General features: G+C 36.3%; 2 protein-coding genes across 3 annotated transcripts; one reads left to right on the forward strand and one right to left on the reverse strand.

The window, feature by feature from the left end:
- Positions 1-16,182: 16,182 nt before the first annotated feature.
- On the reverse strand, positions 16,183-93,168 carry NUDCD1 (NudC domain containing 1). The gene is made up of 10 exons (XM_043601609.1): positions 92,783-93,168; positions 79,541-79,695; positions 64,845-65,030; positions 61,099-61,279; positions 57,484-57,666; positions 53,874-54,075; positions 47,978-48,122; positions 43,112-43,237; positions 19,041-19,200; positions 16,183-17,140 (listed from the first exon to the last, which is right to left on the reverse strand). Exons 1-10 carry the CDS (start codon positions 92,898-92,900, stop codon positions 16,848-16,850), a joined length of 1,749 nt encoding a protein of 582 aa, XP_043457544.1. The 5' UTR covers positions 92,901-93,168; the 3' UTR covers positions 16,183-16,847.
- A 22-nt stretch (positions 93,169-93,190) lies between these two features.
- On the forward strand, positions 93,191-103,967 carry ENY2 (ENY2 transcription and export complex 2 subunit). Of its 2 annotated transcripts, none has more exons than XM_043601611.1 (5): positions 93,191-93,293; positions 94,742-94,818; positions 98,623-98,693; positions 100,023-100,097; positions 102,823-103,967. In XM_043601611.1, exons 2-5 carry the CDS (start codon positions 94,751-94,753, stop codon positions 102,897-102,899), a joined length of 291 nt encoding a protein of 96 aa, XP_043457546.1. In that variant the 5' UTR covers positions 93,191-93,293; positions 94,742-94,750; the 3' UTR covers positions 102,900-103,967. The 2 variants fall into 2 exon arrangements, with proteins under 2 accessions (XP_043457546.1, XP_043457545.1); XM_043601610.1 differs by having other exon boundaries at positions 93,197-93,365.
- Positions 103,968-121,896: the final 17,929 nt, after the last annotated feature.

Genomic DNA, 121,896 nt, shown 5'->3' on the forward strand with positions numbered 1-121,896 from the left:
CTTTCATTGCTCAGATAATCTCTACCTGGCCATAATGTAGTATCCTTTTTATATCCTTTATATAATCCTTTAAGTTGCTAAAATTGTGATAAGAATTGTTGCATTTATGTTCATGAAGGATATTAGTATGTAGTTTTATTGTATTGTCTCTGCTGGGTTTTGGTATCAGGATAATGCTGGATTTTTTAAATAGATGGGGGATATTCCCTCTTTTTCAATTTTCTAAAAGTTTGTGTAGAATTGATATTACTTCTTCAAATATTTGGTAGAATTCACTTGTGGTGCCATCTGGTCTGTGAGTCTTTGTGGGAAGATTCTTAACTATAAGTTTCATTTTAGACATAGATATAAAGCTTCTTGACTCAGCTTTGGTCACTTGTGTCTTTTAAAGAATTTGTCCATGTTTTCTGAATTGTTCCAATTATTGGAATAAAGTTGTTTATAATATTCTCATATTTTAAAATATCTGTAGAATTTGTAGTAATTTCACTTCTCTCATTCCTTTATATTGGTAATTTTTTAATGAAATTTATTGTCAAATTGGTTTCCATACAACACCCAGTGCTCATCCCAACAAGTGCCCTCCTCAATGCCCATCACCCACTTTCCCCTCCCTCCCACCCCCCATCAACCCTCAGTTTATTCTCAGTTTTTAAGAGTCTCTTATTGTTTGCCTCCTTCCCTCTCTGTAACTTTTTTCCCCCTTACCCCCCCCCCATGGTCTTCTGTTAAGTTTCTCAGGATCCACATAAGAGTGAAAACATAGGGTATCTATCTTTCTCTGTATGACTTATTTCACTTAGCATAACACTCTCAAGTTCCACCCAAGTTGCTCAAAAGGCCAGATTTCATTCTTTCTTATTGCCAAGTAGTGTTCCATTGTATATATAAACCACAACTTCTTTATCCATTCATCAGTTGATGGACAGTTAGGCTTTTCCATAATGTGGCTATTGTTGAAAGTGCTGCTATAAACATTGGGGTACAAGTGCCCCTATGCATCAGCACTCCTGTATCCCTGGGGTAAATTCCTAGCAGTGCTACTGCTGGGTCATAGGGTAGGTCTATTTTTAATTTTTTGAGGAACCTCCACACTGTTTTCCAGAGTGGCTGCACCAGTTTGCATTCCCACCAAGAGTGCAAGAGGGTTCCCATTTCTCCACATCCTCTCCAGCATGTATAGTCTCCTGATTTTTCATTTTAGCCACTCTGACTGGCATGAGGTGATATCTGAGTGTGGTTTTGATTTGTATTTCCCTGATGATGAGTGACGCTGAGCATCTTTTCATGTGCCTGTTGGCCATCTGGATGTCTTCTGTAGAGAAGTGTCTATTCACGTCTTCTGCCCATTTCTTCACTGGATTATTTGTTTTTCAGGTGTGGAGTTTGGTGAGTTCTTTATAGATTTTGGATACTAGCCCTTGTCTGATATGTCATTTGCAAATATCTTTTCCCATTCTGTTGACTGCCTTTTAGTTTTGTTCATTGTTTCCTTTGCAGTGCAGAAGCTTTTTATTTTGATGAGGTCCCAATAGTTCATTTTTGCTTTTAATTCCCTTGCCTTTTAAGACGTGTCAAGTAAGAAATTGCTGTGGTTGAGGTCAGAGAAGTTTTCTCCTGCTTTCTTCTCTAAGGTTTTGATGGTTTCCTGTCTCACATTCAGGTCCTTCATTCGTTTTGAGTTTATTTTCGTGAATGGTATAAAAAAGTGGTCTAGTATCATTCTTCTGCATGTTGCTGTCCAGTTCTCCCAGCACCATTTGCTAAAGAGACTGTCTTTTTTTCATTGGATATTCTTTCCTACTTTGTCAAAGATTAGTTGGCTATACTTTTGTTGGTCCAATTCTGGAGTTGGCAAAAATGGAGTCAAGCTTTCACTTGTTGCAGATGACATATTATACATGGAAAACCCAATAGACTCCACCAAAATCTGCTAGAACAGATACATGAATTCAGCAAAGTCGCAGGATACAAAATCAATGTACAGAAATCAGTTGCATTCTTATACACTAACAATGAAGCAACAGAAAGACAAATAAAGAAACTGATCCCATTCACAATTGCACCGAGAAGCATAAAATACCTAGGAATAAACCTAACCAAAGATGTAAAAGATCTGTATGCTGAAAACTATAGAAGGTTTATGAAGGAAACTGAAGAAGATACAAAGAAATGGAAAAACATTCCATGCTCATGGATTGGAAGAATAAATATTGTTAAAATGTCAATACTACCCAAAGCAATCTACACATTCAGTGCAATATCAATCAAAATTGCACCAGCATTCTTCTCGAAGCTAGAACAAGCAATCCTAAAATTTGTATGGAACCACAAAAGACCCCGAATAGCCAAAGTAATATTGAAGAAGACCAAAGCAGGAGGCATCACAATCCCAGACTTTAGCCTCAACTACAAAGCTGTAATCATTAAGACAGCATGGTACTGGCACAAAAACAGACACATAGACCAATGGAATAGAATATATTGGTAATTTTTATCCTCCTTTTTTCTTTTCTTGATGAGCTTGGCTGCAGGTAATTTTATCAATTCTTACTAAGAGCCAAGTTTTGGTTTCATTGATTTTCTTGATTCCTATTTCATTGATTTATAATCTAATAATTACTATTTCTTTTTTGCCACTTACTTTGGGTTGAGCTTCCACTTTTTCTAGTTTTTGAAATTGGAAGCTAAGGTCATTGACTTGAGATCTTTCTTCTTTTCTAACAAAAGCATTCAGTGCTACAAATTGCCTTTAAATACTGCTATAACAACATCACAAATTTTAATAGTTCTCATTTATATTCATTTTGAACACTTTCTGATTACTGTTGGATATTTTTTATTTGAATTATTTACAAGTCTGTATGTAATTTCACAGTATTTGGCGATTTTCTAAAGGGCTTTCTGTTACTGATTTCTAATTTAATTCTATTTTGCTCAGAGGACATGTCTTGATACTTGTTGATTTATTAGGATTTGTTTTATGGTCCAGAACACAGTCTATCTTGATAAATATGATGTTTTCACTTAAGAATGTTTATTAAGATTAAGAATAGGGGCGCCTGGGTGGCGCAGTCAGTTAAGCGTCCGACTTCAGCCAGGTCACGATCTCGCGGTCCGTGAGTTTGAGCCCCGCGTCAGGCTCTGGGCTGATGGCTCAGAGCCTGGAGCCTGTTTCCAATTCTGTGTCTCCCTCTCTCTCTGCCCCTCCCCCGTTCAGGCTCTGCCTCTCTCTGTCCCAAAAATAAATAAACGTTGAAAAAAAAAATTAAAAAAAAAAAAAAAGATTAAGAATATTACTCGGGGCGCCTGGGTGGCTCCATTGGTTAAGCATCTGACTTCGGCTCAGGTCATGATCTTATGGTTTGTGGGTTCAATCCTCGCGTCAGGCTCTGTGCTGACATCTCAGAGCCTGGAGCCTGTTTCGGATTCTCCCCATCTCTCAGCCCCTCCCCTGCTCATGCTCTGCCTCTCTCTTCTCTGAATAATAAATAAATGCTAAAAAAAATTTTTTAAATAAAAAAAGTATTCTGTTGTTGGATAGTATGTTTTTATAAATTTCAATCAAGTCAACTTGGTTGATAGCATAACTTGAATTTTCTATATCCTTGTTGATTTTCTGCCTGCTTATTTTTATCAATGACCAAAAGAAGTGTATTCCAATCTTCACTGTAATTATTGATTTTTTGTTTATTCTTATAGTTTATTAGTCTTTGCTTTGTGTATCTTTAAGCTTTGTTATTAGATACATAAACTTTAAACATTTTTTTATGTCCTCTTGCATAACTGACCCTTGTCATGAAATGGTCTTCTTTATCCTTGGTATAATTCTTTGGTCTGAAATTGATTTTGTGTGATATTAATATAGCCACTCCAGATTTATTTTATAGTGATTATTTCACTAAGTATATATGAATACACATGTAATATACATTACATATTATTACATATGTATAATTTATACCAAAATGTATTAAAATGGATCCAATTGTACATGTTAAATAAGCATAATTTATTGTGTACAAACCATACTTCAATATGGTTTAAAATTTCCAGTATAATTAACATGGTGTTGTGTTAGTTTTAGATGTACAATGGAGTGATTCATCAGTTCTGTATACTACTCCATGTTCATCATGGTGAGTGTACTGTTAGTTCCCCTCACCTATTTCACCTATCCCCTCACCCACCTCCCTCTGCCAACCACCAGTTTTCTGTTTTTAACAGTCTGTTTTTTTGGTCTGTAACTCTTTTCTTTGTTCATTTGTTTTGTTTCTTAAATTCCACATAAGTAAAATCATATATTTGTCTTTTTATGACTCACTGATTTCACTTAGCGTTATACTGTCCAGATCCATCCATTTTCCATCCAGATTTCATTCTTTTTTATGGCTGAGTAATATTCCGTTATATATAATGGTATGTGTGTGTGTGTGTGTGTGTGTGTGTGGCACACACACCACTTCTTTCTCCATTTATCTATTGATGGACACTTGGGTTGCTTCCATAGTTTGGTATTGTAAATAATGCTACAGTAAACATAGGGGTGCATATATCTTTGAATTAGTGTTTTGGTATTCTTTGGGTAAATATCCGATAATGGGATTAGTAGATCATATGGTAACCTGCTTTTAATTTTTGAGGAACCTCCATACTATTTTCTACAGTGGCTGCACCAGTTTGCATTCTCACCGCCAGTGCACAAAGATTCCTTTTATTCTACACCCTGCCAACATTTGCTTCTTGTGTTTTTGATTCTAGTCATTCTGATAGGTGTGAGGTGATACTTTGTTGTGGTTTTGATTTGCATTTTCCTGATGATTAGTGATGTTGAGCATCTTTTCATGTTGGCCATCTGTGTCATCTTTGGAGAAATCTGTTCATGTCTTCTTACCATTTTTTATTTTTTATTTTTTAAGTTTATTTATTTTGAGAGAGAAAGTGTGAGTGGAGGATGGGCAGAGAGAGAGGGAGAGAAAGAGAATCCCAAGCAGGCTCCACACTGTTAGTGCAAAGCCCAATGTGGGGCTTGAACTCACAAACCATGAGATCATGACCTGAGCCAAATTCAGATGCTTAACCAGCTGAGCCACCCAGTTGCCCCATCTTCCCATTTTTTAATTGGGTTATTGAGAAGTTTTTGGGTTTTTTTTTAGTTGAGTTGAGTGTTAGTGGAGTTACACATTTTGGATACTAACCTCTTTTTGAACATGTCGTTTGCAAATATCTTCTATTATTGTTTTGTTGATTGTTTCTTTTGATGCATAGAAACTTTTTCTTTTGATGTAGTCCCAACAGTTTATTTTTGTTTTGGTTTCTCTTGCCTCTGGAGGCATAACTAGAAAAATGTTGCTATGGCTGACATCACTGAAATTACTACCTGTCTCTTTTCTAGGATTTTTATGGTTTCAGGTATCACATTTAGGTCTTTAATGCATTTTGAGTTTATTTTTGTGTACAGTGTAAGAAAGTGGTCCAGTTTCATTCTTTTGCATATAGCTGTCCAGTTTTCCCAACACCATTTATTAAAGAGATTTCTTCCTTTTGTATATTCTTGCCTCCTTTGTCAAAGATTAATTGACCATATAATTGCGGGTTTCATTCTGGGGTCTTTATTCTGTTCTACTGATCTATGTGTCTACTTTTATGCCAGTACTGTATTGCTTTGATTACTGCAGCTTTGTAGTATATCTTGAAATCAGGGATTATGATACCATGTTTTGTTCTTTTTCAAAATTGCTTTGGTTATTCAGGGTCTTTTGTGGTTCTATACAAGTTTTAGTATTATTTATTCTAGTTCTGTGAAAAATGCTGTTGATTTTTTGACAGGAATTGCATTAAATGTGTGGATTCCTTTGGTTAGTATGGACATTTTAACAATATTTGTTCTTCCAATCCACAGGCATGGAATATCTTTCCATTTGTTTGTGTCATCTTTAATTTCTTTCATTGGTATTTTAGTTTTCAGAGTACAAGTTTTTCACATCTTTGCTTAAGTTTATTCCCAAGTATTTTAATATGTGGTGCAATTGTAAAAGGGATTCTTAATTTCTCCTTTGGTTATTTCATTATCAGTGTATATAAATGACATGAATTCTATATATGGATTTTGGATCCTGCAACGTTACTAAATTCGTTTATCAGTTCTAGTAGGTTTTTGATGGAGTCTTTAGGATTTTCTATATATGTACTGTCATGTCATCTGCAAATTGTGAAAGTTTTATTTCTTCCTTACCCATTTTTATGCCTTTTATTTTTTTTGTTTGTTTGTTTGATTGCTGTGGCTAGGACTTCTAGTACTATGGTAAATAGAAGTGGTGAGAGTGGACATCCTTGTCTTATTCCTGATCTTAAGAGGAAATCTCTCATTTTTTCACCATAGAGCAAGGTGCTAGCTGTGGGTTTTTCTTATATGGCCTTTATTATGTTGAAGTAGGTTCCCTTTAAACCTAGTTTATTGTGGGTTTTATCCCTTCTGTACTTTGTTGAATGTGTTTTCTTTATCATTGAAATGATTATGGTTTTTATCCCTTCTCTTTTGATGTGATGTATAACATTGATTGATTTGCAAATATTGAACCACCCTTGCATCCTAGGAACGAATACCACTTGAGTATGGTGGATTATTATTTTTTTTAATGTTTGTTGGATTTGGTTTGCTAGTATTTTATTGAGGACTTTTGCATCTGTGTTTATCAGAGTTCTCTGCTTTTTTTTTTTTTTGTAATATTTTTATCTGGTTTGGGTATCAGGATAATGCTGACCTCACAGAATGAATTTGGAAGCTTTTCTTCCTCTTCTATTTTTTGGGATAGTTTGAGAAGAATAAATATTAACTCTTATTTAAATGGTTGGTAGAATTCACCTGTGAATCACTCTGGTCCTAGACCACTGTTTGTTGGCAATTTTTTTTATTACTACATAAATTTTGTCCCTAATAATCAATATATTCAAATTTTCTGTTTCTTCCTGATTTGGTAGGTTATAGGTTTCTAAAAATTTATCCATTTCTTTTGGTTGTCCAATTTGTTGGCATATAATATTTCATAGTATTATAATTTTTTATTTCTATAATGTCAGTTATTTCTCCTCTTGCATTTTGTATTTTGTTTATTTGAGGTTGGTCTCTCTCAGTGTCTCTCACTCTCTCTTTGAGTCTGACTAAAGTTTTGTCAATTTTGGTGATCTTTCCTAAGAACCAGCTCTTTGTTTTATTAATCTGTTCTATTTTGTTATTGTTTCTGCCATTTACTTTGGCTCTAATCTTTAATATTTCCTTCCTTCTATTGGTTTTGGGTTTTGTTTGTTCTTTTTCTAGGTCCTCTAGGTGTAAGATTAGGTTGTTTATGTGAAATTTTTCTTGCTTCTTGAGGTAGACCTGTATTACTATAAATTTCCCTCTTAGAACAGCTTTTTCTGCATCCCAAAGATTTTGGACCATGTGTTTTCATTTTCATTTGTCTCCATTTATTTTTTATTTCTTCTTTGAGTTTTTGGTTTCCTCATTCATTGCTTCATGTTATTTAACTTCAATGTAGTTGTGTTCTTCCCAGATTTTTTCTTGTGGTTGATTTCTAGGTTTATAGGATTGGGTCAGAAAAGATGCATAGTATGACTTTAATCTTTCTTAATCTGTTGAGACTTGTGTTTTGGACCAATGTATAATCCAGTTTGTTCCATGTGCACTTGCAAAGACTGTGTATTCTGCTGTTTTAGGATGGAGTGTTTTGAATGTATCCATTAAATTCATCTGGCCCAATGTGTCATTCAAAGCCCCTATTTTCTTGTTGATTTTGTTTGGATGATCTATTCATGTAGGTGAGGTGTTAAATTCCCCTACTATTATTTTATTACTATCGATTACTTCCTTTATTTTTGTTATTAGCTACTTTATGTACTTGGGTTCTCTCATATTGGGGGCATAAATATTTACACATATATTTGTATATTGTATATAATATATATATTTTATATATAGTTATATTTTTGTTGGATTGTTTCCTTTATGATTATGTAATGTCCTTCCCTGTCTCTTGTTATAATCTTTGTTTTAAAATCTATTTTGTCTGACATAAGTATTGCTACCCCAGCTTTCTTTTCACTTCCATTTGCATGATAAATGCTTTTCCCACCCTCTTCATTTTAGATCTGCTTGTGTCTTTAGGCCTGAAATGAGTCTTTTCATAGGCAGCATATAGATAGATGGGTCTTGCTTTTTTATCCATTCTATCACCCTCTGTCTTTTGATTGGAACATTTAGTTCATTAACATGCAAAGTAATTATTAATAAGTATGTACTTACCACCATTTTGTTACTTGTTTTATGGTTGTTTTTGTAGTTTTTCCATGTTCTAGTTCTTGCTCTTCTCTCTCATGGTTTGCTGGTTTCCTTCAGTGATCTACTTGGATTCCTTTATCTTTATTTTTTGTGTATCTATTACTGGTTTTTGATTTGTGGTTACCATTATGTTTATATATAACATCTCATACACATAGCAGTCTATATGAATTTGATGGTCACTTAAGTTTGAACCATTCTAAAAGCACTAAACTTTTACTCCTCTTCCCCCAGTATGTAGTGTCATACTCTACATCATTTTATTTTGTGAATCCCTTGATGGATTTTTATAGATATACTTAATTTTCCTGCTTTTGTGCTTTCTAATTTTCTTACTCCTGCTTATGGTCTTTCATTTCCAGAGTCCCCTTTAAAACTTCTTGTAAGACTGGTTTAGTAGTGATGAATTACTTCCACTTTTGTTTGTCTGAGAAACCTCTCCTATTCTGAATGATAGCCTTGCTGGATAGAGTATTCTTGGTTGCAGGTTTTTTTCTTTCATAACTTGGAATATATCAGGACAATCCCTTCTGGTCTGCAAATTTTCTGCTGAAATATCAGCTGATATAGCCTTATGGGATTTCCCTTGTATGTAACTTTTTTCTTCCTGCTTTTAAAATTCTCTCTTTATCACCATTTTTTGCCATTTTAATTACTATGTGTCTTGGCATGGACCTCCCTGGGTTGATTTTATTGGGGGCTTTCTGTGCCTCTAAGATTGAGATTTCTGTTTCCTTCCCCAGATTGGGAAATTTACAGCTATTATTTCTTAAAATAAATTTTCTGCCCTCTTTTCTCTTTCTTCTTCTGGAATCCCTATAATGGGAAAGTTACTACACTTAATGGTGTTGTAGAGATCCCTTAATCTCTTTTCATTTTTTATTCTTTTTTCTCTCTCTTGTTCAGCTGGATAGCTTTCTATTACTCTGTACTCCAGGTTGCTGATCCATTCTTTTTTCTCTAGTACTATTTATTGAGTACTTCATCTCTTATTGGTTCTTTTTTCAGCTTTCTATCTCTTTGTTGAGAGTCTCACTGAAGCCCTCCATTCTTTACTCCAGTCCAGAGAATAGCATTGTGACTATTACTTTAAATTCTTTATCAGGTATATTACTTATATCCATTTCATTTAAGTCTCTTGCTGTGCTTTTTTTTCCCTGTTCCCTCACTGGGGACATACTCCTCTGTCTTCTCATTTTGCCTAACTCTGGGTCTATTTCTGTGTGTTAGGAAAGTCAGCTATGTCTCCTGCTCTTGAAAGTATTGGACTTACAAAGCAGAGGTCTTGGAGTGTCCTGCACTACAGTGTTCCCTGTTTACCAGAACCTGGCAGTTCAGGGTTGTCATCTTTTGTTTTGCATGCACCCTACTCTTGTGGTGGAGTTGCATTTGCCTTTAGTCCAGTCAGCTGCAATGGCTCTCTTTGTCTATTGTGGCAGGGTTTGGTTCCTTTGTTAGTGGGCCAGTATGGGACTGCTTTGGGCTTGAGTAGGGTCAGACCAAGCATTTGCCAGAGCTGCAGCAGCACAGAACTGCAGGGTGCTTCCCTGGTGTTGTCCCTGAGATGTTGTCATTGTTGGGGGAGGCCTGCAGTCCACTGCTGGGACCACAGGAAGGGTGTGTGGTGGTGGTTATCTTTTCCTCTCCCTGAGCAGGAGTCACTTTGTGGTGGTGCTGACCCATCGGGGCTGCTTGAACACTGCCAAGCTTGTGACACATTTTTGGATGGACTCCTACCAAGGGTGTTTTGGAGGGGGCAAGTCCATAGGAGAATGCAGGGCTTGGGGCATGCAGTGTTAGGTTGGTGCTGGTTTGCTGTGGGAGGAATCTGAGATGGGGGCAGAACTGCACAAGTATGCAGGTCCAGGGCATACTGTTAGCAAGCTAAGTGGAAAGTGTTCAAGCTATGCTCATTCCCACAGGTGTCCATGTATCTAGGCTGTGGGAGGGGGTGGGGAGTGAGAGGAGAGACCCCCCCCACCAGCTCCTTTGTTCTTGGAGAACTACCCATCAGCATGGGCCTCAAGATTAGCAAACAAATCTCCCTCCTGTGTACCCCCAGGAGTCTTTCAATTTGCTGTTTCTGTGCTGTATCTAAGTGGGGCTGTTTGTGGTACTGCCTCTTCAAGGGCAGGGACAGTTTCCTGTCACTCTCTGGCTCTCAGAGCTGAGCCCATGATTTGTAAAGTTCCAGGTTTTAAGCCTCACTGTAAGAACTTCAAAAGTTAAGCCCCTCTGGTTTTCAAAGTCAAATGTTAGGGTGTTCATCTTTCCTGTGCAGGTCCCCTGTGCCTGAGGTGCCTGGTGCAGGGCCTGCTCCTTTTGCCTTTTGTGCCCATGGTGTCCCTCCTGTGGACAGTTGCCTAAACACTTTGGCTCTGAACCATGTCTCTGCCCTTCCTACCCTCTTCAATATGGCCTTTTCTTTACATTTAGCTATGGACAGTCTGTTCTGCCAGTCTTTGGGTCATTTTCTGGGTTATTTACACTGATGTGGGTTTTATCTAGGTATGTCCATGGAACAAGGTAAGCCTAGGATCCTCCTATGCTACCATCTTCCCCAGAAGTCAAAAAAGTTCACTTTAAAAGCTGATGCAGGGGCCCCTGGGTGACTCAGTCAGTTAAGCGTCCAACTTCAGCTCAGATCATGATCTCACAGTTTGTGAGTCTGAGCACCACGTCAGGCTCTTTGCTGACATCTCAGAGCCTCGAGCCTTCTTCAGATTCTGTGTCTCCCTCTCTCTCTGCCCATCCCCACTTGCACTCTCTCTCAAAAAATGAATAAACATTAAACAATAAATAAAACAAAAGCTCATGCAATGACATGTATGAACATCTGAAATGGTAATAATTATACATTTTAGATATCAATGACACAGTATAGTTTTCTAAAATAAAAATTTTCAATAATTTTTTAAAGAAAATTGAGTATATTGGGGCGCCTGGGTGGCGCAGTCGGTTAAGCGTCCGACTTCAGCCAGGTCACGATCTTGCGGTCCGTGAGTTCGAGCCCCGCGTCAGGCTCTGGGCTGATGGCTCAGAGCCTGGAGGCTGTTTCTGATTCTGTGTCTCCCTCTCTCTGCCCCTCCCCCATTCATGCTCTGTCTCTCTCTGTCCCAAAAATAAATAAACGTTGAAAAAAAAATTAAAAAAAAAAAAAAAGAAAATTGAGTATAGCCCTTAATTATAAATGACATTCAGAGTATGCACATACCTCTTAGACTTTACATCAGTGTGTTGCAAATAGGTTACAGGTCACCTAGATATTTAATCCCTTGGTCCTTAGATAGCCAAGTCACTTCTGGCCAAGAGCACCCCTAGTGTGCTATAAGTATAATTTTCTGTGCGCCATGAAGTGAGGGGAAAAGGCTAGAAATCTACATTGTTTGGACATAGTATGGGGTACATGTAATAGATTTCAAAAATGGTTCCATTTCTTCGCCTTCCTCATATCTAGGTCCTCTGCCATGGAACTTTGCAGGGTACTCCACTCTAACTCTGGGATAAGCTATGTGATCTGCTTTGGTCAGTATGATATGAGAAAATGTGACTCAAGCAGAGGCTTTATAAATACTTGTGCAACTGATCTTGCCGGTCACATTCTGACACAGTCATATTGTATGCCTGGGTTAGTCTGCTGAAGGAAAGGACAGGTGGAACAGAATCTCAAGATGGATGTGGCTGGTAATGGATCCAACACAAGTGACTTCTCTTGGAACATGGCTTGCCTCCTTTTAAACCCAAAACACTTGTTCAAAGCAAAGTCATGGGGTTGGCTCTTTTTATTTCCTTCCCATGGCAGAAACTTAGGAAACAAGGCAACATACAATCTTAACTTTCCTATTTCCTTTGAGGCACTAAGGGATATTTCCCTCTTTAATATATACATTAACGATTCAAAAAATACGTTTTTATGAACAAAGAAAGAGTTCTCACAGGCATATCTATCCTTTTGGAAAACACACAGATCCTGTTGTAAATTGCCCAGGTGTTAAAAGTTAACTGCATCTTTCTTCTATGAGAAAGTAGAAAAGTATTACTTACATACTGGGTGTCAGGGAGTTTTCAGACCCATAAAGAGGGATGTAACTTCAAGCTTTTAATAAACATTGATATATACTATTCTAATGTAAAAATATTACAATTTAGTTACTTCCCTAAGATGGAAATTTAGATTTCTCCAAATTTTTATTAGAAACATCACCACAATGCATATTCTTATATATACTGCGCTGGGCACATGTTGAGTGTCTTCCAGTATTTCTGGGATTATGGAAAATGCACTATTTATTTGAATACATATTTATAACTGTCCTTTGGTACCCACTGACACTCCCACCAACAGTGTAGGAGAGTTCCCATTTTCCCCCACCTTGGTCAATATGTCATATTCTAAAAATTTACATTTTTTTACCAATTTCCCTGATTACTTGGGAGACTGAGCATCTTTTTAAAAGTAAATTGGCTATTAATATCTTTTATATGCTTCCCTATTTTGCAGTTTTTTTATTATGAAAAAATAGTGTTTTGACATTCTAGATTTTTCTAGATTTTAACCCTTCTCTATTATGCGTTGACAAATATCTTCTCTCAGTCTGTTTTCTTTTACCACTGTTATAGAATCAGGTCATAAAGAAATTTTACATCTTATAATCCTTTAGTTTCTCTCATATTTTTGTTTTCTGGGTCTGAGATTATACACATTTAAGTAAATAAAAAAATGTGTCTATTTACGGATCCAATGATATACCAACTTGTTTACCACTTCATAATGTATCTTGGTACCTGATTGGTTACCTTTTATCTTCATTGTTTTTGCTCATAATTCCTTCATACTAATTTGAGAGGGGCTATTTTTCATTTATTATTCCAACATTCTAATATTAGGCATAATTTTTACCAGCTAAATTACATTTACTTGTTTGGTAAGACACCCTTAGTACTAAGATGTAATTAAAATATTCTTCCAGTAATCAGCAATGACTAGTACAATACTAGTTTTATTATATTATTTGCCATACATAAACTTACCATTTATCTCTTTAATCACGTATAAAATGTTAGAAGTGCCTGTGCAATGGTGATTTAATCTGTATAGTAATTTCCTTTAATGCAGAAACCTGACAGTTGTATATTACTTGAAAGCATCAGTTTTTACCATTCTTAATTTTTGAATTCCCTTATCCTCTTTCTCCCCTTCCTATTGGCAACCCTTCTGCCTGCTTCTTGTATGGGTTCCAGACTTGGTCAGACTTCTTTCTAACAGAACCACTACTCCACCTACCCCCTCCCACTTTTTTTTCCTCCAAAGAGAAACTTTACCTGGAAAACTCTGTAAGGTAGACTCTGTCTCTTTATACTTAGCAATGCATTATCCTGAACATTGGAAACATGAGGTTATGGTATATAGTTGATGCTTACTAAATGTTGAAATAATGAATTTTTTTGTAAAGAATATAGGGTTTTTAATTTTTTTTAATTTTAATTATTTTTTTCAATATATGAAATTTATTGTCAAATTGGTTTCCATACAACACCCAGTGCTCATCCCAAAAGGTGCCCTCCTCAATACCCATAACCCACCCTCCCCTCCCTCCCACCCCCCATCAACCCTCAGTTTGTTCTCAGTTTTTAACAGTCTCTTATGCTTTGGCTCTCTCTCCCACTCTAACCTCTTTTTTTCCTTCCCCTCCCCCATGGGTTTCTGTTAAGTTTCTCAGGATCCACATAAGAGTAAAAACATAGGGTATCTGTTTTTCTTTGTATGGCTTATTTCACTTAGCATAACACTCTCCAGTTCCATCCACGTTGCTACAAAGGGCCATATTTCATTCTTTCTCATTGCCACGTAGTACTCCATTGTGTATATAAACCACAGTTTCTTTATCCATTCATCAGTTGATGGACATTTAGGCTCTTTCCATAATTTGGCTATTGTTGAGAGTGCTGCTATAAACATTGGGGTACAAGTGCCCCTATGCATCAGTACTCCTGTATCCCTGGGGTAAATTCCTAGCAGTACTACTGCTGGGTCATAGGGTAGGTCTATTTTTAATTTTTTGAGGAACTTCCACAGTTTTCCAGAGCGGCTGCACCAGTTTGCATTCCCACCAACAGTGCAAGAGGGTTCCCGTTTCTCCACATCCTCTCCAGCATCTATAGTCTCCTGATTTGTTCATTTTGGCCACTTTGGCGTGAGGTGATATCTGAGTGTGGTTTTGATTTGTATGAAATAATGAATATTGTTAAGTGACTCTTAATATGAAAAGTACATAAAGTACTACTTTATTACTATCATAAATTCCTGCTCATAATTTATAAAAATCGACAAAATACGAGGTAGTTGTATTATGCCATAGACTTATAGCATATGCCTTATTATTTTTTTAAATTTTAGTGAACATACAATATTGGTTTCAGGAGAATTCAGTGATTCATCACTTGCATACAATAGTGTTCATCATAAGTGCCCTCCTTAGTACCCATCACTCATCTAGCCCATCTCTCACCTACCTCCCCCTTTCAACCCATAGTTCTCTATCATTAAGAGACTCTTGTGGTGAGCCTTATTTGTGTGTTTATTTTTTAAAGTGTAGAAACTTGTTTCAGTTGATTTATAGGCTTATGGGATTCTTAAAACATTTCGAGAAATCAGAGCTTAGAATCACTGCTCTGGATGTATTACTCTCTTAAGATAGGTCAAGATGCAAAAATCAGGACTACTTATCCTGATAGTTTCCAATTCAACCTTATGTTAAAAATCACAGGAAGAAAAGAAAATTTATTACTACCTGGAACTTTGTGTGTATATGCATACATACACACATAGCCATATGGTTAACTAAGGAGCACATTAATCTGCATTTTTCTTATCTTTCCTAAGAGGGTACTTATGATCCTTGGGGAAAATTTTAAAGATTTAAATCTCCTGTCACATAATAAAGTTTTTAATAATTCACTGTCTCAATACTCTTTTGTGTCATTAAGTTTTACAGCACAGAAAAGTTCTGGAAATACAGTTTTGTGTCTTGTTTTTCTGTGTTCTGACCTTATGATGCTCGAAACCCAGTCCACCTCATTCCTAAATACTAAGAGCACTGTTAGGACTCTGGCTTTCATTACCAGTTCTCTGGACTTCCCCAATTTCTTATGTAGCATCCCAATACTTCTCTCTAGGAAACTGCATTTTAAGTGTTTAGAACATGCACGTAATCTCCATCTTTTTCCTCCAAAGTAAATTTTCCAGGTAAATGCAAACCCCCAAAAATCCAAGGAAATGAAAAACTACAATTCATGACACAATGTATTTAATATATAAACAGGGTTATTTTTTTTTTTAATGTTTATTTTGAGAGAGAGAGCATGAGCAGGGGAGAGGCAGAGAGAGAGGGAGACACAGAATCTGACGCAGACTCCAGGTTTCAAGCTGTCAGCACAGAGCCCGACGTGGGACTTGACTCAAGAACTGTGAGATCATGACCTGAGCTCAAGTCGGACACTTGACTGAGCCATCTGGGTGCCCCAGGGTTATTTTTTTTAACTGTAGAAGTTTAAGGAGAACTACCAGGATAAATCATAATTTGTGTGACAGACTGTCACATTAATGGTGCCAATGAATTATACCTCCTGCTGTATTCCTGTGCAGTCCCTCTCACACTGACTCTAGACTTGACCATGTGACTTGCTTTGTTCAATGGAAGAAGAGCAAATGTGATGGAAACACAGGCTTGATAAGCTCTTGTGTATCAGTCTTGCCCTCTTGCAATGTCTGCTCTATCACAGGAATAAGACAAGTCTAGCCTACTGGAGCCATGCAGAACAGAGACAGCCACATCAGTGAACCATAGATTTTCAAATAGTCTTGTTTTAATGAGTTTTGAGGTGGTTTGTTGTATAACAATGGATAAGAGCTACACTTTATGGAACTTTATCATCTCTCTTTGTCTATGCCTGTTGGAAGAGCAAATGAATAAAAATTAAATGGAAAAAAATTTTTGGAAAAAAAACCCAAATCTTAGTATTTCAGCAAACTTTAACAATACTGGACCTGCTGTACTTCTGTTCTATTTCCCCCCTCTACCTCAGCTATTCAGTCCACTTAAATGAGTATTTACAAGAACCAACATTTTAACTGTAATCCAAAAGTTCTATAGGTACAGAAGGAAGAAACTATCAATGAACAAAGAGTATGTGATAAATATTTTTATTTTTAAACACTGAATTGTACATCTTTCATATAAAAGATGAAATTCCAGACTGTTTTTAAAAAAATCATTCTAATACTTTACATTTTTTACAGAAGTAAATTTTCTCTAAATTTGCAGCTTCATTCCATAGCTTTTATAGAATCATAATCTCTTGAATATACTTCCAATTTCCTTTAAAAAATAAAAAATTCATATAATTTATTTAACATAGTAAAACTTAACAGATTATAGTATAACTACTAAGCTTTCTGGCTACCACTGAATACTTTTCTCAGTACAGAAAAGCCAACATGTTGGGGTGATCAATTCTCTGTATTTACTTTTATTAAAAACAGGTTTTTGGTAGTGAGAACAAATAATCTCTCATTTGTTGCTTGAAAGCCTAAAATAGGATCATTGGTTTCTAGGCTTGCTACTTGCTGCTTAGCAACCTGCCCTACTTGCCGGCCTTCCTTTCTGTTGTAAAGTACAGTGGACATGGGAGTGGGCTGGCGGTAGATGAACACTCGACGAAGGCACTCACACAGGGCTGCATACGAGTAGTTTGGAGCACAAGCAAAAAATTTTTTGTCTCTCTTTGATGCTTGGACGTAGCCTGTTATGAAACAAATAAAATCCCATATATTAAAAAGAAGGAAAATGTGATTACACATTTAGTATTTCCCAGTTTTTATCATAAATTAAAATGCCTCAATAAAATATACACCATAATATTCAACAGTGTTTGAATTCTGAACTGTTAATGACTACTTACAATTTCTCCCAATTGGTGCCAAAATAGAGCTTTAATTCTTAAGGAACAAAATAGGTAGGGTTTTATCTCTTTAAGAAAAACACAATATAGTTCCTTATTTCCGTGAATAATTAGGACACTAAAAATCTAAAAATCAAAAGGACTAAAAACATGTCAAACTATCTTTAAATGCCAAATAATTAAGCTCATCAATCACAGATGTGGCATTACAGAATCTTTTTTATCAAATAAATGGGAAAATATTTATAGGATACCACTATAAAGTTATTTCAGGAGTGTGTTCATAATATAGCCACCAAGCCTAAAAATGCTAATGTGACAATACATTCTCTTATTATTTCTATTATGTTAGTGGTATTTTTATACACCAGTGCCCACAGTGTAACAGGATTTTGTTGTACTTCAGCTCCCAGAAGTAGAACCTTGAGATCACTACAAGTTGGAATGAAAATTTAAGCATCTAATTTTAAAAACTTAATTAGAACATCCCTTGAAAACTAATTAAACTCTGTAAAATCTTATTCTTGTCTTTTAAAAAAATTATTTTTACAGGTTAAAAGGGTATTTATGTTCTGAAGTATAAATTAGGATTTTCAGACTGGGACATGGTTACTGAATGTTATAACATGTGGGATAAAAACAGAATACTAACATAAAGTGATCTCATCAAATAACGAGCAAAGGAACTCTAGGTAGAGCACAGGAAGATCAATATTGGTTTTATCATTAAACAGGGTTTGAAGAGGAAACAGTGAAGAGTATGTAGATATCTGAGTATTTTAGAATTAGCTCTCTGGGCTAACCTTGAGAAAATTAACAATGTATATAATGTCTTGAGACTACATATCAAATGTAATGTTGATTTAACTTAAGCAGAATTCTAAACAGACTTAGGGATACAAATGGAGAATCTAAGCATATAAAAATTATGTGACAGAGATTTCCTTACTGAAAAAAGAAGATTCAGAATTAAAAAAGAGGAATTATATAGAGGCCAGAAATTTTATATTCAAATTTTTCAATAAAACTCTTTATTTCAGGTCATAAAAATCCATTTGGAGTCTGAATTAACCAGCTTAGCAGCCTACATTATTAACTATAAAGGATAATTGACCAATCTCCTCTATAATTAAGGTTGTATTCAGAATATATCATTTTACTTCCTGTTCCCAGTTTAAAATAATCACTCAATAAAGCAGTAACTGTGCCTAATTTATATAAAAAAACTTCTCCCATACAATACTAATATAGTTTGACATAAAATCAATTATTGCATAAGTCTACAATTATGTATCTTAACATTTTTCAAGCCCTAGTTTTAAAATGCATTTCCTTAGAGCAATTCTATGATGTTTTTGATGATTACTCTGAAGAAACATGAATACAAGTTCCATGTAGGGTATTGTCAAACCCACTGTTCATATTCTAATACCGCATAGCTTATTTGGAATAAACAAATGACTGATTAGAAGAATCAAGTGGTGACATAACCACTTTGATTTCTATTCTGTGCTGATCTTCTGTACAAGCATAAAAATAGATTGGTTCTGTTCCAAAAGTACTAACATTCATCAACTATAGTAAAAGCAACCAAATACAGCACAAATCAATCCAAAGGTAATTAAGACAGATCAAATTAAAAAAAAAAAAAAAGAAAAAGAAAAAGAAAAAATGAACTTAAAAAAAAATGACCCTACTTTCTGACATAATGGAAAATGCTGTCAAAGAGCTTGCTTTATACCTAAAGCATTGAAAGTTGCAATGTGCTCCCACATATCATCTTGTTTGCTGGAGTGTGGTTGCCAGAGTAGGGCATCAACATCATGGCGTAAACAGAAGCAGGGCATTTCTTTAGGATCCACTATGACAGAGAAAAGGTACTGGTTGCTTCCAAGATTCACCTAAAATAGTGACAAAAAATAATTTACTCAACAAATTAATAATGATGATGCCAATAACTGACACACAGCTCTATATGTCAGCAAGTTTTCTAAACTGTTTATACAGGCAGTTTGATTACCTCTTCAGAAATGCCCCTGGGAGAAATGTGCTACTGTTATATCCATTTTAAAGTTCAGCAAAGTCACTTGCCCAAGGTCAACCTGGTAATAAGTTGTGGAGCTGAGACTGAACCCAGCATCTATGTTCCTAACCACTACACTATACTGCCTCTTAACTCTTAGTATCCTAGTTTAAAACACAATATAAAACACTCATTTATAGGCAGAATACTTTTTAAACCACAGAATTACAAATATGAAGTTCACAAATGGGAACTTGTAACAATTACTAAGTACAATGATAGCTAAGATTTATGAGCATGTGCTATATATACAAGGCATGTTATAAATATTAATTTCAACAATCAACACGCTTGTTATTATCTGCACTTAAGAGATAAAAGAACATGGAGAGTTTGAGAACTTGTTCTAGGCTACAAAGAAAAACCACAAAGCTGAGATTCAAACTCAAATCTGTTTACAAATTATTTAAGTTGATGTACTGTTTAATTTCAGTATCAATGTCAAGAATGTTTACTATGCTAATAATTTTTATTGCAATACTCATGACTAAAGGAATTCATTTTTAATACAAAACCATCGGATTGAGATTCATATTTGAATTCTACCTATAGGAATACTTCTTTTAATGAAAATAGGTTGAAATGATATTCTGTCTAGAAATGTTATCATCAGTTAAAAATGCCTAAATACCACACCAACAAAATCACATCAAATGTAGAAAACATGCATAGTACTTGATAAATATTGAATTGCTTTCATGAGTTTCAGGGAAGACTGGAGAATAAAATGTTGGGTTCCAATGAGAGAGACCTGACCTGTATTCAGTAGGGAAAACTGTGAAGTGGCTCTCCAGGAAGAGGATTTATTGGTACAGCTGAGCAGGCATAGGCTCCTGGTCACAGGAGAATTCTGTGACAGAGCAACCCAATTTCTTTTGCCCCAGCAGTGCCTGGGGATAGAACTTTTGTCTTCCTCAGAAGAGGAAGAGGATAGCAGACAGTGTTCACAGACTATACATATTTTTTATGTAAATACACCTACAAGAACTTTTGTCTTCCTCAGAAGGGGAAGAGGATAGCAGACAGTGTTCACAGACCATACATGTTTTTTATGTAAATACACCTACAACGATGTTTACTGCAGCTTTGTTTATATAACATTGAAACACTTAAAACTGGTACATTTTTCTTAGGAAAAAAAAAATGGGCCCCTTATTCTGACTTAAATATTTCTTCTCTTCCACTCTCACTTACTTTATACATATCTCCATTAGAGTCAAAGTACTACATTTTGTTTATTTTTGAGAGAAAGAGTGAGCACGAGTGGGAGGGAGGGGCAGAGAGAGAGGGAGACAGAGAATCCCGAGCAGGCTCTGCACTGTCAGTGCAGAGTCTGATGTGGGGTTGAACCCACCAAGCTATGAGATTGTGACCTGAGCTGCAATCAAGAGCTGGACCCTCAACCAAAGGAGCCACCTAGGCATCCCAAAATCCCATTAAAATATTTTTCTTTTGTTTATTTTGAGAGTGAGTGAATGGGGGAGAGGGGTGAGGGTCGGTGGGAGGAGAGAGCGAGAGAACCCCAAGAAGGCTCAACACTGTCAGCATGGAGCCCAACATGGGGCTTGGACCTATGAACCGTGAGATCATGACCTGAGGCGAAACCAATCAAGAATCGGACGCTTAACCAACTGAGCCAGCTAGGCACCCCCACCCCTGCAAAAGCCCATTTTATAGTAGTTATTATTATTTATTTTTAATTGAAGCATAGTTGACATATAATACAATATTAATTTTAGGTATATGACATAGTGACCCAACAATCATATACATTACAAAATGCTCACCATGATTAGTTACAAAAGTCACCAAAGTTGTTATAATTTGATTGACTATATTATTCCCTATGCTGTACTTTTGATCCCTGTGTGTACTTCTTAATCCCCTTCACCTATTTTGTCTATCTTCTAACCCCCATTCCCTCTGTCAATCATCAGTTCTCTGTATTTAGGAATCTATTGTTGTTTGTTCATTTGTTTTGTTTTTAGAGATTCCATATATGAGATCATATATTTGTCTGACTTATTTCACTTAGCATAATGCCATCAAAATGCATCTATGTTGTCACAAATGGCAAGATTTCCTTCTTCTTCATGGATAAAAAGTATCCCATTGTATGTGTATACATATTTTTAAAATCCATTGATCCATCAATGTACACATATTGTTCTCCTATGTTGGCTCTTGACTATCATAAATAATGCTACCATAAGCATGGGGGTTAGTACTTTTTTTGATTTTGTGTTTTTACTTCCTTTGAATACCCAAAAGTAGAATAACTGGATTATGTGGTTATTTCTATTTCTAATTTTTTGAGGAACCTCCATTCTTGTATTTTGCATAATGGTTTCACCAATGTACATTCCAACAAGGAGTGCACAAGCGTTCCCTTTTCTCCACATCCTCACCAACACTTCTTACTTCTTTTTCATACTGGCCATTCTCACTGGTGTGAGGTGATGATTCCCTGTGGTTTTGATTTGCACAGGGCTCTGTGCTGGCACACGGAGCCTGCTTGGGGTTCTCCTCCTCTCTCTGTCCCTCCCCCACTTATGCTGTATCTCAAAATAAATCAATACACTTAAAAAATAAAATAAAATGGGCTTTGGGAGAACATGCTGTGGTGGTGATTAAGAACATGGGTTTGGAAGCACATCTGAACTGAAATCCCAGTTGCCACTTACTAGCGTCCTAACTTAAATCTCACCTCTTAAGTTTGAGCTTCCTCTTCTATAAAATGGGATCATATTCCTAATTCTTAAGTAGTGAAGATTAAATAAGGTAGTTGGTAAAATAATAGAAAATATGTATATATTGTGTTCTGCCTCTGGGTCCTGGCACACAGTTCCTGAAACTCTTATAATTTCCTAAGTGGTAAGAACACTAGGAACATCTTTTGTTGTAATATTTGATCTTTGATCCAGGTTCCTGACACATAGCTCCTAACCCCTTGGTATTTGACTCTAAGTTATAGGAGTGTCTTTTGTTCTAACGAGATGACTCTTGGTGAGCTCCTGGATGGCTTCAGGATAGGGGGTGTTTGCCAGAAAGACCACACCATGATTAGGAGCTTGGAACTTTCAGCTCCACCTCCTAACCTTTAGGATAGGATCATGACTGATCATGCCTGTGTGATGAAACCTTCACAAAAGTCCCAAAGGTACAGGCTTCATAGAGCTTCTGAGTTGCTGAACACATGGAAGTACTAGGAAGATGGCATGTCTGGTGAGGGAATGGAGGTTTTGTGGCCTTCCTCTATAGTTTGCATTATGCATCTCTTTCATCTGGATGTTCATTATTATCCTTTATTGTATTTTTTTTTTTAATTTTTTTCAACGTTTATCTATTTTTGGGACAGAGAGAGGCAGAGCATGAACGGGGGAGGGGCAGAGAGAGAGGGAGACACAGAATCGGAAACAGGCTCCAGGCTCTGAGCCATCAGCCCAGAGCCTGACGCAGGGCTCGAACTCACGGACCGCGAGATCATGACCTGGCTGAAGTCGGACGCGTAACCGACTGCGCCACCCAGGCGCCCCTATTGTATTTTTTATAATAAACTGGTCAATGTGCATTTTGTTAACTGTCTTGGCAAACTATAGAACCCAAGGAGAGGGTTGTTGAAACCCTGATGTATGGCCAGTCACGGGTATAGATGAACCTGGGATTTGTGACTGGCAGCTGAAGTGGGAGTTTGGGAGAGTCTTGCGGGAGTGAGGCCTCAGCCTGTGGGATGTGACACTACCTGCAAGTAGATTGTGTAGGATATCCTACTAGTCTCAGAAAACTACTTGATGTGTGGAAAACCCACACATCTGGTATCAGTAATGTTCTGTGTGGTAGCATTGTGAGAGTAAAGGAGAAACCCAGGGAATTGTTTTTCTTTATACAGTTGTAGATGCATATCAACCCAATACTTAATGCATAGTAAGAACAGTGTAAATTTTAGCAATTTATTCTATGTACAGAATGCTTGAATTTTGAATTCAATAATAGGCTTTGGAATTAAAGTTTCAGGTCATTAACTTTTCAGTCTGGCCTCATAAAAATACTCTGTTTCTGAACAGACAGAATCTTTTTCTTGATACTCATTTTTAATTTAATTTGGTAATAGCAGTTATTAGAGGTTCTTTAAATTTGACATTTAAATTTGACATTTAATCTTCAAAAGTCTTTAATTGCTAAGTGTTCTACAAAGAAAAAAAAGTATCAATTGACTACTTGAAATGCATTTCAAAATTTCCTCTAGAGAATATTTTACTCTAATTGTAGTTTTCACTAGTACTTTAAAGATAAACACAATCTTTTCTTTAATAAACATGAAAATAGAAGGAATGTGGAATTGTATTTTATTGGCCAGTTTATGGGTTTAGGATTTTTTTTTTAAGGCAATAAATTTGGCATTAGCAAAGAATGAGTTTTCCAAATTAGTAAATTGTCTAGTGTAAATGAGTTCTTCTCATTTAAGTGCTAAGACTATGTTTCAAGCCTTTTTAAAATGAAATATTGCTAAGATTTATTATTTGCACATCTTATATAGAACATTCTGAAGAGAAAGTAACATTTTATTGATGGTTGAATGTCATCAGGGTAAACATTAATGTATATGTCTATGATAATACCCTTAGAGACATCTGAAATGAGTAGAGCTCTTTAACACTACACCAAGTAACCTCAGCCTTCTCCATTTTAAAAACGTATTTTCTGGTTATGCGTGGTTTGTTTTTGCTCCTTCCTTCCACTGCTAATAAGCTATTGGGGGCTACTTCTTTTGTCAGCATTTGCCCAAAGCAGCCATCCTTTCCTTCTTTCTTATTTGCTGTCCCATTTTGCTCTTGGATACCAAATTGTGACCTTGGGCTTTGTGGTACCTGTTCCTGACTATCCAGGGAAACTTAGAGCATCTTACTCTTGACTCTTACAGGTTATTTGCCCATGCCAGGTAAATGGATAATGTTTCACTTTCCCTGTTTTGTCTGCTTCAAATATTTTTGTTTTTCTGCATTTTCTTATGTTGATGCTTTTTTTTTCTATAGGATCATACAAAAGTGCACTTGATTTTAAGTGTACTTTTTTAGTTATCACACTTCATTTCATTTACTTAATTCACTTAGCAAAACTAGTTACTTTAGTTTGTAATCTTAATACTGATTTGTTTTGCTTTTGGGTAAAATTATGTAGTGTGGATTTTTAGAGTTTGCAGGGAACAGAGAAAACCTCTGGAATTATCTTGAGGTGGATGTTTAACGTGAACATATGTGAAGATCATAGGGAACAGTGGAAACAATCAGATCTCATGAAGAACTGGGTCATTCTACAAACAAATGCACTGGCAAGTCAGGTCTAAAGGAGAAGTGGAATGTTGTTTAGAAAATAGTACCTAGTTTTGATGAACATGTAATATACTTATCTCTTGAGAACCAAATATCCCTTGTTCTGTACTTCACTGTGGTGTCATTGTGATCATATCACCATCTTCTTTCCTTCTGCTACTCATACCTATATCCACCTCAGTCACTTTCTACCTCCTACCATGGTTTCTACTTACTTTATTCTCTCTGGGTATGTCTTTTGCCCTTCTGTTGGCTGAATAATTGTGTTTATTGTTCATTTTGGCATTTAGACTTCCCAAACAAGATTATTTTATTGTTTTGGCCAGCCAGCATCCAGTATGGGAAGCACCTGTTCAAGAAAACACTTTAATCTTGGATAAAAGATGGTTGCCTCTGAGATGCCCACCCTTTTTTTTTTCAGCATAGGTCAGAGGAATGGAGTTTTACAGTACACAATTTGCCTACTTGTGTATATGGAACCTCTTGTGAATACTGAACCATCACTAATTTACTGATTATAAGTTGAAGTTCTAGGCTTTTTAGGCATGTTTATTGATAGTAAGCAAAGGAATTCCAGATTCTGCCTAGGATGAAGAAAGCTGGAAATAATGTCACTCCAAATGTAACAAGAAAAGGCTGGGTAATTTGTAGAATCATTACTTTTAAAAAATTCATCAGAGAGCTGAGGTTACAAGGAAACCAACTAGCTTGAAATCTGAGGAAAACCAGGTGTCACCAAGGAGATGGGCTAGGAGAACTGTTCCATCTGAGCATAGAAAGAAGAAAGAACTGCATAATTGAGAATTCAACTAACAAATCGCCAAAAGCTTAGTGTGGGACAGCAAGTATAGAATTCTTTGGATTTACACATTTTCTTATGATCCTTGACCAGTTCCTAGCAAAAAAAGACCAGGAGAAAGGGAGCTGCTCTGATGGTACTGAGTTTTAGGAAGGAAGTGTCTTCCTCTGTGGAAAAATCAGAATGTCCTTCTTGGATTTTTTTCTGTAAGTGTCAAAAGTCTTAAACCGTTGGGAGAGAGCATTAAATCTTAGCATCCCAACGGCTCAGAAGACGACCTGTTGCAGATGAGGCGAAAAAAAATTAAAATTTTTAAAAACACCATCTCTGTGCCTGGAGGAGAAATTAAATCATCCTGGGCCTAGACTATTACAAATTTTCTAGAGGAAGGGCAGTATCACTAAAAAGTCCCAAACCCTGAAACCCAAGAACACATGGCCCAGGACTGAGGCTGAGCCAAGAGTCTGAACCCCTCATCCGTGCAACACCCCCACCCCCCAATCAGGCTGGGGAAGCACCAAGTAAGTGACAACAGCAGTCTACCACTAGAGAAGGAGTAAGAGCAAAGAGAGATTCTCTCTGAGAGGCAGATGTACAGTGAAAGCCCAAAGCTTAGGGCAAATTAGCAGAGTTGGGGAAAATCTTCCATCAACTCAGCCTCCACCAGAATGTAACTTAACACTAGGGGAATCTGAAGCGAGGGATGCACTGAGGGTAACCATAACAACAAAACTCAAGGTTAGATCAGCCTTTTTACAACCCTCCTGTCATAACCACCCACACTAATGACCCAGCAGAAGTATGTCCACTCCCAGGCATAAATACTATTTACCTCAGTCTCTACTGCTCTCACATCCAGTATTCAATCAAAAATTGTAAGGCACAAAAAAATGAAGAAAGTAAAAACATCCACTGTCAAGAAACAAAGCAGACCAGGTAACCAGATTCAGATGATCTATATTTTGGAACTACAAGACAAGGAACTTAAAATAACTATGGGATTTTAAAGAGTTTAATGGAAGAGATGGGTTATGTACATAAATAAATGCAGAATTAGAGCAGAGAGAAACTGCAAAGGGTGAAAAAAAAAATCCTAGGGGAAAAAAACACAGCAAGAGAAAAAGGCTTCAACAAACTCATCAGTATACTCTATGGAAAAAGAATTAGTGACCTTGAAAATAGGTTATTAAAAATTAGAACGTAAACCAAAGTGGGGGATGGGGCAGGGATTAAAAACAAAAAACTGAGCATCTAAATGCTGTCAGGCAATATTAAACAGTCTAACACACATCTGATTGGAATCCTAGAAGAGATATGGAACATTCACCAAAATAGACCATATTCTGTCCTATAAAAAACACATTTAAAAAATAAGAATCATAAACACAATGTTCTCTGAGCATAACAGAATTAAATTAGATATTACTAGGGGCACTTGGGTGGCTCAGTTGCTTAAGCATCTGACTCTTGATTTTCACTCAGGTCACAATCTCTCAGTTCATGAGTTCAAGCCCCACATCAGACTCTGTACTGACAGTGCAGGGCATGCTTGAGATTCTCTTTCCTTCTCTCTCAGCCCTTCCCCACTCACACATGCTCTCTCAAAATAAATAAACATTTTAAAAAATTAGATATTAGTAAAAAAGAAAAATTTGGAAAATCCACAAATAATCTGGAAATTAAACAACATGTTTCTGAATAACCCATGAGTCATAGTGGACCTCACAAAGGAGATTAGGAAATTTTGTACTGAATGAAAATGAAGCATAGTACATGTGAGATGCAACTAAAACAATGTTTAGAGGGAATTTTATAGAATTACAGGTTATATTAGAAAAGAAAAAATGAAGTAGTATGAGCACTCTTTCATATATTTGATAATTTAAGTTAAATTCCTTGAAAGACAAGCATTACATTTCACTCAAGGAGAAATAGATAACCTCAGTAGTCCTGTATCTGTTAACAGGATTGAATTTATTGTTAAAAACCTTCCAACAAAGAAATCTCCAGACCTAGAATGCTTCACTGGTGTGTTTTACCAAACAAAGAAACAATATCAAACTGTTCCAGGAAACAAAAGAAAGGAACAACTCTCAACTTATTTTATGAGGCCAGCATTACTCTGAGAGCCAAAGATATGACAAGAAAAGAGAAACTATTATTCCTGATGAATGTAATGCAAAAAATCTCAGTAAAATATTAGTAAATCAAATCCAGTAATAAGTAAAAAGGATAATACATCATGACCAAATATAGTGTATCTTGGGAATTCAGGGCTGATTCAGCATTCAAATTATCAATCAGTGAAATTCAGCATTACCAACAGGCCGAAGAAAAATATTTTAGCCTCCATTTATGATAAAAATGCTTGGCAAACTAGAAATTAAAGGCAACTGCCTCCCTGAGGAACCTAGAATTAACACTGTACTTTATGGTAAAAGACCAAATGCTCCTCCCCACTAAGACTGCTAAGAGGAAAGGGTATTTGTCCTCATTACTCCTAGTCAGTATCATGCTGGAAATCCAAGCTATTGAAGTAAGGCAAGAAAAAGTAGGAAAAAGCATACAATGGAATATTACTCAGCAATCAAAAAGAATTGAAATCTTGCCATCTGCAACAATGTGGATGGAACTGAGTATATTATGCTAAGTGAAATAAGTCAATCAGAGAAAGACAAATATATGATTTCACTCATATGTGGAATTTAAGAAACAAAACAAATGAACACAGGGGAAGGGAAGAAAAAATAAAAGAGAGGAAGGCAAACCATAAGAGACTCCTAAATACAGAAAACAAACTGAGGTTGCTAGAGGAATACTGAGTAGGGAGGATGGGCTAAATGGGTGATGGGCATTAGGGAAGGCACTTGGGATGAGCACTGGGTGTTGTATGTAAGTGATGGATCACTAAATTTTTCTCCTGATACAATTATTACACTATATGTTAACTAAATTAGATTTAAATAAAATATTGAAAAGCATAAATAATTATCAAGAGATTCTAATACTATCATGAGAAAGTGAAACCAGACTTTTTTAGGTGTTATCCTAAATCACCGTTTATACACAATTCCTTTAGCTACTCTTGGTTTGCAACCTTTGAATAGAATTATAAGCCTATTTTCCTATCATGGCCACTGACCAACTGAGGAGGGATCAAACATCTTTTAGTGGCATTTTTTTTTTTTTTTTTAGTGGCATGATCTACTTACCTTGGGGAATACTAGGCAGGCTGGATTTATTAAGTAAAATGAATATTATACAATCTCTTACTACACAGAGAAGAATTCTAAATTATTTACTTCATCTAAAGGGTATGTTTTGTCTTACAGTATACTATTATTTGCAGTTAGTATCATCAGACTAGTTAATCTTGATTTTAAAACTTCCAGAAACTTGGTTTTGAGTATATTTAAAGCATCCAAAGCTTATTTCAAGAATAACTTGTTCACTTTTTATGGGAAGATCTACAAACTACTGAAATATATGCATTATAGGAAAGTATAAAATTGAAAGTGATGGGCCTACAGTTAGAATTATAGATAAAATATAATTTATTTGACAATACAATGACAAACAGAATAATGAATTTTGCATTTCTTATTTTTGAAATGGTGCAAGATTTTAGAAATTTGTCTCTAAATTAAATATGCTAGATTAACACAGAGTCAGGTTTTTTTAATAGCTATTCACAAATTTCTCAGGCATAAAATTGTTTAAATGCTTTATGATTTCCATGAAGATCACTCTAAAGTTGCCGTGTTTTCCCCATTAATGTTGCTCATTTCGTTTAATTTGGGATGACTATAATATTTAAGGCAGAATGTATACAAGATGCCTAGAATGGTAATAAAGGATATTTGCAATTACTAAGGTCTTTCTAAGTGCCAACCCCTGTGTAGGTGGCTTGAAATATATTTTACTCATTATAATAATTGTGAAATAAGTACTATTATTATCATCATATTTATAGAATAAGATAGGGGCTAAGTATCTTACCCAGAGTCATCTCAAAGAACATAAAAGGAAATGAGGTAAGTTCTACAGGAAAGGTATAAATTATTGATGCATCATTTCTTTTTATTAACACTGGAGAAAGTTCTCTTTGAATATGGCATACAGTACAGCATAGCTCGTTTTGTGCTTCACAGATGCAGCTTTTTTTGTTTTTACAACTCAAAGTTTGTGGCAACCCTGTGCTGAGCAAGTCTATTGGCACCATTTTTCCAACAGCATTTGCTCAGTGTCTCTTAGTCACCTTTTGGTAATTCTTAACATGTCAAACTTTTTTATTATTACTGTATTTGTTATCATCATCTGTGATTGGTGATCTTTGATGTTAACTATTGTAATTGTTCTGGGGTGCCACAAACCTCACCCATACAAGATGAACTTAATTAATAGGAAGGCATCTTAAAGGCTGAGAAAGGCCAAAAGCTAGGCCTCTTGCCCCAAATGGTTAGCCAAGTTGTGAATGCAAAGGAAAAGTTCTTGAAGGAAATTAAAAGTGGTACTCAAGTGAACATACCAGTGATAAGAAAGCAAAGCAACCTTAACTGATAGAAAGTTTTAGTGGTATGGATAGAAGATGAAACCGGCCTCAGCATTCCCTGAAGCCAAAGCCTAGGGAGACTCTTAACTCTCTGCAATTCTTTGAAGGCTGAGAGAGGTAAAGAAGCTGTAGAAGAAAAGTCTGAAGGTAGCAGAGCTTGGTTCATGAGGTTGTTTCATAGGTACCTTAGTCGTCTGTGTGTTTTCTTTAGAAAAATGTCTGTTCAGGTCCTCTGCCCAGTTTTTAAAACATTAGTTTTTTGGTGTTGGGTTCTAGGAGCTCTTTATATATTTTGGATATCAATCCCTTATTGGATATATCATTTACAAATATCTTCTCCAACTCAGTAAGTGACCTTTCATTTCGCTGATGATTTCCTTTGCCATGCAAAAGATTTTTAGTTTGATGTACTCCCAATTGTTTACTTTTGCTATTGTTTCTCTTGCCTGAGGAGACAGATTGAGGAAAATATTGCTAAGGCTGATACATAAGCCTTTACTGCCTATGTTTTCTTTTGGGAGTTATTGGCTTCAGATCTTCTATTTACATGTTTAATTCATTTTGAGTTTTTTGTGTATGGTGTAAAAAAAATGGTCTAGTTTCATTCTTTTACAATGTAGTTTTCCCAGCACCATTTATTAATTTTCCCCATTGTATAGAGAATATACATATTCCCTATTTGTCATATAATTTGTCATGTATTAATTGACAAGATCAGCTTGGGCTTATTTCTGGACTCTCTATTCTGTTCTACTAATTTATGTATCTATTTTTGTGCCAGTACCATACTGTTTTGATTACTATGGCTTTGTGTAGTATAGTTTGAAATCTGGGATTGTGACACCTCTAGCTTTGTTCTTTCTCAAGAATACCTTGGCTATTAGTAGTATTTTGTGAATCATACAAATTTCAGGATTTTTTTGTTCTAGTTCTGTAAGAAAAATGCTATTGGTACTTTGATAGGCATTTCACTGAATATCTAGATTACTTTGAGTATTATGGACATTTTAACAATCTAAATTCTTCCAATCTATAAGCATGGTGTATATTTCCATTTCTTTGTGTTTTCTTCAATTTCTTTCATCAGTGTTCTATAGTTTTTAGAGTACAGGTCTTTCACCTCTTTAGTTACATTTATTCCTAGGTATTTTATTATTTTGGTGAGAGTTTTACCTTTTTTTTAATTGAAGTACAGTTTAACATCTAATGTTCTATTAGCTTGAGGTGAACAACATAGTGACTTAACAAGTCTTTATGTTATGCTATGTCTACCACAAGTGTGGCTACCATCTGTCACCATACAGTGTTACTACAATAGCATGGACTATATTCCTTATACCTGTACCTTCCATCCCCATGATTTATTCTTTTCATAACTAGACCTGTTTCTTCTACTCCCTTTCACCTATTTTGGCCACCCCTCCCCTTTTCACCAGTTTGTTCTCTGTATTTACAGATCTTGTTTTGCTTTTTACTTATTATATATTATATATTCTACATATAAACGAAATCGTATGGTATTTGTTTTTCTCTGTCTGACTTACTTCACATACCCTCTACCAATGTCCATCCACATTGTCAAAAAATGGCCAAATTTCATCCTTTTTCTAAGATTTTTTTAAGTTTATTTAGAGAAAGAGCAAGCAAGGGAGTGGTGGCAGAGAGAAGGGGAGAGCGAGAATCCCAAGCAGGCTCCACACTGTCAGTGCAGAGCCTGATGCAGGACTTGAATTCATGAACCATGAAATCATGACCTGAGACAAGGTTGGATGCTCAACTGAGCCACCTAGGCACCTTTTTAAAAATTTTTATTTTAGAGAGAGACCACAAGTGGGGAAAGAGGGGAAAAGGGAGAGGAAGAGAATCTTAAGCAGACTACATGTTCAGCACGCAGTTCAATTTCACAATCTTGGAATCATGACCTGAACTGAAATCAAGAGGTAGATGCTCAACCAACTGAGCCACTCAGGTACCCCCAAGATTTCAAGATTTCACCCTTTTTTATAGCTGAGAAATATTCCAGTGTGTGTGTGTGTGTGTGTGTGTGTATTCACATACCACATCTTCTTTGTCCATTCTTCTATCGATGGACACTTGGGTTGCTTTCGTATCTTGGCTATTGTAAAAAATAATGCAATGAACCTAGAGGTGCATTTATCTTTTTGAATTAGTGTTTTTGCTTTCTCTGGGTAAATATCAGTAGTGGAATTACTAACTTTTACTTCTTCCTTATCAATTTGGATGACTTTTTCTTTCTTTTTCTTGTCTGACTGCTGCAGCTAGAATTCTCAGTACTATGCTGAATAAAAGTGGCAAGAGTGGGCATCCTTGTCTTATTCCTGATCTTAAAGGAAAATTTTCAGTTTGAGTATGTTAGCTGTGGCCCTGTCATATATGACATTTACTCTGTTATGTTCCCTCTATACCAAACTTCATTGAAATTTTTTATCATGAATGGATGCTAAATTTTGTCAACAGCTTTTTCTGCATCTATTAAGATGATCTTAGCATTTTTATTCATTTTGTTGATATGGTTTATCTCATGTTGACAGATTTGTAGATAATAAGTCATTCTTGCATTTCTGGAATAAATCCCACTTGATCATAGTGAATGATCCTTTTAAGGTATTGTTCAATTTGATTTGCTAATATTTTGTTGAGGATTTTTGCATCTTTATTCATCAGAGATATTGGTCTAATTTTCTTTAAGTGTCTTTGCCTGGTTTTGGTATCAGGGTAATGTTAGCCTTATGGAATGCAATTTGTAAACATTCCTTCCTCTTCTATAATTTGGAAGTTTGCAAAGAGTAAGTATTACTTTTTCTTTAAATTTTTGGTAGATTTTACCTTTTGAAGCCATCCATTCCTGGACTTTGGTTTTGGGGGAGTTTTTTGATTAATGATTCAATTTCACTACTAGTTATTAGTCTGTTCAGATTTTTTTCTTTCTGATTCAATCTTGGAAGATTGTATATTTCTAAGAATTTACCCATTTGCTAGGTTATTCAATTTGTTGGCAAATAATTTTTTGCCATCGTCTCAGTCCTTTCTATTTCTGTGGTGTCAGTTTTAACTTCTCTTTAATTTCAGATTATTTATTTGAGTCCTCTTTTTTTTCCTTGATGATTTTGGCTAAAGGTTTATCAATTTTATCTTTTCAAAGAACGAGCTTTTTGTTTCATTGGTCTTTTTTTTATTCTCTATTTTAATTGTTTCTGCTCTATTCTTTATTACTTTCCTTCTACTAACTTTGGGCTTTTTCTTTTTCTTGTTCTTTTAGTTGTAAGGTGAGATTGTTTGATATTTTTCTTGTTTCCTGAGATAGGCCTGTATCACTATAAACATCTCCCTTAGAACGGCTTTTCCTGCATCCCAAAGATTTTGAACCTTTGTGTTTCTATTTTCATTTCACACAAAGTACTTATTAATTCAAAGGGGAAGATGATAACTTGGGAGCAGGGAAACCAGGTGAATACCATCCGATTAAATTTCATGCCATAATAGTACGGAAAATTGCCATGAAGTTCTCCTTCATGTTAGACACTAAAAAGGAAATGTCATTTATGTGGTATTCCTGGCAAAAATGTAGCCAGTGAATCTGACCTTGAGGAAATATTGGAGACAGTCCATAAAAGGTACAAAATAAAGTCAACAACATAAAGACTGGGTAACTGGATGTTCCAAATTAAAGGAAACTAAAGAGACATCACAACTAAGTGCAATAGGTTTCCAAATCAGGGAAAAAAAATTGCTATGAACTATGTTAGATAAAAGTATTATATCAAAGTTAAATTTCCTGACTTGTATTGTGCTTATATAAGAAAATGCCTTCATCTTTAGTGCACATGTGAGATATTAGGGATGAAGGGACATGGCATGTGCAACTGTTCCTAAATATTTTAGCAAAACGGAGGTAGAAAAACAAAGAAAAAATAAATGTGACAAAATGTTAATAAGTGCTAAAATCTAAGTGAAGGATATTTTTATGGGCTAAGCTATATCCCTCCCAAAGTCATATGTTTAAGTCCTAACCCCACAGTACCTCAGAATGTGACGTATTTGGAGACAGAACCTTTAAAAGGGTAGTTAAACTGAGTCATTAGGGTGCATCTTAATCCAATATGACTGGTGTTATAAGACATTAGGAAACAAACACATGCAGGGGGAGGACCATGTGAAGACTAAGGAAGACAGCTATCTACAAGCCAAGGAGAGAGGCTTCAGAACAATCTAAACACGCTAACACCAAGATCTCTGACTTCTAGCCTCCAGAATTGAGACTATAAATTTCCATTGTTTAAGTTACCCAGTCTGTGGTACTTTGTTATGGCAGCCATAGTAGCAAAATTGTATAGCTTAAATTTTTTTGCACTATATCAAATTTGACCAAGTATTAGAAATTGATACCCCAGGGAACGTAAGAACGTAAAGGGATCCTGAGACCAAAAAGCTTGAGAACCATAGGCTTAGATACTTTTTATCTAATAGTATTTCCTTTCTAAATGTATTTCTAAATACATTCTTTCTAAATGTATTTCCTTCCTCTGAACTTCTGATCTCATCCTTAATATCTTTTGGAAAGAATTAGTGTATCAGATACATGCCTTTTGTACTAGCTTTCATAATGACATTAACTTAAAAGAATAATTTCCTCTTTGCAACTCCTCTGCTTCCAGTCTTGATGGCTTTATTTATCTATAAGTTGCAAATACTTTTTTCAGCTATTTTAATTTTCTGTTTTAAGCAGTATATGATGAATACCATCTCAACTGATCTTAGAAACTCACTGTAATTTAATTTTTAAAAATATCCTATCACCTTTTGATTGCTCAAGCCTGTTTAATTTGATCACTACAGATTACTACAAACCACATATGTAATTTTGAATTTTCTAGTAGTCACATTAAAAATAAAAACAGGAAAAAGGAGTCTTAGTAATATATTTATTTAACCAAACATATAAAAACTATTATCTCATAAAAATTCATATAAAAGTGTTAACGTATTTTATATTTTTTATTATAAGACTGCAAAATCTGGTTGTGTATTTCACACTCATAGTACATCTCAATTCAGACAAACTACAATTTCAAATGCTCAATAACTACTAGGTGGCCAGGGGCTAATATTTTGTATAGTACAGATCTAGAGAGAAGCAAAAATAACTCATCAACTGTATTTGAATTCTGACTTGAGTTTTACTCAAGTGACCACATCTTATTACTTTCCTTTCTCAAATTTAAAATTTAGTATTTCTCTTTTATTGTGCTGCTGCATATATTCATTCACTATTTTATTTTCAAAATGCTAAATTCTAACCCTGATTCCCATTTCTTTCAGGGAACTTCTATTTTGAAAAATCTGTCATTTACAATATAGAGTTCTGACCTTTTTCTTACAGTATTGTTTCCTAAAACTATAAGGACATATACTGACCTTTCCATGTACAGCCAAAGTCATGAAAAATGAAATCAAGAGAGAACTTGGAGTAAACACTGCAGAAAGAAGTACAAATTGTTGATAAAGTACTATTTGATTCCTAGAATGGATGTAGCAGTGAACATCTGAAATATTATAGCCTCCTTTGTTTCCTTCTTCCAATGACAAGCCAACTGGTACCCCCCTGGGTATACCAAGAAAATACACATTTGACCAGGTAGACCTTGATTTTGATACAATACACTCACAAGCCAATTCTGCCTTTACAAAGATGTACTTATTAATTCGTTGGAGCTATTCCATTTATACCCATTCCACTTATACACAAACAGCAATGTTTATACATTTTTACTTCAGACAATCTTTGCATATTTATGCAAAATGTCTAATAACAGAAAACTGTAAAAAGAAACTTTGGTCTCTGGTCTCAAAGACCAAACTTTGGTCTCAAATTTAACCCAACTGAGACGAAGACAAGATATTTAGGAGATTCAGTTCAAGATGGCAACGTAGAAAGATCCTGAACTCACCTCCTCACATGGACACACTGAATCTATAGCTATGTATGGAACAATCTCCTCTGGGACAAAAACCCATACCAAAGCAGGCAGGCATAATCTCACCATAAACCGTACCCCTGTTATGGTCACCTATAATCAGGAGGGAACCTGAAACACTGAGTTACTCCCTGAGGAATGACGGGTTTAACCCCACATCAGGCACCCCACCTTTTGAGACCTGCACTTGAGAGATGAGCCTCCAAAACTTCGATGTTTGAAAGCCAAGGAGCTTGAATTGAGAAACTGTTAGTAAAGGGCCATGGGGCACAGACTCACCAGTCACAGAGGCAGCTGACTGCAAAGTACCCAGATTTTCTGTAAAAGAGGCTCATTTTAACACTCATCTAGAGACACACTGTAATATTCTCAAGGGACAGACACCAGCGGGTATCAACTTTACATTCTCCATCTGCCTCACTCCAGAGCACTGGTACCTCTCAGAAAGGAGTTGTACCCCCATCTGGTGCCCCAATTTTTGTGGCTCCCATCCAGGGGAGACCTCTAGGGCACCTGGCTCTGGCAGCTAGTGGGGGTTTATACCTGCAGGTCCCATAAGCCCATACAGGACAAAGAGTTAACTGGCTACCATCCCCAAGGCCAAAGCACAGAGGCAAAAAACTGCAGTATCCAGTCTTTCTGTAAAAAAGGCCCATTAGCTTATCTTCACTGCTGCAGACCAAGGGGGCAGGTTTCTCATTAAACACATCTAAGAGCTGGTTATAACTCTCTAGAGACCTCAGAAGGTGGGTGCTATCTTTGCACTCTCCTTCTGCTGTGCTCCAGGGCACAGCATTTCCAGAAGAAAGCTTGCCCACACATCTCACACCCCAGTTCTTAATCTGGTGGTCTCAGTTTTTATGGCTGCTAGCCAGTGGATGTCCCCCCTAATTGCCTATCCAGTGGAGCTTTTATTTCCAGGTCCCACCTGACACTAAAAACTGGAGATACAGTTCTTGGCCAGCTACCACCATAAGGGCATTGCACTAACAGAATGAAACGTAACCCAAGTCTTTCTGTGAAAAAGGCTTATTTGCTTGGCCTGGAACCTCAGCCCCAGACTTTAATTTAATATACAGGGGCTTACTGAGATACTCTTGGAGACGGAGACCAGCGGGCATTATTGCACTATCCCTCTGCATTCTTCCAGAGTGCCAGGATCCCCCGGAAAGATACTTGTACACTTTCTTGGCACCCTGATTTTTATGGCTGCCACCCAGGGGACACCTCTAGTTTACCTGGTTCTGGCAGACAGTGGGACTTCTGGTTATGACTATATATTTTGCATACCTTAAAAGCTGTTGCCTGAGGCTTCCAATCAGTCTGAATGTAGTTGCTGACTGAGATCCTCCCCTTAGGGACACTGACAGTTCTTGGTACACCCCTAAATGCTAGGAGCCACTAAAAGTAAAATAGGCTGCTTGGAATATCAAAAAAGTTTGAGAGAAAACCAAGAGGTAGGGAAGAGCTGAACAATAAGGTTCACTTCCTACAAGAGACCATTCCTTCAAGACCTGGAAAGTTGGCTGTTTTACCTAAGGCAGAGAAACCAATACAGAGTGAGGAAAATGAAGAAACAGGAATATGTTGCAAAGAGGAAAGAACAAGATAAGACCTCAGAAAGAGATCTTAATGAAATGGAGGTAAGTGGTTTGTTCACCCAATGAAGAGATCAAAACAGCAGTCATAAAGATATTCACTAAGCACAGAAGTATGGATAAACAAAGGGAAAACCTGGGGAAGGAAGGGAAGGTTCAGGAAGCCCAGAAGGTTGGGCTCCAGAAAGTTTGAAGTAATATCAGCTCAAAAAGACCTACACCAAGACATGTCATGTTTAAAATGTCAAAAGTTAAAGACAAGGATAGAATCTTGAAAGCAGGAAAAGAAAAACAACTTGTTATGTATAAGGGACCGCCACCACCCCACCACAACTATCAGCAGTTTTTTTCAGCAGAAACTTTGCAGGCCAGAAAGCTGTAGCATGATACACTCAAAGTGCTGAAGGAAAAAACACCTCCAACCAAGAATACTCTACCTGGCAAAGATATCATTCAGAATGGCAGGAGAAACAGTTTTCCAGAGAAGCAAAAGGTGAAGGAATTCATCAGTCCTAGACTGGCCCTATAAGAAATGTCAAGGGACTTCTTTAAGCTGAACAAAAAGGATGCCAAATAGTAACAGAAAACCATATGGAAATATAAACCTCACTGGTAAAGGTAAATGCACAATAACTTTCAAAATCTAATGTGAAGATAGCAAGTTAATCACCTAGAAAGGTAGCATAAAAGTTAAATGACAAACGTTGCAAAAACGCAACTACAGTAATTATGGGATACACAAGATAAAAAAATATAAATTGTGACATCAAACACATAAAATGTTTCAGGGAGTAAAAATGTATAGCTTTAAAATGCATTCAGACTTAAGCTGTAATCAACATAAAACAAATGGTTATAAATCTAAGCTTTTAAATATAAACCTCATTGGGGCACCTGGGTGGCTCAGTTGGTTAGGTGTCTGACTCTTGATTTTGGCTCAGTTCATGATCTCAGCACACAGCATCTCCTTGGGATTCTCTCTCTGCCCCTCCCCTGCTCGTGCACATGCTCTCTCCCTCTCAAAATAAATAAATAAACAACAACAAAAAAATAAATGTAAACCTCATGATAACCATTAAGCAAAAACCTACAGTAGATACATAAAAGATAAAGGAGTTTAAGCATACCACTATAGAAAATCATCAAATCACAAAGGAAGACAGAGAAGGAATAGAAAAACTACAAAACAGCCAGAAAATTAGGTAGCAAAATGGCAATAATTACACACCTATCGATAATTAATCTGAATGTAAATAGATTAAATTCTCAATACATAGAGTGACTGAAAGAAAAAAATAAGACCCATCTATATGCTGCCTAGAAGAGACTCCCTTCAGAAGTAAAGACACACAAAGTTGAAAGTGAAGAGACCGCAAAAGATATTCCATTCAGTGGAAACCAAAAGAAAGCTGGGGTAAGCTATACTTACATCAGACAACAGACTTGAAGGCAAAGAATGTAATAAGAGGCAAATCATTAAATAATGATAAAAAGGTCACTCTAACAAGAGAATATAACATTTGTAAATATTTACGACACCAACACAGGAGCACCTAAATATATAAATTTGCTTTACTGCAGGTAAACTGCAGGGATGAGGTTTACTGCAGGGATGCAAGGAGGGTTTAATATCTGAAAATTAATGAGATATTCCACATTAACAAAATTAAGAATAAAAATTGAGGGGCGCCTGGGTGGCACAGTCGGTTAAGCGTCCGACTTCAGCCAGGTCACGATCTCGTGGTCCGTGAGTTCGAGCCCCGCGTCGGGCTCTGGGCTGATGGCTCAGAGCCTGGAGCCTGTTTCCGATTCTGTGTCTCCCTCTCTCTCTGCCCCTCCCCCGTTCATGCTCTGTCTCTCTCTGTCCCAAAAATAAATAAACGTTGAAAAAAAATTTAAAAAAAAAAAAAAAAGAATAAAAATTGTATGATCATGTCAATACATGCAGAAAAAAGCATTTGAAAAAATTCAACATTTACAAAAACTCTCAAAAAGTGCGTACAGAGGGAATATAACATAATAAATGCCATATATGACAAGCCCACAGCTAATATCAAACTCAACAGTGAAAAGCTAAAAGCTTTTCCTCTAAGATCATCAACAAGAAAAGGATGCCCACTCTTACCACTTTTATTCAACATAGTATTGGAAGTCCTAAGCAGGGCAATTAGGTAGGAAAAAGAAATAAAAAGGCATCCAAATCAGAAAGGAAGAAGTAAAACTATCACTATTTGCAGATGATGTGACATTATATAGAAAACCCTAAAGACTCTACTAAAAAAATGATTACAATCAATAAATTCAGTAAAGTTGCAGGATATAAAGGTAATACACAAAATGCTGTTATGTTTCTATATATCAGTTACATATGTACAGTATACATACATACTGCTGGAAAGAGAAATCAACAAAACAATCTCATTAACAATTTCATCAAAAAGAATAAAATAGGGATAAATTTAACCAAGGAGGTGAATAACTTCTAAACTGAAAACTGTTAAAACTCTAATGAAAGAAACTGAAGACAAAAATAAATGGGAAGATATTCCACATTTATTTATTGGAAAAAATTGTTAAAATGTCCATATTACCAAAGCAATCTACAGAGTCAATAAAGCTATCAAAATTCTAAATGGCACTTTTCCAAGAAACAGAACAAAATCCAAAAATTTGTGTGGAACCAGAAAATATCCCAAATAGCCAAAGCAATCTTAAAAAACGTTTCCTGGGGCGCCTGGGTGGCGCAGTCGGTTAAGCGTCCGACTTCAGCCAGGTCACAATCTCATGGTCCGTGAGTTCGAGCCCCGCGTCAGGCTCTGGGCTGATGGCTCAGAGCCTGGAGCCTGTTTCCGATTCTGTGTCTCCCTCTCTCTCTGCCCCTCCCCCGTTCATGCTCTGTCTCTCTCTGTCCCAAAAATAAATAAACGTTGAAAAAAAAAATTAAAAAAAAAAACAAAAACGTTTCCTAAGTTCAAACTATACTACAAAGCTATAGTAATCAAAATAGTATAGTACTGGTATAAAAATAGACACAGAGTCCTGGGGCATCTGGGTGGCTCAGTTAAGCATATGACTTTTGATTTTGGCTCAGGTCATAATCTCATTGTTTGTGGGATCGAGCCCTGCATAGTACAGAGCCCGCTTCGGATTCTCTCTCTCCCTCTCTCTCTCTGCCCCTCCCCTGCTCATTCTCTCCCCCCCCCCCCAAATAAGTAAATATTTAAAAAAGTAAAAAATAAGAAATAGACACAGAGTCCAAAGGAACAGAGAGCCCAGAAGTAAACCTATCCATACATGGTCAATTTATGATAAAGGAGCCAAGAATATACAATGGGGGAAAAGACAGTCTTTTCAACAAATGGTTTTGGGAAAACTGGATAGCCACATGCAAAAAACAAAACTGGACCACTATCTTTACATCATACACAAAAACGTACTCAAATGGATTAAAAAGTTGAACATAAGGCCTGAAATTCCTAGAATAAAACAGAGCCCGTGAACTTCTTGACCTCAGTCTTGGCAATGGTATTCTGAAGCAAAAGCAACAGAAGCTAAAGTAACAAGTGGGACTATTTCAAACTAAAAATCTTAACAGCAAAGGAAATGGTCAACAAAATGAAAACACAACCTACTGAATGGGAAAAAAAATATTTGTAAATTATGTATCTGGATAAGGGGTTAACATCCAAAATTTATAAAGAACTCCTGTAACTAAATAGCAAAAAATAATGCAATTAAAAAAAATGATTAGAGAAACTAAACAGACCTTTTTCCAAAGAAGACCTAAATATGGTCAACTTGTACATATATGAAAAGGTGCTCAACAACAGTAAGCATCAAGAAACGTAAATCAGGGGTTCCTGGGTGGCTCAGCTGGTTAAGCGTACAACTCTTGATTTCGGGTCAGGTCATGATTTCATGGTCATGAGACCGAGCCCCATGTTGGGCTCCATGATGGGCACGAAACCTGCTTAAGATTCTCTCTCCCTTCCTCTACGTCTCATATCTGATGGTGGCTGGGGGATGGATTAAGGGTGTCAAAGGCATAATCTTCCATTTATTATAAATAAGTATAGGGGATTATAATTTATAGCATGATGACTATTAGTTAATACTGTACTTAATATATGAAATTGTTAACAGAGTAGACCTTAAACGTTCTCATTATATGAGAAAGAATTTATAGGTATGTATGGTGAGAAAATTTAACTAGACTTACTATGTGGTCATCTTGCAATATATACAAACAGCAAATCATTGGTGTCATCTTGCAATATATACAAACAGCAAATCATCGGAGTTAAACCAGCAATTAACACTGAACTGTGACTAAACAGTTTGAGTACGTGCAAAATGCTGGAAATGTTTTATCAAACATTGTCTCTAAAAACTATGGTACAATGAGGGATTATATGTACATTTCTTAACTTTCTGATGATAGAACCTACTTATAAGAGAAATCTATCATGCATGCTCTTTAGGAACACATTTTATGAAGAAGTAAGGTCACACAAGTCAGTCAGAAACACCAAAATAAATAAATGAAAAAATTCTTCACAAAAGAAATAGTCAAAGGTAATATCATGAAATAGTCAACAGTCAACAGCAAAAAAAACCAGACTAAAAATCCTGTATCTTGCACACCAATTAGTAAAGATCAAACATAAAAACGAAAGGACAGGTAAAGATGCAGTGAAATAGGTAATAACTGCAAACATTATTAATGAGAATATACAGTGGAAATCAACTTGTCAGAGTCTTAGTCCAGGACTCATTAATTTGACGTCTGTAACTCTATTAGATAAAACCCCTGAATACAGAAATGGCTTTACGTAAGAAGGGATTCTTAAAAAATAGCATATAAATAATGCAATTGGAAAAAATTTACTGAAGATACATACTATAATCTCTAGGACAACCACTACATATGCATACACACATGAACACCAACAATAACATTGTATAGTATTACCTAGCTGTTAACCCAGGTGAGAACATAAATATGTCATAATTTCAAATGAAAAAATGAGGTTATTATAAATTAGTTGTAACCACATATAAAAACCTAAACAGAAAAAAGCTTACCACAAGATATCAAATATGCAACAGTACCAAAATACGGCAACAGTGTTTCATTAGGGATGGTGATATAAACTGCCACTTCATGAAGTAATGAGTTTTAGATGATAGCCACCCAACCCCAAACACCAAATATTGTAAAACAGTCAACAGTAAAAAACAAACCAAAAACAAAAACAGACTAAAAATCCTGTATCTTGCACACCAATTCGTAAAGATCAAACAAAAAGTTCAAGGTTTTCTTGTCATTTACTTTGCTGTTCAGCTTTGCAATCAAGCCAGGTTTGCAAATTATATATGTGGCCAGTTAATTATTATCTCCTATAACTTGTACTTATTCATAAATTTTTAGAAATATGATGATCAAAAACTTACCACATGAGTAGTTTTTAATGTAATGCCATCGAATCTGCATAAACTGGAGCTCTCTTCAAAGAAAATATCACATTCTTCTAACTCTTGAGCATTACAAGGAGGTTTCTCTTTATCTGGATTTGGATTCTTAGGCCAGAAAACAAAATAAACAACCATCAACAATAAGAGAATGGGTTTCTTCATACTTAAAATATCAAGATTACAACAGTAATTAAAAACTAAATTTCAGACCCATGACTGATAAATCCTAATCAACAAAACCCAGAAATGACAGAATGATGAAATCACCACAAAGACATTAAAACAATTATTACAAAATCAAGGATGTACAGAAAAATACATATATGTTGAGAGAGGTATGGAAGATATAAAAAAAGAACCAAACTGAACTGTAAATATGAGAATATAATATCTGAAGTGGAAAGCAAAAAAAGATGGGATTGACAGCTAATTAGACACGGCAGAAGACCTGTGAGCTTGAAACACAGCAAGAGAGTCTATCTAAAATGAAACACAGAGAGGACAAAAAAACACAACTGCAATAACCTGTGGAACAAATATCAAATGGTGTAACACATGGGTAACTAGAAGAGGGCATGAAGAATGGAAAAACAAAATTGAAGAAATGGTCATTAAATGATGAAAACTGTAACTCTATAAATTGAAGAAGGTCAAAGAAACATCTAAAAAACCCACTGCAAATCACATTATAATGAAATTGCTGCAAACTAGTAATAAAGAGAATATCTTAAAAGTAGTGAGAAGAGGAAAAAACACATTATCAACAGAGGAACAAAGATACAAATGACAGCCAACTTCTCATCAGAAACTATGCAAGCCAGAAAACAATGGAGTATAACAGAAGTTCTGAAAGGGGGGAAAAATCCTATCAACATTGACTTATATACTTACCAAAAATATTAAAAAAGGAAGACAACCTAAGTATTTTTACAGCAAACAAAAGCTGAGAAAATTCACTCAGTAAACCTACACTACAAGAAATGCTAAAGGACACTCTTCAGCCAGGAAAAAAATGACAACAGATGGAAATATGAATCAACACAAAGAAATGTAGAACAGAGGAAATGTGTAATATGTGGGCCAATGTAAGACCCCCCCCCCATATTTTAATCTCTTTAAAAAAGAACTGACTGATTAAAGTTGAAATAATAATGTTATTGAGATTATAACATGTAAAAATAAAATGTCTGATGAGAATAACAGAAAGGATGAAGAAATGGAAATATATTGTGAAGCTCTTTAGTTACAGTGAAATGATGTAATAATTTTTGAAGAAAGATGGTGATGAGTTAAAGATGTACAGTGTAAACAATAGAACAACCACTAAATACACACATACACACTAATACAAAAACAAAGGTGGAGCTAATAATAAGCCAAAAGTAGAGATAAATGTAAGGTACTTTTAATATGTTCCATTGCTTAAATGCAAGAAGTACTCTCTGGCCTTATATCCCTCACAGAGTACAAGGATCACAAGGCTGAAGTGATAAATTGCACATATACATGCATTATGAATTATGTATACACATGTATGTAACAGAACCATAATTCTACAACTGACCAAATGTCCACACACCTCGTTTGCCAAAATGCAGTCATGTTATTGAAAACTTGATGAAATGACCTGAGAAAATCTCTGAAACTAAATCTCTGGAGTTATAGAAGTGATAGAAGATGAACCTTGTCCATGTCCACCTGGGATTTAGAGCCACCTAGTTTAGTCAGCCTAAATATCAATGGAAATAAGTCTGGTTGCTATGATTGGCTGGGAAGGCAATATCAGCAATTAGCTGGGGCCATTTTTTCAGCGATTCAAAATATATATGTCCAGTAGCATAGAGAAGGCACCCTCTGCACTCCTACCTCCTTTCCCTTTTCCATTAACTATATCTTAAAGACAAGAGGACAAAAATGAAAAGTTCAGGACTATCAGGGCACCTGGGTGGTTCAGTTAAGTATCCGACTTCAGCTCAGGTCATGATCGCACGGTTTTTGGGTTCAAGCCCTGTATTAGGCTCTGTGCTGACAGCTCAGAGCCTGGAGCCTGCTTCAGATTCTGTCTCTGTCTCTCTCTCCCCCTCCCCTGCTGTCTCTCAAAAATAAATAACATGTTAAAAAAAAAAAAAAGTTCAGTACTATCAAGGCAGCCAGAATTTAACAGGACAAGTTTACAGAGAAAGGGGAACAGCAGAGAAGAGAACCCAAGATTCTGCTACTTGTCTTTAGGCATTTACTGATTTTCAAGCTGTGCTGGAAAAGACAAGTGGAAAGAAGCAGGCAAGGGGCTCAAAAGCTGAGTGCTGATATTAATAAAGTGCTTGGGAGACAAAAATTAGAGATCAGAGCCCACACCGGAGAAGCCCTGGTAAACATCCTAGACTTTCAGTTGAGATTCATGAAAAGTTCTGCCCTAGTAGAAAGAACAAACAAGGAATAAATATCAGCCACATAAAATACTGAAAGACAGCACCAAATCAAATCATCCTTAATGGGATTAAGAAGACAGGCTGAAATTTTGGAGGAGGTAGGTCAAGTAGTGTTTGGAATAAAGTATATAGCATTAAATGCTTTCAACAGAAAAGTAGGTTAAAAAAAATCAATCATCTAAACTTTCACTTTTAAAAATAGAGCAAAATAAATCCAAAGTAAGCAAAAAGGAGAAAATAATCAATGTAATAACAAATGAAACTGGAAACTGAAAAAAAGCCAAAGGAAATAGATGCCCAGTATAATCCTGTATTTAATAAAGAAATTAAATTCATGGTTAAAAACTTCCAAAAAAGAAAACTCCAGTCCAGACAGTTTCACTGGAAAATTCTATATTTAAAGAAATAATGCCAACTCTACACAATCTCTTCCAGAAATAGAACAAGCAGGAAACACTTCCCTTTTCATTTGACATCAGCATTACCCAGACACCAAAACTGAATAACGACAGTAAAAAGAAAAAACAAAGACTACAGACCAATATTCCTCACAAATATAGATGCAAAACTCCTCAATAACATATTAGCAAACCCAAACTGGTAATACCTAAAAGGGATTATACATCATGACCAAGTAAGGTTTACACCACAAATGAAGTGTATTTGACAAAATTCTATATGGCCTTCATGATTAAAAACTCAGTATAATAGAAGAAAATTTCCTCAACATGACAAAAATAATCCATACTTAACAGTGAAATATTCATTTTTCCAAGCTTACAAATAAGGCAAGAATGTCTGCTTTCACTATTCACCATTTCTATTTTACAATGGATTAAAGGTTCTAACCAATGCAGAAAGATAACAAAAAGTATAAAGATTTGAAACACGCAAGACAGCCTTCAGCTGCAGATAACAAGATTCTATGCTCTTCCCAAATACACTGGTGTTCAGACATAAATAACTTACTCATATATACCAATATTCACTTGAAATAATCAAGTTTAAAAGGCAGTTAGCAGCAATAATCTACAATATCATAACAAGCCCCACTACTGTAACTATATGATTATATCCCAGAGCCCTATCACAAAAAATACTTGCTGAATGAATGAACATAGGGCAATGCAGTCTGCATGGGCTTGTTTTAACACCAGGGCTAGGAGATCAAAGTTTCACAGTCTTACAAATGCTTTCCAGTGATCCTGAAATTTTTTTTTCAACATTTTTTACTTTTGAGAGAGTGTAAATGGCTGAGGGGGGGGGGGGGGGCGAGGATCTGAAGCAGGCTCTGTGGTGACAGCAGTGAGCCTGATGTGGGGCTTGAACTCAAGAACCGTAAGATTATGAACTGAGCCGAAGTAGAGCACTCAACTGACTGAGCCACCCAGGTGCCCCCTGAAACTTTTAACTATTGCTGGCAGACTTGAAACTTGGTTTCTCCATTTTGGCCATGTTTTCTTTTGACAGAGACATTTACTTTCAATATTCTAATTTCCTTTCCACTTTAGGATATAATTAACCCTATAGTATAAACTACCTCCTAACAGTTTTTTCCTCATCACTCTAACTCCAAATGGCAATAAGTCAGACATTGTACATGTGCTGATATAATTTTTGGTGAATAAACATATAACTGAAATTCTGGTATAATGTTTTATTCAATTAAAAAAAAATTTTTTTTAATGTTTATTTTTGAGACAGAGAAAGAGCACGAGCAGGGGAGAGGAGGAGAGAGGAAGACACAGAATCTGAAGCAGGCTCCAGGCTCTGAGCTGTCAGCACAAAGCCCACATGGGGCTTTAACCCACGAACCATGAGATCATGACCTGAGCTGAAGTTGGACACTTAACCAATTGAGCCACCCAGGCACCCCTGCTTTATTCAAATTTTTAACATTATCTTAAAAGTTATCAGATTGGAACATTTTCAACAAAATGTCACAGTTGAATGAGTAGTGTATTATCACTGTAATCATTACAATGAATTATTTTGTCAATCATAATTAATTGTAGTATATATATACCCCCGTGATATCCTAAGATAACCTAGAAAATTTTACGATGGCAAGAAGATTACTAGCATAGGTATACAGTAAAATCCTAATTTTGTCCCTGCCAATATCGGTCTGATTCTTCTAAAGGAGAATATATATGTATCTATGTGTGTGTATACATATATATAAATATACACATGCACATCCACCTTATACAGCAATCCCACACACACAGATATGTATTCACATAGTGTAAGGAATGAATATTAGAATTTTAACCTACATTCAAACACCAGTCTGTGCCTCATCTGTGTCTCTAACATTAGTAAATGTAAAATAATGTTTGAAAAACATGGCACAACCCTCACATAACATACTTCCGGGCCTTTGGAAAGTCACCCTACTATTACAATTGCTTACCAGTTCTTCAGAGGTCAAATGCATCAAACGTTCAGCTATAGCAGCACACTGGGCTGAGTCTCTTATAAACTCTCCTTGTTTATCACCAACCACTAGCTCTGGCCATGTTAGTCCTTCATTCTTTTTAATCAAGAAAATCTCCAAGCTAGAAATTAAAAGAAGTTACTTGTAACATGCTTAATGTTACATTAACCAACTATACAAATTATATAACCAACACCAACCAGAAGAATCTTCCATTGAATCTACCCACCCTGGTGTCCAGAAGATGCCAAAACTTGTGTTCATTTTGGTATTGCATATGATGGAAAATCTATAATCCAAGGGTAATAATTTATACTTACTAAACAATCAAGAAAGTACCACTGGAAATGGTATGCCACATGACTTGATGAGAAGAGTGACTGGCAAGAGTAAGACCACCTAGAAAATACGGTTGTAGTCCAGGTATGCAGTGTATTACTGAACTTAAGAGACAGAAATGCAGGCACCAAGATTCTGAGATATTTTTACTAGGGAATGGTGCTGGTAACAAGGATGGTGGTTGGGGCGGGCACGTGAAATTAATTGACTATAACTAAAGGTACTTCTTTATGCATGAAGCCAATAATTAGCTTCATTTTCCTAAACTAGTAGCCATAATATATATTAATGTAAACATCAGGCAGGTTAGATCAGCACAAATATCAATTCTTAAAATACAGATTTTAATGAATTGAAAAGAAAGTAGAAATTATAAAATAATTAAATTTGGTAACATAAGAAAAAAGTTGTTAATGTGGTCTGTATCAAATGAAAATCTAATTCTGTACATTTAGGCCACTGAACAAATTCCAAATACACTAAAAGGGGCCTATCACGGAATACTGAGATTAAGGTTTCATGTGGCAGGAAAGAGAATGAGAGCTGAGCCGGGGCAGACCGTGGACATAGGAGCACAGGGAGTTGCCCCACGTGCCTCTTGAATAGGAAGAGAAATTCAAGTAATAAGCTGCTGTAGGCGCAGCCGTTGCTAGAACACAGAGAAAAGTGGGGTGGTGGTAGCTATCCCATAGGAAAGCAACCCTTCCCATGTGCCACCTTTGGTACACGTGTGCCATACTAACCCATGCCCTGGAACACAACTGCAAGGAAATAATTGCAAGGACACAATAATAACTATAATCATAATTATCAAATAGAACATACAAACTTATCAGTTATTTTTCAAGGCTGTTATTATCTTCACCTCATGAATTAATTACAGCACTTTTAACTTTTTCTGAAACTACTTATTTTGAGACGATGCAAAACATCTTTTCTATGTAATGAGTTCCTATCATTAGCATTAAAAATTACCATCATAATCTATTCTCTAAAAGAGAGCTAATCTTGAAAAGGATGATGATGATGAAGATAATAATCGGCGACAGCAACTCATACTTATCTAATGCTTCCCATATGCCAGGTGCTGTCTTAAGCACTTTACATGTTTTAACTCACTGATTGCTCACCACAACCAAATAAAGTAAGTACTATTTTCATCTTCATTTTACAAAGTAAGAAAAGAAAAGCACTTAGAGGTTAAGTAACTTGCCAAGGTCATGAGTTAGTAAAGCAGTGTGGCTCCAAGTCAATGCTCTTCACTACTGCACTATTCTGCCTCTCTGAATAAATACATGTAAATATTAAAGAAATTTTACCATGACCAGAATGTATAAATACTGTTTTAGTCAGCTGCTACCTAAAGAAGTTAAAAACAGTTCACATAATGTCAGTTATAGAGAATTTCTGAACCATCGTTAAGTTTGCACGCCTAATCAATGCAATCCTTTAAGCACAACTGCATTTCTACATTTTAAAATTAGGATCATGTCCTACCATCCAGACAAAAAGAACATATAACCCCATATATTAATAACCTACAGACTAGTTAACAAATCCTCCCAAAGTGAGAAGGAACATTAACCATTTGAAAATGAAAAATATGAATAATTTAATCAAGCACAGAAAATCATGTTTTTAAACCAATGACCCCACCTACACATCACTGTAATTATCCTTTGTAATGTAAAATAGTAATCAAGTACCTCAAATTTAATGGGAAAACAACACAGGTTTATGCTCATGTATTAAATGCTGAAACTATTTGTGTGAGGTCCAGCTATTCTAAACCTTTGCTAAGTTACTGTTTGATGACCTACTTTAACAGTATGTTATAGCTGCTTTGCCAATTTATAAATACTACCCTCAATCTCTCTCATGGACATAAAATATGTTTAAGTAGAATATAAAATGTTTCTTAAAGAACCGTTCACATAACTAAGCTTTTAAAGTATATTAAAAAGTGTAAAGGGAATTAAGGGTACACTTATCATGATGAGCACTAAGTATAAAGTTGTTGAATTATTATACTGAACACCTGGAACCGATATAACAGCATATGTTAATTACACTTCAATAAAAAATGGGGATGTCTGGGTAGTTCAGTTGAGCGTCTGACTCAAATTCAGCTCAGATCATGGGATTAAGCCCCATATCAGGCTCTGCACTAGCGTGGAGCCTGTGTGGGATTCTCCCCTTCTCTCAAAATAAAAATATATATATATTTTTTTAAATAAAAAGTAATTTTATCAGATTCTGTTACGAACTCAGTGTGTTAGTATGCCAAAGTTCATGAAGAATGAACCAAAAACCATGTGTTTTACTGTGGTAACCTAGCTATAGTCAGACGGTGATTAGTGGACACATTAGATTCCAGGGTACTTCTCATCTGGGTGTCCTTTTCCACATCTTCATTATCCAGGTAAACGGATAAACTGTTAACAAAATCAGGTATTTATTCAATTGGTATAACTGAGTATTGGTCAGGACTCTAGAAACCACTTTTATCACCTTGAAGGTGAGATTGTCGAAAACTATCATGTCCATGAGATTAGACTTTAATCTAGCTCAGATCTTTCACTCTCCCTCTGAAACAGTAATACTTTCCTGAGAATTACAATAAAAATATTTTTGTAAACATTTGCAGGAGTGATTATGAAAAATGTGGAAGGACTGCAGTGATTATTTAAATATACCATGATTAAAACTGGTTAGCAAGAATTATTAGAACAGTTAAAAAAAAAAAAATACATCCAAAAAGAGAAAGACAAAGCATCAGATTCATGGAAATCATTATTCTTTTTTTGTTGAATTCATTGAATATTGGATTCTTAGTTCAATAATTCTCAAAAAATTATAAACAACATCATTTACTCATGAATCTATTTATCTTACCACATTAAAAAAGAAAAGTCGCCAAATTTCCCCATCAATAAAACGAATTCAGGATATAAAAGCATATAGCTTCAAATTTTTTGAACTAGATACCTATTTCTCAGACTTCCAATATTTAGACTCAAATCGAAGACTCATATGTGTCCTATATTACAAATTGAAAATTATATTTAAAGTAAAAATAACTAATTTTAACCCACTTCTGACCAAATCTGACCATTTCTTTTTTTTTTTTTCTTTTTTTTTTTTTAACGTTTATTTATTTTTGAGACAGAGAGAGACAGAGCATGAACGGGGGAGGGTCAGAGAGACAGGGAAACACAGAATCTGAAACAGGCTCCAGGCTCTGAGCCATCAGCACAGAGTCTGACGCAGGGCTTGAACTCCCGAACCGCGAGATCATGACCTGAGCCAAAGTCGGACGTTTAACCGACTGAGCCACCCAGGCGCCCCCAAATCTGACCATTTCTTAAATTAAGTGCCCAAAACCATCCATTAACCCATCACAGAATGTAATAATTACTAACAATCTATAATGAAAGATTTACAAAGGGGCAAAAAAGTAGGAGCAAAGGGTTATAGTTTTATAAGAAACTTAATCTTTACCTATTTTTCTGCATATTCCTTTCACTGAGGTTTTTACAGACTAAATTCAGATATGAAGTACAGAATTCATGGAATTTCACAAATGCACATACCCTTATCGCCCAAGGAAGCTATTCAATCAACCAGAAAGTTCCCTTGTGTCCCTTTTCTAGTCAGTCCCCCTACACCCTAGAGGTAACCACTGTCTTGATTTGTATCACCAGAGATGGTTTTGCCAGTTTGCCAACTCCACATGTTTGGACTCACACTGTATGCACATTTTTTGTCTCTGGCTTCTTTCACTCTGCATGTTTCTGAGATTCATTCACACTGCTGTGTTTATCACACCATTCTCTTGTATCGCAGAGTAGCATTCTATTGTGTACTACTGAGTACTAATATCTAGTAGAATTTCTGGGTTACTAAGTGGGTATATATATGCTTAGCCTAAGAAACTGCTAAACAGTTTGCCAAAGTGACTATCATTTTTCCCTCCCACCAGCAATGTACAAGAGGCTGGTGGTCCACATTCTTGTCAACATTTGATACCATAAGCTGTCTAGTTTTAGCCATGCACTGGTGTCTCATCTAGCTTTAATGTACCTTTCCCTCTATTTTTTCATATGCTTAACTAGCTATTCAAATATCATCTATCATGATATGTCAATTCAAATCATTCGACCATATTTAAAATTGGGTTATCTTTTAATTATAAATTTCTAACAAGGTTTCTTATATATGGAGAATGCAATTCCTTTGTTTTATATGCATAATGAAAATATTTTTTTCCCAGTCCATGGCCCGGTTCTGTTTTCTTAATGGTTTTTTTAGAAGAGAAGAAATTCTCAGTTTTGCTGTACTGAAAAGTTCTGTTTGGATAAGTTGACCATATCATCTATTTCTCTTGTGTCCTGAACACACAATTACAAAAAAATGTACACAGCTAACTTACATTAAAAAAATATTCTCTATAATTTTCAAAGAAATATTGACTCCACTTGTAGGAGTCCTCCATATATATTCCTGCACACATGAAATTCTTTTATATACATATGAAAGTTATTCACTGTAGCAAAAGACTGCAGTCAAAATATCCAACAATAAAGGACCATTTTTTAAAAATGACTGTGGGTGACAAAGTAAAATATCATAAATAGCCATAAAGGAGAATAAATCATTATATATACATTATAGAAAGTTCTTCAAGATTGCTATTGAAAGTCAACAAAAGCAAGCTGTAAAACTATGTATAGTTACGTTTTAAAACCTTTTTTGTTCAAAAAACAGACATATATCGGCTTGAATATGCATAAAATACCTGTAGAAGGAAAACTATGAACAGTGGTTATGGGCATGAGGGGAAGGATGGCTGGAGGGTCTGGGCTGGAGGGAGCCTTCACACTGTGTACCCTTTTATGTATATTAAAATTTAAAGAATGGGAATGTATTATCTAGTTGGCAAACTGAAGTCAATAAAAAGAGATTTTTCTCTTAAAAAAATTTTAGAGTATTAATTAAAACAAATAACCATTTTTATCTATTATTACTGTTACTACTGTCATTATTTTTCCAGAGCTGATAATAAAAACTCTACCATAGAATACAAACTATAACTTTACTAGCATTTTTAATCTTAATGATAATCATGTATTTTGATACAGTAATTCCATTTTTATTCTGTCTTAAGCAAGAATCAGCAATACAGACAGACCTACCATAGAATACAAACTATAACTTTACTAGCATTTTTAATCTTAATGATAATCATGTATTTTGATACAGTAATTCCATTTTTATTCTGTCTTAAGCAAGAATCAGCAATACAGACAGACCTACCATAGAATACAAACTATAACTTTACTAGCATTTTTAATCTTAATGATAATCATGTATTTTGATACAGTAATTCCATTTTTATTCTGTCTTAAGCAAGAATCAGCAATACAGACAGACCTATTGTAGTAGTAGTCAACTTTGGTGTAACCACTGTAGAAGGGATAAAAAAAAAAAGAAAAAAAATTTTTTAAATATAAATACAACTCTATCTGTATACCTATTATCTTTAATCATCCATGTACTGCTGTCTTGATCAATAGATGAATAGAGATTTCCTTCCAAAAACCTCTGACCCTTCAGCACAATGTTGATGTGATCAGGCAAAAACTGTACTTGAATGTCCTCCTTAGAACTGCCTTCTGGAAGTTGTATAGTTACTGTCAAATCATCTTCAGTCTGTTGCCAGTAATACAGAGGTTCTATTGGGAAAAGAAAAATACATTATGTAATAAAAAAGTGGAGACCAGAACACACAAAATGAGACACTGGAGCACACAAAAGAACACCTATCTAAAGGAATCTTAGCATAATTGCTAGTGATCTTCTTACAAAACTAATCATAAACAAACACATACAGATCTTTTGGGGGAATTTTCAGAGTTATAACAACTGCACTTGACATTTCCTCTTCCAGGCTTACCTAATGCTCCAAGACATAAGCACTCATAAAATACTAATGACAGCAATCCTTTATCCCCATTCATTCTCTCCCTGCCTCCCAGTTTCCCCTTTTCTTCCTCCTTTCTCTTCCCTTTACACACACAGCAGATTCCTACTTCAAAGGAGTAACAAATATGTCAAAAACCACTGTCTGAAACTTTCACCATTGCTTTGATTTGCCCTAACAATGTAACTCTGTGATACAGAAGACAACTATTATTTGGTGAGATACATACCCACATAAAAATAAAAGATATATATATTTATAAATTCTACTCTGCAACTTTGCACATGAAAGCAATTTCACAGGAAATTCAACGGCTGCCAGTGTATTTTGTCCAAGTTCCCAAAAAAAGTATCCTCCCTTCACCTCCTTCTTGATCTCTTTGGCTTCTCTTAGAAAAAGCTTTAAACTCATCATGCTACAGGTTGAAATACCCATAGGATGAAATAAGAAAATAGGGCTTAAATGCAAAAAGAATAAATATTTGCTAAGTAAATAATTATTTGCTTAATGATATCCATAAACATTAATCTGTCCACACACTCATCAGAAAGGAATATAACATAGTGGTTAGTAACTAGTACTCCAGAGTTGACTAGTCCTAGGTCTTGAATCTTGGCTCAACCACTTATTAATCTTGGTATGCAACTTTATCTACTACCCTCTTTTTCCTAATCTGTAAAATAAAATAACAAAATATGACATTATCTCACAGAACTGTTAAAATTTAAATGAGTTAATGCATATAAAATATTTAATGAGTTAATGCATATAAAATATTCAATATCAATCCTGTTATTACATATATTATAAACTCTCAGTAAATGCGGGTTATTATTCTTTTCTGAGGGGGGTATCATTCTTTTTATTTTTGTGCTGTTTTGTGTAAAAACTTTGTAAGTACTAGCTATGCTCAAAGATATAATAGTAAGTAAGTATGATGTATCTTCTTAAAGGGTCACTTCTATTTGATGTTAAATAAAATTTAACAAGCATGATACTATAGGAATAAGCATAAAAATGCATAAATTTTCAGGATAAAATTGTTACTTTGGATTAATTTCTAACTTGCATCATATTCCTTTAAGCAGGCTCTTAGATCTTCTCTGTTATCTCTTTAGAAGTACTTTTAGTATAAATTCACTGAGAAAGTTTGAACTACAGCTTAAAAGATTGATAACTATAAGCTCCTTAAGGCAAGTTACCTGTTTTACTCAATTTTCTGTCTACCACAAAAGTTAACAAGGCAGTTTATAAGTAACAATGATTCAATGGGTAACTTCTGCCAGATATGGAAAGGGGAGGAGTCTGCAAAATCACATGAGCTTCTAGTAAAACTTAAAGTCCATGGAAGTAGACTAAATGGAAAGCCAGAATTTTTTAAGCTTCTCTCCACTAAAAGTTATACAAACAACTAAATAATTTTTTCAATTGTTGGTTGCTAAGTGCCTATGTTTTGGAAATTGTTTTAAGTCTTTCTAAGAAAATGCTCTTACTTATATCATTATGACAACACCAAATTGGCAACAGACAATATCAGTCTTCTTGAGGTTTATAGAAAATGAAACCCATATATATTCTCAGATGATTACTTAAAAGAAAGCATGCTATAAATGACAAACTATCCATAATTTTTTAAAAATTACATTTCTCCTTTATAGGTAAAGTGTGTTTATTATAAGGTACACAGAAAAATACAGGGGATTTGAGGTTCACACTCAAAGGGAAGGAAAGACGTTAATGGATTCAGAAGGAAATCAAAATATAATGTGAGATGTCAACAAGAAAAACAACACCTGATAGTTATGATTTAAACAGATGTCGTATCCCTCCTACGCTACAATCTGTCTTGGAACCACATAGTTTCAGGTACTAGGCAGAATGTTTCCAGAGATTAGGGCATTCTTTCATTTCCTTTGCAATTGCTCACCAAGAGTTCTAAGGGGCATGTGGTCTAGAGATATGAATAGCTTTTTGGCTAAGCTCTAGAAAAGTTTAACAGTATAATTGAGACAGAGTAGTAGAACTTATTCAGAGAGGGATCTTAGAGATAATCTAACATTAAAACACATCACATGGGAAACCAAGTTGTTAAAAGGCTAACTAAAAGGCCATCAAAGCATAACTCTCTTATTCAAAGGTGCATATCATTTATGAATCTGTGGAAAATATTTTAAAAATATTTATTACATTAATGTTTTCAAATACTTTTCTTTTTTTGTTTGCTTGTTTATTTATTTTTAAGAGAGAGACAGGCATGAGTGGGGGAGGGCAGAAAGAGAGGGAGACACAGTATCTGAAGCACAGAAGTATCTGTCAGCACAGAGCCTGACATGGGGCTCGAACTCACACGCCCTGAGATCATGACCTGAGCCAAAGTCAGATGCCCAACCAACTGAGCCACCCAGGCATCCCTGTTTTCAAATACTTTTCAAAGAATTTTTTTCTTTAGAAAGTTCTAAATAAATATAGTGAAACTAATTTTTATTTTATATAATTAACAAAAAAGGGACATTCAAAGATTAATATGTATAATTGAAAATATTGCAAAAATCTCAAGTAAAATATACTATTCTCTGGTTGTAAACATCAGGATTATGAATAGAAATGATTACAGGGGGATATTCTCTTGAATGTAAGAGTATTCTTCCTATGTAAATATAAATTTTAAAGACTTTGTTACTGTCCTCATTCTAAAACATTAACTTCATCCGTTTATTCATTTTAACATTGGAAAAACTTAACAATTAGGCCCTCAAGAACTTTTTTTTAAAGCTTAGCACTAAAAATTCAGAACACGTACACTAGTATATACCTATAATCAACACAGTTTAGCTTATTTTAAAAGATTAATATATTCAATACTAATATGGTAGCTTCACAAACACCAATAACAAACAAACATTATTTATTCATTTAATAAGTATTTACTAAACATCTCATAAAGGCGTAATTTTTTAAAAACATTTTTGGTAATTACGAAATTACTGATTAAAACAATTCACACTATTTAGGTAGCACATTTTACAAAAGACAATTCTGAGAAATACAAAGGAAAATTAAGCCTCTATCTAGTCCCGGTAGAACCCATAACCTAACCAGTAAGACAAACCAGACATAAACGTACATAAACACACATGAGCTCTATGAACACTAAAATTACCTTTGATTTTCTCAGACAAGTTGTCATTCTTATTTTCTTCAAGATCTTGACCAACATGTACAAATGTGAAGGACTTGTAGGAGACAATCATCAGACCTTTCCCATCAGGCTCAATAGCGGCATAATGCGGCACTGACTTTCCACGGAGAGTATCACGCTTAATGATTTCATATTTTTTATTGTCTGTAAAAAAAGAAAGTATTTTAGAACAAAAAATTATAAATAACACACTATATTATAAAATATCCTGAAAATATTTATATATTAATTTTAATTAAAATTAAGTATTTTTTTTAACATTTATTTTTGAGAGAGAAAGCATAAGCACGGGAGGGGCAGAGGACAAAGGAGACAGAATCCCAAGCAGGCTCCAGGCTCTAAGATGTCAGCACAGAGCCCAATGCAGGTGGGGCTTGAATTCAGGGACAGGAAGATCATGACCTGGGCCGAAGCTGGACGTTTAACCAAGCGACCCAGGCGCCCCTAAAATTAAGTATTTTAAGTGTACTATTAAAAGGCATGCTATCAAGAGTCTTTTCATAGGGCTAAAAAAGTTTATAACCTAATTTTCTATAAATTCACCCCTACTTTAAAATACCAGCTCTGATGAAATTTGCTCTAGATTGTGCTTTCCAATGTGGTAGCTACTGGCCATAGTGGCTATTTAACGAAAATTAAGTAAAATTTAAAATTCAATTCCTCAGTCACATTAGTCACATTTCAAATGTTCTACAGCCACACATGGGTAGCTGCTACTGTATTAAATGGCACACACATAAAACATGTCCATTTTGCAGAAATTTCCATTGGATACCAGTGCTCTAGACTTTAAAGTGACTGACTTACCTAAATATCAGCTTCTGAATGATCTACCTTTTACTTTACTACAGCCTTTCTACTTCCCCAGCAGGTACATGATAGGCATCTGCTCAAAAGAGCCACAAACAAAGGATAAAGTAAAGGTATGGTGTGGACTATTTTTCTGTTCATTCTAGCTACTTAAGGGGGTTTCCTTAAAATGAAATGTTTATGGTAGAAATGATTCAGACCTATATGCCTAATGAATCAAGCATAAATAATGATACTTAATTTTTTTTAATTTTTTTAAATATTTATTTATTACTGAGAGACAGAGCATGAGCATGGGAGGGGCAGAGAGAGGGGGAGACACAGAATCTGAAGCAGGCTCCAGGCTCTGAGCTGTCAGCACAGAGCACGACACGGGGCTCAAACTCACAAACCACGAGATCATGACCTGAGCCAAAGTCGGATGCTTAACCAACTGAGCCACCCAGGTGCCCCAATACTTAATTTTTTAAAAAATGTTTATTTAATTAGAGAGAAAGCACGCATGTATACTCATGGGGGAGGGGCAGAGAGAGAGAGGGAGAAAGAATCTTAAGCAGGCTCCCTGCTGACAGCACAGAGACCAATGCAGGTCTCAAACTCATGAACTGTGATATCATGACCTGAGCTGAAATCAAGAGTAGGACAGTTAACCAACTGAGCCACCCAGGTGCCCCAATACTTGATTTTAAGATATAAAATTTAAGATATGAGATATAAAGAAAAGATATAAAATTAACTGTATCATGAAAATTACTGGTAAAATAACTGAATTTATTCTTGAAAACAGGTTTGGTTTTGTGTGTGCCCTTACCTTTACTTACACTGTTACTCTATTAGAGTGAGCTGTACTACTTTAACAAGCTTCACAATAAGTAGTAAAAAATTGTAACCCAATGTCACGTGTTATACATAATGATACAATCTGTTTTAAATATATATCCTTGTTTTCCTCTAAATCTTCACCTACATTCACCTTCATTTCACACATATTTAAGAAAAGACTTGTAAATTTATGAATGAACTAAAAACTCCTATGCTTCCTGCACAGGTACGTGTAAGGGAAAGAGTCCTACCGGATGCCAAACACCCAGACTTAGATACTACATGGTTTACAGGGTGGCTTTTCCCAACATGTGTGCAACAGAAAATAACATGTGGATTTCAAGTGAACTCCATGGTTAAATGAGCTGGGAAATGCTTGCTCTAATTGTCTTTTTTTTTTTTTTACTCAACATTTTTAGAATCTTCAACATGTTTAATGTGAAATAGGGCTATTATATGCCCATATTTTCAATTTAACTACAAAACATTGTTTATCAAATGTTCCACTCAACACAATTTAGAAAAGCACTGCTGTTATATTCATTGAAAAAGAAAAAGGAAAAGAATAACAATTATATAAATAATACTTAAGGGGGTGAAAAGAATGAAACCTTAAGAAATGACATGACAGATGCTGGGTAGCTCAACTGGTTAAGCGCCTGCCTTTGGTTCAGGTCATGATCTCATGGTTCAGTTTGAGCCCATATCAGGCTCTCTGCTGTCAGCACCCAGCCTGCTTCGATCCTTTGTCTCCCTCTCTCTCTTCCCCTCAAAGTTTCTCTCTCTCTCTCAAAAACAAACATTAAAAAAAAAAAAAAAAAAACCACACAGATTCCCCCATGCAGCCAAAAATCTGCATATAACTTTTGACTCCCCAAAAACTTAACTACTAATAGCCTACTATTGATTGGAAGATTTACTGATAACAAAAACAGTCAGTTAACATATACTTTGTATACATATTATATACTGTATTTTTAAAAATAAAGTAAGCTAGAATAAAGAAAGGGTTATTCAAGAACTCATAAGGAAGAGAAAATACATTTACAGTAATGTCCTGTATCAAAAAATATCCATGTATACGTGGACCTGAACTCTACAGTTTAAACTACACAATTTAAACCTATTGTTCAAGGGTCAACTGTAATGTAATTTAAGGCCCGTAAGTTATGTCAGTTAATAAAAACTTAGAAAAAGGGCAGAGAGTCATGGAAACAAGCTCCCTTAGTTTTCAACAATAGTAAGAACTAAGCACTGGTGAAGAACAAGTCCACACCATTAAAGGAATCCTAATTAATACAGTGAAAAATAATTTCTAATGTCCAAGTTAGAAGTCTGATAGTTTCAAACAGCCCAAGAGTCAAGACTTTTCTACAATTTATAATTTACATTTAATTATATACGTAATCCTTGTATGTGATACATATACACATTAGAATATATGTGTACAGTCTTGTATATACTGAAATTATACACTTTAAATTCTTTCAAAATTATAAGAATGTCTCCTTTTATACAAAAAGGCATAACTGTGGAAGTTATTGTTTTTTTTTTTTTTTTAAACATTTATTCATTTCTGAAAGGCAGAGAGACAGAGCACGAATGGGGGAAGGGGCAGAGAGAGAGGGAGACACAGAATCAGAAGCAGGCTCCAGGCTCTGAGCTGTCAGGACAGAGCCCGACGCGGGGCTCAAACTCACGGACTGCGAGATCACGACCTGAGCCGAAGTTGGCCGCTTAACCGACTGAGCCACCCAGGCGCCCCGGAAGTTATTGTTTCTATAACAATATATACCTGAGGAGAAATTATCTATAGGAATTCATCCCACTAGATGTGGGGTATTAGAATCACAGCAACAACAGCATTTACAGGAACAGCTTTGCATTTCAAAATCTACTAAATGGCACCAACCTCTGTGGATTCACATTGTAGTTATATTTTACCTTTATTTTTCTTACTGATAGTGACCCACTCCAAAGAAACGTAAAATCCACTTCCTTTCATATCCAATTCTTCTTTCTCTATTCGAAGAAGTAAGGTAGTTATTGAATGTTCTTCAGCGTTCATCAATGAGATACTGTGAATTATGATAAAAGGATTCCCAAGCTCTTCATTAAACATAATCTAAAATAAAAAAAGATTACACACACACACAGAAATGTACATATTACAAACACAGCATAGCGGGAATGCACAAAATTCTGACAATATAACAACTAATTGGATGCTATTTATTACAAGGAGTAGAAAAATGCGAAAAGCCTTTAAATAAAGGTTGCAAGTTCAACTGATATTCTTTGAAAAAGAACTTCTGAAAGACACCTATTTATTTCACAGAGAAAACTGGCCAGTACTCGTGGCTTAAAAACAAGGTAAACAATAAGGCATCTAAACAGCATCAAAAGGAGAAAGAGAACTAGAAGTGACCTCCTAGAAAAGAATTACCAAGTTACAGTGCTCTACAGAAGAGAAGCAGGTCTCCCTCGTCTCTTCTCCTATCTCATATATGATTTATTTTTCCTTTGTTCCTCTTACTTTCTGAATATTGTGCATACTGGTGCACAGGTGTGCGCATGTGCGTGTGTATGTTTTTTTCCTATTGTTTTTGTTTTGGTTTGTTCCTATTTGTTCCTGGAAGTCTGCAAAGGTCAGAGGCAAAGGAATTGGAGAACATATCACTAAAACTCTTATTTCTCTAAAACAAAAGAGCCCATTTACATTTAAAAGTTATAATAAAAAACTTATAATTCAACAAACTATTTAAATATAATATTAAAGTTTCTTTTTAAAGAGCAAGTTTAAGCATCATAGAGACATAAAATCTTAACAAATTCTTTTTTATATCACAAACACATAATCTAAAAGACTACTGTATTTTATTTAAGAGTAAATAACAAATCAAAGATATTTTAAGACTGTCGACTAAGCAAGATTTTCAAATAAATGAGTTGAAGGAAAACATCCAAATGACAAAAATTAGTTTAAAAAAAAACCCTTTTTCTGGGAGGGGGGGGGAATCCTTTTATCTAGAATCTCTTACTATCTGCTCCTAGTTGAAAGCCTTATAAAGAAAAGTGTGCTTTAATGTCAATTTCCCTAAATGTTTGAGCACCTCTTCTCAAATTATTCAAATAGTAGACCTTTGGAATCCATTCTACAGTCTTCCATAAACAGAAAACAGCAGTATCAACCAAAAATACCTCACATACTCAAAACTGAGATGATAAAGCTAGGTTTCAGTTGGTTGACCTTGGGAGACAAAAAGGAAGAAGGAAAAATGGTTGAGTTTTGTCAGGTACAAATAGCTAGTTTATTGCTTCCTCCTCTTCTCTATCTCTCATGTGAGTGAAAGGGGTGGAATGAGACCGCGGAGTCGATGTCTAAACTTTTATAAATGGTTAGGCTGAAGGCTCCTGTCTCCTGAACGAGCCTAGCAACTCAAACGTGGTACTGCTGATACACAGCAACCCATCATACTAGAGGCAATACATCTGTAAAGCAGGCAGTCTTCCTATCTCCCTTTGTTTCTCTTCCTACACTTCAGTCATCACTGCCCTTCCTTGACCCCCGTATGCTCTATTGTGCCCCCTAACCACTCGTACCTTTAGCCTCCTCTGTTACACCAATTTCCCCAAAGTCTCAAAACTCTCCTAAGTTGCTTCTCTTAAAGTGACCAGTACTCCACAGTATCCCTCCCACCTCAGTGAAAGCCCAAGTCCAAACCCTATCCCGTTCCCCCTCTTCCCAGACCCCAGTTAAAACTATTATTCACTGCAAACATCTCAGAGCGTGCTTATTTCATTACACCAATGTATACTAAAGAGGGCATGAAGAAGATTTAAATTTATGATTTAACAAATATTACTAAAAACTAATATGCACCATGGGGATGTACACAGCAGAAACCAAATAAATTATAAACCCATATGAATTTCCTTCTGGCAGAGTATGTGGTGCTATTTTTAAGCTGAAGGTGAGTTCGGTCAGTGTGTCTCTTCCTGATCAAAACCAACAGAATCCACAGCTTGATAATAATAAGTTCTCATTCATATCTCTCCTGCCCATCACTTTCCTTCCAAGTGTTTCAGGTAGCTATGCTATATACCATACTGCCTCAGTAGAAAGAAAGAAAAAAAGAAAGAGAAAGAAAGAAAGAAAGAAAGAAAGAAAGAAAGAAAGAAAGAAGAAAGGAAGAAAGAAAAGAAAAAGGAAGGAAGGAAGGAAGGAAGGAAGGAAGGAAGGAAGGAAGGAAGGGGAAAAAAGAAAAAAAAAAAAATTATCACTGGAGGCCAAAGCAGAAAATGTCACAATGTCCAATTAATATCTGAATCTGCCACTACAAAGGCCTGCAAAGGTCCCCTCTAAACAGGGTATCGTTGTTCTGGTTATTTATCATGTTTTTTGTTTAGTTTTTTGAATTACTACAATTTGGTAGTATACCATTTAATATAACTTAGGAAGGTAAGCCATTTGGTTCTAAGGCCTTCTTGGTTTTTCTCAAATAATTAAAGCCTGATCTTTGTAGGTATCTGATCTGATAAAAGTATTTTATAAGATATAAATATATTTATTAAGTTCATGTTTGTTTACCTGGAACTAAAGGCCACCTGTTGAGATTTAGACAGAAGTATCACAATATACTTATTAGTATAACTCTTTGTCATTCTTTCCCACCTTCAAAAACTGTGGCTCTGGAGAAATTAATTCCTTACTTACTAAAATCCTAATTTGCCCCTTAGATTTAAAAATGTTACATTGTTGGGGCGCCTGGGTGGCTCGGTCGGTTAAGTGTCCAGCTTCGACTCAGGTCATGATTTCACGGTTCGTGAGTTCGAGCCCTATGTTGGGCTCTGTGCTGACAGCTCAGAGCCTGAAGCCTACTTCAGACTCATGCTCTGTCTCACTACCTCTCAAAAAATAATTTTTAAAAATATTACATTGCTTTAAGAAAACTGAAATAGGGGCACCTAGGTGGCTCAGTAGGCTGAGCGTCTTGACTTCAGCTCAGGTCATGATCTCATAGTTCATGAGTCTGAGCCTGCCTGCTTCAGATCCTCTGTCCCCCCCTCTCTCTGCCCCTACCCCACTGGTGTGGGCATGCACGTGCAGACTCTCAAAAATAAACAAACAAAAGAAAAGAAAGGAAAACTGAAATAAAAATAGTATCTTAGAGACTGGCACATTACTATATGCGTATTACAGTGTATTTTTCTAAATGGGGAATACTCTGGTCAACTCACTGACCGATGGCAACTTACCAGACAGCAAACAGAGTGGTTATGCAGAAGTGTGCTGGGCTTATAAAGATATCAGCCAATATAACATGAGTAAAGGAGAAAAGATATTCCAATGTAATTTTTGGCTAACTCTTCTTCAAGAAGGAGGCAATTCCAATGCTTAGGGTACTGCTTTACACACATATAAAGCACTCAACATGCGATGAAAATATGAATGCAATTCTTGACAACTTGCAACGACCCCTGATCAAACCAGAAATGGTTAGCCTATCAGTTGTGTAAAAGGTACATACTATATAATTAAAAATTTCCAAAACATGATATATTATAAAAACAAAGAGGTCACATATAAGCTATGCCCAGAAAGTGTTATTTCAAAATCACTAAGGTCTATATTATATATACTTTCCAGACTTTGCATAAGTCTTAAAAATATATAACAAAAACCGCACCTCCCATTTCTCAGAAGCACTATTTCCACGTTCACCTGTACCAATGAGATACAATCGTCCAGTTCCATCTGACAAGGTAACCCAGGTAGAAGATGTGAAATGGATAGATGCACAAAGGCGATTGTCGTATGTTGTCAAATCTGTGGGAAGTCGAAACACCTCTCGTGGTTTTCCTAAAGCAGTATCCTAAAAAGAAGCCCAACATTATTAATGAATCCTTCCTCCCCCTTCATCCGTATACACAGAATAAATATTTGCAGTGTAGTGGTTAGTCTCTTAAGAGAAGGTGCCTAGAGGATGAGCTGTACCAGCGACTCTCTTCTAACTAATAAAATATGACTGAAGTGACGGTATGTGACTTCTCAAACTTGGTCATAGTTTCTATCACATCTTCTATCTTGCTCTCTTGGACCCACATGGAGAGGGCATAAAGGCTCCTGACAATAACTAGCACAGAGTGAGCTGTTTTGGGAGTATATCCTTCAGCCCTAGTTGAGCCTTGAGATCACTGCTCTCCAGGCTGACATCTTGGCTTACAATGTCATAAGAAACCTTCACAGGAACCACCCAGCTACACCACTCTGATTTCTGACCTACAGAAACTGAGTGAGATGACAAATGTTTTTTATTTCAAGTCACTACATGTTGAAGTAAGATACTACACAGCAACAGACAACTAATACATTGTAGTAATCCGGTCTTCATTCTTCTTTTTTAATTAAGTTTATTTATTTATTTTTGAGAGAGAGAGTTAAGTGCAGGGTGGAAAGAGAGGGAGACAGAGAATCCCAAGCAGGCTCCACACTATCAGTGCAGAGCTCCAGGTGGAGTTCAAACTCAGGAACCATGATTATGACCTGAGCTGAAATCAAGAATCAGACTGAGCACCCAGGTGTCCCTCCCTCTTCATTCTTAAGTTTAGAGTTAACGATCAGTATTTTTAACTGGAAATACTACATCATGTTCTAAATGCCTCCCTAGACATCAGCCTAGACGTTTAGACTATTAACAACTTAGGTTATTGTTAACACATTTTTACTGTTATCTATATCCTTACCATTTAAAGCTGTAAGATGGCTCCATCATTAAAATGTTTTACAAGAAAATATATAAAAAGGTCTATATTTCTGGGGCACCTAAGTGGCTCAGCTGGTTAAGCATCCAACTCTTGACTTTGGTTCTGGTCGTGATATCTGAGTTTGTGAGTTCAGGCCCTGCATGGGGCTCTGCACTGACAGCGCAGACCCTCCCTGGGATTCTCTCTCTCTCTCTCTCTCTCTCTCTCTCTCTCTCTCTGCCCCTCCCTTGCTGGCACTCTCTCTCTCTCCCTCTCTCTAAAAATAAGTAAATAAACTTAAAAAAAACCCAAAAGGTCTACACTTCAGGAAACAGACTTCACCTTATACATCAAAATGTACTCAGCTCAATAATTTGTTGGTGGTGGTGGTGGTATAGCTTTAGTTTTCAGTTAACAGATTTTCCTACAGGCCCAAAATAATTCTTGATTCACGTATTTCATTTTCTGTTCCTATAATTACTTAGATCTGTGTATATGTTAACAAAATTTAAGTAAACCATACAAAATGTCGTTACTAGCCACAAGTTTTGTAGTGACCCACTGTCTTTTTCTAAAGCATCCAGTTTAGTTTTCTTTGAAATGGCACCTTCCCTTCTTTTTGTATTCATATTTTACTGATTTTCATAATACTGATTAAATAATGAAAATACAATGACAAGCACAGCCGGCAGAAGGATTTTAGAATGACCAAATCTGAGTATTAGTGATGTAAAACTTCACTAGCAGAAACAGAATTGTTATTAGCATAGAAGTACTGAGTGGCCTACTAGCAGTAAACATTAAGCTTACTTTGGGCTTCAATCAGTATATTAAATAGAAGAAATAGAGAATACCAGTTACTCCAGTCACTCAGTTAAATGGAGTCAATAAAGAGATATTTTACTGCAGGTTGATGCCTACGTAGGCATTTAGAACATCATGTGGTATTTCCATTTAGTGAGAAAACAATGGAGTGGTCAACAAATACTAGAGATTTTCTGGAAAAAAATTACTCTCTCCCTGACAGCATGCACAAATTCCACATTCCAGACAGATTAAAAATATAAATGTTTTAAAGAGAAAGTAAAGTAACTTTGTTAGAAGATTAATCATATTTTAATCTCAGGGTGGAGAAAGTCTTCCTGTGAAAAATAACAGACATGTAGGAGACAGGGAGAAAAATACTTGCCACAAAAATAACACAGGACTAGTATCGAGAGCATATAAAGAGCCTTAACAACTCAACCAGAAATACATTATCACTCAAAATGTTTAACTGGAAAAAGAATATGAGTAGGAAAACTAAGGTTAAAAAAAATTAAGCAGAAAAAAAATCACCTAATACAAGCCCAATCCTATAATCCTTTCTAACATCCTCTTACTGAAACACTATGTGGTTCTCCATGGTGTGGATTCTCTTCTATTGTAAAACGTCATAAATACAACGTGTTCAACTACAGATGAGTACCTGGCATCTCTGTCTGGAAAGCACTGGTGAAGGAATGGCTAATTGTAAAATTCCATCCTTTGGAATACCAAACAACTGTTAAATACACTGAAGTGGATTTAAAAAGATCTCCAAAATAGTAACTGGAAAAAAAAGATGCAGAATATATACAGTAAGAATCCATGTATGTTTAAGCAACTAAATGTTGTGGTATGACAGCACAGAAAAAGGTGTATACAGACACACGCTAGTCTGTTAGAAAGGAAAAAAAAGATCTTTACACAGAGCTTAAGCCTGTTGAATCACTATTCCTCACTTCATACAGAATCACGAAGGTTGTTTTAAACCACTTTCTTTTATTTTTTTTTAATGCTTATTTATTTTTGAAAAAGAGAGAGAAAATGAGGGGGGAAGGGGCAGAGAGAGAGGGGAAAAGAGGATCCAAAGCAGGCTCCAGGCTGACAGGACAGAGCCCAACGCAGGGCTTGAACTCATGAAAAGCAAGATCGTGACCAGAGCAGAAGTCAGACGCTTAACCAACTGAACCCCCCAAACCAATTTCTTTTAAATGTAAGGTTACACATAACTGAGATTGCTGGAAGTCTAATTACCAGATAAATGATTTCATATCCAATATAATGACTAAGACATTCAAATATATAAATATAAAGCTAAAATAAATTAAAATACAAAAGAAAACACAGTATCTCTCTTACATAAGTTAAATGATAGTTTAAGTGAAAGCAATCTGAATGTTCCTAATTTTTGAAATCTAAGTCTCAAAGGGTACATCTAATTTTATTTTTTATTTATTTTTTTTTTTAATTTTTTTTAATTTTTTTTTCAACGTTTATTTATTTTTGGGACAGAGAGAAACAGAGCATGAACGGGCGAGGGGCAGAGAGAGAGAGGGAGACACAGAAACGGAAACAGGCTCCAGGCTCTGAGCCATCAGCCCAGAGCCTGACGTGGGGCTCGAACTCACGGACCGCGAGATCGTGACCTGGCTGAAGTCGGACGCTTAACCGACTACGCCACCCAGGCGCCCCTAATTTTAAATGGACTGTATGCAATAAAAATATTTTCTTCTGTAAATCTTAGAGTATTAAATTATTTCTGAATAACTTCCATTGACAGTTTTACACAGTGTCCTCATAATAATGCTTTATGATACTGGCATCTATAATGTCTTAGTCCCACCCAGTCATTTTCTTCTTCCAGACCAAAAAAAAAAAAAAAAAAAAAGGTTTATTTAACTATATTCAAACCTATTGAAAATAATTCTGCAGTAACATTTCATAGCTGAATTGCAGAAGAATTAAAATTTCATTGATGAATGGAACATTTACTGAATGACTACATGTACAAGTGTTATATTAAATAAGTGCTTTGACTTTTTGCCATCTCATTTAACTATTACAAAATCTTATGAAATTGAAATCATTATGCACACTTTAAGAGAAAAAGAGCTCTGTTCAAAAAGATTAAATAATTTGCCTAGAATTCCACTGGTAAGAAAATGGCAGGGCTAAGATTCAAATCCTGGTTGACCCCAGTCCAAAAATTGTCTCTCCTGTATTCCACACGTTCTTGAGAAGAAACCACTATCCAAGTTTTTCTAAACAAATGATACCTCAGATCTCACTGCAATTTCTGGAATACTCCCCTCCCCCTGCAAGAACAAAGCAAAACAAAACAAAAAACAAACAAAACATTATGAATGCAACTACCATATTCAGTTTTTCTTCAGGCTAACACATTATATAAAAATTTTAATTAAATTCCTGGGTAAATAAAATGTAATACAAAAATTATAAGGTCAATATAGTGTATATAAATGACACAGTAAATCATATATGAACTGTGTTTAAGAAATGGATGTATTTAAGAAAAACATCTCTAAACAGGACTTTGAGGGCCTCTTAGTTAACAGCTAAGAAGATGAGGTTTGAATTGACGAGGCATTTTTCTAATACACATACGTTTACAGAAAGCACTACCCAAGTTCAAGGCAAAATGGTCAAGCAAAATTAAGCAAGGAAACCATTACTAGTATTATTACACACTGACATTTAAAATTTTGCCCTTTTATAAGGAAGTGATCTTTTCTGGAGAAAGGCTTTCATCACTAATAACTGTTAAGCTTATTTGAAAGAAAAACAAAACATCCTTTTTCCTTTTCCCTTTCTCTTTTTTATGCTAAAGCTTAAAAAAATGATGTTTCATTAAGTGGAATTTGAACGAATAATGTCTCTATATAACATAAAACTTTTAATAATTCATGAAGAACATATAGTTCAACCTTACCCCTCCCTTTTTATTTTTGTCTTTAACTGGGTAAATAAGTGGCTCCCTATTAATAAATGCAATTGTAGAAAATAAGGTAAGATGCAGGTTTAGAGATGCTAATCTGGAGATACTGGCAGGCAGCTAGACTAACAAGCAGTTAAGGCAGGCATGTCATTAAGTCCATGACAAAGCCTCACAAATGCTGGTTTCATATGGAATCCACTAACTCTCCTCCCATTCTAAGTGCAATTTAAAGACGCACTATGAGATGACACACTTCTTTAGGATAAACAAAGTAGTTTTTCAGATAAATGGAAACATAAAGACTGAATGAATTCTCTAAATATTAAGAAACAAAACACATTATTTTAAAAGAGGTCCTAATACCTAACAAAATGACAACATAAGAATTAAATTTTAAGAACTTTTTTTTTTTTTTGCTTTCTTAAAGGCATTTTCTACTTCTTAAAAGCACTCTTCCACCCAAGTGGCATTTCTATAAAATTGAGGACTGTAAACACACAAATCACACTGACTTGGAAGGAGAACGCCTCTATAAACCTGTGTGCTGGGAACTGCTGCCATCTGCTGACTCCTGACAACATCTCAAGGTCAGACACGTGGATTTCCTTTTTTGGGCTCTTATAGCCTTCTCTTTGACCACAATAGTGTTCAGCGCAGATTTAACAAAGGGGAGGTGGGAGTTATTTATAAACCAGCCACAGCAAAAGAACCTCTCAGGGTTTTGTGCATGTGTGCCTTTGACTCAAAAAAACAAAACAAAACAAAAAACAACAACAGAAACAAAAACACAAAAATCAGACAGAAAAATGGGTATCAGAATAACTTTTCTGCTTAAAAATAAAAAAAAAAGCCAATGTGTAGCCAGTGGCTAACACTCTCCACCTTTCTCCAACACATAACTTCAAACAGCAAGTTAATTTCTTGCTACTGATCCGAAAAATAAGCACGGTATTCTTCTACACCACAGTTGCAGAGTTTTTCAAAACTTGGTCACTGATGGGGCTCCTGGGTGGCTCAGTTGGTTAACCATCTGACTTCAGCCTAGGTCATGATCTCTCCATTCCCGAGTTCAAGTCCTGTGTCGGGCTCTAGGCTGACAGCTCAGAGCCTGGAGCCTGTTTCGGATTCTGTGTATCCCTCTTTCTCTGCCCCTCCACTACTCACGCTCTGTCTCTGTCTCTCTTTCTCAAAAGTAAATAAACATTTTAAAAAAATGTGGTCACTGGACCACAGTCATTTAACATACCTGATAAAATGCAGATTCTCAGACCATGACCAACCTGACATACTGAATCAGAATCTTTAAGAACCATAAATTTAAATTAGCCTTTCTTTTTATCAATTACTCCAAGTGATTCTGATGTGCATTACATACAGTTTGAAAACCAAAGACAAAAGCGTCTGAACTAAGCAAAAAAACTAAAACAATCCCAGACATGGGTCTTTAAAAATAAAATAATAAAAATATCCTTCTAAAGTTTGATTAAGGAAAAAGAAAGAACAGAGAAAGGAAAAACAGAAGATAATCTTAAGAGCATAAACATGCAAATTTATAGCAACAAATCTGAAAACTTAAAAAGAAATGAATGATCTTCTCTAACAAAAAAATATATTACAAAATTACCCAGAAAACAGAGTTTGACTAAACCAATTACCATAGAATAAATTGGATAGGTAACTGGAAGACTAACACTGAAAAGGACAAAGGGATAGAAGACAGGTCCAAAAAGGATCTTTCTTTAACATATAAGGAACAGATCATTCCAATCTTAAATTGTTCTAGCTCCAGAAAGCTCTCCTTTAGGCCAGCAAAACTTTAATGAAATTCTGACATATATCACCAAAAAAAAATTTAAAGAAACCACTATAATTTGTGAAAGTACAAATATTTGAAAAATAAAATATCAGAAAATAAAAGCCAATATTGTATGAAAAGAATATATTCTTACCAAAAAAGGTTTATCCCAGGAAATTAAGCAATTTAATAAATGTATCAATTTAATTCACTACATTGATAATTAATGAAAAGCATATAATCATTAACAGTAAGTGGGTGCTGAAAAGCATTTGATAAAATACAGCGGAACAGAAACCGAAGGAAGCAACTTTAAAAAAATGAAGGGGCACAGGGGTGGCTCAATCGGTGAAGTGTCCGACTTTGGCTCAGGTCATGATCTCATAGTTTGTGGATTCAAGCCCCACATAGGGCTCTGTGCTGACAGCTCAGAGCCTGGAGCTGCTTCAGATTCTATGTCTCCCTCTCTCTCTGCCCCACCCCCATTCATGCTCTGTTTCTCTCTGTCTCTCAAAAATAAATGTGTTAAATAAACAAACATTTAAAAAAATAAAATAAAAAAATAAAGGCTATTTATCAAAACCAACAGTATTTTCTTAAGTGAATTTAAAAGCCATTATTATTAAAATCAAGAGCTAAACAAGGATACCTGCAACCCCCATTATTATTCAACACATTGTTTCAGAGGTTCTATCTTGTAACAGCAATAAGACAAAAATGGAATAGCAGGGGAATGTTATTTCCATGTTCAAAAACATTACAAAAAAGAGAGATAAAACTGTTTCTTGTTGCTGACGATACAACTGTACCTTTTGAAAACCTAAATGGGAGTAAGTAAAAATTACTAAATTATCAAATGAGGTGGCTGTTATTTCAATGTTTATACAATAAGCATCTAAAAAAATAGCAAAACTTTATTAACAATGGGCTGAAACCTCAAAATTCTTAAGAATAAATTTAATAAAATGAGCATAAAGTCAAAGGAAAACTATAAAACTCTTACTTAAGGACATAAAAGCATACCTAAATAAATGGAAAGACATACCATGTTCTGGGGTGGAAAAAAAAAAATCATAAAAATACCATTTCTCTCCAAAACAATATAAATTCCCACTGCAGGAAAAAACTGGAGATTTCTCTAGTTTTAACTAGACTGACTCTGGCCACCAGGCCCAGCTAAACATAGGGGTAAAGAACTCTACTGAAAGAAAAGAGGGGAATGAGTTAGATCCCCACATATTAAAAGATGGTACCACAAACTTTTTCCTTTTGCTTGCATCTCAGAAAACAGGATCATGCCTTATACCCCTCAGACAAGAACCTAGAGGACTCCTCTCTGGGGACAACTCTCCAGCCCAGGAGATAAACCTGCAAAAACCAAAATTTGGAGCCAGGAATCCTCAAACATAGTGTCACCTCACCAGCTGAAAAAAAAAAAGGTATATGGTAGGTCTTTTCCATACAAGATCTAATACATTACAAGATCTAGTAAATTAATATTAGAGTGTGTATTATACACCTTTTCTTTTTTTTTTTTAATGTTTATTTATTTTTGAGAGAGAGAGAGCAGAGGAGGGGAAGAGAGAGAGGGAGACCGAATCTGGAGCAGACTCCAGGCTCTGAGCTGTCAGCACAAAGACTAATGCGGGACTCAAACTCATAAACTGTGAGATCATGACCTGAGCCGAAGTCAGACACTTGACCCACTGAGCCACCCAGGCACCCCTATTATACTAATTCAAGGACCTTAGCTAAACAGAGAATGCATATGAAGTGCTCAAAGAGTTCAAGGATGAGATGATAAATGAGAACTATGAAAGAAAGCAACTTGAGGAAACTTTCAAGCCCTGTGTTCTAAATTATGATACCTTATTGCTTGTCAATAAAAATAAAAAAAAAAAAACCTTCCTAATTTTATCAGGAAGCTAAACAAACTTAAATATACATTATACATATGGAAAGGTGTATACTTTTTTGAACAAAAGAGATTGTTATTTCAATGTCAAGTTCAAACTGGGGAAGCAAGAGAAAGAAATTCAGTTGACCCTTGGACAATGAAGGTTTGAGCTGCAACAGTTCACTTATAAGTGAATTTTTTACAATTCAGTACTGTAAACCTATTTTTTCTCTTATGATTTTCTCAGTAACATTTTCTTTTCTCTAGCTTACTTTATTGTAGGAATACAGTATACAATACATACAACATATAAAATATGTGTTAATCAAGGGGCGCCTGGGTGGCTCAGTCGGTTAAGCGGCTGACTTTGGCTCAGGTCACGATCTCGCGGTCCATGAGTTCGAGCCCCGCATCGGGCTCTGTGCTGACAGCTCAGAGCCTGGAGCCTGTTTCGGATTCTGTGTCTCCCTCTCTCTCTGACCCTCCCCCGTTCATGCTCTGTCTCCCTCTGTCTCAAAAATAAATAAACGTTAAAAAAAAAAATTAAAAAAAAAAGTGTTAATCAAGATTTCTGGTCAACAGTATGCTATTAGTTAAGTTTTGGGGGAGTCAAAACTAGTACTTTTCTATTGCACAGTGGAGGAGGGGTTTAATGCTCAGATTCCCAGTGTTGTTCAGGGTCAACTGTAGTTCATATTCTGCTGTGAATTAATAAACTGGAAGAGACTATTTTGTATGATGCAGAATTCCCAGTGCCTATGACAATGTGTAACATATAGGTGGTATTCAATAAATATGTTGAAGATTGAGTGAATAGTACAAATCAGACTATGTGACTGAATTAGGCTCTGGAAGTCAATATTCTTAGGGAATTTACAGATATTAGATTTGTCTTCCTAAAAAAACAAAACACAACAGAATCTAAAAAATATAAAAGCCCTTAAAGTTAAAAGACACAATAAAATACAAATTATGCATATGTACAGTATGGACATGTATAATCATGTATAGGTAATACACTGCACATGTATGTCAGACATTTGGCTCATATGTACAGACTATCCTAGTACATAGTGTATATAGAGTGTGTATGTATACAGTGTTTTTAATGAGCCTATAAGTAGAGAAACTAAACTAAAGAAGGAATTGTAACTAGTTATTCTAATATGTCCACAGAAGCTAGCAAATAGGTCAGGAAAAGGGATTAAAGACATATTAGTCTTTGTCCAGATTCCATGTCAAATAAGCACTCTTATTAAAATTACAGTATTTGAGGGGTGCCTGGTGGCTCAGTTGGTTGAGTATCCAACTTCTGCTCAGGTCATGATCTCACAGTTCCTGGGTTTGAGTCCCGCATTGGGCTCTGTGCTGACAGCTCAGAGCCTGAAGCCTACTTTGGATTCTCTCTCTCTCTCTCTCTCTCTCTCTCTCTCTCACTCTCACTCTCACTCTCACTCTGCTCCTCCCCCACTTGTGCACATGTGCGCTTTCTCTCAAAAGTAAATAAACACCAAAAAAAATTTTTTAAGAAAAATTTTTTAATTTACAGTATTTGATTTCCTTTGAAAACTTTCCAATGGGAGAAGAAAACTATATTGACCAGTCCACACTGCTTATAGTATTTCAAATGCTACCATTAAACTTTCTTTCCACATTTCCAATCAATCTTGTGATTTAAATTGGAAATTAGTATCCCAAATCACAACTATCAACAAGTAAACTGATAAAACCAAGCTTCTGGCCCAAAACTGTGACCCTACCATATCCTCTTCCAGCCAAGCACAGTACAAAAATGAATCAAAGAATCAATTTTCTTTTTAATATTTCTCTTGGCTTCACACATGACTGTTCCTCCCTCCCTTCACACCCTGGCTTCTGCTCACCTTGCCATCCTCATCTCCAACCAAAGCCTGCATACATACTATTTTGGTCCTTCCATACATACACTGTGTTTTAGCAAACCAATCTAGAGTGCCTGTAGTGCACACATGTGCCTGTGGAAGTTTGCTGAATGTGCCTTTTAAGTCATGTGCAGACACAGCTGCCTCAATCTGCATGGCAAATTAACTGATCCTTCAAAATTCTGTTAAAGTGACAACTCCTCTGAAACTTCTTGGAACACTTCATCTCTCAACATTTATCATTTCCTCCTCTGTACTAGGTCTGCATCTTATCCCTACTTCCACTGTTACATGTTATCAATTTATTTGTGTATGTGGCTACTAAGCATAATAGCATTCAATAAATGTTTGCTGAGGAATATATATAAAGTATATATTTGTAATATATAATATTCATACGTATAATAAAAATATATAACTAAGTATATATAATATAGAAGTAAATATTTATTATTCAGTAAAGTTATTTATCTCAATAAACCAAAGACTCATACCTGAACCCAGAGAAGAAATAAGAAGAGGAAGATCCTATCAAGAATGAAAAGACAACTACAAAGGATAAGAACAAGCTTTAAACAGTTATTGTTATTTCAACAAACATACTGACCAAATCTGCTGGATGGCAGGATTATAGAAAAATAAGAAAAACCCAGGGCCTAGACCAAGGGTTGGCAAACTATAGTCAATAGTTTGGAATTGAGCTTGGAATGCAGTCACATTCACTCATTTACATATCGTTTACCGCTGTTTTCACACTACCACACCAAAACCAAGCAGTTGTGACATAAGACTGTCTAACCTACAAACTGTACAATATTTATTATTTGGCCCTATGCAGAAAAAGTCTTGCAAACCTCTGGCCTAGAAGGAATTAAAAGTCCACATAGATCTGAGAGCCAATGGTTTGAATATTCCCAGAGGAGCAAAGTGAGGATGTCAGGGAAAGCTTAATAGAAGAGATGGTTTGCTAGGTCTTAAGTAAAGACCGGGAAGCAACCTGGCAAGAACTAAGAAAAAATGCTCCAGGTAGAGTTAATCACATGAAAAATGAGCAGAGGACAACAGGATACAGGGCATGTCTCAGTAACTGCAAGAGTTGGTATTGCTAGAGACTAGTGTACAAAATGGCAAAACACAAGGTTGGAGAGAAGAGCACAATAAACTGTATATACCAATGAGGAGTTTGTATTTTAAAAATAGATCACTTTGTGTTTACACTTGCTAAAAAAAAATAAAAAACAGACATACAGAAAAAACAAACTACCTCTGGAAGGACACACCGGAGACTAATAAAAAGAATTTACAAGAAAACACAAATAAATGGAAAGATATTCCATTCTCATGGATTGGAAGAATCAATGTTAAAATGTCTATACTACCCAAAGCAATCTACAGATTCAATGCAATCCCAATTAAAACTCCAATGGCATTTTTCACAGAAATACAACAATCCTCAAATTTGTATGGAACCACAAAAGACCTCAAAAAGCTAAAGCAATCTTGAGAAAGAAGGAACAAAGCTGGAGGCATCATGCTTCCTGATTTCAAAATACTTTACAAAGCTACAATCATCAAAACAGTATGGAAGTGGAGGTCAATGAGACAGAACAGAGTCCAGAAATAAAATCACACATATATGATCAATTAATTTACAATGAAAGAGCCAAGAGTATACAACAGTGAAAAGACAGCCTTTTCAATAAATGGTCTTCAAAAAACCAGACAGCCACATGCAAAAGAATGAAACTGGACCCCTATATCATACACAAAAATAAACTGGATTAAAGACTTGAATGTAACCTGAAGCCATAAAACTCCCAAAAGAAAACATAAGTGGTAAACTCCTTGACATTGGCCTTAGCAATGATTTTTTGAATCTGACACCAAAAGCAAAGGCAACAAAAACAAAAATAAATGAGTGGAACTACATCAAACTAAACAGCTTCTGCAAAGCAAAGGAAATGATCAATAAAATGAAAAGTCAACCTAGGGAATGAGAGAAAATATTTGCAAATCATAGGGTATCAAAATATATAAAGAACTTATACAATAGCAACCCACCCTCCCCCCCCCCCAAAAAAACCCACAAAAAATCTGATTAAAAAATGGGAGTGGTGCCTGGGTGGCTCAGTCGGTTAAGTGTCCAACTCTGGATTTCAGCTCAGGTCATGATCTCACAGTTCGTGAGTTTGAACCCCGCATCAGGCTCTGCGTTGACAGCACAGAGTCTGCTTTGGATTCTCTCTCGGCCCCTCCCCTGCTCTGCTCTCTCTCAAAATAAATAAATAAACATGCTTAAAAAATGGGCAGAGCATCTGAGCATTTTTCCAAAGAAGACCTAGAGACAGCCAACAACTATATGAAAACTTGCTCAATATCACTCATCATCAGAGAAATGCAGATCAAAACCACAATGAGATTATCACTGCATACCTACCAGAATGGTTATTATCAAAAAGACAAGAAGTAACAAGTGTTGGAAAAGATGTGGAGAAAAGGAAATTCTCATGTACTGTTGGTGCGAATGTAAACTGGTGCAGCCACTATGGAAAACAGTATGAAGGTTTCTCAAAAAGTAAAAAAAGAACTACCTTATGACCCAGTGATTCCACTTCTGGATATTTATCCCAAGAAAATAAAAACACTAACTTGAAAAGATATATGTATCCTTATGTTCACTGCAGCATTATTTACAATAGTCAAAAAACAAAAAACAAAAAACCTAAGTGTCCATCAATAGATGAATGGATAAAGGAAATGTGTCATTATATAAAAAGTGGAATATTTTATTTAGCCATAAAAAGGAATGAAACTTGCCCTTGGTGACAATATGGATGGTCCTTAAAGGCATCTTGCTAAGTGACATAAGTCAGAAAAGACAAATAACCTATTAATCTTACATGTGGAATAAAAAAAATTCAATCCATGATTCTGTAGATGCAATGTAGAGGTGTGCTAGAAAGAGCAGAGAGCAGTTAGGAAGCTATTATCATTCTACTGACCGTTTAAAGCAAATACATTAACAATCTATTGTGGAATTTACAACATATGAAGTAAAATATAGCACAAAAATAGCTTGAAGGGTAAAAGGGAAATAGAAGGAATTACTACCATAAAGTTTTAGTGTTAGAGGCAGACTATTACCATTTAAGGATGAATACTACAATCTCTACATTAACCATTAAAAAAAAAATAATAGTACAAACAGGTTTAGATAAAAAGCCAAGAGAAAATTAAATGGAATTTTAAGAAAATTTGACTAACTCTAAAACAGGTAGGAACAAAGGGATAAAGAACAAAGAACAGATGGGACAAACTGAAAAGACAGGAAAATGGTAACATAAACCCAACCATATCAGTAATTACATTAAATATAAATGTCCTAAGCCCTTCATTTAAAGGACGGATTGTCATGCTAGATATAAAACAAGACCCAACTATATGTTGTTTATAAGAGACACACTTTAAAAATAACAACACTGTCATGTCAGGATGGTTGAGTGGTCTAAGGCATCAGACTAAAAACAATAACACTGATAAAGTGAAAGAAAAAAGACAGAAAAAGATGAATACTACTAATAAAAAAAGCTATCACACTATATTAATATTGGAAGATTTCAAGACAAACAAAAATCATTCCCAGAGTCTAGAGATAAAAAGGGCATTTCATAATGCTAAAAGGACAAATCCATAGCAGACAAAATGTTTGTGCCTCAATTAGCATGATTAAAAATACATAAAGCAAGAATTAAAAGGAAAAATAAACAAATTCACTGTCATAGAGTTAATACTTCACATTAGAAAAAGCAGACATGAACAGTTACATTAACATTGATCTATAAAATCCATTAGAATTGTTGCTCATTGGTGGGTGTGGAGGGGAACAATAAGTGATAAGAACAAAGGGAAAAATTAAAATTGAATTAAACAGAACAGAGCCTTATATAGATTAATGATAGGATTCCATAGATTAAAGATATGTGTACCTCAATTCTCTGGATATCAGATTTTTTTTTTTTTTACATTTGTTTATTTTTGAGAGACAGAGAGAGACAGTGCTAGCAAGGGAGGGGCAAGGGAGGGGCGAGAGAGAGAGAGACAGAGAGAGAGAGACAGACAGAGAGAGAGACAGAATCAGAAGCAGGCTCCAGGCTCTGAGCTGACCTGAGCCAAAGTCGGATGCTTAACCAACTGAGCCACCCAGGTGCCCCTGGACATCAGACTAAAAATGAAAATTAAGAATCAGATTTATTGGAAAATCCTCTTATTACAGGTATTTTTCTTACCAGCATCACTGTTAAATTCATAACTCTTCCAAGGTTATCAATGTAGTAGACACTGTCTTGATACCATGAATCACTGTGTAGGTAATTATACATTCCAAAAGCATGCATGTGTTCCAGTGTATATTGATCATCTCGAAGTTTTACTTCTGCCACAGCTGAAATACAAGAAAAATAAACATAAATACAGGTTTCACTTTTGATTATTTCTTTCTGCAGAATGCTCACAAGGTGAAGAAATCACAGAATGCTAATCACAAAGGCTTTAAGAACAAATTCACTATATTATTTATTCTAAAACAATTTTTAGACACCCACTAGGCACTGTGTGTAGAGGATAAACAGTGAATCAAACTGGCATGATCCCTGACAGTGGCCATAAGAGATAGGGTTTTTCATGCCATAACATCTTTTCTTTTAGGCACCTCTTCCTTATAATTATGAATAAAAAGAATGGGGAAATTCTAAAATTGGAGGATTTCCTGTCTCTGGGGCAAATATTAAGTCCATTTTATGTAGAGTTTTTATAGTTTTTAAAATGCTTTCACCTCTATATCTCATTAATTTTTTTTTACCACACATTAAGAAATAGAGAATGTTTTCATTATTTTTTTTTCATAATTATGGAAATAAATGTAAGAACAAATGGTGATTTCTCCAATGTTTTATCAAATTTTTCCCAAGAGTACAGAACAAAATATTCTACCTGGACTAGAAACGAGGCTTCCTGAAGAACAGTGTTTTGCACTGGGCATTAAGTGATTTCTATAACTTTATTTTACTTTTCTCCACCTTTATTGTGATATAATTGGCATATTACACTGTGTAAGTTTAAAGTGTATAACATAATATACTTTATATATGAACATATTGTGAAATGATTAGCATAGTAAGTTTACTTAACACATCATCCGTCACCTAGTTATTTTTTTCTTGTGATGAGAACTTTTAAGATCCACTCTCTTTACTATTTCCATAATTTTATTCGGCTAAATGTAATCTCACTCTTCCTTCCTTCACATGCAGATAGGAACCCTTACCACTCAGGGCTGCCCATGACATAGAATTAGTTTCTGCTCTGACAGAAAATATAAAAGTAAACTATGCTGGGCCAATACCTTACCTTAATATAAAACTCAACTTACTGTATTCTAATTTCAAGTGTTTTCTTTTTTTTCCATAACGTTCATCTGTTCCTACTTCTATTACCTGCTTTGAGGCCTGGCCGACTTATATTTATTCTCTGATTCATTCAGCAATAATTCAATAGGCACCAATGACACAATGATTAGCAAAGAGCACAGAATCTATCTCTTCAGCACTCATGATTCAGTAAGGAAATGGACATTAGTCAAATAATTCATAAATAAATATATAATGAAACTGCAATAAATGTTTGGAAGAAAAAGTTACTGGGTACCATAACACTGGGCACTGATCTGTGGAGGAGGGGAATTAACGAAAGCTTTCAGAAATATGACCCACGTTAGAAAGGATATAAGGTAAAGTTAACTCATGAAGAAATATATCTATACACACACACACACACACACACACACACCCCCTACTTATCATAGGCAGAAGGAAAAGCAGGCAAAAGCAGGAGGAAAAATTTGTGTTCAAAGAAACAAAAGATGGGTAACTACAAAGCACCATGGAGAACTGTACAAGAAAAGGCTACAGATAAACAGCTAGGGAACTAGGAAGGAATTGGATCATGAAAGACCTTGTCTTTATCGGTAAACTTAATGTAATTCATTTAAGAGTTTTTAAGCAGAAGAGTAAAGTTCAGATTCAAATTTATAAAAGATTACTTATAAGTACAATATGTAACACAGACGAAAGCAAGGCAAGGTAAAATCCACTGTGAATATTAATAAAGGGAAATCTCACTAGAAGTACAGAGAGAAGGGAAGCCAGAAGGGGGAACCCCACCACTCAACATCAGTTACAGGAAGAACTGGCAATTGCAGTCCACAACAGAAGAATATTCAATAGAAGAATCTTCAATTACAGGCCCCAACAGGGAAAAGATATACACTGCATCTCCTACAAGAAGCGGGACTACTCCTGTAACATAGCTAATGAGAAATCAACATTACCCTGTAGTTTTGCTGTTCTCCAATGACTTTCTTTCATTCAAAACAATCCTTCCCAACTTCCTCCTCCTTCTCCATAAAATAATATTCTTCTCCTTTGTTTGCTGGACTTGCCGATGGTTTTGCCAAAGTTTGCATGTCCCAAATTACAATTATCTAATAATCCCAAATAAACCCATTCTGCTGATAAAATAACTCGGGTTTTTTTTCTTTAATTTTTTTTAAAGTTTATTTATTTTTGAGACAGAGACAGAGCATGAGTGGGGGAAGGGAAGAGAGAGAGAGGGAGACACAGAATCTGAAGCAGGTTCCAGGCTCTGAGCTGTCAGCTTAGAGCTCAACACGGGGCTCGAACTTAAAAACTGAGAGTTCATGACCTGAGAGGAAGTCGGATACTTAACTGACCAAACCACCAGGTGCCCCAGGTGTTTTATTTTCAAGGTTTATGCCATAAAATCATTATAAACTTAGTTATGGATTTGATGAAGGTTGAGGAAATTGCTACTATATGATTCAAGGAAGTATTTATTTTATAAGGAACAGTTAGAAGTACATATTCCACTGATTAGGAGGGAAACAATCACCAATTCTTGGTTTTCTAGCACCACGGTGTGGATGAAACTCAATACTGCAAGAAATGTACATGGTAAAATAATGGCCCAAAACAGTAATACTAGACAATGACACGACAAATACATTTACTTCATATTTGTGCCAAAGCCCCCAGGCAATCCCAAACAAGAGGCTTCTTAGCCCTCTGCCTTATTACAACCTCTCATCTGTGAACATAAGGATCTGGAAAACTATTATTAGATGACTATGATATAGTCTAAGTCTTTTGTTGTTGCATTCTGACAAGATAATTTATGTAAGTTATTTGGACACAGAAATGAGGATTGGGTATATTACATACTTAATAGTTTGTAAAAGCTGTTAGTGTATAGAAAAAAGCTGCATCTCTGGCCTCAAAAGAGAAAGGTGAAGTTATCAGTGCATTTTTCATGTCAACCACCTTGAGTTTATAAAAGGAGAGGCAGAGTAATTGAAAGGCAAAAGCAGTGGAAAGCCTCCCAAGAAAGGAGGGGGAAAGCAAGGAGTATTAAATCTCTGCTGGGTTCGTGGAAATAGTGGAAGAAGGGGAACCTCTTTAACAGAAGGCTAAGAGGCCAGAGTAGTAAAAATTTTATTATTTATTATTATCTTGCATTAGAAATAAAAGAGCTTTGCTAAAAATTCCTTCTCTTTCAGTCTTTTAAAAAGAACTTAGGGCCTGACAAGAAGAAAATTTCCCTTAATCTTTACCTAAATTTCTTTTTTTTTTTTTATGTTTTTATTTTATTTTTGAGACACACAGTGAGAGAGGGGGAGGGGCAGAGAGAGAGGGACAGAGTCTGAAGCAGGCTCCAGGCTCTGAGCTGTCAGCACAGAGCCCAACGTGGGGCTTGAACTCACAGACTGCGAGATCATGACCCAAGCCAAAGTCAGGCACCCAATCGACTGAGCCACCCAGGGGCCCCATCTTTACCTAAATTTCTTACAAAACCTGTATGAAACCTCAAAAACCTGTATTTCTCATTCATAAATTATGTATTGAATGTCTACTCTGTGTACTGTGCTTGGCAGTGGATATAACACTAGTAAGTATAAAACAGACATGATCCTTGTAATGGTGTTAACAATGGTTACAATTACTGCTTCTTGTCCTTTCAAAATACACTACTACATTGAACCACATGAAATTGCCAATATTCAACTCTTTTGACCCAATTAAATATGATTCATTCTAATACTGATAGAAGCAAAGTATAGTACTTTTAAAAAAGCAGGGGTAAAGGCAAAGAACATTAAATGTTAACTTACGGAGGTCACTTCTTAGATTATTTATCTTTTAATCACACCCAATGAATTAAGTCTTCTGGCCAAGTTACTTACTGAGTTTGCTATTTGTGTATAAAAAAAGATAAAAATGCAAAAAAAAAAAAAAAAAAAAAGAGTAGAGTAGCCCCCCCCAGCCCACTCCCCTTATCTGCAAGGCATACGTCCTAAGATCCCCAGTGGATGCTTAAAATCAGATACTGATCCCTATATATATTGTTTTTTCCTATACATACATACGAATAATAAAGTTTAATTTGTAAATTAGGCCTAGTCAGAAATTAACAATAACTAATAATAAAATAAAGCAATTGTAACAGTATACTATCATAAAAGCTACATGAATGTGGTCTCTCTCTCAAAATATCTTATTGTACTGTACTCACCCTTCTTCTTGTGATGACTTGAGATGATAACATGCCTGTATGATCAGATGAAGTGATGTGAATGACACAGGCACTGTGATATAGTGTTAGGCTACTGCTGATCTTCTGACAGTATGTCAGAAGGAGGATTGTCTCTGCTTCTACACTGCAGTTGACATGGGTAACTGAAACTGTAGAGAGCAAAACTAAAACTGTAAGTACTGTGCAAGTCTGTATTATGAATTCTGAAGCAAGATTTATGAAACACAGCAGAAATAGAATTCAGAGCATTGTTCCCACTAACCTATTTTATACAATGTTTCTGCAAAAATTAACACAGTCATCTACCACTCTTCCCCATATTTTCCACCCTAAGAGCAGATATCAATTTTACAGTAAACTCTACATAAATCCAACGGTGACATAGCTCTTTTCTTCCTTTAGTCCAACTATAGCCTAAATCTTCACCGGCTTCTATCCTCCCTCCCCTGAAGAAATAGCCCATAGATCATTAGAAAAGGCATGAGCTTTGGAGTCTGATTTGCCAGTGTCAAGTAGCTTTATTAAGTTACTAGCCTTTCCACCCCATCTCCTCATCTGTAATGAAAATCAATAACACTTGTCCTATGAAATTAGTAACAAGCTTAACTTTAAACATGTAAATGGTGGGGCGCCTGGGTGGCTCAGTCGGTTAAGCGGCCGACTTCGGCTCAGGTCATGATCTCACGGTCCGTGGGTTTGAGCCCCGCGTCGGGCTCTATGCTGACAGCCCAGAGCCTAGAGCCTGTTTCAGATTCTGTGTCTCCCTCTCTCTGCCCCTCCCCTGTTCATGCTCTGTCTCTCTCTGTCTCAAAAATAAATAAACGTTAAAAAAAAAAGTTTCAAACATGTAAATGGTATTCTAAACAAGTACCATACTTGTTATATGGTACATATGAAGAAAGAGAAGTGTGATTTTCCTGTTTCTCTTCTTCTGTCCAAGGTTAATTCTCACATGGTTGCTTATTATTCCATTCTCTTCTACCTCTTCTAGAATTAGAAGTTTTGGGCACTCACACAAGGCTCGGAACTGTGACTGTTACCAACAGGTAGAATGGAGAAAACACCTAATTCACGGGATAATGGGTAGAACACACAGAAAAGTACTGTCTCAGTAGTGGGGAATAATTAGCCCTTGACTGAGCATTGCTCCAGACCAGTGTAACAAATCATTAAAAAGACTAAATGAAATTAATGTTTCCAGTAACTCAACTGTAACCCAGAATCAAGTTCAAGAAGATTTAGAAGAATATAAATCTATCCTCCAGCCAACAAGGTAAAATTCACAATTTCTAGTGTCCAAATGTTACTCGGCAAAGAGGAAAAAAAAAAAAAAAACACAATGAAGACAATTATCAACCAACAGAAGCTCAACATAACTGATACGTAAGTTATAATTAGCAGAATAGAACACTGAGTTATTATATTAAAGTACATTCCATTGTCCAAAACAACAAAGACAAAAAAGATGTAAAATGTACATTCCATACATTAAAAACAGACGTGAAAAATGTAAAAGATGAAAACTACAACATCTATGATGAAAAATATACATGATGGGAATAACAACAAATCAGACACTGCAAAACAACAGTGAAGCTAAAGGCATGAAAATAGAAATTATCCAAAATAAAGTAGAGGGAAAAAAAAGAATGCAAAAAACACACAAAAATCAAGAGCACTAATAACCTGGGGTCAATTTCCAGCAATCTAAAAATGGGCAACTGGGGGTGCGTGGGTGGCTTTGTCGGTTAAACGTCTGACTCTCAATCTCAGCTCAGTCAGGATGTCACAGTTCATGGGATCAAGCCCTGTGTCAGGCTCTGTGCTGTTAGCCCAGAGCTTGCTTGAGATTCTCTCTCTCTCCCCTCTATGCCCCTTCCCTGTGTTCTCTCTCTCTCTCTCTCAAAAATAAATTTCAAAAAAATAAAAATAAAAGATACAAATGGGCAACTGGATTCCTTAAAATAAAGAAGAGGAAGAAAAAAAACTGAAAAAAAAATAATGGCTGGACATTTTATAAACTTGAAAACTATAAACCCACGGATCTAGACAGACCAACAAACTCAAAAGCACATGAAGAAAAAAAAACCACAGCAAGGTAATGTAATCAAACTGCTCAAAAGCAATGCAAAAGAAAAAAACACATGTCATACAAAAGAATAAAGATGGAAAAACACCAGCTTTCTCATCAGAACCAATAAAAGCTAGAAGAGAGTGGGGCAACATCTTTAAAGTACATTTGACTTTTGAATGACACGGGTAAGGGGCACTGACCCTAGCACCTCGAAAATCCACATATAACTTTTTGACTCCCCGTAAACTTAACTACTAATAGCCTTCTGTTGACCAGAAATCTTACCAATAGCACAGTTAACACATATTCTGTACATGCAGTATATACTGTGGTCTTAAAATAAGCTAGAAAAAACAAAATACTATTAAGAAAATCATAAGGAAAACACAGTTACAGTCCTCCACTATATTTAGTGAAAAAAATCCACATATAAATGGACCTGCATATTTCAAACCTACATTATTCAAGGGTCAAATGTACTGAAAGAAGAAAAGGTATAAACCTAGAATCCTACACATGGCAAAATGTCTTTTGAAAATACAAATTCAATAGCATAAAGGCCAGGAGGAAAGAAACAGAAGTATACTATTTTAGGGTCTTATATTATGAGCAAAGTGTAACATCATTTGAATATACCATGCAGTAAATTAAAGATGTATTATATTGGGGCACCTGGATGGCTTAGTCAGTTAAGCATCTGACTCTTGGTTTCCACTCAGGTGCTGATCTCATGACTCATGAGTTTGAGCCCCACATTGGGCTCTGCACTGGCAGCACAGAGCCTGCTTAAGACTCTCTGTCTCTCTTTCTCTTTGCTCCTCCCTGACTTGCACTCTATCTCTCAAAAATAAATAAACATTAAAAAAAATCTTTAAAGATGTATACTATTAACTCTAAAGCAACTAGTAAAATACAAAGAGTGACAGCTAGTAAACCAAGAAATGTGATAACAATGAATTCTTAAGAAAATACTCAACCCAGGGGCACCTGGGTGGCTCAGTTAAGTGTCTGACTTGGGCTCAGCTCATGATCTCACAGCTGGTGAGTTCAAGCCCTGCGTCCAGCTCTGTGCTGACAGCTCAGAACCTGGAGCCTGCTTCTGATTCTGTATGTGTGTCTCTCTCTCTCTGCACCTCCCCTGCTTGTGTTCTGTCTCTCTCTCAAAAAGAAATAAACATTTTAAAAATTTTAGAAAAAAAAAAAAAAAAAAGAAAATACTCAATCCAAAAGAAGAAAAATGGAAATGGACAAAATTAAAAAAAAAAAAGGAAAATTCCATTTTCCCAGAGTAGATAATACAAACAGAATACCACTAGCAAGATGAAAGATCAAACTAAAAAAAATCAATAATCACATCAAATATAAACAGCATAACGAAAAGGTAGAGATTGTCAGGTTGAATAAAGAAACAAGACTCAACTATTTCTGCCAGTAAGAAATACATGTTAGATACTAAAACACAAAAGGTTAAAAGTTAAAAGGTGGAAACAAATACACACATTATGGTAATATTTAGCAAAAGAGCTGGAGTGAGGACATAATAATCAATAGCGTTTATGCAACATAAGAGAGCTTCAAAATATATGAAGTAAAAATGAACAGAACTGCAAGAAAAAAGAAAAATCTACAATCGTAGTCAGAGATTTCAATATCCTTCTCTTACGCAGGCACGAGGTAAAAGTAATTATGCTGAGTAAAAGAAACAAGACAAAAAATACATACTGTGTAATTCCATGTATATAAAACTCTAGAAAATGCACACTAATTTATAGTAACAGAGAACTAGCAGCAGTTGCTTAGGGACTGAAGGGGTATGTGGAGGAACAGAGTGCTAGTAACAGAAGGGCACAGGAAGTGCCCATTTTAAGTAGAGGAAGATCTGTATAAAATAGATGCCTAGAGGGGTGTCTGGGTGGTCAGTCGGTTAAGCATCCGACTCTTGGTTTCAGCTCAGGTCATGATCTCACCGTTTCATGAGTTCAAGCCCCAAGTTGGGCTCTGTGCTGGCATCGCAGAGCTTGCTTGGGATTCTCTCTCTCCCTCCCCCCACTCATGCTCTCTCTCAAATAAGCAAATAAACTTTATAAAACTTTTTGCTTGTTCTTTAGCATAGAAAAACAAACTGGAACGCCTGGGTGGCTCAGTCACTTAAGTGCCCGACTCTTGATCTCAGCTCAGGCCATGATCTCATGGGTTCATCTCATCAAGCCTGTGTTTGGCTCTGTGCTGACAGCATGGAGCCTGCTTGCGATTCTCTGTCTCTCTCTCTCTCTCTTTCTCTCTCTCTCTGCCCCTGCCCTGCTCATGCTCTTTCAAAATAAATAAAATTTGGGGAGAAAAAGAAAAACACAAACTGACAGTTGTACTGTTTATATAGCAAAGGGAACTTTAGAACAATTTGCTAGTATTATTTAAAATGAGAATAAAAATGAGCCAGTACTAAAACTCCTCAAGATGAGAGCACATCTTCAACCTCACATTCTTTTTTTTTTTTTTAATTTTTTTCAACTTTTTATTTTATTTTTGGGACAGAGAGAGACAGAGCATGAACGGGGGAGGGGCAGAGAGAGAGGGAGACACAGAATCAGAAACAGGCTCCAGGCTCCGAGCCATCAGCCCAGAGCCTGACGCGGGGCTCGAACTCACAGACCGCGAGATCGTGACCTGGCTGAAGTCGGACGCTTAACCGACTGCGCCACCCAGGTGCCCCATCAACCTCACATTCTAAATGCAAAGCTTCACACACTGTCCACTAATGTTTTTGCTGAAATAATGTAAACTCCTTGGGTAGTATAAAAGAAATCAAGTTGCCAAGAGGAGCTCCTCAATCATACCTCACCATCTCCAGAAATGACAATTTTTAAACAAACTAATCTCAGGACACCTGGGTGGCTCAGTTGGTTAAGCATCTGACCCATCATTTTGGCTCAGGTTCGACTCTCAAGGTTTCATGGGTTTGAGCCCCACGCAGGCTCTGTGCTGACAGTGCAGAGCCTGCTTGGGATTCTCTGCCTCTCTCTCTCTCTCTCTCTCTCTCTCTCATTCTCTCTCTCTCTCTCTCTCTCTCTCTCTCTCTCTGTGCCCCTCCCCCACTCACGCTATCTCTGTCCCTCTCAAAATAAATAAACTTAAAAAAATAAATAAATAAAAATAAAAGAATTAACCTCTTCATCATCATTCTCAGGTAGTAATTCTTTTTTATTTTTAAATATTTATTCTTTTTTTTTTTTTTTTTTTTTTGAGAGAGAGACAGATACAGAGCATAAGTGGGGCAGGAGCAGAGAAACAGGGAGACACAGAATCTGAAGCAGGCTCCAGGCTCTGAGCTGTCAGCACAGAGCCCGATGTGGGGCTCAAATCCACAAACCATGAGATCATGATCTGAGCAGAAGTTGGATGTTTAACACACTGAGCCATGCAGGTACCCCATCAGGTAGTAATTCTTAATGCAAGCCCCTCACATAAACTATGGCAAAAGCCTCCAAACTGGTCTCCCTGCCTCTATTCCTCCAATCTCCCAAATTCAGCTGCCACAGATCCTCTTTTTTTTTTTTTTTTAAACATTTTATTTTATTTTTTGAGAAACAGAGAGAGACACAGCACAAGCAGGAAAGGAGCAGACAGAGAGGGAGACACAGAATCAGAAGCAGGCTCCAGGCTCTGAGCTGTCAGCAGAGCCCGACACAAGGCTCGAACCCACGAACCATGCAATCCTGACCTGAGCCAAAGTCAGATGCTTAACTGACTGAGCAACCCAGGAGCCCCCAGCCTCCACAGATGCTAGAGTAAACCACTCAATCTCTAAATCTATCTGCTTTCTATTCTTAAAACCCTAAATGGCAGCTCATCACCACCTCCAATTGTGCATCCCACAGATTCCAATACCAAAAATGGTGAAAAAAGGAAAAAACAATGACAACTTAGGAACTCGTTAATAAAGTTAATGTATTCAATTTAGAGGACTATTGTGAGAGTTTGCTTCCTGTTTTTTTTGATGTTCAAATATCCTTTTACTTATGAAAGCATGGGTGAGGACATCACCGTGTTTAAGAAACATCTCCACTTAGGGTGTATTATGTTAAGCTAAACAAGTCAGTCAGAGGAAGACAAATACCATACCATTTCACTCATATGTGGAATTTAAGAAACAAAACAGATAACATGGGAAGAGGGGGGAAAAGAGGGGGGCAAACCATAAGAGATTTTTAACTATAGAGAACAAACTAAGGGTTGATTGGGGTGGGGGGGGTGGATGGGAGGGATGGGCTAGATGGATGATGGGTATTGAGGAGGGCACTTGTGATGAACACTGGGTGGCATGTAAGTGATGAATCCCTAAATTCTACTCCTGAAACCAATATTACACTAGAATTTAAATAAACACTTGAAACAAACAAAAGAAACATCTCCACTCAGCAAATTAAAAAGTTGGCAAACCTTTGACAGCTGAACTTTATTTTTATCTATTTTTTTTTTAATCTTCAGTCATTTCAGAGAGAGAGAGAGAGAGACAGAGTGTGAGCAGGGGAGGAGCAGAAAGAGAGGAAGACACAGAATCCGAAGCAGGCTCCAGGCCCTGAGCTGTCAGCACAGAGCCCGACGTGGGGCCCAAACTCAGGTACCGTGAGATCATGACCTGAGCTGAAGTTGGACGCTCAACCGACTGAGCCACCCAGACGCCCCCTGAACTTTATTTTTAATTGTAAAAGCCCATGAAAAGAAATACTGACTTAGACACACCAGAGGTGCAAAGTCCACAAAACAAACAGTGCCCTCATCTATCTTTCTAACTCATCTCTCATTCCCCAGATTTTTTCCTCCAGCAATACAGGACTGCAGCAGTGTCCTACACAAAACCCAATTACTCTTTCCCTTTTTTACTCACGCTTTCTCAGGAATGGAGTGACCTCAATAACAACTTCTTTTCCTCACTCATTCAATTTATTGAGTACCTATAATCTTAAGCGTGAGGGCTACAGTAGTGAAGAAAAGAGAAACATTATCTTCATGGAGTCACAGTCTAGTGGAGGAAAAAGGTATCAAATAAATATAGAATTAAAAACTATGATAATACTGCTTTACAGAGAATGGAATGAAGGAGAATGAAATGGCAGGAAAGCTAGTCAATAAGCTACTATAGTTAAGGTAAAAAATAACTGATTTGGACAAGGGTGGAGGCAAGAAGTCAAATCTTGTGCTGACTGTACTTGCTGACAGACTGAACAAGGGGATAAAAGAAATACTTCATGACTCCAATATAAGCAATTATGTAGACTTGCACTAATAGTTCCAATTTTTTATGCCTCTCTGTCTTTGCTATGAGTTTGCTATACTGACTTTAAGGCCTGATGATATGACTTGCTTTGACCAATGGGACAAGAGCAAACTTTTTCCTGGCAGCAGCTTATAAAAGTGCCTGTGCACTGCTGGTTTTCTCTTGGAGTAAAAAGCCTGCTAAAGAATGAGACCACATGGAGAAAACCTAACTAAGTAGAAGCCATCTGAAATAATCCTACACCAATCTATAGCCAGAGAACCCCCAAACATATGAGGAAGTCCAGCCAAGAGCAGAGCGACAAAGCAGATGCATAGCTGAACAAAAATGCAGGAATAAGCCCAAGCCACGACTAGAAGAACCACCTACCTAACTTACAGACCTGTGAGCAACAATAACTGCTTACTCTTTTGAGCACTGAGTTTTGGGTGGCCTTTTCATGCATAAATTAAACATGATGGTACCATTTACTGACACAGGGTGGGAGAAGAAAAGGAAGGGAATGAAAAGAAAAACCAAGCTCATTTTATCTTACCTGAGTCAACTCTTACCTATTCTTAAAAACTCAACTTAGATATCAACTTCTCCAGGAAGCTTTCCCAGATCTCCAGGCTGGTTTGGAAAGATACTTAAGTACTAACATTGTGTTCTGTACATAACCAGATCACTGCCTTATCAGACTGCTCTAAATTTATCTGTTTATATTTTTCTTCCCAAGTACCCAACTGCACTTTTATGTTACAGACTGTACCTCATTTATCTTGATAATATCAGCAGGTAACATAAAACAAGGTCTTGATAGAGGTTTCTGAATTTTATAAATCAATTAATAAACACTTATCTGATAAAATTTATTAAGTCTAGATCAGTATTTCTCAAACTGTGATGCACTCAACACGCATCAGAATCAGTAGAGGTGTGTTAAAAATGCAAATCTCTGGGCCCTTTATCTTTAACGAAAATACCATTCATTACGTTCTAAGAACAAGGATGAATATTTTGGTCAGCCTCAAATACACACAAATAGAAGTGTAGGTACTAAATCAACGTTTCCTCAAAATTTCCTAGAGATATTCTCTAAGATAGTGTCCTTAGACTGACAGCACCTATGCAACTGAAAATCCTCTGAATTGCAATGGAGTTTCTAAGAAATGAATCTCCGCCATCTGGGAGGTCCTCCAAGGTGTGGCTTCTCAACGCACACGGTTACCGAGGATGCTAGAGAGCGAAAGCGGGGCCCAGGCCAGGGACGGACAAGCGCCCAGAGGCCAGGCAGCAGTTGCGTGACGGACCCTGGAACTCGGGCCGAGCCAGGCGAAGGAGACTCCTACTGGGTTCCGGGATGGGCTTCCCTCTCCAGAGGCGGCCATCCCCGGTCCACGGTAGCCCGACGGGATATACGGAAGGCCCCGGTCGCCTTGCTTGCCCAAGACAGAAAGGAAGAAAATGAGGAAAGGGTCCGGCTGCCAGCAGCCGAAAGTGGGGAGAGTGCCGGGGGTCGCCGCCGCTTCCCACCTGCGTCAAGCTCCAGCTGGTAACAGGGCAGCGGCTCGAGGGAGAGCTTGTAACCCTCGAAGCGGGGATCCAACAGAGGTCTCTTCACGCGCAGAGAGCAATTAGCAGCCACCTCCATAGCCTTCCTAGGTCGCAGCGTGAAAATTAATAAAGCTCTTGTTGAAAGGTCCGCGCTTCGCTCGTAGCACCGAGGCTCGCAGGCGGCGTGGTTCCCATCCCAGAAGACACTGCGGTGTGGGGCGCCGTCTGGGAAATGTAGTGTCCATGCGAAAGTTGACAATGTTGCATGCCGGGCTATGTAGTCTTTCGGAGACTTAACGCCCGCAAGACTGCAGGGTATGGACTTTCTTACCCAGAGGGCTGAGCTACCAGGAGGCGGCCCGCGCTGGTTAAATTCTCACATTTATAGGCAGGGTGGCGAGACCCCGCCCCGGAAATGCGTGTTTTAGCTTTCTGTGTGCTTAGGTGCCCGAGCTACTGAGGGTCTAAGTCCGGGCAGCCGAAGAGTGTGGTAGGTAACGGTCGTCAGCGCAAGGGTCATTTCGTCGCTGGGAAGGGACGGCCCTCGCCCGCGGTGATGGTGGTGAGCTATGCCCGTGGTCCTCAGGGCCGGGACCCGGGCCCAGCCCAGGCTCCTTTCGATGTGCTGTCTTTCGTTAGCTTCCCCGACCCGCGCTCGCGGGCCTGTAGGGCTCTCCGACAGGGCGTGCAACCGGAGTTGGCCTGAAGCCAGTCCACGCTTTGTTTTCTGGCTCCTCCCCTCCCGCCTCTCCCGCTGTCTCCGCCCTATTCTATTTTCCCAAAGAATGTCTGAACTGGGAGGGATTCCCCTAGCGCCCTTGTTTTACCAGTGAGAAAACTGAGGCCTTTAAGAATTGACTTGTCCAAGGTCACTATCCGTATTTTAGGGGCCAAGGCGAGATCAAGTTCAATATTCTAGGAATGGTACCGACTAGACCTTAGAGTTATTTTGAAAATGTTAGCCTCCAACGACATAAGCAAACATTACTAAGTCCTTTCTCAACCCCTCCTTTTTCCTGTTCCACTCAAAAAAAATTTTTTTCCCAACTCAAAACTCATTGCCAGCCTGAGTTTGCACATAGGCGAAGATGGGAGACAACAAAAGTGGTCCCGAGTTAGTGACAGATTACGTGCAGTAATGTTACTGTATTCCAAGTTTTTACATTCTAACCTTCTTCTACCTTTTTTTTTTTTTTAACTGAAAATTGAGAATTTTCTGTGTTGGGAATTAGTTCAAGATTTGTTTTCAGCTTTGATGAAGAGCATACACAAACACATACTTGGAGCTAGTTTGAGAGTTGTACTTCTGGGTGCATCCTAGTGAAAAGTAAAGCACTTAGAACCTAATCTGGAAATTTTATTTTTCACCAACAGTACTTGATCTTTTATTGGTATTTAGGTTACATGGCTTCCCAGAAATTTTGAATGCAGTTAAAAATGCAGAAATTATTAGCAGTCAGTTATGATGTGCTGTTAAAGTGTTTGGGGGCTTCTCAGGTCAGAGTACCTGAGTTCAAATCCTGCCTTCACCACTTTCTATCTTTGTGCCTCAGTTTTCTCAATTGTAAAATACAAATTATGTTAATAATTCAAACATAAAAAAATAAGTTTTGGGAATTAAATGAGGTTAAAAAAAAGCCCCAATGTGTTAACCCAGTACTGGGCACATAAGTGTTTCATAAATGTGACAATAATTATTATTATCTAAGGACTCATTAATAAAGGGTATATGGGGAAAGAAAATTGTGAGTTAATCAGTATGACTTATTGGGATGCAGTAAACGATATTAAGAGTAATGACATTGTTAACACAATGTTGAAATTTATCACTCCTTCAGTTGATAGAATGTTAAATGTTAAATGGGATGCTTACCTAGAGGATTTAGAAGAAAATGCTTTGTGGGTGTTCTGTATCTGAAAATACATGTTGATGTTCAGGTTAGCAAGATGAACAAAGATGCGCAGATGAGAGCAGCGATTAACCAAAAGTTGATAGAAACTGGAGAAAGAGAACGGTAAGCAATGGATTGTGTTAATAAATTACATTTAACATCTTTAAGTTACAGTTATTTTAATGTAAGAATCTAATATCAAGGAGCAAACTGATGTCAATGGAAGGAATTACAGAAAATTGAGATTATCAAAAGTTTCAATTCCTAACATCCATAAAAAATAGGTCTGTTCAGTATTGCATGACTTAAACGAAAATGAGTTCTCTAAAAAGATGAACAAGAAATGACTGTCAAAGAATGTATCATCTAACAGAGAAGAAAATATACCCAGATTACTACAGTTTTTAATAGGGAGATAATATGATAGAACCAGTTTCAGTTACCAAACTATTAATCTCAGAGCAGCTGTGCTGTTCTTACTCTCTGAGACATTCTTCTTCCCTGATCTTTAATTCTAGCTCATCTTTCAGGTCTTAATTTAAATATCATCTCTTACAGGAATCCCTTAAGTCCAAGATGCCTTGTTCTATCCTAGCATTTAATCACATTGTATTATAACCACCTGCTTTGCTTATTTGTGTTCTCCAGTATACTCTCAGTTCCTTGACAGTAGAACTACCATTGTATCCCCAGCATTATGCCTAGCACATAACTGACCAGGTAAATATTTGAAGAATGAACAGGTGTAGAAGTACTAAGCAGAGGCTCAGCAATCAAGAAAGGCTTCCAGAAGTAGGGTGAAAAATTGCATAAGAGAAATACACTTAAGGAAGAGGAGAGATCTTTCAACTGTACTTGGGGGTTAAAGTAATCAGTTAGAGTAGTATAAGAGGTATTTCAGTTCTGGAAGAAAGATTAGCAGTTCTTCCAGCCAGTAAAGCAGAGAAGACATTCAAGGAACATGGAACAGAATGTGCAAAGTCACAGAGATTTGTTACAACATAATAACGTTCTGAGGAACTGTAAAATTAAAACTGGCAGGTAAAGTATGAAAGTGATATTGCTGGAACAGTAGACAGGAGGAGTAGATTTGGTATAAGTCAGAATTCTTTCATTTGTAAATGGTAGAAACTGAACTCAAAAACTTGCTTAATCAGTGGAAATATATAAGCTCATCTAACTAAAAAGTCAAGAGCTTGAAATTACTTCAGGCTCCACTGGGTCCAAGCACTCAAAAACTGTTACCAAGAATATGTTTTTCTTTTTCTTTCTCAGCTCTCTTTTCCTCTGTGTTGGCTTTATTCTTAAGCAGACTACCCACAAGGTGGCAGAGATCAGCAGTTCAGGATTCACATCCCTCTGGCTCAGACTACCTTTCTCCTAGTAGTTCCAGCAAAGTACCTGGCTTGATTACCATCTTACTTAGGTACATAGGCCAGTTATGATCAGCCTTGCCTGGGTCTCATTTCCATTGCTGGAACCCTGCACAGATTTATTACACTGAGAGTGGTGTCAAAGAAAGGGCAGGAAAATGGGTGATGGGTTTGCAAAAACATCTGACTTTATCCTTGGGTGGGGGGAGAAGTTAAAAGATTCTAAGAAAGGGGATGACTACATCACATTTGCTCTTTAGGAATACTATTCTGGCAATGTGAGGATAGCCTTAAAGGGCTAGAGATACATTATAGAAGAATGTGTTAGCAGGTTATATCAGGTTAAAAATGAAAAACAGCAAAAATGGAAGCAAGAACTTAAAAATTTTTAAAGTAAAATCAGCAGTCCTCAATATGAGAAATGAGGAAGAAGACATCCAGAATGGTGCCTTGGAGAACTGAGACGATAGTATTGGCAGTAATGTGTAAAGGGGATTATTTATTATTGTTTATTTGTCTCTTCATTCGTGCAGCTTAAAGTTACTGAGTTTCTAGCATATGCTATGTCCTGTTAAGGTGCTGGTGATACAGTAGTGAACAAAATAAAGTCTGTCCTTTCATGGAGCTTACATTCTAATGGGAGGAGACAGACACTACATCTGTTTTATGTAGATGGTGGTAAGTTCTAGAGGAAAAATAAAGCAGAGAATAATGGGTTGTGTATTTGAGACAAAAAAATAAAGAAGGCTTCACTGGTAAGAAATCAGAAGGATATGAGTGAATGGGGAGGACTTTCAAGAGCCAAGGATCTAAGACAGGAGCTTGCCTGTTTTTTGAGGAGCACATAGAATTTCATCAGCCTGAGTAAATTGAGTGAGAAGAAGAAGAGAGACCTGGGGAGGGGGAAGATCATGGAGGGTTATTTAGGCTAGTTAGGTTAGTAAGCCTAACAAAAACTTGGAATTTTAGTCTAAGTAAATTGGGAAGCACTGGGCCATTTTGAGCAGAAGAAGGAGAGCGAAGTATATGAGCAAAGGAGTAGGGGGACAAGTTTAGAGGCATTGGTAGTGGTCCAGTCCAAGAGAAGAAGATGGCTTGGACTAGGGGAGTAATGGCAAAGATGGTAAAGAAAACATTTTGATTGTAGGTGTATATTTAAAACTGGAACCAGTAGGAATTGCTCCTGTGGATTATACGTATAGTGTTAACAGAGTTGAGTGAAAGATGCTCCTAGGTTTTCTAGCCTGAGGAAACTTCAGGTTAAGCGTCCAGCTTCAGCTCAGGTCCAACTTCAGCTCAGGTTAAGCCTGAGGAACTTCTGTTAAGCGTCCAACTTCAGCTCAGGTCATGATCTCACGGCTTGGCTCGGCAGTGTGAGCCCTGCTTTGGGCTCTGTGCTGACAGCTCAAGCCTGGAGCCTGCTTCTGAGTGTGTGTCTCTGCCCCTCCACCGCTCAAGTGTGCATGCTCTCGCTCTCTCTCAAGTATAAATAAAAAAAAAAAAAAAAAAGAAGACCTAATTAAATACCAAGATGGAACTGTCACATAGGGGATGTCTAGGAATATTGAAAGAGAAATGGTTTGGTTTGGGACATGACGTGTTGAAGCTGAGACATGATTTAGGTTAAAGATTGAAGACTTGTAAGAGTGGGTATGGCAAAAGGATAGGAAATATTTTTTTATACCCATGATGCAGTTAGTTGTAATACACACCATTATTTTTTTTAACCTGTAGGGAAAAAGAAAATTCTGCCAATTAAATTATTACAGGCATAGGATGCCTGGGTGGCTCAGTTGGTTAAGCGTCCGACTTCAGCTCAGGTCATGATCTCGCGGTCCCTGAGTTCAAGCCCTGCGTCGGGCTCTGTGCTGACAGCTCAGAGCCTGGAGCCTATTTCGGATTCTGTGTCTCCCTTTCTCTCTGACCCTCCCCCGTTCGTGCTCTGTCTCTCTCTGTCTCAAAAATAAATAAACATTAAAAAAATTTTTTTTAATTATGACAGGCATACCAATTACTGAATTATTGGAATGTGGGGGAGAAACAGGCTTAGAATCAATGAAATACCATACTTAGTATATAATTTGGAAGCTTGTTGGAAAAAAATGAGGGGAAAGTTTTTGAGGTTAGAAATATGGGGAAGCAAGAGAGCTAAAGGAGAAGAGTTTGTAGTCAAAGAATAGATTTTGAAGATTTTGAGGTGCACCTGCTTCGAGTTCAACTAAAACTATCTAGAAATTGTACAAGACTCACAGTATTCCTGTTGGTGGAGGGGAATAGAAAGTGTATGAGAAGGCCAGAGAGTAGAGTTTCTTGAGAAGTACTTCTCCCTCATCCACTTCATTTAACTTTATAATGATGAAAATGAGGTCCAGAGTCTAAATTATTTGCATAAGATCAAAAAATTAGTAATAGAACCAAGATTAGGCCACAATTAAAGTTTTTGTGTTTAGAAGGCAGGGAATTTTTAATTGAACGTTTGAACTTTTGCTTCAAACATCCTATCTAAAATATTGTGCATTGTTGTAGTTTAATATCAAAATTTCTTTTTCAACAGCCTCAAAGAGTTGCTGAGAGCTAAATTAATTGAATGTGGCTGGAAGGACCAGTTGAAGGCACACTGTAAAGGTAATCAGTTTCATTTACAAGATAAACTAATTCCATTGTTCTTGTTGGTTTGGAGTTCACTAGAAAAATAGGCAGTATTTTAAGATCTGTTGAGTGCCGAGCATAATTTGAAACATACGGAAAATTGAATCTTGTAGTAATGATTTCCTCCTTTTGTCTCCTTTTGGTAGATGTAATTCCTGAATCTTTAGAAATTTTCTTTGTATTTTTTGTAACCAAGTGAGGCAAGATTTTCTCTCTCATCAGAGTATGGAATCCAGCCTTTTTCAGTGTCCCTACTCAAAGTGAAACATTAATTATTCCTATGTTTTAACTTTATAACAAATTGAACACTATCATTGGCAGACTTTATAGGAATTACATCTCTGGCTTTAACAATATTATTTTTTGAAGAATTTACCTACAAAAATCCTAGATAATTACACTAATTTTTTAAAATGTGGGGTGGAAGCTTGTTAAGTTACTGGGTGTTGATGAGGATACCACTAGATAAATTATACATGTCAAGAGATGAGCCTCCTTTTCTGGCTCGGCTTTGGTATAATGCAATTCTGGATATTTTCAATGAACTCCCATTATATTGCAATTGTTTCTACAATTAATGATAATAGAAACTATATCATTAATCCTAAGAAAGCAATATGGTGAGTTAGTAAAGGCATAGACTTTGAGGTCATACAGACCTTCACTGGAAGAGAATACAGCTGGACTTCAGCTCATGTTTGGATGAGTATTTAATCTTTAAGCCTCAGTAGGCTCACTTGTGAAGTGGAAAAATGCCTGGCCCATTAGATTGTTGTGAATATTAAATGCTGCAAAACACCCAGCACATAGCGTTCCAATAATGTTAACTCCTTTCCCTCTTCTTCTTTTGGCCTAGCCTAGAGAAGAGAAATGAACAAAAGAGTTGTTCTATAGTTTAATTTAGAGATATGAAATTACAAGTTAGACTCAAATAATAGCTTTTACCTCCCTCCATACATTCAGGAACTGCTATTATAGTGAAATAAGATCTGTACAGTTCTAAGTTTCCAGCTTTTTACACATTTTAGATTTGACTTTATAGTTCGAATTCATTCTGTTATATTTGTTAAGTTACAAGTGATTTAGCTGAGAGATGAATAGGTTTTTAAGATTTTGATCTGGTGAATACTTAATGTGTTTAAGGTTGAACTAAATCTTCAATAGAAAAGAAAAAAAGAAGTGTCCTCTTTTTTTTTAAAGACCAGTCTGCACTCTAAAAACATGATCTTAACCCTTCCTCTATGAAAATCTTTCTTACAGATAATGATTTTAAATGATATGATTTGTTTTTTGCTTTTGCATAAGAGGTAATTAAAGAAAAAGGACTAGAACACGTTACTGTTGATGACTTGGTGGCTGAAATCACACCAAAAGGCAGAGGTAAGGAATACAAATTTTGTGGACGGAAACGTGTGAAGACATGATTTTTTTCTCTCTTGCTGGTTCAGTTTTTCTTTCTTTTTACAGGGAAAAATACCCTTTCTAAAATTATTTGGGTACTTGAACTTTCCTCAATGGGAAAGATAATTGCTACCTGCCTCTCTAGCATAGTCTTGAGTAATAAATATGATGAGAAGTATAAAATGTTTTTGCACTCTAAAACAGTATAGAAACATAAGTTCATAACGGTTGTTAAGACAGATAGTTTTTAAAATATGGGATTTTGTAGGGTCAAGTAGTACCTGAAGCTAGGATTCATAAGTTTTATTAGATATGGCCTGATTTCAGTAATCCAAAGTTTTACTCTAGCCCCACAGTCAATGCTCTGCTGTTGTTTTTCTTTTTAAAAATACGTAAAGTTCTGGGGCACCTGGGTGACTCAGTGAGTTGAGCATCCAACTCTTAATTTCAGCTCAGGTCATGATCTCATGGTTGTGGGCTCCGTGCTGAGCATGGAGCCTGCTTTGGATTCTCTCTCTCTCCCTCTCTCTGCCCTCCCTCACTTAACGCTGTCTCTCTCAAAAAAAAAATAAATAAATAAATAAACATTTAAAAAAGAAAAGTTCTGTCTTCTTAACTGTCTAATTAAGAATTGGGGAGCTTCAAAACTTCATATTCAGGGTAACCTGTATTTAAAATTCACACTACAAACATCTTTATTTCCTTTCAGAAGGCAAAGGAAGGAGAGGAAATATATTAACATTGGTGATATGTAATAAATACTGAGTTAGGAGTTACATTGTTACCTCAGATGCAGCTATGTCATTTTCATTTATTTTGAGAAAGGGGTTTTTCTGGTCATTTTAAGTGTAAGCAGATAAATTAGATGATTCATTATCTGTTTTCTCACATAGAAATAGTGAAAAGAATTTAAGTGTGAAAAGTAAATGAGTTTGAAAATTATTGCTAGAGAATACTAATTCTCTGAACTATCTGCTGGGAAAGAGCTACAGAATCCCATCGTCCTTTCCAGCCATCTGTAGGCCTGTTCACAGCTAAAAAAAACATGACTTTTTCATCAAGCATGTCTCAGGGAAAAGAAAAACAAAACAAGAAACAGTATGTATTGTTCTCCCCACGAATTTACACTTTAAAATCATTTTCTCCAATTTCTTTTTCTATTTTCTGTCTGTAATTTATGTTTAATCTATTAACATTTAGGAGCTGGTTATACAGGATGGAAATTTCCTTTGCTTCTCTTTCAACACTTGTATCCTGGACATTTCAATCCCGTATAACTCCACTGCTGGAAAATGAACAAATACAGAACAGAGAAGTCAAAATAAATCCTTTCTTTTATGTTCTTAGTCGTCTTTTATAACAGAAATATTTATTTTCTTTTTTTAAGATACAGTAGAATTGACTTTTTCTTAGTGTGCAGTGCTATGAATTTTATACACATGTGTAGATTCACGTAACTACCACCCCCTATCCCTCAAGCTATCCTTTTATGGTCACACCTTATCCCTAACTCCAAGGCAACTAGACTGATCTAGTCTCCATCACCATAATTTTTATTAAAGTATGTTTAATGTACCTACTGATCCCATTTCTAGTGATCTTAATTATGTAGCCTTTATTTCTCAGAGGCTTAAATTAAACAATTTGTCAAGGGGAATAGGTGTCTTATTTAACTTGCATACTTATTTATGGAATTCACTATACAAATGTTGAACTGTACCTGAAGTTTTTAGTTTCCTTTAGATACAAGCAAGTAGCATTAGGAGTTCTGGTTCATTCCCGATTGTCCTTATTTATTAGTAGCCACAAAAGGAAAAATGATAGTGTAGATTCGTGTATTGACATTTAATAGTAATGAAAATTTCAAAGAGCAGGGCTTTTTTGTTTTTCATTTTTAGTTTGATACTCTGAATAGATTATAGTCACATGGTTCAACATTGAAAAAGTAAAAATACCATAAATGTAACCCCTGTCACAGTTTGTGCATCTTTGCTGAGTCAGAGAGTATGTGCACTTACTTCTACAGTATTGCCAAATTAGCTGCCCAAAAATGCGGTACCAATTTATATTCCCCACCGGCTAATACAAGAGCACCAGTTTTCCCTCAATCTTGCCAGCACAGGATACTACCGACCTTTGGTTTTTAGCCAATATGATTGGTAAAACATGGTATCTGAATGTGGTTTTAATTTACATTTCAACTATGAGGCTAAACCCCTTCTGTGTTCAAGAACTGTGTTCCTCCTTTTCTTTATCTCTTTTGCTTGTTTTTCTTTTAGTCTGATCTTTTTCTTATCAATTTGGAGAAATTATATAGTAGAGAGGTCAGCCCAATTCTGTAAGTGTTTTCCCACTTTTGTCTTTTGCCTTTGTTTATGGTGATTTTGACCAACTTCTTGAATTGTCACTGTTGCATTTAAACCAAATTTATTAACCTGCTGTACCTCTGTATTTAAAAAAAGCCTTTTCCACTCCTAGTTTAAAGAATTTTCTTATGTTTTCTCATCGGTGTGCAGTGTAGTTAGGTATTGGACACTTCACTCAAATAATGAATTGCAAATATACTTTTTCAGGTATCTTTATTTCTTTATTGAAGCATGTGGGTTATTCATGAAATTATTAATTCAGAATAAGATATCAAATATCAAATTGACATATATTAATTGGAATCTTCTTACTCTTATATTTTATTTTTATATTTCAGCCCTGGTACCTGACAGTGTAAAGAAGGAGCTCCTACAAAGAATAAGAACATTCCTTGCTCAGCATGCCAGCCTTTAAGATTGAATTAGATTGTGTCGTTTTGTGGTTTTATTTCTGAAAGTAAAACTTGCCATAAATTAGGAATCAATTTCCCAAAATAAAATCCTTTTTTGTATGATGGTATACAGTTTTCAGTAATGATGTATACATTGTATTGATTTTTTTCCCTAAATGTGTTATTTTAATAAATATCTCATGAATGAGTTTGAAGTTTCCTTGGATTTGCGAATAAAAGGGACTTTATTAATAATTTGCCAGATTTGTTGAAAAAGTCAGCAATTAATACAGTTTAAATGTTAAGTATGTGCATATATCTGTGCTAACAACTGAAGAGAAGTAAGCAGGCTCTTCTATTGTCTGGATGTGGTGTATTCCTCTTTTGAATCTCTATGATATTTTATAATACATGTCCCATCTTGTACTACAGATGTCTAATTTCTGATTTGTTATAAATGCTGAGGGTTGGGACTGGGTCTTAATCATCTTTATGTGCCTTCCTTATGCCTCAAAGAATTTACCATCCTATTGGAAGAGAGAACATTTGCAAACTGGCTTCATACCACGCTCCTCTCACATACTCTACTCATCTGAACTTTGAGAGCAGAAGCTCTAAATTGCATCCCCACATACTAAGGTCAAGAAAGAACTTACTGGGAAATTATCTCCACCTGTAGCTTTACTCTGACATCAAGATTGCCAAATCCAATGGACTCTTACCAATTCTTATGTGACCTCTGCTGGAATGAGAATGTTGACCATCCTGCCACTTGGAACTTTCTTCCCACTCCTCACATTGTGTTTTCCTACACTGGAAGTTCCTTCTGTTTCTTGTGGATACCTTTTGCTGTATGGGACTTTAAATAATGGTGTGTTTTAGTGCTCCCTCCTGGGCCCTCTGGTTGACTAATGATATACTTTTCCTGGGCAAATCCCAGGACACTTGGGTTGGACTGTGGCTTCAAACATAAACTTGGTGATAAATGGTAAATTGTATCTCCAAACCAGACTTCAACCCAGCCTCCAGACCCGAATACCCAACTGCTGTGGATCAGCTTTCTTGGATGTTCCATAAACACCTTAACCTGACTACATCTAAGACAGTGACTTCTTTTCCTCCAATAACTGCCCTTACTGTGTTCCTTACCTCTGTGAGTGGTACCTCCCAGATCTACAGATTAAAATACTAATTCAGAAGGTAAGAGGTATGGCACAAGATTTCTCTATTTCAGACAGGTTCTCAGTCAAGGTTTATGCTGCTGAGGGAGGACACTGTAGCAAGGTTGTAAATTGTCCACTTCCTGCCCTCTTGACTGCCTTAGGTCAGACTGATAATTGCAGTAGGCTCCTATTTTAGTTGTCCATGCCTCCTCCAATGACTCTTCCACAGGATTACCTAAGTGATCTTATTAAAAGTCAAGCCTCATCATTTTTTTCTGCTTGAAATTTCTCAGTGGCTCTTAGTTTACAGAGTAAAATTCAAGCTTGACCATAGCACGTAGGTCTGACATTTACTTATTTCTAGTCGCTCTAAAGAGTCCCCAAAAGAATAAAATTACTTCATCCCTCAATAATTTTGAAAATCCATCAACTTAGCCCTTTTACTTTCATTCCTACTCAAAATTCAGCTTGAGTTGTTGCTAAAACATTCTAACGTTCCTTTGCTTTCGATTCCCTACCCCTTTTTTTCTATAAGAAGCACCTGTGCATAATTTCTCTTCACCACAGTGGTTCCTGAACTTTACATATATCTCCTGGAGGAAAGGAAACATTTTTTGACTTTGAGTGATACTTATTTGTGGATAGATGGACAAGGAAATGAGCATTTATAGGAGCACAAAATAATACAATTGGGTATAGTTGAGAAAAGACTTCATGTTAATTTTTGGTTCACTGTCCCAGAGATATAATTTTAACTTTCCAATGAACTTATATTTTAGGTGTAGTCTGAACCAGCTGGACCTAATTATGTAAAGTGACCTTTCTCTCTCTCCCTCACACACAATCAAAACCTACGCAAGAGAGTTTTTGTTTCATCTCTTACAAAGCAATGATCTAAAGTAATGATAGTTATGTTCATTTTTCTGTTGACAGTTATCAAAAAGGAAACATGGTACATCAAAAGTGTTAAAAACAATTCTTATTTCATAGTACTATGTATGAAAACAAACCAAAAATTGCTCATGAAGATATTTAGTAGCTCAAAAGGAAAATGAAAACAAATACTTCGAAATGGAACAAAAAGCTGAATTGAAAATACTTTATAGCAATCAAAAGTACCAAAGAGCATAGTTTTAAAATCGTAGTGCCACAAACTTCCCACCTCTACCCCACCACCTCTAGGTTTCTTTGACATCTCAGAAATGTCTTGTTTGCATCCAGCATCATTGATACCTTTGAAACTAACTTCTTGACTCACATCATTGGTTTATGTAAACTAGGAATACATCGTTTAAAGATCTTGCACCCTTCCATTCCCAATGTCAGGAATTCAATAGGAGATTACTGTTACGGGGCTGAACTGGGTGAGTGAAATACTAATTAAGATTACTATAAGCTTCTCCTGGATAGGATTAAAGAAGACCAGACTAAATTATTTATGTAATCACTTTGCTTTGGCATTAAGAGTGTATCATTTGGTTGAGCAGAGCCAAGCTCAAGATGATGCTAGAGATTGGTAATTAGATATGGGACTTTTCATAACTTGATAAAAGGCTCCATCTAACTCAAGAGAATTGTGACAGCTGCTCAGTAGCTGATGTTGGAAGTGATCCTGTGTGTGTGTGTGTGTGTGTGTGTGTGTGTGTGTTGTGAACCCTTCTTGTAAATGGCTATCTCATGTTACTCAGTGACTTCATAAAACCCTTCATATTATCATTAGAAACCACACAAAAGTCATTGGATGAATCCACCAAGAAAACCAACAGGTGCAGTCAGGCAATTCAAGTTCTAGTTTCATCTCTGACACTGAATTATCAGGTAAGACTGACTCTTCTGCCTCAGTTTTCTCATCTGCATAATAGGTCTGATATTATCCAGCAAGAATTAAAATAATTACAAAGTTGTTAGTACTATGAATAAAATAGTCATAAAAGCAATATGGATTTGAGTTACTCCTAGGAAAAACTCTAGAAATCTGTAATTATTTACCATGTGTTTTCTGGATTTATACAGATATATGAATTACAATGTATGTGGAAAATAGCTGCTTTTATTTTTTCAGGAATTTCTATATACTATTAATTACCATTATAATACCTATAAAAATGAAGATAACAAACATGCCTTTGGTTGTAATAGATTAAATTGCACTCTAATAGTACTTAGGGAGGGTTGAAATTATCTGTAGTCAGTTTTACCCTCATTCTACTATTAACCCCTCTATGACACAGACTGTATACCATTTATCTTTTGATCCTAAGTGCCTAACAGAATAAATTCTTGATAAGTTCTTTTAAAGATATGAATAAATAAACGCAACAGAGAATGAAATTTGGCATGTGCCTATTTATTCCAGACTTCAAATTGTGCTGTTCTGTCTGTCAGCCACCAGAGGGCACTTGAAGCCCGTAGTTTGGTTCCATCCGGGGCTCTCCCTAACCCCAGTGTGTTCTCTTGACAGGCCTAATTTCAATTCGGGCCAGCCAGATTTTTCAAGATGAAAGTGCTATTGAATTAAAACTTAATGTGAGGACCTCAGAATGCGGTTCTGGTATAAATTAAAATGAAGCTACAGTGATATGCGTTGCTTTACTGGTATCATTTTCTGAAGTCAATCCAGGGTTTCAGACAGCAAGTTGGATTTAAATAGCATATGCCATGACTGAAATAGTTCTGTTTCAGCTATTTTATCAAAAAAAGAAGGACAGTAAATTCTTAATAAAAAGTGAAAGAAAATCTCCAGTGTCTTATTTCCCTGTCATCGTGGTCCTCTCTCATAGAGTCCTTTTAGAAGGGAATAATACTCATATCTTCCTTTTTCATACTATGTTAGTGTTTAAAAAAGGAAAATATAAATAGAACATTATATAGTGCCAAAATCCTGTAGACACTCAATGAATGTTGGCTTATGATGATGATGGTAAAGAATGCCAGTTAATGAAGGCAGATAGATTCTGTACTTGGGGTTCAATGTCGCTCATAAAATAACATTGAGTACAGGAACTGGTGCCAGTACTTAGGGCATTCATAAATGCTCTGGCATAAATGCTCATAAATGTTCTGATCACCAGAACTGAGTGATAATAAATGGCTTTCAGTTACTGCAAACCTTCCGAATCCAAAATTATCTGTTGAGGGCACATCTTTAAGAATTTATCCTTTCTAGGTGGCTATTTATATCCAAATTGGGTTTTGACAAAGGAAGAGGCATAATGTCAAGTAATGAAAATAGAGACGTCCATCAAGCCCCAGCCCTTCCGATGTGCAGGCGATTTGGGTAGCGATATATATTGTGTCATTTGAGGAGCGTTCTGTTTGGCTAATATAGCATGTGAGTGCGTACTCTGGTTCTCTTCTCGGATGTATCATTGATGTGTTTGGTGATTTCATTAGTCACTTACAAAGTTCTACATGACGGTTGCCTATCATCCACATGCTTCCTTTCTGCTAGGGATGCTGAAAATATAAAAAAGCAGGAGATTCACAGAGCTCCTCTTAGCAGGTGTAACATAAAGTCAAAGTTATAGGAAAGGACTTTACAAGTCCTTATGTATAATACATGCTGTACTTCTAGCAGTGGGGCTCATGAAACAGTTTTGTGTATGGGATCTATCTCCCAGATTTTGTCTCATGCATAAACATTTTTGGCAGACCTAGGTACTGAAAAACACAGATGTATTCACTGATCAGCTGCTTTTCCTATGTTCCTGACCCAGTTCTTTCACAATATGGAAACTTTGTAGAAACCTCCAGTTAACCAACTATCCCTTTATTATTATCCTCACTCCCTTCATGGTCTCGTTCCCTCCTTTTACCCATTGATGGTAAAAGTTGATGGTTTATCATTAGAACTCCTTTACAATTAACTTTAACTTCTCTCACCCTTTTTCCCCCCAATCACACACAGTCCTGCTTAAATGTAACTACCCTGAGAGCTTACTTCCTCCACGCATCTTATCCCCTGAACTTTGTGTTGAAGAAAATTACACAACATTCTGATAAGTCCTATTCTAAAATAACAACTACAACATTCTGAAGTTGGCCTAGGCTGGTCAAAACTGTTAATGTCATGAAAGAATGAAAGGCTATAAAAATTGAAAAGGGAAAAAAGCAGGGTGCCTGGGTGGCTCAATCAGTTAAGCATCTGGTCATGATCTCACGGTTAGTGGGTTCTAAGCCCCACTTTGGGCTCTGCTGACAGCTTGGAGCCTGGAGCCTGCTCCCGATTCTGTGTCTCCCTCTCTCTGTTCTTCCCCCGGTTGAGCTCAGTCTTGGTCTCTCAAAAATAAATAAAATGTTAAAAAAAAAAAGGGGGGGGGAGCGGAGAAGGAAAGAAATGAAGATAAAGAATTGTTTTATGTTTTAAAAAAAGAATAGATATTTGCATTTAAAAAAATTTTTTAAACAAAGTTTATTTTTATTCATTTTGAGAGAGAGAGGGAAAGAAAGAGAATCCCAAGCAGGCTCTGCACTGTCAGCACAGAGTCCAATCAATGCAGGGCTCAAACGGTCAAACCATGAGATCATGACCTGAGCTGAAACCAAAGGTCAGATGCTTAACCAAGTGATCCACCCAGGTGCCCCCTAGAGAGATATTTGTCTTTAAAGCGATGTGACAGTCTTATTAAACAAAATTATAAAGAATATTATTAGGACACTTGGTAATTTTTAAACATGGGCTATAATATCAGTATTTTAAATTTCCTGAATGTTACACTTGTATTAGGAGGAATGACTTTGTCCCATGTTGTAGTATTTAGGGATGAAGTGTTACATCATAACAAACTTTCAAAGGGTTCAACAACAAAAACAAAAGTATATATACTTAATATGGAGAGAATGATAGACACTGTTAATCTAAGAGAAAGATATACTTATCACAAACAGCCTTGAAATTTTTCAAAATATTTTTAAAAGAAATAATGGTCACAATTCTCAAACGAACACTTTTCGCTGCCCCCAAAATTCTACTATACTTCCCTAGCCTACACTTCCCACTCCCCCAAATGCCCGTTTCACACTCCTTTCCCACAGTAACAACACTACTTCCTGCTTTACCAACAAACAGCAGCAATCAGACAACAACCCAGCATCATCACATCACCAAATCTGTGAGCCTTCCTGAATCTGAATCCACTTTCCCCACTTTCTTCCACTTGTGCTCTGGATCCCAGCACTCTCTCTTTCTTGATAATTTCTTTCCTGAGGTAACTCCTCTCCAAAATTTTCCAACAGAAGTTTCTCCCTCTATTTCATCAACCCTTACAGCAGAAATTTGGCATGGTAACTTGCATCTTTTACAAAAAACCATGTCTTGGTCACAAATCTCCCTCAAGGAACAGCCTCATTTCTTTGCTCACATTCAAAGCAAGGAAGACTTCTTAAAGAGAATTTTTTGTTGTTTAATTTTGAGAGAGAGAGAAAAAGAGAATGTGAGAGGGGAAGGGACACAGAGAATCCCGAGCAGGCTCCGTGCAGGGCTCGAACCCACAAACTGTGAGATCATTACGTGAGCTGAAATTAGGAGCTGAATGCTTAACCAGCTGAACCACCCAGGCACTACTGTAGGAAGGCTTCTTAATTGAGTTGTCTATACCTCCACTTTCTTCCCACTCACTCACTCAATTTGCGGTTATGGAAATTGTCATTTCACTGAAGCTATTCATGTCAAGGTCAAGAGAAACATCTACTCAATAACCTCTTAGCAATAATGGTAACAAATGACCACTCTCCTTGTTAGACACATTCCTCTCTTCTTTCCCATGTTGCAAAACTCTCCTGCTTTTCTCTTAACTCATGGCTGCTGTCTTTCAGTCTTTGCTAACTTCTCAAACCCCAATTATATGGCCTAAGTTCTTCCCTGTCTCAGGGTTCTTGACTGCTTTGTGTTATTTTGGCACTCAAGTGAAGCCTATCAATTCTTTCTCATAATAATATATTAAAATGCACCAAATAAAATTCTTAGAGTTACACAGGAAACTATATTAAAGTATAATTATAAATATCTTTCAAAATAAATGCACAATATTCATCTTTATTAACACAAAAATAAGGCAATGCATTTCAAATATAGGTAGGCTTAAAATCGCATCTTATTTTTAAAATACCAATTTAAAGGCTATTTATTTCTTAACTTTTATAAGAACATTAAGTTATGAGGTGGTGTTTAACCAAGCATATATATTACATATGATATTTATATGATATATTGGACATTCCATCAATTTCAAATTTTTGTTTTAATGGTTATAAGTACTGAAAATATTGATTACTTAAGAGACATTTTTTCTTTCTTTTTTTTTTTTTTTTTTTGCAAATGGAATGAAAGCTTCTTCAGCTCACTTTGCAAAGCCAGGAAATCTTGTCTCAAAGAACACCAGGATTCTTTTTGAGTTACATTTCAACTATAATAAGATTTGGTCCTAAGATCAAAGATCACAGGCTAGGACAATATCTTCAATAGAGTTTATTGAAAAGAAAAGGATTATGGATCTCCGGTTCAGCTTTAATATTATCAAGATAAAAGTAACTTCTGAAAGAATCAATAGTTTCCAATTGTCCCTAGATTTCTCTTTTTGAAGAAATTGACAGCCATCTGAGGACGAAGCACCTTCTCTAACATTTCAAGGTTTGGAGGGTGTCAGCCTTGCTTCTGGTTGCCTTGCTTCCTGATCAGTTGCTAATCCTAGTCACCTTATGATTTTTTTTTTTAAGTAGAAGGCACAATAGTCTTGAAATGAAAGTTTTATCTCATTCATATGGTTAAAAATAACTGCCAGGGGAGCCAACTCATGGATAAATCATTTTTTTTCAAAGTGTTCCAAATGTGGAGTTTTTTGGCTTTTAGAGAAATTAAAGCCAATGGTCCTTAATTCAGATAAGCATTTAAGTCTTGTTCTCTGGGAATGCCAATGAACTATTTGGTAAAGATGTCCTTCTTAGTCTGATCCTCTCTCTTGACCAATTCTTTTTTTTTTTTAATTTTTTTAACGTTTTATTTATTTTTGAGACAGGGAGAGACAGAGCATGAACAGGGGAGGGTCAGAGAGAGGGAGACACAGAATCTGAAACAGGCTCCAGGCTCTGAGCTGTCAGCACAGAGCCCGACCCGGGGCTCGAACTCATGGACTGTGAGATCATGACCTGAGCCGAAGTCAGCCGCTTAACCGACTGAGCCACCCAGGTGCCCCATCTCTTGACCAATTCTTAAATGCAGTTAATTATTCAGAATAATTATCAGAGGATAGTGTTGATAACTTTTACAGTTGTTGGCAAAGGATTTTAGGAATAGTTTTAATTCTTAGTGCATGTCTATGTTAAAAAACAAAAAGTGATGACATCACGAGGTTCTTCCTTTCCCATTAAGGTAAGAATATTGGATATATTACCAAGTATCGCTGCAATCAGGAAGGAAAATAATGCTTTTTTTTCCAATTGAAGTTTTGTTTGGAGAAATAATGTTTACAAAAAACAGAGCGATAAAACTTTTCACAACTTCGAACTTGTCAACAACCTTGCCTATTTCCAAAAGAGACTCACAGAATAAGAATTCTTCCAGCCACATACTCAAGGGGAACAGGGAGGCTATCAATTTCTCCATTTCTTGTTTCAAAATGTTAAGATACTTTTATAATTCTACCCTGAATGAGAACATTTGACATGAGAATCTCTCCTAGATTTCTGCTGGTTTGGGAGCTTCTGGGTAAAACCTGAAACTAGTCCCTGTACATGGAGGGAGCTTAGAGACGGAAAAAAGAGGGAGGCCACTCCAGACGGAAGTTTTAATAAGCGGGGAACTTACATATGAGGCTTGCCTTGGGCAGCAGAAAAGCAAGCTGATTTCTGCACTACCTGCCATAATCTTAAAAGTTCACATAGAGATCTTAACTTGGTTCAGTGATATATCACACAGTCCAGATGGTCTCAATAGCAACTCACTCTCTCAAGGCTGCGTTCCTGAAAATAGTTCCCACTGTGGGAAACGGTGGGCAGAGTATGCATTCCAAGCCTCTGATTGCCTGGGTTTAAATTGTGGGTCAACTGGTGGTCACATCCCCTCTACCCACCTGCTCCAACAATTTCCTCTGTTCCAGTCCAAAAACCAACTTGAACATTTTCAGTGAATATGGCTGAACTAGAGTCTCTCCAATTTTATAGGATGTTAGAAAAAAGAATTTTGTTAAATGGAAATTCCAAATTTCAAAAGTATCCTAGCTTTCATCTTGAGATTTTCTTGCATGAAAAAGTGCCACTCTTAAGAATTTTTACAAATAAAAACTCTGGTGGCATGATCCATGAAAGAACTAATCAATAAACATGACTTCATTCAAAATTTAAGTTTCTGCTTTCCAAAAGGCACTGTCAAAAATCGAAAAGACAAACTACAGACTGGGAAAAAATATTTGCCAAAGGTTTATCTGATTAAGGACTGTTATCCAAAATATAACAAAGAATTTCTTAAACTCAACAAGAAAACAAAAAACCAAACATGGGCCAGAGACCCCACCAAAGAAGATCTACAAATAGCAAATAAGCACGTGACAAGATGATCCACATCATATATCATCAGGGACATGCAAATTAAAACAATAAAGAGATGCCATTATACACTTATTAGAGTGGCCAAAACCCAGAATGCATTGAATGCTGAGGAAGATGTACAACAGGAACCCTCCTCATTCTATTCCTGGTAGGAATGCAAAATGGTACAGCCACTTTGGAAGACAGTTTGATGTTTTTTTACAAAACTAACTGTACTCTAAACCATGTAATCCAGCAATCACACTCTGGTATTCACCCAAACGAGATGAAAATATATCTACATAAAAACCTGCACATGGATATTTATAGCAACTTTATTCATAACTGCCCAAACTTGGAAGCAACCAAGTTGTCCTTCAGTAGGTGGGATGGATAAATAACCTGTGGTACATCTAGACAATGGAATATTATTCAGCATTAAAAAGAATGAGCTATTTAGTTCATTAAAACTTAAAGGCATACTACTAAGTGAAACTTAAATGCATACTACTAAGTGAAAGAAACCAATCTGAAACCCAAAGAATACAAGGTCAAGAGTGAACCCTAAAATACAGACTTTGGGTGATAATGTATCAGTGTAGGTATATCACTTGTAACAAATGTATCACTCTGGTGGGGGATGTTGACAATGGGGGAGTCTCTGCATATGTGATGGCAGGAGGTATATGGGAAGTCTTCATACCTTTTGCTCTACTTTGTGAAACTAAAGGGCTCTAAAAAATAGTCTGTTAAAAAACAACTACACTGTAGCCTTTGTGTCCCTTACATGAGGTAATACACAACTAATACACTAGCATCTGAGATGGGAAGAGTATAGTTATGTTGTTATGGGTCTAATAATTCCTTTAAGTAGTGATGAGCATAAATGATGTTTCAAGATACCTCCAACAATTGTAATATTATAGAAGAATATCTATGATTTCCAGTGATATCACAGATACCAACGACACTACTGTGGTTTGCTGTCTACGTTAATAATTGAAGAGAATGCAAAATAAAGCTGTAATATTTTTCCCTATCCAAGTTCACAGCCATCTGCCCTCTGAGATCTTAGCCACTCTTGTGGCTTCAAATACCATCTATGTGCTGCTGAATAAGTCCCAGGTTTTATTTCTTTACTTGACTTGGCATTTACACTTGGTCTATAAGAACAGTTACCATTGTTGAGGGCTTCCTATATGCTAAGCACTATTATAAGCATTTTACATTTACTAAGTCATTTACTTCCCAAAGTAATACTATCAGTAAGTTCTATTCTCATTTTACATAACAAGAGACTTGAGGACAAAGATGTTAAGTAGTTTGTCCTGGCTACTGAGTAGCAGAGTGAAGCATAGAGCCCTGGAGGGCTGCCTTCAAAGCCTGTGCTCCCAGCCTGTAAGCCAACCCTTCTCCTAATCAGTACTTCAAACTCAAGTTGGAGAAAACAGGGGTGTGGCTCACTGACCCCAGAATGCACCTCCTCCAGCCTTTCTATATCAAAGTAAATGATCCACCATCCACCTAGGCATTAATGCCTCAAACTTAAGACATCATAGGTTTCCCTTGCTCCACCAATGCATTCCAAAATATAATTCCAAACGTAAATAACAATGCTGTCTTTAACCTATATCAAGGCATCTGTCCATTTCTTAACAATTCCAATACTTCCTTTCTTTTTAAAAATTTTTTTTAATGTTTATTTATTTTGAGAGAGAGAGAGAGAGAAAGAGCAAGCAAGCAGGTGAGGGGTAGAGAGAGGGAGACAGAGAATCCCAAGCAGGCTGCACACCGTCAAAACAGAGCCCGATGCAGGGCTCAAACTCACAAACTTTGAGATCATGACCTGAGCCAAAATCAAAAGTCAGACACTTAATCGACTGAGCCACATCCAGGAGCCCCTCCAATACTTTTTTTCTAATTTCATCCTCATTATCTCTAGTCAAGAACACTACAATAGCATACTAACCAGTCTTATGTCCATTCTTGTCCCCAATTTAATCCCTTACTGCAAAGCAGGCATAGTGCATTTTCTGAAATATAAATCAAGGTTTAAAACTTGAACAACTGCTTCCTTGGGTTTTAAAAGCCTACTTTATCTTGCCCTCATATCGCTTTCCAAACTTACCTCATGCTTCCTTCCCCCTCATTTGCTATCTCCAGTTGCACTGGCTTTTTGTTCCTTCCCAGTTATTTATTTAATTGTTTATTTGTTTTTAGTTTATCCTTTTTTGCCATTATTTTGAAAGGGGGAGAAGAGGGAAATAGAAATAAAATCCAAGCCATCACTTAAAAATGTGGCCATAGGCACTGTTATTTATGTGTCATTGCATCATGGCATTTGATAAAAATGTTTCCTAATTTTATTGAGATATGATGAACATATAACATTGTGTTAGTTTAAGGTATACAACATGATAATTTGATATGTGTATATATCACAAATTGATTACCACAATAAGATTAGTTAACACGGTCATCTCTTCATATTATTACAATTTCCATCAAAAATCAGGAACAAGACAAGGATCCCACTCTCACCATTCCTATTCAACATAGTACTAGGCGGCACCAGGATGGCTCGGTTGGTTAAGGATCCAACTCTTGGTTTCAGCTCAGGTCATGATCTCACCATTAGAGAGACTGAGCCCCATGTCAGGCTCTGTGCTGACAGCATAGAGCCTGTTTGGGATTTTCTCTTACTCCCTCTCTCTCTGCCCTTCCCCCGCTCATATGCATGCATGTGCTCTCTCTCTCTCTCTCTCTCTCTCTCTCTCTCTCAAAATAAATGAATAAACTCAAAACAACAACAACAACATAGTACTAGAAGTCCTAGCCAGAGCAATTGAGCAAGAAAAAAAAAGAAAAAAAGGCATCAAAATCAGAAAGGAAGAAATAACTGTCACTATTTGCAGATGACAAGATGTTATACATAGAAAACCCTAAATACTCCACCAAAAAAAAAAGCCTATTAGAACTAATAAGCAGATTCAGTAAAGTTTAGGAACAAAATCAACATAAAAAAATCAGTTACATTTCTGTAAACAAATAATGAAATATCTTAAAGAGTAATAAAGAAAATAATCCCATTTACAATGGCTTCAAAGGCAATAAAATACCTAAGAATAAATTTAGCCAAGGAGGTGAAAGATCTGTACACTGAAAATTATAAGACATTGATTAAAGAAACTGAAGACACAAATAAATGGAATTTTGTTTTGGTCTCATAAACTGCAAGAATTAATATTGTTAAAATGTACATACTACCTAAAGTCATCTTTAGGATGACATCTTTAGGGATTCAAAGCAATCCCTATCAAAATCCCAAAAGCATTTTTCACAGAACTAGAAAAAGCAATCTTACAATTTGTATAAACTACAGAAGACCCCAGATAGCCAAAAGCAATCTTGAGAATTAACAGAGTTGGAAACATCACACTTTCTGATTTCAAACTATATTACAAAGTTATAGTAATCAAAAAACAGTATGGTAATGGCATGAAAACAGACACATAGATCAATGGAACAGAGACCCCTGAAATAAACCAATGAATATACAGTCAACTAATATTGGAAGAGGGAATCAAGACTACTCAATGGGGAAAGAATGATTTCTTCAATAAATGGTGTTGGGAAAACTGGATAACCACATGCAAAAGAATGAAATTGGACCTCTTACATCTTTCCAGTTCTTACTCATTCTATGTTTGTTCCTTATTTAAGATAATTGCTCAATACCTCAATTGAAACTTTCTTACTTGACTGTAAGCTCCATGAGGGCAAGGACTTTGTATGTCTTCCTCATTGACACATTTCTATTACCTAGAACTATTTTTGATGATCAAGCATCCTTAATAAATATTTGTTGAATAAATGCATGAATATATATATATATATATATATGCTTCTTAGTGAAAATATAAATTAGAACAATATTTTATTTGAGTTTATTGGAGTTTAATACACCTAACAGAATGCTGGGCAAATAGTAAGTGCACAATAAATACTTTTTTGATGAACTGAATATGACCATTATATTGTTAATCTACTTTCAAAGTAATACAAATTGCTAATTATCAGCAATACTTGGCCAGGAAATACTGTGGAGTGTTTCAAAATATAAAGTCAAGATTGAAAGCTTTTTGTTTGCTTCAAAACAAATAACAAATAGTTATTACCATTTGCCAAGGGCATATAAGATGTTGATTTGTTCTCAGTTCTGTCTAGGAAATGTCTTCTCAACTAGGATTATCCTAGCACGTAGATAGCTATTTGGGGAAGGGAGGCTTAATAACATTGTGTCTAAAAAAAATTGGGGTCAATACAGTTTCCATATTTAAATCTCCTATATAAGGTTTTGGGAAAATAAGAATTGCCAAATGACTCAGCCCTCTGAGAACACTGCCCCACTGGTCCTTCACCTTCACCTTATTAAATATTATACCCAGTGAGGCATTTTTCAAATTGGCCTGTATCATTTTCCAGGGCTTTGCCCTTGACACAAAAGTATGATTTACTAATAAAAATGTTTTCTTAATTAGAATTTGGAGGGGGGGGGGTTTGCAAACAAAAGTAACTAACTGGAAAACTTAAGCAAAAGGAAATTTATATAAAGAATAATGGAAGCTCCATATTCTCACAGGAAACCTGACAAATCAAAACATGGAAACAGGTAGGAACCAAGCCACTTTCTTTCTTTTTTTTTTAGTGTTCATTAAATTATTAATGTTTATTCACTTTTGAGAGAGAGACAGAGTGTGAGCAGGAGAGGAGCAGAGAGAGAGGGAAACACAGAATCTGAAGCAGCTCCAGGCTCTGAGCTGTCAGCACAGAGCCCAACGTGAGGCCCAAACCCACGAATCAGGAGATCATGACCTGAGCCAAAGTCAGACTCCCAAGGGACTGAGCCACTCAGGAGCCCCTGTACCAAGCCACTTTCTAAGCCTTGGAGGAAGGAACCTCAGAACAGTCCTGTGTGAACAGACCAGTCAGGGCACCTCTGAGGCAATGAATGAATTCCAGCATTTACTCTCTCAAGGCTCCTCTGCCCAAGGTTCAAGCTCCAAGGAGAATCTGATACTCTGGGTTCCCCCCACCACACATATACACTCCTTGGGTCACCAGACTACATTTAATTGGGAAAGAGATTATTCCACAAAGGAGAAATTGGGATGATGTTTAAAAGGGAGAAAAGATAGTGCTTCCCACATAAGAACTGTCTACTTCAAACAACAGAAACAAAATTCTCAAGGCATTAAAAAACAAAATAAAACCCACATGCTTGCCTAGGTTTTAGTCTCTTTACCCCTTTACATTTTTCTAGTTTCCTGACTTTTTATTAGAGAATGCTGCCAACAGTGCCACCTAGTGCCGGCAAGTGCCTTAAAGATAAGTGAGTAATACTACTAGCTTTCCCAAATTGCCTACTCTCATGCCTGCACATGCACACCTCCAAGTAACTGGAGAAAAGACACCATTCTTGTTGATTTCGCTTTAATTCAAGACTGCTATGACCACTAGTCTGATTGGCTGCCTGCAGGGAGTATTTTCCGCTGACCTTTTGACTCTCCAACTCTTCTATCTTGTGGTGGATAGAGTCTAAGATGGTCCCCAAGTAGCCCTATTTTTTCAGGAATCTGCTCCAATCAGGATTTCACTCCTGCCATTTTACTATAACTGTTCTTAGAGTTTCCAATAAGCTCCACATTGTTAAATCCCAGGGTAATTGATAGCCATTACTTCTTCTTTCTTGAATACTTCTCTACGTGGCTTCCCAGGCAATACTCTTGCCTGATGTCTCTGCCATTTTTTGGACCACCCTTTCTCAGTCAGTTTTGCTTGTTTTTCCTCATCTTTCCTACTACTCAATATTGGAGTTTCCCAAGGCTCTGTCTTTAGATCTTTTCATCTATATTCCATTCACTAGATGATCACATTCGGCCTCATTATTTTTAAAATACATGCTCATGTTTATCAGATTAATATTTCCAACCTGAAGTTTTCCCTGAGCTTCAGATTCAAAAACCAAACTGCCTATTTTACATCTCACTTGGAAATCTAATAGATCTTAAACTTGATATTTACAAAGGTGAGCTCTTGATACACTCTTCAAATATACTCTTCCCACATTCTTCACCACCTCTTAATGACCTCCATACTTCTAGATGTTGCAGACCAAACCTTGAAGTCATGTTTGCCCCTCCTTTTTTCTCTTACCCTACATATTCCTTGTCAGCACATCCTATCGACTCGGTTCTCAAATATACCCACAACCTGACCACTTTTCACTACCAACACTGTTACCATCCTTTTCCAAGATACCATTATTCTCGCCTGGATTATTTGCATTCATCTCTGAATTGATGTCCCATCTCTGAATTGATGCATCTGCTCTTGCCCTAGTGCAACTAAATAGTATCTGAGTGTTTCTTTGAAAACATAAGTTAAATCATGTCATATTTTAGCTCAGTATTCTACAGGGGGTTCCCATCTAACTCAGAGTCAAATACATGATCCTGCATGATCTGCCCCACCTCCCATTACTTCTTGGTCTTCATATCTTATATACTTTGACTTCCCTGTTCCTTACACATCAAAACACACTCCCTCCTCATGGCATTGGCATTTGTTCTAAAATGACTGGAATGCTCTTCTCCCAGATGTCCACATGGCTAAGCAAATTCCCTTTAGACCTTCAGATCTTTACTCGAAATTCACCTTCTCTGTGACAATTTCCTGGTCCTTCTATTTAAAACTTCATCATATTCAATCCACCCCCCTGCCCGCAATACACATGTGATATACTTCCCTCCTTATTTTTCTCTCTCCAGCATGTATCACTTTCTAACATACTATATATTTTACTCACTTATCTTGTCTATTGGCTATCTCCATTAAGAATGCAAGTTATGTGAAGACAGAGCTTAAAAACAAAACAAAACTAGTGCCCTATTCCTACTGCCTACAATACTGAATATTTGTTGACAGCATACTAAGAGAACCACCCTATTTTTGTAGGTACCTCATTTTGTTCATCCTCTCATAATTAGTTCTATATTCAAAATCAGGCTCTCACACACAGCTCATTTTCCAAGTAAGGTGAATTCATAGTGAACCCTTTATTCCTTGTAGCTCTGCAAGAGTTCTTACTAACTCCCTATACTTTCTCATTGCTTTCAAATTGAAGGGTAAACAAGTTTATAATCTGTCTCTTTTTCACCATCAAGGCAGGTAGGACCAGGCAAAATGAAAATGAGGATTCCCTCATTCCAAAATTATTTAGGACTTCACAATGGTGACAGCATGGATTAAATGCATGGGACCTATGAGACTGCACGAGTCATATGCCCATGATGCTGGCCCTATTAGTGGGGCTTTCTTAGAGCTGGAATTTTTTTTAACTTAAAAAAGAAGCATGGGATTTAGTGATCAGAAGTCACCTTCCCCTGTCAATGGTCCACGATGAATCTGTATTACAAAGGTTTAAATATTCTAAAGATAAATACAATTTAAATCATTAGTTATGGAAACTACTTAGTCATTTTTTCTCGTTCTAAGTTGACTTCTCATTACATAAATTTTCATCTAGTTATAATTATTTATTGTCACATTATCCTATCCACTTATATTAATATTTTAAGATAAAAGTATCACTGGTGAGGGGTGCCTGGGTGGCTCAGTTGGTTGAGCGTCTGACTCTTGATTTCGGCTCAGGTCATGATCTCACAGTTCGTGGGTTCGAGTCCTGTGTATGGCTTCATGCTGGACGTGTGGAACCTGCTTGGGATTCTCTCTCTACCTCTCTTTCTGCCCTTCCTCCCTCTATCTCAAAATAAATAAATAAACTTAAAAAAAATCACTGGTGAGATCTTTTGCAAGACATTGATTTATCATCTAAATAAGAACTTTTAGTTATTTATTTATTTTTATTTTAAGTAGGCTCCACAGCCAACATGGGGCTTGAACTCACAACCCTTTGATCAAGAGTCACATGCTCTACTGACTGAGCCAGGCAGGTACCCCATAAATAGGCACTTTTAAAGTGAGAAATGTTAAAGATGCTCATTTATTCAACAAGAGTTGAGTATAAAATCTATATAAAAAATTACAGTGCTTGGCTTTTCAAGAAATTTAGGCATTATGTGGCAGAAAATCAGGCTTTTTGTTGAAATATCAATTTTCCTAAAACAAATTAGCCAAATGATCAATTTGCTAAATGACCAATATGCCAAATTTACCAAATTAAATGAATGCAATTTAACATAAATAATTAGCAGCTTGAACAAATTGATTTTGGTTACTGATGGTGAAATATATAGAAAAATTATACACACATTTTTGAGTCTCACAACTGGGTTGTGAATTATATATGGATATGTGTATTTTATATTTATATATACTTGTTTCATACATATATGCACTTTTCCCTATTCACTTTATTGATATCCAAAACATAGAACAGTTTTCCTCTTTGTTATAAACAATATGGATTCCTTCTATAGGAGGACTTTCTATAGAAAAGTCTGCCTATTTCAATGGTTCCTGGTTATAAACTGTTCTAGTATAGGATATGGGACAAAGTTTTTCATTAACTTCTGATTTATTTGTTAACACTTTTGAATGACATTTACTACCTTTTTAATACTAAAACCACTTAAAATATTTTAGTATTATTTCACCTATTCCTCATATTCTTTTTTAATTTATAAATTCAGAAGCATCTGAAAAAAATAAAAATTTTGAATTAAATTGTATTTAAATTACTTTTTAATGAAATCATCTAAAGTTTAACTTAGGTTAACTTAATCTAATTCTAATTTAAAAGCAGCAGAAAGAAATCAAAATTAACCAAGCAATTCCAACTTTTATTCCCACAGTACATTTTATTTTGGTTTTTGATATTGAAATATATATACACTTCTACACATTTCACAGCTAATAATTTAAAGTGAGTATTTTTGAAAATGCTGCTAAGCAATTCTTGATAAAGCTGGTAATTATTGCTATATGGCATTGCAGTCTTCAAATTTAGTAAGTTTGGCAAATAATTAATCAGCAAATTGGCATTCAATGAGCTGATTTTCTGCTAATTGACCAACTTCCAGATGGAGGAGGGAAGGGTGAGTAAAACCTGCAGAAACATCAATTTTCAGGAAGAAGAAGTAAGAGAAAAATAGAAGATGGAAATGATTGGAGAGGTAGGAAGAAACCCAAGACTCTTCAGAGGAATGGAATTTCAAGAAAGATGTTACCAGTGTCACATGCTACAAAGAGTTCCCAGAGGCAGTGGTACCTTGCAGGCACTAGTTTCTGTGGGATGGTGACATGGGGAGTCAGT

Source organism: Prionailurus bengalensis, chromosome F2 (assembly GCF_016509475.1).
Source record: "Prionailurus bengalensis isolate Pbe53 chromosome F2, Fcat_Pben_1.1_paternal_pri, whole genome shotgun sequence".
NCBI lineage: Eukaryota > Metazoa > Chordata > Mammalia > Carnivora > Felidae > Prionailurus > Prionailurus bengalensis.

What these genes read in the sequence shown, in the direction of transcription:
- ENY2 (XM_043601610.1), top strand. An exon ending in GTTGAAGGCACACTGTAAAG is followed by an intron (nt 98,694 to 100,022) that starts GTAATCAGTTTC and finishes CTTTTGCATAAG; the next exon opens with AGGTAATTAAAGAAAAAGGA. An exon ending in AATCACACCAAAAGGCAGAG is followed by an intron (nt 100,098 to 102,822) that starts GTAAGGAATACA and finishes TTTATATTTCAG; the next exon opens with CCCTGGTACCTGACAGTGTA.
- NUDCD1 (XM_043601609.1), bottom strand. Translation starts at nt 92,900, where the DNA reads ATGGAGGTGGCTGCTAATTGCTCTCTGCGCGTGAAGAGACCTCTGTTG. An exon ending in TGAATTTAACAGTGATGCTG is followed by an intron (nt 65,031 to 79,540) that starts GTAAGAAAAATA and finishes GCTTCTTTTTAG; the next exon opens with GATACTGCTTTAGGAAAACC. An exon ending in CATTAAAAACTACTCATGTG is followed by an intron (nt 19,201 to 43,111) that starts GTAAGTTTTTGA and finishes TCACTATTTTAG; the next exon opens with GTGAATCTTGGAAGCAACCA.